The following is a 144179-nucleotide window of genomic DNA, read 5'->3' as shown; positions in this document are numbered from 1 at the left end:
ATCCAGGAGAAAGCACTAGAATGGATCATCTCCTTTCTCGCCAGAAGGACACAGAGAGTCCGCCTCCCCCCGTTCAGATCAGAAGCCACCGAAGTCATCTGCGGCGTTCCTCAAGGCTCCTCGCTCAGCCCCACCCTCTTCAATGTCTACATGAGCCCCCTTGCGGCCATCGCACGCCAACACAACCTCAACATCATCTCCTACGCCAACGACACCCAGCTGATCCTCTCCCTCACCAACGACCCCGCCACCGCCAGAACCAGCCTACACGAAGGGATGAAAGATGTAGCCGAGTGGATGTTGAACAGCCGCCTGAAACTGAACTCAGACAAGACGGAAGTCCTCATCCTGGGATCGTCACCCTCCGCCTGGGACGACTCCTGGTGGCCCCCCGCCCTGGGCAGCGCACCCAAACCAACAGACCACGCACGCAACCTGGGCTTCGTCCTGGACTCCTCCCTCTCCATGACCAGACAAGTCAACGCCGTCTCCTCGTGGTGCTTCAACATCCTACGCATGCTACGTAAGATCTTCCGGTGGATCCCCACCGAGACCAGGAAGACGTTCACCCAGGCCCTCGTCACCAGCCGACTGGACTACGGCAATGCCCTCTACGCCGGAACCACCGCCAAGCTCCAGAAGAGACTCCAGCGGATCCAGAACGCCTCAGCAAGACTCATCCTCGACATCCCCCGACACAGCCACATCTCCGGACACCTGAGAGACCTGCACTGGCTCCCGGTCAACAAGAGAATCACCTTCCGCCTCCTCACCCACGCACACAAAGCCTTACACAACCAAGGCCCAAGATACCTCAACAGCCGCCTCAACTTCTACACTCCCACACGTCAGCTTTGATTGACCAGCCACGCCCTCGCCGCCGTCCCCCGCATCCGAAGAGCCACCACAGGAGGAAGGTCCTTCTCCTACCTGGCCGCCAAGACTTGGAACTCCCTCCCGACCCACCTCCGCCTGACCCAAGACCACCTCGCCTTCAGGAAGCAGCTCAAGACCTGGCTGTTCGAGCAGTAGCGGACCCCCCCCCCCAAGCGCCTTGAGACCCTCCGGGTGAGTAGTGCGCTATATAAATGCAGTGATTGATTGATTGATCCTGATTTCACCATGGCAGTGCAAACTGCCGGGAGAGACTTATTGCCAATCAACCGTGCCTTGCAGCCATTAGAGGTCAAATACTCCCTACTATACCCAGCCAAGCTTCGGATATTCCATGCTGGAAAGACCATGTTCTTCACCGATCCCAAGAAGCACGCTTCGTAAAAGATCTGCAACTGGCCAGGAAGACCACCAGGCCTGGAAAAGACGTGGAGGAAGAAAACCGTGCCAGCGACAATGACTAAAACCAGCAAAGCTGAACTTGAAATACCAGACTGCGGATGAAGCCCTACAGGAGCGGGCATGACCTGCCCCTAGGGACTAAATATCTCCTCACCTGTATCCTTTACCTCTACTTGACATGTGGAAGCCTATGTTTTTACTTACTTAAACTACCTTTGTTTGACTAGTTAATTACGCTTGCAAACCTCGCCTTGCTGCCGGACTTCCGCAGATGGGCAAGCTGGGCTCTCAGTACTCCCACCCCCGGGTGTTCCTCTTATGATGCACAATGATGCACATATGTTGGGGTGTTGGGAGGGTAGCATTACATACTCTGCCTGATTGGGGGGCTGGAGTGGGTGGGGTGTTGGATGTGTTTTTGGATATTTACAGATAGCGACTGTTTTAAGTGCCATTCCTTCCCTTTATTTCTCTCCCTCTTCCCTGATCCTCCACCATGTCACGGCTGGCGGCGACACACGCACACTATGTACAATGTAGGAGGGCAACCTGACTAGAGTGAAGTGGGTTACCTGGAATGTCCGAGGCTTGTATGATTCCCAGAAGATGAGAATGATTGCCATGCAGCTGGACCACCATAGAGCAGACATAGGCTTCCTGCAGGAACTTCATCTCACTGAGACTACACATGGGCAGTTGCAACCGAGTTGGGTGGGCGAAAAATACATGGCTTGCTATTCAAATTATACGTGTGGGGTTGCTATACTTATTAAAAAGGGACTGCACTGGCGCACACGTACAGCGATATGCGACAAGATGGGCAGATACGTTATACTAGCATGCTGGTATACTGACTAGACTCATCACCTTAAACAGCCCCAATACAGACGATCCGGGCTTCTTCGCAGAGACTTGGAGAATGGTGCACTCTATTGGCCCTGTCACAATAATCTATGTAGTATTGGATGCCCAAAATGATATATCGGGAGACTCCCGCCGCCCCCACCCTCGAGCTGCAGCACACTTGCAAGCCATCATTTCCAAGGGCGATCTGATAGATATATGACACCATAGGCATCCGGAAAAGAGGTGCGGAACATGCGTGACATCCGCTGGGCACTCTTGGTCGAGGATAGACTACTGGCTGGTCTCCCGAGGCATGGTGACGTGGACTGTGGAGGAGCAACACCTGCCTAAAAGTCTCTCAGATCACTCCCCGGTGATGCTCATGCTGGAGCTTCCAGACTACCGGACCAGAGAGTTTACCTGGAGACGGTTGCCAGACACGCTACGAGATCAGGTATTCTGCAAAACCATAAGACAGGCCATATCTGAATATTTTCGTCTCCACACAAGGCACAGTTGATTCCCCCTCGACCCTCTAGGAGGCCTTTAAACTGGTCATGCGGGGTGAATGTATTGCCAAACAGGCGGGAATGCTACGGTTGCTGCCGGGGGTGGGGGGGACACAAAAGATTACAAGGCGAAATACAGGCCCAGGAGCAGGAGTTTTTTGGTAGCAGAGATAACAATCTGCTGTGTGCCACTAGAGATAAGAGTTTCAGGAGGCGGCCTTGAGGGAAACTCACTTCCTAGGCAAGGAAGCCGGAGCCAGGCACTATGGAGAGGGAGAGTGCGCAGAAAAGACGCTGGCAGGGCTTCTCCAGAAACCCTAGGCTAGTGATTAAATACCCAAAGATCATGATGTTTACAAACAACTCCGCCAATAATATGCAAATGAGGACAAATGTTAGATAAACTTGAATTATGTTTCATCAAACATCTTTATCATATTCTCAGATTCCTTACATAATATGTCTAAATGTTAACAGCCAGCTAACAAGTATGGTTGTGATAGTCTAATAGACCTTAGTTATGCTGTACAGTTTCTTTGTCAGGGGCCTGTGGAAAAACATAAAAACAAACAAACTCCAATTTACAGACGTGAATACATACTGACAGATTTTCAAACTATCAACCTAGATTATACATATTAGGGATTACAAAGAAACAATAAATAAACCTGTGTGGAATGCATTCACATAGGAAAACTCAGTGGTATCAAAGTTCCATTGTAATGTTACATGGGGGGCATGTTGTATACTCCCGGTTGTATATGCCCTGTAAACGATCTCGACTTTGGGTTCTCAGAAACAAAATGGACAATCGGAAAAAATGCACTTCGTTCCAATCAATTTGTTTATTTTATTAAATGTGTGCTTGAAGACAGTACACAGACTAATGGTCCAGAATGAAAACTTTTTAAACTTTCAAGCTTGCCTAACACAATGTTCGAAAACTAATTTCTTGAAAACTTCTAAATTATTTACACCACACCTAGCAGAGGCGCTTCCATGAGAAAAGTATTAGTTTCATTTCAAGTTTGGTGTATTTACTTCAGCCATGTCTTCTTTAGCCAAAGGAAAAGATTTATATGTGAATTAAAATGGGAAAAATAAACTTATTGACCCCTCCTTTATTCCTTAACAAAAACCCATGATCTGCATGAAAATTGTAAAGCCAAATCAAAATCAGACGAACTCTTTCTTGAAAAGTTTGTGCAGATTTATCATATTGTTCTAAAGAAAACAAAAAATAGCATTTCTGTGAAAGTTCTGCCAGGACCATAACTGTACAGTTGCAGGCGCTGATTGTGTAATTTATTAAGTTCAGAAATAAGTTTATTAAGGAGAATATTAGTCACAATACAAGAAATGACAATATATCAATATATAGACATATAAGTCAAATTTTAAAACTTAGAAGCAAAATAGTTGGATGTATAAAAGTTTTTTTACTTACCTAGAAGGAAAAGAGTTAGTCGAAATATACAACTCAATTGGTGTAAGTAAAGGGGGATCATAAGTTCTATAACAAATAATAATAGAGAGTTCAAAATTATCTTATATATATAAGTACAATAAAAGTAAAGACATGGAGGTTTAGACACTTCTTGTTGAATAGGAGGCGAGGCGAAGGAGCGTTTAGCACTAGCATCAATGAACAATGTGATAGGTAACCATAAGTTCAAACGTTTAATTACCATGGGAATAGGATACACAAGAGTAGCATCTAATCTATGGTTAGAACATACAGCATACCACCAAGCTTGATAAGATAATTTGGTGAAATCTTTCCAATTTTTAGTTATCTGCTGAAAGTCAACTGCCAGCAATAAGTTTACTATCTTGGTATTAGAACTGCAATCTATCCAAATCGAAGATAAACTTCCCAAAAACACATGCGAGATAGAGAAAGAGTATTTGGAATAAAAAATTAAATTAATTTGAGACCACACCTTTTCCCAAAATTTAGAGACAGGTGGGCATGTGAAAAGGAGATGGTGTAAATCTGCATGTGGGGAAGAGCATGTCTAACAAGCATCTGGCAGATCCACTTGTCTTTTATTTAAAGTGACCGGGGTTAGCAAAAGCCTATTGTATACAAAGAAGAGTATCTGTGTAGTGTTGGCTGCCCTCGAAGAATTTCTGGTCTTAGTCCATATTTTATTCCATATGCCCATGCACCAATTAACTCCCAAATTCTGTTCCCAAGAAAGTTCCACCTTAGTTTTTTCTCGCACAATACACGAGATCTGTAAGTAATTGTAAATAGCAGATGCCTTGTGATTGATTTGTAGAAGAGAATGTAATTTATCAACTGAGGAAGGTGCAGGATCCAAAAGAGCTAATTCATTTCTTTAAAAAAAAAAAAAATTGTTGTAAAGTTTGCAAACATTTTGCACAGTCAGTGCTGGTGTATCTCGTGCTAATTAGAATCAGTAAAAATGGTAAATGATTTGCAAGCACTACCGTTATTTTATTTGATCATCGACATTTACTATTAGGGGGAATTTCATTTGCAAGATTTAGCTAGGCTTTTCATGTAAAAAGAAATGTATGTATGCCTAGTCAAGGTAACTTAACGTGTTAACTCAATGGTGCACATTAAAATATGCATGTGCATATACAATTTACAAAATAAATGAAATATCAGTATATTCATTCAAATCCAGATTCATATTGTACTTAAGTAACTTTAAATCCACGAACACAAGTATAACTGAGAACTACATTATGAATACCAATGCAAAATCATTAGTGAAATCATTCTTGCTTTGAAGGTAAATACATCTTAATAGTGTAAGAATGATTTTATGAAGTGACTAAGGAGTATATATCATTTTAATACGGTTAAGCGCACAGTGTATGTGATTCTCTAGTTCTGTGGTGAATACTATTAGAGAATACATCAAAAGGCATTACTTTACATTAATAACATTAGGGCACACTGAATATGCAGTGCCAAGTGTATATATGTATTGCTTACTTGTGACGTGCAAGGATGGAGCCAAAACCATGCTCCTTCAGCACCGTATTACTCCATAATGGTTACACTTAGGTTTACAGAAATTCGGATAGAGGCAGTAAAATTATCATACAAATCCCTCACCTGAACATAAAATGAGGTAACAGAATTCATACAATACTGAAATGATTCATCTTCTTAACAGTGGTTCTGATAGGAGGCTGGCTGAATGTAACGCTAATACATTTGTAGTCTTGCTTACTGAGCACAGCTTAACCAAGCCATAAATCAGTCTTAAATAATAGTTGATTGAAAATAAGTATGCGCATAATCATGGAATAAAAAGAAATATAGACGGCCTCACAGAAATGGGACCTTAGAAGGTACTTCTTGATGGTTGTTTGTGCTACAGCCCAGAACATTTAGTGTATTGTATTTTATATTAGCATTTGCACAGGGCCATATGTCCCGAAAAAGACCCTTAACAATTTTCTGGTGACTGAGCAGGAGGATATTTAATTTGCTGTACATGGTTGGTATACAATGACCTTGAAGAATGGCCTATATGCAAAGTGTTTTAGTGTGAGGTCATTAGTATGTCATAAATTATTACATGCTACTAGTGAAGTGACACGTTATGAAAGGAAAGGAAAGTGCCTTATTTAAGATAATGCTATTAGGAAAATACAGTTCTCTTAGTTTCACACAGAAGTGGGGATGTTAAATACAGCATTACTAAGTATAGGCAGACCGGCCTTCCAGTTCATATCAAAAAGAAACATCAACGTACAATGTTTCATAATTTTATGTGCACTGACTAAATGTTCTACTACCTAGTTAAATGGTACTTTTATCAATCTTAGAAAGTTGAATGGCTGAGTCAGCCTTACTGATCACACAAAACACTTAACTCCCTAAAACCCCAGACAGGCAATGTCATATTGAGGAAGTTCACCAACTAAGGGTGAGCACAGTATAGCTAAGACCATCAGCTATCCCCTTAAGGATCCCCAATACAAGTTGAAAGATACATTTCAATAAGTACAGTTCTATTACCACACATATCAGAATTCCAAGGTGTGCATTAATTTCTGGGCTCATGCAATGCTCACCAGGTACATTTCAGCAGGTCAAACTTACACACATGTATTAAGAACCTCGTATATGGTATTTTCAAAATTATTTAAAAAACGAGGTCAGTATTTCTGTATTATGTGTTAAGAGAAAATACATTATTTAGTATTAGAACATCGGAATGTGGAGCACTCCATTGAAAACAATGGAGTGCTCTGAGCCTGTACGGGCCGGTAAAAGCCGGGCAAAGCAACAATCTAATGTTGTTTTACAAAGGCCTCCCGGAGCCCGAGTGGATAATAACCCCCTCAGGCTCCGAAAGGCCTATTTTTTTTTGTTAGAACATTCTGCCTTCTATTGGCAGAATGTCCTATTAGCCTTATAGCACTCTGTTGCTGGGCTATACCGGCCATTAAAGTCCAGCTCCCTTGTTAAAAGCCCTCGCCGTCGGCTCGGGGCTTTAACGCTGGAGCGGGCCTTTAATGGCCAGGAGAGCTTGCTACAGCAGGCTATAAGGCTATATAACACTGTGAAACATACTTACTAACTAAATGGATGAGGTTTATGGAGGAATAAGTAGGGGTTTAGGACAGAACATGCACCCACTTACAAAAAGTGTAAGGCAATTGCTATTCACAAACTGTTCTTATAAGTTGAATACAGCCAAAAAGGGACCCAAAACAGGAATACATTACTTCATTTCAGAACTGTTGTACATCCAGCACCACACATGGCCAGTATGTGGTACTGCAACACACTCCATAGAAAATAATGAAGGCAGGAACTTAAAATAAAACCCCATAGTAAATAATGTTATATAAAATTAAATTATTTTAAATAGTTATAAATAAAGGAAAATATAATTTAACGTATTAAAAATGTCTTAAAATATAACATATTCATTATCCAATTATAAAATATTTTTAACAGCCTTTTATGAATTTCTAATTTAATGTAAACTTATTTTTATCAAACTAATTACATTACTTTTAATAATTACTAAGGCATAAATGTTTTACTTCAGATGCGAATATACTTATTTAAAGTTTAGAAAAATATTTTTTAATGAATGTAATATATTTAAATTAATTACATATTTAATTCAAAATGAAAGTAAATATTGCTGTAGCATTTTTATTTATTTTGTACCACATTCAAAATAAATCTATATGTTATATTAATTTACACTAATATTTAAAATACGAGAATTCGTACTACTTTTTTGAGACTTCAATAAACTTTTAGATTTTTCCTTTTACATTACCATAGAGCGATTCAACAGTAAGGAATATGTCCTTATAGTAAAGTAAGGGGAAAATGTAAAACATTTATTACATTTTAGAATAAATTAATAAAAAGAGCTTTTTTAACCTTTATTATTCATTTTAATAAAATAACAGAAAATGGATATCATCAAGAGATATCAATGGTTCAGCTCATCAATCCCATGTCGCAATTCATTTGAAGCATGGCTCATAAAAAACAGTTCATCCTTAGTGCAGTATGGTTTTGCCATGTCCTTAGGGTTGCTACCTACTCATGTTTCAGTTTCTGTGGATTACAGCAGTTGGGCGGGAGGTGTGGGGTGGGGGGGCAGTGATCAGGATGTTCGATCTCCCATGCTACAGCCCATCCCTCGCAATATCTGTGCTCTGCTCCTCATTCCCACATATGATGTTTTACATCGGGGGTCTCTGAAGACCCCTGCTGGCTGGGATTCCAAGGGTTCTAGAGTCTCTTCCAGTTGGTCCAGCATCTCTGCCCACAATCTCAGGCCTCTTTCTGCATTCTCATTTATACATACAATATGCAGTCTTCGTTCCTCTGCTACTGCCCACTCCCGCAGGTCTGACCACCATCTCCCCAAGGGGGTAAGAGTCCATGGAATCCAGTGAATAGCAATTCATTGTTTAGCCAGGAGTAAGCCCAATAATTAAAACTGGTCCCCATTTTTCACATCTTGCTTCAGCAGTGCTATTAGGCCACCCTTGCAGTGATTAATTGCTAAAGTCAGTTTAATTCTGGTCTCTTGCATTAATTTGTCCACCACTCCCTTCCATAAATCTTGTAAATCCACACAATTCATATGAATGAATTTCAGTGGCGCACAGTCGCAACATAGCCTTTTGTCGGATTATGCAGGAGACATCCTGTGTGGAAGCTGTGGTGTAAGATAGACAGGATGTAAGTAATAAAACTGTGTAAGTTTAAATCTAGCATTACTGGCCAGCTCTTGTACTTGTAGCTGGGACTGGAGTCTCAGTGGACTAATGCGTCCACTGCAAGGACCTGTGTTTGACCTCATGGTCACATGTTCAAATCCTGGTAGGTCCACTCAGCCTTTCATCCATCTGAGGTCGATCAAATGAGTACCATTGAAATGCGAACAATAAACATCTGTCATTCAGTGCCAAGATGCCTACGGGTGAACGTGCGTTTTACAAATACACATGTCCTGCTACGCGTGCTCGTACATTCCCCATCCGTGAGGGGTTCAACAGGGACCCATCCCGTTTTTCTCAGGCTGTAAGCTAAATAGGGGGTTTGTCTTCTGTCAGAGGGCTGTATATACTTGAGATCAGTCTCCTGCTGAATACCTGATCAAGTATTAATTTAAGCATCTCGATTCTTCCGATTGCAGCGGGAGTATGTCCACATCTTCCGCACGGTACTGGATAGTTTTGCATATTGCAAAATTTGCCCTGGGCTGAAATTAAATACTTGTGAAGCTTCTGCAAACTTTATATATTCACCATCTGTGTAGAAGTCGCATATGGCTTGGCATCCTCCCCCCAAACCATAGTCTCATACCTGTGGTGTCCTAAATGTGTCTGAAGGGTAGTAGCCACAATCACACATTTAAGAGCCACTGCTACCTGTTTCACCAGAAAGGGCCAGTCCACAAGGACCTGCGAATCAATCAATCAATCAATCAATCAACGTACTTGTAAAGCACGCTACTTACACATGAGGGTCTCAAGGCGCTGAGGGAAGGAGGAGGGGTGCCGCTACTGCTCAAAGAGCCAGGTCTTGAGAAGTTTTCTGAAGGCGAGTAGGTCTTGGGTCTGCCATAGGTGGGTGAGGAGGGCCTTCCAGGTCTTGATGGTGAGGTAGAAGAAGGATCTGCCACCGGAGGTCGTTCGTTGGATGCGGGGGACGGCAGCGAGGGCGAGGCTGGCGGAGCGGAGCTGGCGGGTGGGGTTGTGGAAGCTGAGTCTGCTGTTCAGGTAGGCTGGTCCAGCGTTGTGGAGTGCTATGTGTGCACAGGTGAGGAGCTTGAAGGTGATCCTCTTGTCGATGGGGAGCCAGTGTAGGTCCCTCAGGAGGGGAGTGATGTGGCTGCGGCGGGAAACGTTGGCGATCAGTCGGGCGGAGGCGTTTTGGATGCGTGTTGTAGTCGCAGGTGTTTGGTTGGGATTCCTGCATAGAGTGCGCTGCCATAGTCCAGTCTGCTGCTGACGAGGGCCAGTGTCACCATTCTTATTGTTTCGGTCGGGATCCACTTGTAGATCCTAGGTAGCATGCGGAGGGTGTTGTAGCAGGAGGAGGAGAAGACGGCGTTGACCTGTTTAGACATGGAGAGGATGGAGTCGAGGATGAATCCTATGTTGTGTGCATGGTCGGTGGGTGTCGGTGCTGTTCCCAGTGTGGTAGGCCACCAGGAGTCGTCCCAGGCTGAGGGGGTGGGTCCAAGGATGAGGACCTCCGTTTTGTCCGAGTTCAGCTTCAGACGGCTGTTCCTCATCCAGTCGGCGACGGCCTTCATTCCCTCGTGGAGGTTGGTTTTGGCGGTGTGTGGGTCCTTGGTGAGGGAAAGGAAGAGCTGAGTGTCGTCGGCGTAGGAGATGATGTTGAGGTTGTGATGGCGGGCCACTTGTGCGAGGGGGGCCATGTAGAGGATGAACAGCGTCGGACTGAGGGATGAGCCCTAGGTGATGCCGCAGATGATGTCGGTGGCTTCGGATCAGAAGGGTGGGAGGCGGACGCTCTGGGTTCTGCCGGAAAGGAAGGACATGGTCCAGCCAAGGGCCTTTTCCTGGATTCCAGCTTCTAGGAGGCGTGTTTTTAGAGTGCGATGGCAGACCGTGTCGAAGGCGGCTGACAGGTCCAGGAGGATGAGGGCTGATGTTTCGCCGTTGTCTAGTTGGCGCCTGATGTCGTCTGTGGTGGCGATGAGGGCTGTCTCGGTGCTGTGGTTTCGTCTGAATCCGGACTGGGAAGGGTCCAAAATGTTGTTGTCTTCCAGGTGGCGGGCCAATTGTATGTTGAGGATTTTCTTGATGACCTTTGCCGGATACTGGAGCAGGGAGATGGGCCATAAATTCTTAAGGTCTTTGGGGTCCGCCTTGGGCTTCCTGAGGAGGGCGTTGATTTTGGCCTGCTCCCAGCTTTCCGGGAATGTTGCTGTTTTAAAGGAGATGTTGATGACCTTCCGTAGTTGGGGTGCGATGGCTGCGTCTACTTTGTTGAATACGTGGTGTGGGCACGGGTTTGACAGAGATGCTGAGTTGATGGAGTTAATGACCTTGTGTGTCTCGTTGTCGTTGGACCAGGAGGTCAGGTGGTTGGCGCTGGTGGTGTTCACAGGGGGGGGGTGGAGTCTGGCGTAGTTGGGGCGGTCATGGTGTTGAAGCTGTCATGGATGTCAGCAATCTTGCGGTGGAAGAAGGTGGCTAGTGAGTCGCACAGTTCTTGTGAGGGCGGAATGTCGTTGGCGTTGGGGCTGGGGTTGGAGAGTTCCTTTACGATGCTGAAGAGCTCTTTGCTTTTCTGTGCGTTGTTATCCAGGCGGTCTTTGAAGGAGGATCTCTTGGCTAATCTGATGAGGTGCTGATGTCTGCTGGTGGCTTCCTTGTGGGCTGCGTGGTTGCCCAGTGTGCGTTCGGGGAGCATATCTTCTCCAGTTTCCGGCATGCGCGTTTGGAGGTTTGGAGCTCGTCGGTGAACCAGGTGGCTCTCTTGCTGGCGTGACTGTTGGAGGGTTTCTTGAGCGGGGCGAGGATGTTGGCGCAGTTGTTGATCCACTGTCTGAGGCTGCGGGCTGCGGTGTCTGGGTTGGTGGGGTCGGTGGGTGGGTTCCCTGGCGAGGGTGGTGATCTGCTGGTCTTCGGTGACTTTGCTCCAGCAGCGGCGAGGCAGCTGTTGGGTGCGGTGGTTGTTCTCAAGGTGGAAGTTCAGGTCCCCGAGGAGGATGTAGTCCGTGGAGGCGAGCACATGGGTGCTGGCGAGGTCAGCGATGGAGTCGCTGAACTGAGCCCAGGGTCTGGGGGGTCTGTAGATGAGTATTCCTATGAGGGTGGTGTTGGGGTTGGTGTGGATCCGGAAGTGTAGGTGCTAAGTGGTGTTGAGAGTGTCATCCGTGTGGGTGGAGATCTTGAGGGTGGACTTGTGGACAATGGCTATTCCTCCTCCGATTCCGTTGGCGCGAACCCTGCGGGTGAACGTGTAGCCGTCCTGGACGGCTATGGCGATATCGAGTGCCGAGGAGTCGTTCCACCAGGTTTGGGTCAGGAAGGCTACGTCTGGTGCGGAGGTGTCCAGCAGGTCCCAGAGCTCGATGGCGTGTTTGCGTGCGGAGCGGGTGTTCAGGAGTATACATTGGAGGTGGTTGGGCTCGGTCCTAGGAGGTTTGTGCGCTCTGTCGCAGGTGAAGCTGCAGGTGCGGCAGGAGAAGGGTCTGTGGGTGCATTTCGGGGCAGCTTGAATGCGGGTGTGGTCTCGTCCAGAGTTGAGTGCGAGGAGAGTGTCGGCGTCGTACTGGAGTCTGGTGTTGTGGTGTTTGCGCGGTCCAGGGGTTCTGGCCGCCATTTAAGGCGGGGAGGGACGGAGAATAGGAGATGGGAGCGGGGCGGCGAGGGGCGGAGCAGGAGGAGAGCAGCGGTGGGAAACGGGCAGAGGGAACAAAAGGCAAAAAGGGGGGGACGATGCCAAACAAAGAGGGCAGCAGAAAGCAAAACAGGACAATAAAATACAGAATCACAGCTTACAGGTACAAAAACTGAGACACTATACCACTGGGGTGGCGGCAGGAACAAACTCACATAAAGGGAGGCAGCAGCGTGGAAGGCACTGGCGCACAGGTGGAGCTGTGTGGCAGCAGGGGTGCGACCTGGCCTGCAAGCAGGGCCAGCTGAACCCTCCGATAGTCACTTTGAGAGCTCGGATCCCCCAGAACTCTAGCCTTAAGTCTCTTTTCTGTGTTTGGACCCTCTACGTGGCACTGCACTGCATATTGTAATAGCCCCCTAAATAATCCAATTTGAGATCGGGAATCATCAAGCCCCCTTGTTCCTTTTCAAGCTTCAGCATTTCAAGTTGTGCCCTGCACCACTTTCCCATGCACACTAGTAAAATCAGAAGATTGTTCAGCTCTTGGAATCCCTTTCTCAATATGATGAAGAAGAATAGAGGCAGCGCATCAAAAACACAATTTTACTGATCGCTACCCTGTACCATAACTGAAAGTGGGAGTGTGTTCCAGGACTTGATTGACTATTGGAGTCCCTTTACATTGTTACTGATGTTAAGGCTGTATTGAGTGACGGGTGGGTGAGTTATCTGCATTCCAAGGTATCGTAACATCGATGTTTCCCATTTAAGCTCTGAACTGGGTAACTCTACCCTTCCTTCATTCGTCTGCTCACTAGGGGATTCAATACTGTCTTATTTTCGTAAATCCGAAGGCCTGAGAATGCACCAAAGATTTCCAGTGCCGGTAATAATATGGCGATTGAGCCCTATAGCTTTCTTAGGTATACAAGGGTATGCTCCACATACATCGATACAATGTTTGCTGTGTGCCCCACCCATACTCCCCAGTCTGCAAAAACATCTCTCAAGGGTATTGCTAGCAGTTCCATTGCCAAAGCAAATAGAATTAGGGAAAAAGGGCAGCTGAGCCTAGTTCCTGCAGCAATGTCTATACCAGCTGCGATGACTCCTCCTGTACGTATCCTTGTCGTAGGTCGAGTATAGAGCATTTTAGTTCATTTGGGAACTGTGGTCCAACCCCCATCCCATGAAGCATCCTCCAAAAATATTCCCAGTTGAGGGTGTCAAATGCCTTTCCAATACCTAAGGTCACCACCACTTCCTGCGTGCCATTCTAAGTTGTATGCCTAACACTGGACAGCCTCCAGAGGTTCATGTGTGTTCTCTGACTGGATAGGAGGCCTTATTGGTCCTTCTTGACCAAACGAGCTACCACCCTGGGGAAGCATGTCACTAATTCCTTAGAAAATATTTCAGTATTGACGTTGATCATTCAGAGTGGGCCATAGTATCCAGGTTCCCTGGGTTCTCTACATGGTTTAGAGATCATATTTATTGTGGATTCTCTCATGGAGGTCGGGAGCTCTGCCTAATGCCTGGCCTCTCATAGTGTTAGAAATGGGTTTTCTAATTTGCAGTCAGTATGCACCCTGTCCAAGTAGGAACCCTCACTCTACCCAGGGTAAGGGGATCACACAGCTATGGTTATCCCTGCTCACCCCCTTGGTAGCTTGGCATGAGCAGACAGGATTATCTCAGAGGCAATGTGTAAAGTATTTGTACGCAAACAGTAGTACAGTGGAAAACACTAGAAAAGGACAGCACACCCTTTTAGAAAAATAGACAACATTTATTGGATTAAAACAGACCAAAATGATAACAATCCAAAATACGCAAGTAAATATATGAATTTTGCAAAAAAACTCAAAAACACAGTTTATTGAAGTAGATAGCGCCAACCGGGGCTATTATGGTGTCGTAACCACACAAATCCAACAGTTAAGTCAGAAGATCACAAGATGTGGAGGAAGTCTTTGATGTCCCTGAGACATCAGCAATAGGAGACCAGCTCAACTCAAGCCCTTGGAGAACCTTGGAAGGCAGGATACAGAAAGCAAAGTCCAGAGATTTCACTGGTCAAGACAGGAGTAGCAGGCCAACACAGCTCTTCTTCCTGGCAGAATATCCTCAACCCAGAAGTGTTCTGAAATTATGGTATCACAGCTTCAGTACTTGTACTTGTACTTTCTGCCTTTGAAGTAGGCAAACTTCAAATGGAAGACTTTGAAGTGCACAAAATCCTGCCTTTCCCTGACCTGTCTCCAGACTCACTGCAGGGGGTTGTGACAGCTTTATGTAAGGCTACTACTACTCTAGCCTGAGGATGGCCCATCAGGATATGTAAGACACATCTCCGCTTGCTTGGTCTGACGGTCTAGAGTGAATGCACAAGAGCCTAACTGTCGCCAACCCAGACATGGATTCTACAGAGAGGCAGAGGAACAGAATGGTTAAGCAAAAAAATGCCCACTTTCTAAAAGTGAAAAAAAACTAGGACGATTTTGTGGTAGTGGATGGACTTTTAGTTCACTTCTTCCACAGAGTTTTGGTAAACTTTAGGTTATGCTATGCTCTTTGGAAAAAGTTTGAGTCACCCCCTTCAGTGCACTCACTACAATTTTAGCCTATGGGTTTTTTCATTTGTGCAGAGCAGTTATCATGCTTTGAATCATTTTGACTCATCGCTTTAACTCTAGACACTACAAACGTGCTTTTGGCAGTGAATGAACTTTGTGTTTAATTCCTGCACAGAGTTCCGGTCAGCTTCAGTTCACGCTATGCTTTTTGTAGAGCTTTCTGCCACCTTTTAGTGTGTTATTTTCATTTTTAGATTATGTGTTTTGTTTTGTGCAGTGTGGTTTTCATGCTTTGATTAATTTTGACTATTTCTACTCGTTTCCTCTGGGTGCTCATCATTGTCGGCTGGAGGTAACTGTGTGTGTTACATTGTTTACCTTTTGATTTGAGTTGCATGCCACTTTCTCTCAAGTAGCAAGTTATTTTACGGCACATCAGCACTTGGATATGTCTCATATCATACCTGCATGTATTCTCTGGTTACTTCATTCATTAGCATAGGAGTACCTGCACCTGTTTCTTTGCACTATGGGCTTTTGTTTTCACCATAGTGGGTTTGCACTGGTTGCAGCTTCTCCATTTCATGTTATGTCCTTTTTCTCTTTTTTGGGTTCACTTACTTATGGACATGTTTAGTTCTGGCTAGAGTTGTTCCTTTTCAAACCCAACTTTTCAAATGTTCTCCTCATGGCCGTATGTGCGATTTATGTGTTATGAAAAGTTTATAGAGAATGTTTTTTTATATTAATTGATTTGTTTGTAGATTCCCTGACGAAGGGCAACTGTATATGCTTGAAATACATTGGGCATTGCTTAATACTCGTGGGACTCATGGAACTATTACCCAACGCATGCGAATTGAGTTTTCCCTTCGGGATGTGTACAAGCCTGCTCAATGAACTTTGAATGAAATACTGTCAGCACATCAGAGATTACTTTCTGTTGGACTTTTTGTATGTATGAATTGTGACGCTTTGATTTTCATTTGCAACACTCATTTCTTATATCTGATTACTTTTGAATGTACATGGTCAAAACTCCTTTCAATGCATATTGGTAGTGCACCTGAAGTCTAGGACATTAGTCCTACTTTTCTTTTTCACTTTGAACACGGGGGCTGGCTGGGCCTCCTCTTAGGGTGCACACTTTAAAGGTTAATGTTGGTTCTATTGATGACTCTTGCAGTTTCATTCGTTTTCTTGAGTGCAAACTAGCTGTTACTTTGTATTGTCACTTTCTAATAGTGGCATTTTCAAACATGCAATTTAAAAACCAACTCGCCACAAAAGGATGTCTTTTAAAATTGAGAGTTAACAGACCCCAAACTCTATATCTCCATCTGCTCCTGAAGGGAAATTAGACTTAAATTATAATTTAGTATAGTGTATATAACATCTCTGCTACCTAGGGATATTAAATAAGCAAGGGCCAACTTGTGAGACCTAGACTCCAATACTAATAATAACGGATAAAGAAATAGCTTCCTTTGGGGGGGTATGGAGAGTACAGAATAAAATTAAGTGCTTGGTGTTTTGATATGTAGTGCCATCACATGGCCATGGAGGCAGTGAGGAGAACCACTTGACAAGAGTCGGGAAAGCTGCCAAAATGTGTATTGTTTTTAGTTGAAACCTGGTGAGCAGAAATGTTTGCCTCTAATTCAGGCTTAACTACAGATAATGTGCAGGGTGTGTTTGGGGCTGTCAATTTAACTCCACCATCCTGCAAGAAGTAATTGCCAGGCATGGTGTCTGAGAATTTTGGTTAAAAAGTGCTTTCATTGTAGTAGTTGAGACTTTACTGAGAGTGTCTGAATTGGTAAAATATTTCAGGATGCCAATCCAGGCAAAACTTGTTTTATTAAATCTGAACCAGGGTATATCCAGGCAGTTGTCTAAATTCTTGCAATTTTTCAGTACTGCTCTGTAGAAGTGTGCCTCTCGGCTATTCCAAATTCATACCTAGAGCAACAAGGGCTGTAATTTTACCTAATCATCAAACAGGCCCAATGAGACTTCCTCATGGCAAAAAGATACAGAAAGTAGTTTGAGGCAGTGCACAATCTCCTTAGAAACTTATTTTCTATTACTTGCAACGAGTTACAGTTAATATATCCCCAGATACCAGCCCCAAAGGAGACAACTGGCAGACATTTACTTTTTAAAACATAGAGCAATCGTTTGATTGGCTTGTGTCCGAATCTTTTGAGAAATCTAAAAACAGCATCAATCGACTTTTAAAATTGCATAGCTCTAACATTTAATAAAAACTTCCAGTCAATATCCACATCAAAAGGCACGCCCCTGTATGTAAAATGGGGAATTTTTCTGATTTCTTCACCTCCAAATAAATATTTCCTCTCAGTGGTACAGAAAGTCGAGCAGCCCGAAGCTCACTTGGGGAGGAGGTGTGGATGCAGATTAGTGAATACGGGCTCAAAATGCATGCAGCATAAGCAATAAATCATTGTCCAGCCAAACACGAACTTTTATGAAAAAAGAGAAGTATTTTATTTCTACCGCTAATCACACAAAGGAAGAATGCAACATTCATGGACAATTACACAGTTCTCCCCTGAGGCCAGGGCTCTAGTGTCTCTCCGGCGACTCCCGGCCCCACCCACTTTTGGCATCAGCGATCCTGGCTATTCTCCATTCACTACTGGTAATATCCAGAGGATGCCCCACTAGCAGTTTGAGTCTCAAGAGTCCACAAGGACTCGCATTTAAAGGGCCCGAAAAGTTAACCTCTCCTGGCATACGGGATTGCAGCACCGCTGCCGCACAAGGCTTTGGTCCTTACCAAAAGGTAGTCTTTCATGATGGCATTTCCTCCTGGCATATGGGGTAGTGGCACTCGTGCTGCGCAAGGCTTTGGCCCTTACCATACAGCAGTTTGTACCATGGCTATCTTCACTGTGCCTCTCTCCTGGCATAAAGGGTCTGTCGACTCAGTGCTAAGAATTGGTAATGAGCCGATCAGTGCAACAGCTGTTTCCTCACACCTTGCACCGAGAGTCCACTCAAAGGGGCTTCCCACTGGACCTTGTTCCGTATAAGGCTCACCTCTCCTCTTACTCACAGGGCACAATCGTGTTGGCAAGTAGGCAGGTGCTGGTGATCCAGACTCCAGGACAGGTGGTCTTGGATTCCCTGGCTGATGTCCCTGCACCAAGCAGGTAGAATAGCAGGCCTTGGCCGCCACTGCTGATCACAGGCAGAAATCTTGCATAGCTTTCCCTCCTCACACAGTCCGTCTGGCTGCTTGGCAGACAAAAATGTTTGGGATCTCAACCTGCCCTTCTTATAGAACATTTCCAGACACCATATATGATTTAGGGTCTGAGTCTTTACAATTTTATGTTGGAGTTCTGCTTCTTTTGAAGTACATGCTCCTCTGCTCCTTTTTCCTCTTGAAAAGCAGTCTGTCACAGCAGGGATATCTCCAAAGCTGATAGTCCCACACACAGGCTATGGGATTGACTAGAATTCACACTTGGATGCCATCCACAAAGGCATGGGCATCAAAGGGGTAGCCCAGGGCTCCCATCCCATGATTCTCTTATCACCCCAATCTCCTTCCTGAGAAGTGCCCAGGCCCTTTCCTTGTGACCTCCCCAACTTACTGTAGGAAAAACAATATAAATAAAGTGAAGCTAAATCCACACCTTTGCAAACAAAAAAACACAGTGTTGTTTGTTAGACCCTCACACACTATTGGCGCATGCTTGCTCATTAGGTTTCATCTTGGTCCCTAAAAACCAGGATGGGCTCAACCATGTTCCAGGGAGCACTTAGGATAATTCTCCTGCCATAGTCTAACAATAAAAATACCTAGAAACATTTAGGTATCCCTCTATTTGCAGTGTTTCTGGTATGAATAAAATGGTAATCAGGGGTGTCTCTGGAGGTAATGGTCCGACACCCTGTCTATAAAAGACAACATGTTCTAACCCTATGTCAAAATGGCCATAAGGTCCAGGTATTTCATAAGGACTTGGAAAAGGACTTCCCAGAATAGTATTTTTTATTGTCAGTGTAACCTAAATCATTTGGTCAGAAAACACAAAAATCCTGCACCAAATAGTACAGCATGCAAAAGGACAATAGTGCACTTGTTCTGTTCGGGTTCTCTTCTTGTGTCCTTCTAATTGTAGCCACTAAGCTACATGGGAGGAGTGCGGGACACACCCCAATAGTCACGCATTTGTCAAGGGTCACATGTCTCCATACACATCTGTATGGTCTGCGTTTCACCTCCCCTTCCTTGTGCCCTCTTCTGAATAAAAGAGCATCCTTTGATGTGTAGAGGAGAGACCTGGTCCTCCCATCATCAGTGTGTGTCCCAACTAGCTTACAGGAATGCAGCTATCCACAAATCTGTCTGGGGAATATTTCTACCTCCACTCTATGTTTGACCATGCAAGCCTGGGTCTCCCAAAATGGAACCCAGGGACCTCCATGTATTGTACAATCCACAGTGTCACATACACCCAGTGCATGTATATTGCATACACATACTGCATAGTACTGTATCCTCCATGTACCCCATCATTCAGAAGCTCACATACATCCAGCACTTGCATTTAACATACGTACACTGCCTAGAAAGGTATGTTTCTGCACTGTACTACACATACACCCACCATTTCCATTTATCCTGCATGCACTGCGCAGTACTACATCCTTCGGGTACTGTACTACCCATGTGCACATGTATTTCCGTCACATTTATACACCAAGCACGCCCTACTTCGTACTGGATTATCCCCGTATTGCACCCTTTCGAGGCATAAATACACCCAGCATAGATACACCGTATCTACGCTGTGCAGCAGTACACACCAGCCTGATGTAGGCAGCAGCAGCCCTTCTAAGATAGAAGAGCATCGCCCTACTGCTCTGCAGCAGTGAAATAAAGGAAAGATAAAATGATAATAACTTGAGGTTATTATCATTTTATGTTTTAATGCTGCAGCAGTTTTGTGAGCGGGCGGGCTGCTCCTATGACAGGGAAGCTGGGGGAGGAGGGGTTTGCCCACTCCAAGTGTACACCTGGGACCAGCCAGACAGTCATACACATTTTGCATGTTCTCCACCCGGGCTGCATTACAGCCTGGGTGGAGAACTAGCCCAGGATCCCAGCCCCTGCCAGTGTGCTGTACAACGGCACTCAGACCAATCACAACGCTACATTGCAGCGTTGTGATTTGCTCAGGGGAGCCTGCCTGCTTCCTGTTCCGGCCCCAGGGGAGAGACGGCGGAGAAGAGACGCGGCAATCAGATGTTTTTTTTTTAACCCCCTTACCCGCACCCCCGATCCATGCCGGCCCGCCACTTGATGTAGGCCAAGGGTGAGTTAAGTACACAGCAGCTGAACTTTTAAAATGGAGTAAGCCTGTAGGCCTCACTCCAGTAACACAGGGGCATATTACCAACAACTAGCGATAATTTTTGTCTCTAACTTGTTTAGAGACAAAAATTATTGCCGCACATCGGCGATTTTTATCGCAGATAAACCTTGCTATTAGCAAGGTTTATCGCAAATGCGATAAAAAACGGCCGCAATGCATGAATATCGCTGAAAAGTCAGCGATATTCATGCATTATCGAGCAAATGCTCTTAGCCATGTTATCCACCTCCCATTGGATAACATGGTGAAGAACTGCTCAGGGCAGGTGTTAGCTTTTGGAGATATTCGCGCTTAGCGCGAATATCTCCAAAAGTTGGTAATAGGAGATAGCGATGTTAGCGACTGTTTCCAGTCGCTAACATCTTGGCACGCCCACTTTGCATGTCATTAGTGATAAATATCACTGACATGCAAAGCGGGGCCCAAGATGGTCGCTATCTCCTATTAGCTGTCACTAACTGGTGTTAGCGACAGCTTGGTAATAGGGAGATAATTTTATCTCCGCTTTCTTGGCTTTTAAAGCCAACCCTTGATAATATGCCCCAGAGTTTAAAAAGTACCTGCTCACTCCTACAGACGAATGCACAGTATACTGCCACCATTGCACTCATGCTGCTTAACTCCTGGTGAAGGCAGTAGCCTTCCAACACTATGAGGGTAGTGCTGTGGGCGCCCCATCCAACAAGTACATATTCCGTGAGACAGGCCTATGTCACGCGACACAGGCATGATCCGTGTTTGCCTAAGACAACAAAAATCAGCATTAGGGATTCAGACATCAGTAGAGTTGGACACTCAGGCAGGGGTGCAGTTCCAACACCATGCATAGAACGTTTCCATCCCAACAGTTACTGAAAAGTATAAGAGTAAATTCAAAATTTGCAAACATTCGTGACAAGAATTTTCAATTCTATTAAGGACTAGGAGGCGAGGATTATGCTTTCTCATTTCTTTAATGAAATGCCCAGCAGCCAATAAAAAACAAAACTACAAATCCCATGAACACTTGGGAATGACCATAGAGGTTACACTATATAAGGTCCAAACACTAGTCCTTCTTCCTCTTTCTTTGGGGAAACAGTTCAACATCGAAAAACAATCCCAGGTAGAGTAACAATAAAAGTTCCAAGCACACTGCCGAAATCCAAAGGATCCTGTAGCAGAGGATGGAGGAATCCTGGGCCCGAGAACAAGGAGACATAGAAGACTCTCGAAGAAGATCAACCACATCATTTCTGGTCCGAACCTGAAAAGATACAGAGCCGTAATATCCAAATAATGGAGAAGGTCAAGCAAGTCAGGGGGGGAAAAAAACAAGGAAATAGAAACTGCAACAATATGCAAATATTATACAGTACATAACAATGCAATATATATAGTCTGAACAAGGGTGGGATAATCCTCGCCTCCTAGTCCTTAATAGAATTGAAAATTCTTGTCACGAATGTTTGCAAATTTTGAATTCTATGTCAGGACAGGAGGCTCTTAATATGCTTGTTCAAAGCTCGTCCACCACAACAGAGGCAACACTAACAATTGGTTTATAATAAAATTGTTTGAAGACAGAGTCTGAAGACCAGTCTGCAGCCTTCATAATGTCAAACAGAGTAACACCCATGGAATAAGCTTTCGAGGCCATTGCCCCTCTAGCAGAATGTGCCCCAAACACAGAAACATCAATGCCTGCCTCAGACATGAGCCAGCGTACCCAGCGAGCCAGGGTAGCCGGTGCAACAGGACGGAAAGGCTTCTGCAAGGCAATCAACAACTGACCTTGCATGTCCGTACGCAAAGAAGCGGTACTCACCTCATAATCCTTCAAACACTGGACAACACAGAGATTGGGATGATCAGGAAAAGAAGGATATGTTATGGAGGAAGTGTTGGATTTAGTTCTCCTAGAGAGAGTGAAAGTAACACCCTCAGGGGTGAAACTGCGACCCGCAAGGTCCAAGGCGCGGACATCCGAAATTCGCTTGCAAGACACCAGACACAGTAACATGGTCAGTTTGGCAGACAACTGTTTACGGGACAACAAAAGATTAGAAGGCCAAGCCTCCAAAAACCGCAGGACAACCGAAACATCCCACAAAGACACATATTTCGGAGTGGGGGGTTTCGCAAGACGAATCCCCTTAAGCAGTTTGGAAAGCAAATGATGTTCACCAACAGGCTTACCATCAATGTGGACATGGCCCGCAGAAATAGCAGAACGAAAACTATTAACGGTCCGGTAAGCCAGACCGGAAGTGGCCAAGGAAGTCAAAAAATTAATGATCAGACTGACATCCGCAGAAACGGGATCAACTTCCCGTTGAACACACCAATCACACCAGCGTTTCCAAGCTCCTCGATACCGTTTGTGGGTATTGGGAGACCAGGCGTTACTAATGAATGTGGCAGCGTCGCTAGAAATGCCTGGGATCGACCAACGGTCCCCGAGATTCGCCATGCCAGTAACCGGAGAGTGCCGGAAAGAATGAGTGGATGCGGATCTCCGAGAGGATCCTGCAACAGATTCCACTTCAGGGGAAGAAGAAGGGGAGGCTCGCAACACATCTCCAGGAGTACCGGGAACCAGGCTTGAGCCTTCCATAGGGGAGCAATCAGAATCAACTCCGCTCGAAACCGCTTGGTGTAAGCAAGCACTCTGGGAATCATCATGAACGGGGGAAACGCGTAACAAAGAGTCGACGGCCACTGCTGGAGAAAAGCGTCCGTGGCCAGAGCCAAGGGATCCGGTCTCCAGCTGTAGAACTGGGGAAGCTGCGCGTTGAGTCGAGAGGCAAACAGATCCAGGTGACACTGGCCCCACTGCCGAAGAATGGCACGGAAGACTCGAGGATGAAGTCTCCAGTCGCTGAAATCCCGAAGATGGCGGGAGTGCCAATCCGCAACCTGATTGTCGCGGCCCGGAAGATACTCTGCAATAACCGTGATCTTCCGGTGGAGGCAAAAATGCCAAAAATCCTTGGCTATCTCCGCCAAGATCTTGGACCGAGTCCCGCCCAGCTTGTTGACATAGCGGACTGCGGACACGTTGTCCATTCGGAGAAGAATGCAACAACTCGTTTGTAGGGGGGAAAAACACCGTATCGCAAAGGAACCCGCCAGGAGTTCCAGACAATTTATGTGGAGAGACAACTCCTGGGGCGACCAACGACCCCCTGTCGAAACAGACCCGCAACGGGCTCCCCAACCCCACTGACTGGCATCTGATTCGATCACCAGTTCCGGAGATGAACCGAACAGGGCTCGACCGTTCCAGGCGTCCATGTGGTCCAACCACCATTGCATCTCCCCCCGCACTTCCTCCGAAAGAGGAACCTGATCCGAATAGCGGAGGCCTTTCCGGAGATGCTGAATCTTCAGGCGTTGCATCGCCCTGTAATGAAGAGGACCTGGAAAGATCGCCTGAATGGAGGAAGCTAGAAGACCTACCACACGAGCCAACGACCTCAATGACACAGTCTGTTTGGAAATAACAGACGTCAACTCCCTCCTGATGTAGCGGAGTTTCTGATTGGGCAAAAGAAGTTGGCAAGCCACCGAGTCTATCTGAAAGCCCAGAAAATCGCTAGATTGAGTGGGAACCAAAACCGATTTCGGAACATTGACCAGAAAACCGAGAGACTGCAAGAGTGTGATGGACCACTCCAGGTGCTGCAGAAGTCGGAGAGGACAATCCGCCATAAAAAGAATGTCGTCCAGATATATGATCAGTCTGACCCCCCTGGAACGAAGATGTTCTACAACTGGTCTCAGCAATTTCGTGAAGCACCATGGTGCCGACGAAAGGCCGAACGGGAGAACCTGATACTCGTACCAGCGACCCAGCCATTGGAACTGGAGAAAACGACGATGGGGCCTGTAAATCGGGATTGACAGATATGCGTCCTTCAGGTCCAGACGGACCATCCAATCTCCCTCCCGAAGGAGATCCCGCAACAGATGGATGCCCTCCATCTTGAAGTGCCTGTAGACCACCCCGCTGTTGAAGTCTTTCAGGTTGAGAACCAGGCGAGACCCGCCTCCTTTTTTCTCGACCAGAAAGACTGAGCTGACAAAGCCCTTCGGATGGCGTACGGTAGGAACAACCGCTCCTTTTTTTAGGAGAACCTCGATTTCGTCTGATAGACAAGCCTGAGTGTGACGGGAAAAAAGCATAGGAGGTGGAAGACGGGTCTGATGTATTGGGTGATAGAACTCTATCTTGAAACCCTGAACGGTTTCCAGCACCCAAGCATCGCTGGAGATCATGCGCCAATTGTGCAGGAAAAATCGCACTCTGCCCCCCAACCTCACATCGCATGCTTGAATTAGGCTCACCTGTAGTTCCGGAATCTTGATAGTGGCCTTGTTGTCCACCAGATCGCCCTTTGCCGTATTGACCTTTTCCTTTACGGGAAGGATAGAAATTGGCGCGGGTGGAGTAACCAGAGTCATACTGCCCACCACGCTGCTGCGAGGCTCCTCTCTGGGACTGCTGCTGCGACCCACGGCCGAACGATCGTCCCCGTTGTCGTCCGGCCTTGGCAAAAACCGGACGCATGGCCCGGCGCAAGGACGCCTGTGCCCTATCAATGCCGCTGAATGCAGACACAAATTTAGTGAGTTCCTTCAAGAAGGGTTGGCCAAATAGAAGGCCCTGCGCCTCCGGACCGGCCTCCGAAGTTGCCAATTCTGCCAATTTGGGATCCAATTTAAGGAGAATGGACCTACGCCGTTCTGCAGAAATTGCACAATTAACATTTCCGAACATGCAGACAGCCCTCTGAGCCCACTCAATGAGCTCATCAGGATTGACAGTAGCCGAAGCTTCCTTCGCCTTGAAGCCGAGATCCAGGATCTTGGAGAGGGGGCCCAGCATGTCCATCAATTTATCCTGGCAAGACCTCCAGGAACGATCCAGGCCCTTTTTAGGATCTTTTGAGTACTTCTTAAGGTAGGTAACCATCATCGGGTCCACCTCCGGAGTCTCTGCTATGTGGTCCGCAAGGTCCGGTCTTGGGCATTCGGAGCGAAGTCTAGCCCGGACAGGCGCCTCAAAAGGTTGGCGAACATGCGCCTCAAGATAAGCGGCCACTGCCGGAGCGGGCAACCACGATGTCGAATGAGGATGGACAATGTCCTCCGGTTCGAAATTCAAAAGGGGGGGACGCTCAGAGGCGTCAACAAAACGCTCCTTGCGGAGACGCTTCTTAGGAGGGGGAGAATCCTGACCCGAAGAAGCCTGAGCATGGTCAGACTCCTCCATGTAATGGGAGCCAGAAGATTTGGGCTTATCAGAAGACAAAACCTTCGCAAGTTTCTGAAAGTCCGACGCATGTGGGTTATGAGGCGACTTGGCGGACTTCTGGGAGGGTGGCAACCAACCCTGTTGAACAGCATATTCATTCAAATGACGTTTCAGGGGATTAATAGCTCTAACTAGCGCTTTATTCACTGAAAGCTGTACACCTTTATCTAATTCCTCCACCAGGTTGTACTCAAGAGGGTCATCCTCTTCCTCATTATAATAATAGTCATCATCAGCTTCATAGAAATCAGCCATCGCACCAGAGTGCAGAAATTCAATGCCCACAAGATGACTGGAACAGTAATGGAGTATCAGGGATACAAGTAATGGGGGAGTGACAACCCCAAAGCAGGCTAAAAGGAGGCTGGAAGGACCAAACTCCAGGTAAACAATTCAAATGTGGAGGGAGATAAGCCTGCCAACAAATATTCACTCTAGGCAGAGCCTATGCACATAAAATATCAACCAAAGCACTTTCCTGTGCTCCGGCGTAGACGGGGTCGATAGTTCAGGGCTGTGGGCGTGAGCGCTGGTAAGAAGCGTTCATTCACTCGACCGGCGTGAGGAGAAAACAGCCACAAGCCGGAAACAAAGCAGCGCGCATGCGCGACGCTGCTGCCACTGAAACCCGGGCTCGAGAGCGCTCGCGCTCTCCCAAGAAGCCGGCGACCCCTGCTCCCACTCCACCAATGCAACCGGGCACCAAAGCGGCCAGGCGCAGGGAGGCGAACACACGCTCCCAGGAAGACACGCCGCAACAGACGCGCAAAATACCGGCACCGAAGCCGAGAGACAGTACACAAACACCGCGCACAAGAAAACAAGCAGCGGAATACAAGGCAAGTGTACAAAACCAAATTCACAATAGCAATATCAGTAAAAGTAATGTAATAAGGGTAAAGAGACTTAACTGGCTGCGGAGCAGCAAAGAAAGAGGAAGAAGGACTAGTGTTTGGACCTTATATAGTGTAACCTCTATGGTCATTCCCAAGTGTTCATGGGATTTGTAGTTTTGTTTTTTATTGGCTGCTGGGCATTTCATTAAAGAAATGAGAAAGCATAATCAGAGCCTCCTGTCCTGACATAGAATTACATGTGTATATTACTCACAAGTATAAATTACCTTTGTGAATAGCCCTGAGAGATTAGAAATTAACTCTGAAAAGGAGAACCTTTCCTTTCTTTTTTAATGATCAAGCAATGGGTAATGTGGCATAATTGACTGCATCACTCTTAACAAAGCCCCCTTCTCTTCACAATATTCCAACCTCACGTCTTCAGGCGTGCGCGGACCCTCGAGTGCAGGAGTTCAATTGATTAAATGTGTATATGGAGTGGGCTGTGACGCTGCTGTACAGAGGGCAAAGGGGCCTTTGCTTCTTCACGGTGATTAACAACAAAATAAAGAAGACCTCTGAGGCACAGTTTCAAGTGGAGGTGAATGGAGATTAGCTCACTTAACCTCATCTTTTAAGCAGCATTGCCCCGTGGGCAGCGGACTCCTGCTTCGCAATGAAGGATTAAACTGTCAGTGGCTGAGGATCAGTGTCTCCTCACCGGAAGATGTGCCCGCGAGACAGCCCACGTCAAATCTATTGGCACGAACATAAAAGAGAGGCCGCGCGCAGCGGCGCAGGAGCGCCATGACGGGGAGAAGAGGTTAGAACACTTAAGCTTAACATGATTACACATAAAATGAGACGTTCGGAAGTTGGCTACGGCAAACCTGATTCCTGTCAATTTACTGATGCTGAGGCAAGGAGCAAGCGGTCTCTAGAGTGTAAAGGGTTTTGTTTTGAAAGCTGGGTTCGTTTTTGAAAGGTATGATGTGGAGAGAAAGCTTGCTCCACTACAATTAATGATCAATCGCTCAAACCCTTAAATTGCCATGGAAAGTCTAGTGTAAATGTTAACGGTCATTCACGTGGCTAAAACACAGCGGATAATGCCTAGGGCTAGCTTTTCAAAAATGTCACGGAACGCAGTGAAAAAGACAAAAATGCAACGCTGCGTTGCGTAGCAGGGAGGGAACAAGAGAGCGCCAGACCTTCCTAGATAGGGCTCTCTCCTGTCCTCTCCTTAGTGCCCGCATTGATTTCAGCAGCTGATTGCCCCACACACACCTTTGCGACGTAGTGCAAGTAGGGTGACCAACTGGCATTGGTGCATATTCAGGAAGACAAGTGTAAAAATTCAGGACGTAGAGTCAAGATTCAGGAATACAATTCAGGACAGAAGGTCAAAAATCAGCACTAAAATTCAGGACAAAAGGTATGTTTTACAGACATATCAGAGGAGGTAGTGAAATAGTATATAAGTACAAATAGACAACCAACATAAGTACAAGTCGAAATAGGTTTATATTAGGTTGAGACAATCATGCACTTCACATTTTTTCAGTATGCGTGCAAATTTGAGCAACTGTGCAGGTCTTTTTGTGGTATTTCATATGACCATACTCTATTTATGTGGTTACTGCACTAGGATGTCCAGTCTCATATATTGTTTACAGTTCATTATCCTTAGCAGGCATGTTTGGTGAGACAAGTTGATGGGAAGATTGAATTGCATGGACTTTGTTACTAGCACTTCATAGCTGAGTGCCATTGTGAGATGTAAAGCAGCACTCATAGAATGCAGCTAATTTGGACTTGCAGAGCTGAACTAGAGTGCAGTCCTCCGAGTGCGCAGCTTTATGTCTCAGATCGCTTCAGATATTCCATGTCAGTTGAGCTGGTGATGACTGGTTTAGGGGCTGGTACAATACTGAGTGATGGAAAAGACCCATAGTGGACAGGTCTTGCGTGAGGGTAAGAGCATTAGGCAGGAAAATTAGTTATTAACCAGCTTGCATGAGCTATAATTGGCTTCAGACTGCTGAATATTGTTATTATTGTGGGCTAGAACAGTTAGATAGGAGTTGACATTACTATAGAATGCCCTGGCTACCCACGTATCAGCTGTCCTTATTTTAGCTCAATATGGGAAATAGTATACTGATTTGGCCGTTTCATTTCTGTGAGCTGTAAACTGCAGATTCCCATTGATGCCCAGAAGTGTGCTCCTGACTATAAACTGTATACGTTGTTGAGGCACTATTGTAGGTCAGGAGGAGCATCTGTCTTTTACATACAGATCATTTCCATTGAATTGGCAGCAAAATGCCAATATGCAATTTTACTGATACAAACAATAATGTGTGGAAATGTGGTCTCAGCAAATATGTATCATTTGAATTTCACCTAATAAAGTGTTTTGATTGTTTTGATCCTATTAAAACTCTGTGTCCCGCAGACTACTGAATTACAAACAAGCAGCCTCGGATTGGCAAGCAGGGCAATCGAGCATCACCCAATGGGCCTCTGGCAGAGGCTAGTTGGTGGGCCATTTTTTTCCATCTACTAAGTACTTCACCACACCTGCACAGCGTGAAAGGCTGTTGTTACAGTGTTCGCAAACATGAACCCATGCACGTAAAGTCAGGCCAGACAGCTGTCAGAGGCAGAATGACAATGTCTGCTCTGACTGTCACAGCATGGGGTGTGCCTCTTGTCTGGCTCAGTACAGGTTTGATAGAGTCAACAAGGACCTGCTGATGCCAAGCCATTAGCACTTACTTTTCAGGGGACTGCAGCAGGGGAGAGGACTGGAGCCTAGGATGGTGGGGGTTGCTGAGGGCCAGCGAGGAAACTCCTCAGTTTATTGTTGTCCTCCTCGACTCCATGCAACAGGCAGAAATAAATCACTCTCTGCTCTTCTCCTTTGTCTGCCAGATATCAATCTACAGTCAACAGGGACAGGTTGTGGCCTTAGTGGACTTTGAAACTAGGAAACAAGGTTCAAGTCCCAGCATCAGTTTGACATCCAGTTATATCTCAGCAAATCACTTTATCTACATGAACCTAAAACATATTATGGCCCTTTGTAATGTTATCTGGTGCTCATGTAAAGCACTTTAATTCCTCCTGGCCTATTTTGTGCTACATAAAACTGCAAACGTTTGCCATCATTTAGCTACTTTATCCTAACCAAGCAGTGTACTGCGAACGGTTGCGATCTGCCAATATGGACCAATTTCTTTTTTGCTTTCTGGGTCGAATTGCGGTCCCAATCCAACCCTGCAAACAAGTGGTCCATTTGTGGTTTCCTAACTGCTGATATGTTCTGAAACATTTTCACAGTTCATTTACAGGTATTTAAAAGTTGTTTTGTGTTACACAAAATCTGACAGCTTACAGCCTTTGTTTTCACACAAACTTTACCACCACCATAACTCTGTCAACTAGTCCATTTTACTATTCTGTCGTTGGCTGCAAAGTTAGAGAATTTTGTAAACACCAATCCACATGTTAAAGGACTAAGCAGAAATGTGTCAGACAATACAGCCTGATATTTGCCTTTTATTCTTGAACACATTGCACTCGTGACATGCTGTAAACAAAATGTAAAGGCATCTTTATTGCCTACTCACCTTCTCAAGTCAAACTCATGAAAAGGCTGTGATGTGTGTTTCATATTTTGCTAGAATTTGTGCAATTGGTCCTAGGCTGGTTGTGCAATAATCAGTACCCAATTCTTTAATGTAGAAAGGGTGAAGGGATAAAGGTGGCATTACCAGGATTGATTCACACGTCCTACATTGCGACTCAGTGAATGAAGTACATGGTGGCAGAGGAGAAGGGGGACTTACTGAATGAAAGCATCTGGCTTAATTTACATGCCTCTGTAAATAAATTACATTGTCTTGGCTTGTCTCGAGTGGGCCTACAGGTGAATCAGAACTTTGGCTTCCTGCATTAAGGGCATTTCCACCCACCGACTAGAAAGGGAGGGGTGAATTTCTGATGTGCCTCATGTGTCCACTTTAAACATTCAGACACCTTACTTGCAAATTGAATAAAGTTCCAGCAACTATATAATAATATGTGGAGGGGAAGGTAGAGTGGTTTAAACCTGGGGAGATTAGCACAGACACTGCAAGTTGTTTTGGTATGAAAAATGGTTAAGACACTGGGGCGTAATGAAATTTGAGGGGGTTCCCCGCAAGGTGTAGAGAGGAGCCCCTGCTCCGGATTTTATCAGGAGCTCGCGGACCAGAGTACTGTGCTGAGGGGGCCTGCTGCATCTCAGGGCCCCCCTGCAGCTCGGGGCCCCTCGCACCACGGGGGCTGCAGGGGTCTGCGTTCCATCACTGTTAAGGCATCTGTGTACTAGGCTATGTGTAAGGTAAGAGGGCTGTCATCAATGACAATCGATGCACAACACTGAAGGTTGGACGTCCTCAGATGGGGGAGACAGATAACTCCCTACACAACAGTAACTATTTGAACTTTTATGACATATCCATGTATATTCTCTCATTCTATTGTGTCCCATCTCAAGCAATCCAGTATGTATTGCTGTGCCCAGATCGTATTTTATTCTTGTCATGCCAGCAGGAGTCTACATATCCTATAAACTATTAAATTCCATGCTCCTTCATGAGACTCTCCTGTTGTGGGGATTCTGCACATATACAGAACTATGCACAGGAAAACAGGACCTCAGTGAATAGGTGGTATACCAACCTACCACATCCGTACCCAAAATCCCAAACCAACTAGCTATAGTGTCTCATTTGTTCTCCGTCTAGAGCAAAGCTACCAATGATTAGACAACTCAGAACACGTCGCTCTATCTTGGGAATCCCGACCCCTGACCTTGCTGAAGGCCAGGTCGCTCCCCTACTGCCGCACAGCTCCACCTGTGTGCCACTGCCTCCTTCGCTGCCGCTGCTGATCGGGAGTTCGATCCCGCTGTGCCCCCAAGCTGTTGACTATTGCAGATTTTACTTTTGCCTCCACTGTTTGTATTGTTTGTTCTCCCTAATCTGTGGGTAAGTTTCAGAGTTTTGTGATTTGTCTATTGCTCCCTGTGCGCCCCCCTCCACCCTTTTTTTCTGTACCAGCGGCCATCTAATTTTCCCACCGCTGCTCTCCTGCGGCCTCGCCCCCTCGCCGCCCCGCTCCCGCTTCCCAGATCCTCCTCCCTCCCTCACAGCCTTAAATGGCGGCATGCGAGGCCATGACGCTGGTGCGCCGAAGGAGCACCAGAGGCAAGCACGTCTGTGCCCGTCCGCGCCTGGACCGCGCCCAGCGCCAGAATCCCTGGACCCCGCAACCTCCATGACACCAGACTCCGCTACGATGCCAGCACCATCCACTCTCTCAACGCCGGCCAAAACCACCGCTGCTTCCAGGCCGCCCCGAAATGCACCCAAGGGCCCTTCTCCTGCCACACCTGCAACTTCACCTGCGATAGAACCACCAAAACCCAAGGTCCGGACCCAACCACCTTCACTGCATACTCCTCCACACTCGCTGCGCACGCAAACATGCCGTCGAGCTCTGGGTCCTGCTCGACACCTCCGCCCCAGACGTGGCCTTCCTGACCGAGACCTGGTGGAATGACTCCTCGGTGCCCGACATCACCATAGCTATCCCTGACGGCTACAAGATCACCCGCAGGGATCGCGCCAACGGAGCCGGAGGAGGAATAGTCATTGTCCACAAGTCCACCCTCAAGGTCGCCACCCACGCAGACGACACACTCAACACCGCCGAACACCTGCACTTCTGGATCCACACCGACCCCAACACCACCCTCAGAGGAACACTCATCTACAGACCCCAGGACCCCGGGCTCAGTTCAGCGACTCCATCGCCGACCTCGATAGCATCCACGCACTCGCCGCCATGGACTAAATCCTCCTTGGGGACCTGAACTTCCACCTCGAGAACAACAACGACATCAACTCCGCCACCGTGATCGACAACCTCGCCAACCTCGGCCTCAGACAACTCGTCACCGCACCCACCCACACCGCCGGCCACACACTGGACCCCGTCTTCTCCACAGGCTCCCACGTCACCTTCGACCACACCTCCGAACTCCACTGGACCAACCACCGCTGCATCCATTTCACCTTCAAGAAACCAACCACACACCTCCGCACCCAACAGCTACCTCGCCACTGCTGGAGCAAAGTCACCGACGACCAGCTGATCACCACCCTTGCCCAGAACCCACCCACCGACTCCACCAACCCAGACGCTGCAGCCCGCAACCTCAGACAGTGGATCAACGACTGCGCCAACACCCTCGCCCTGCTCAAGAAACCCTCCAACAGCCACGCCAGCAAGAGAGCCACCTGGTTCACCGACGAGCTCCAGACCTCCAAACGTACATGCCAGAAACTGAAAAAGAAATGGCTCCACGAACGCACACCGGACAACCACGCAGCCCACAAGGACGCCACCCACATATATCACCACCTCATCAGATTAGCCAAGAGATCCTCCTTCAAAAACCGCTTGGACAACAACGCACACGACAGCAAAGAGCTCTTCAGCATCGCAAAGGAACTCAACAACCTCAGCGCCAACACCAACGACATCCCGCCCTCACAAGAACTGTGTGACTCACTAGCCATCTTCTTCCACCGCAAGATCGCTGACATCCACGACAGCTTCAACACCATGACCACCCCTACCACGCCAGTCGCCACCTTCCCTGTGAACACCACCAGCGCCAACCGCCTGACCTCCTGAGCCAACCTCAAGGACGACGAGACACGCAAGGTCATGAACTCTATCCACTCAGGATCTCCGTCAGACCCATGCCCACACCACGTATTCAAGAAAGCAGACGCAGCCATCGCCCTCCAACTACGGAAGGTCATCAACATCTCCTTCGAAACAGCAAAATTCCCGAAAAGCTGGAAGCACGCCGAAATCAACACCCTCCTCAAGAATCCCAAAGCAGACCCCAAGGACCTCAAGAACTTCCGGCCCATCTCCCTGCTCCCGTTCCCGGCAAAGGTCATTCAGAAAATCGTCAACATACAATTGGCCTGACACCTGGAAGACAACAGCATCTTAGACCCATCCCAGTCTGGGTTCAGACGCAACCACAGCACCGAGACAGCCCTCATCGCCGCCACAGACGACATCAGGCGCCAACTAGACAACGGCAAAACAACAGCCCTCATCCTCCTGGACCTGTCAGCCGTCTTCGACACAGTATGCCATCGCACTCTAAAGACACGCCTCCTAGAACCCGGAATCCAAGAGAAGGCCCTTGACTGGACCACGTCTTTCCTCTCAGGCAGAATCCAGAGAGTCCTCCTCCCACCCTTCCAATCCAAAGCCACCAACATCATCTGCTGCGTCCCCCAGGGCTCTTCCCTCAGCCCGATGCTGTTCAACGTCTACATGGCCCCCATCGCACGAGTGGCCCGTCATCGCGACATCAACATCATCTCCTATGCTGATGACACCCAGCTCATCCTCTCCCTCACCAAGGACCCACACACCCCCAAAACCAACCTCCACGAGGGAATGAAGGCCGTCGCCGACTGGATGAGGAGCAGCCGCCTGAAGCTGAAATCGGACAAGATGGGGGTCTTCATCCTCGGACCAACCCCCTCAGTCTGGGATGACTCCTGGTGGCTGATTACAATGGGTACTGCACCTACACCCACCGACCATGGACGCAACCTAACATTCATCCTTGACTTCTCCCTCTCCATGTCTAAACAGGTCAACTCTGTCTCCTCCTCCTGCTCCAACACCCTCCGCATGCTGCACAGGATCTACAAGTGGATTCCGACCGAAACAAGAAGAACGGTGACACATGCCCTCTTCAGCAGCAGACTGGACTACGGCAACGCACTCTACAGAGGAATAACAGCCAAACACCTACGACGACTACAATGCATACAAAACGCCTCTGCCCGACTGATCGTCAACGTCCCCCGCCGCAGCCACATCACCCTCCACCTGAGAGACCTAGACTGGCTCCCCGTCGACAAGAGGATCACCTTCAAGCTCCTCACCAACGCACACAAGGCACTCCACAACACCGGACCAGCCTACCTGAACAACAGACTCAGCTTCCACACCCCCACCCACCAGCTCCGCTCCATCAGCCTTGCCCTCGCCGATGTGCCCCACATCCAACGAACGACCTCCGATGGCAGATCCATCTCCTACCTCGCCGCCAAGACCTGGAACACCCTCCCCACCCACATACGGCAGACCCAAGCCCTACTCATCTTCAGAAGACTCCTCAAGACCTGGCTCTTCGAACAGTAGCAGCACCCCCCCACCCCTCAGCACCTTGAGACCCTCACGGGTAAGTAGCGTGATTGATTGATTGATCGCGGGAGCCAGACACTCTTTCGCTTACTCACTCATACCAGTCCACAATGCGAGTAATCAGAAACGCAGTACAGTTTAAAATGTTTATTTCAACTAACGCGCTCTATGGTGCAGAACACGAGCCAAAACTAGCAGCAAAATGCATAAACACAATATAGTCAGCATTGTTACAATACCATAAAATACAAATGGGGATAGCATGTTATAAAACAGTGGAAAAGGACTGAACAACCTGACCACCCTCCCTGTGATAAGAGATAGTTTATTATAACAAGCATTTACAATGCAACGGTCTCGCCTTTGTAAAAGTTAGAGCTATTGGCATTGTAAATGACAACATTTTTATTTATGTGTTGGTTTTGAAAACAGATAAATAAATGGCATTGTCATTTACAATGCCAAAAGCTTAATCTCTCGCAAATGCGAGACCTATTGCATGTGCACCCACACATACACACACAGAGCCACACACAAACACAGAGCCACACACACAGAGCCACACACACACACAGAGCCACACACACACAGAGCCACACACACACAGAGCCACACACACACACACACACACAGCCACACACACACACACAGAGCCACACACACACACATATAGCCACACACACAGAGCCACCCAGAGCCCCACACACAAACACACACACACATAGCCCCCCACACACACAGAGCCCCCCACACACACAGAGCCACCCCCACATACACACAGAGCCACCCACACAGAGAAACACACACAGAGCCACACACACAGAGCCACACACACTCACAGAGCCACAAACACACATACATAGCCACACACACAGACATAGCCACACAAACAGAGCCACACACAGAGCCACACACACAGAGCCACACACATAGCCACACACACATGCACAGAGCCCCAGAGCATAATTCCAAGAGCCAATGTAGTTTAAAAATTACTTGTGAAGAAGCATCTGGGGCACCGTAAAGGCACTGACAGCTTATTGCTACTGTGCGCCCGGGGGTCCATCACTGGGTGCTGAGGTAAACACCCTACGTCACGAGGCCGCCAGAGACCACAATAGTTTGTTTTATACAAAAAACAGAAACATGATCTTTCAGAGGTGCTACTTTTATCACACGCACTTGTATTACTCAAAAAAAGCGCTACGAGGTAACTGCAAGATGAAAATCCTAGCTTCAGAAAGCACCTAAAAAAGGGAACTATAATAAAAAGTGCAGCTTTCAAAGCTTGGGTAGAAGCTGCAGTATTCGCGGGCGAGAGACCTGTAGCTACTGAAGGCCAAGGAGGCAGACCTGCGGGCACATTGCGCTTTTACCCGCCCCAGAACTGGTCCCAACTGTAGCCCCGGGACTCCACACCACTACATTGTGAAATCGTACGGTGCTTTCCGTGGAACGCTCTTCTCTACGGGGACTTCACCTCCATTTTCCGGGGACCACGCGTCCATTACCCTCATGCTGCTCCTGTGATTAAAGAGAAAGAGCACACAGCATTATGGGAAAAGAAGTCCACCTATTCAAATTCCCCAAAAAAACGCCAAACCACATCTCCCTCCCCCTACTGGAGCCAGTGGTAGATTGCAGCTCTCGGGACCGCCCGTAGGGGAGGGATAGCTGCTTTGAAGTAGGCAGACGGTGCGTAGTTAATTGGGCTTTTTGGGGAGCGTGTACGATGCAAACCAGCGAGAACTACATGCTTTCCCTACTTCCATAACGTACTCGGCTACTCACGCCGAGAAACCTAGCGCTTTTTCCTTACCGCGCACATAACTAACTATGGGCGTCAAATCCGTTCCGCTCCCGGAATTTGCGGATATTTGGCAATTTCGCGGTCCGCGAATCGCGCCCATCTGCCCAAAAATCCGCAATCCGCAAGCTGGTGGATTTTTTTGCTTGGTCGCGCTTGAAAAATAGAATACCGCATGCGCTGCGTTGACCTACCGTGATTCTGAGTTTCTGAGTTGTTTTTCTCCCGGTTTGCATGTGCTGCGCCCTTTTGGATCTTGCTGCGTGATCGTGCGAGAGTTTTTCGACTGCTATTACGTCATTGCGGTCCGCCATCATGCACAGCGAGAGTTTGACAACGCGAGTACGTCATAAGGGCCCGCGATCACGCATCGCGGGAGTAAACAATTGCGAACACGTAGATGCGGCGCGCAGCTGACTTCCGGCAGTAGATTTGAATACCTCGCTTTCCCGAACTTGCAAAAATTGCAATTCTGCACAAGAAATCCACCGCAGGCAGCAAAAACCTTCTGAAAATGATGATTTTGATCAGAATAACTCCTCTGATTGACATTTGGCTGCACTTTTTTGTGCAAGGAGTCCATTTTTGGGGGGGGAGTGGGAGGAAGGAAGTGCCCCAGAGTCTCCAACTTCCTGTCCCGATCCAGCAGGCTCCTCCAAGTTCTCTGTCCATGTCCTGGTCACTTTTCATTTGGATCTGGAGCTGGAAGGATTACTTTTTGTGGCTGCTGCTGGATATTTGTATTTGAGGACTTTTGGGACTTTGGAGTTTGGATCACTTTTGGATTTGAGATTTTTCAAGTAAGTTGCTCCCTGTGCGCCCCCCTCCACCCTTTTTTTCTGTACCAGCGGCCATCTAATTTTCCCACCGCTGCTCTCCTGCGGCCTCGCCCCCTCGCCGCCCCGCTCCCGCTTCCCAGATCCTCCTCCCTCCCTCACAGCCTTAAATGGCGGCATGCGAGGCCATGACACTGGTGCGCCGAAGGAGCACCAGAGGCAAGCACGTCTGTGCCCGTCCGCGCCTGGACCGCGCCCAGCGCCAGAATCCCTGGACCCCGCAACCTCCATGACACCAGACTCCGCTACGATGCCAGCACCATCCACTCTCTCAACGCCGGCCAAAACCACCGCTGCTTTCAGGCCGCCCCGAAATGCACCCAAGGGCCCTTCTCCTGCCACACCTGCAACTTCACCTGCGATAGAACCACCAAAACCCAAGGTCCGGACCCAACCACCTTCACTGCATACTCCTCCACACTCGCTGCGCACGCAAACATGCCGTCGAGCTCTGGGTCCTGCTCGACACCTCCGCCCCAGACGTGGCCTTCCTGACCGAGACCTGGTGGAATGACTCCTCGGTGCCCGACATCACCATAGCTATCCCTGACGGCTACAAGATCACCCGCAGGGATCGCGCCAACGGAGCCGGAGGAGGAATAGTCATTGTCCACAAGTCCACCCTCAAGGTCGCCACCCACGCAGACGACACACTCAACACCGCCGAACACCTGCACTTCTGGATCCACACCGACCCCAACACCACCCTCAGAGGAACACTCATCTACAGACCCCAGGACCCCGGGCTCAGTTCAGCGACTCCATCGCCGACCTCGATAGCATCCACGCACTCGCCGCCATGGACTAAATCCTCCTTGGGGACCTGAACTTCCACCTCGAGAACAACAACGACATCAACTCCGCCACCGTGATCGCCAACCTCGCCAACCTCGGCCTCAGACAACTCGTCACCGCACCCACCCACACCGCCGGCCACACACTGGACCCCGTCTTCTCCACAGGCTCCCACGTCACCTTCGACCACACCTCCGAACTCCACTGGACCAACCACCGCTGCATCCATTTCACCTTCAAGAAACCAACCACACACCTCCGCACCCAACAGCTACCTCGCCACTGCTGGAGCAAAGTCACCGACGACCAGCTGATCACCACCCTTGCCCAGAACCCACCCACCGACTCCACCAACCCAGACGCTGCAGCCCGCAACCTCAGACAGTGGATCAACGACTGCGCCAACACCCTCGCCCTGCTCAAGAAACCCTCCAACAGCCACGCCAGCAAGAGAGCCACCTGGTTCACCGACGAGCTCCAGACCTCCAAACGTGCATGCCAGAAACTGAAAAAGAAATGGCTCCACGAACGCACACCGGACAACCACGCAGCCCACAAGGACGCCACCCACATATATCACCACCTCATCAGATTAGCCAAGAGATCCTCCTTCAAAAACCGCTTGGACAACAACGCACACGACAGCAAAGAGCTCTTCAGCATCGCAAAGGAACTCAACAACCTCAGCGCCAACACCAACGACATCCCGCCCTCACAAGAACTGTGTGACTCACTAGCCATCTTCTTCCACCGCAAGATCGCTGACATCCACGACAGCTTCAACACCATGACCACCCCTACCACGCCAGTCGCCACCTTCCCTGTGAACACCACCAGCGCCAACCGCCTGACCTCCTGAGCCAACCTCAAGGACGACGAGACACGCAAGGTCATGAACTCTATCCACTCAGGATCTCCGTCAGACCCATGCCCACACCACGTATTCAAGAAAGCAGACGCAGCCATCGCCCTCCAACTACGGAAGGTCATCAACATCTCCTTCGAAACAGCAAAATTCCCGAAAAGCTGGAAGCACGCCGAAATCAACACCCTCCTCAAGAATCCCAAAGCAGACCCCAAGGACCTCAAGAACTTCCGGCCCATCTCCCTGCTCCCGTTCCCGGCAAAGGTCATTCAGAAAATCGTCAACATACAATTGGCCTGACACCTGGAAGACAACAGCATCTTAGACCCATCCCAGTCTGGGTTCAGACGCAACCACAGCACCGAGACAGCCCTCATCGCCGCCACAGACGACATCAGGCGCCAACTAGACAACGGCAAAACAACAGCCCTCATCCTCCTGGACCTGTCAGCCGTCTTCGACACAGTATGCCATCGCACTCTAAAGACACGCCTCCTAGAACCCGGAATCCAAGAGAAGGCCCTTGACTGGACCACGTCTTTCCTCTCAGGCAGAATCCAGAGAGTCCTCCTCCCACCCTTCCAATCCAAAGCCACCAACATCATCTGCTGCGTCCCCCAGGGCTCTTCCCTCAGCCCGATGCTGTTCAACGTCTACATGGCCCCCATCGCACGAGTGGCCCGTCATCGCGACATCAACATCATCTCCTATGCTGATGACACCCAGCTCATCCTCTCCCTCACCAAGGACCCACACACCCCCAAAACCAACCTCCACGAGGGAATGAAGGCCGTCGCCGACTGGATGAGGAGCAGCCGCCTGAAGCTGAAATCGGACAAGATGGGGGTCTTCATCCTCGGACCAACCCCCTCAGTCTGGGATGACTCCTGGTGGCTGATTACAATGGGTACTGCACCTACACCCACCGACCATGGACGCAACCTAACATTCATCCTTGACTTCTCCCTCTCCATGTCTAAACAGGTCAACTCTGTCTCCTCCTCCTGCTCCAACACCCTCCGCATGCTGCACAGGATCTACAAGTGGATTCCGACCGAAACAAGAAGAACGGTGACACATGCCCTCTTCAGCAGCAGACTGGACTACGGCAACGCACTCTACAGAGGAATAACAGCCAAACACCTACGACGACTACAATGCATACAAAACGCCTCTGCCCGACTGATCGTCAACGTCCCCCGCCGCAGCCACATCACCCTCCACCTGAGAGACCTAGACTGGCTCCCCGTCGACAAGAGGATCACCTTCAAGCTCCTCACCAACGCACACAAGGCACTCCACAACACCGGACCAGCCTACCTGAACAACAGACTCAGCTTCCACACCCCCACCCACCAGCTCCGCTCCATCAGCCTTGCCCTCGCCGATGTGCCCCACATCCAACGAACGACCTCCGATGGCAGATCCATCTCCTACCTCGCCGCCAAGACCTGGAACACCCTCCCCACCCACATACGGCAGACCCAAGCCCTACTCATCTTCAGAAGACTCCTCAAGACCTGGCTCTTCGAACAGTAGCAGCACCCCCCCACCCCTCAGCACCTTGAGACCCTCACGGGTAAGTAGCGTGATTGATTGATTGATCGCGGGAGCCAGACACTCTTTCGCTTACTCACTCATACCAGTCCACAATGCGAGTAATCAGAAACGCAGTACAGTTTAAAATGTTTATTTCAACTAACGCGCTCTATGGTGCAGAACACGAGCCAAAACTAGCAGCAAAATGCATAAACACAATATAGTCAGCATTGTTACAATACCATAAAATACAAATGGGGATAGCATGTTATAAAACAGTGGAAAAGGACTGAACAACCTGACCACCCTCCCTGTGATAAGAGATAGTTTATTATAACAAGCATTTACAATGCAACGGTCTCGCCTTTGTAAAAGTTAGAGCTATTGGCATTGTAAATGACAACATTTTTTATTTATGTGTTGGTTTTGAAAACAGATAAATAAATGGCATTGTCATTTACAATGCCAAAAGCTTAATCTCTCGCAAATGCGAGACCTATTGCATGTGCACCCACACATACACACACAGAGCCACACACAAACACAGAGCCACACACACAGAGCCACACACACACACAGAGCCACACACACACAGAGCCACACACACACAGAGCCACACACACACACACACACACAGCCACACACACACACACAGAGCCACACACACACACATATAGCCACACACACAGAGCCACCCAGAGCCCCACACACAAACACACACACACATAGCCCCCCACACACACAGAGCCCCCCACACACACAGAGCCACCCCCACATACACACAGAGCCACCCACACAGAGAAACACACACAGAGCCACACACACAGAGCCACACACACTCACAGAGCCACAAACACACATACATAGCCACACACACAGACATAGCCACACAAACAGAGCCACACACAGAGCCACACACACAGAGCCACACACATAGCCACACACACATGCACAGAGCCCCAGAGCATAATTCCAAGAGCCAATGTAGTTTAAAAATTACTTGTGAAGAAGCATCTGGGGCACCGTAAAGGCACTGACAGCTTATTGCTACTGTGCGCCCGGGGGTCCATCACTGGGTGCTGAGGTAAACACCCTACGTCACGAGGCCGCCAGAGACCACAATAGTTTGTTTTATACAAAAAACAGAAACATGATCTTTCAGAGGTGCTACTTTTATCACACGCACTTGTATTACTCAAAAAAAGCGCTACGAGGTAACTGCAAGATGAAAATCCTAGCTTCAGAAAGCACCTAAAAAAGGGAACTATAATAAAAAGTGCAGCTTTCAAAGCTTGGGTAGAAGCTGCAGTATTCGCGGGCGAGAGACCTGTAGCTACTGAAGGCCAAGGAGGCAGACCTGCGGGCACATTGCGCTTTTACCCGCCCCAGAACTGGTCCCAACTGTAGCCCCGGGACTCCACACCACTACATTGTGAAATCGTACGGTGCTTTCCGTGGAACGCTCTTCTCTACGGGGACTTCACCTCCATTTTCCGGGGACCACGCGTCCATTACCCTCATGCTGCTCCTGTGATTAAAGAGAAAGAGCACACAGCATTATGGGAAAAGAAGTCCACCTATTCAAATTCCCCAAAAAAACGCCAAACCACATCTCCCTCCCCCTACTGGAGCCAGTGGTAGATTGCAGCTCTCGGGACCGCCCGTAGGGGAGGGATAGCTGCTTTGAAGTAGGCAGACGGTGCGTAGTTAATTGGGCTTTTTGGGGAGCGTGTACGATGCAAACCAGCGAGAACTACATGCTTTCCCTACTTCCATAACGTACTCGGCTACTCACGCCGAGAAACCTAGCGCTTTTTCCTTACCGCGCACATAACTAACTATGGGCGTCAAATCCGTTCCGCTCCCGGAATTTGCGGATATTTGGCAATTTCGCGGTCCGCGAATCGCGCCCATCTGCCCAAAAATCCGCAATCCGCAAGCTGGTGGATTTTTTTGCTTGGTCGCGCTTGAAAAATAGAATACCGCATGCGCTGCGTTGACCTACCGTGATTCTGAGTTTCTGAGTTGTTTTTCTCCCGGTTTGCATGTGCTGCGCCCTTTTGGATCTTGCTGCGTGATCGTGCGAGAGTTTTTCGACTGCTATTACGTCATTGCGGTCCGCCATCATGCACAGCGAGAGTTTGACAACGCGAGTACGTCATAAGGGCCCGCGATCACGCATCGCGGGAGTAAACAATTGCGAACACGTAGATGCGGCGCGCAGCTGACTTCCGGCAGTAGATTTGAATAGCTCGCTTTCCCGAACTTGCAAAAATTGCAATTCTGCACAAGAAATCCACCGCAGGCAGCAAAAACCTTCTGAAAATGATGATTTTGATCAGAATAACTCCTCTGATTGACATTTGGCTGCACTTTTTTGTGCAAGGAGTCCATTTTTGGGGGGGGAGTGGGAGGAAGGAAGTGCCCCAGAGTCTCCAACTTCCTGTCCCGATCCAGCAGGCTCCTCCAAGTTCTCTGTCCATGTCCTGGTCACTTTTCATTTGGATCTGGAGCTGGAAGGATTACTTTTTGTGGCTGCTGCTGGATATTTGTATTTGAGGACTTTTGGGACTTTGGAGTTTGGATCACTTTTGGATTTGAGATTTTTCAAGTAAGTTGCTCCCTGTGCGCCCCCCTCCACCCTTTTTTTCTGTACCAGCGGCCATCTAATTTTCCCACCGCTGCTCTCCTGCGGCCTCGCCCCCTCGCCGCCCCGCTCCCGCTTCCCAGATCCTCCTCCCTCCCTCACAGCCTTAAATGGCGGCATGCGAGGCCATGACACTGGTGCGCCGAAGGAGCACCAGAGGCAAGCACGTCTGTGCCCGTCCGCGCCTGGACCGCGCCCAGCGCCAGAATCCCTGGACCCCGCAACCTCCATGACACCAGACTCCGCTACGATGCCAGCACCATCCACTCTCTCAACGCCGGCCAAAACCACCGCTGCTTTCAGGCCGCCCCGAAATGCACCCAAGGGCCCTTCTCCTGCCACACCTGCAACTTCACCTGCGATAGAACCACCAAAACCCAAGGTCCGGACCCAACCACCTTCACTGCATACTCCTCCACACTCGCTGCGCACGCAAACATGCCGTCGAGCTCTGGGTCCTGCTCGACACCTCCGCCCCAGACGTGGCCTTCCTGACCGAGACCTGGTGGAATGACTCCTCGGTGCCCGACATCACCATAGCTATCCCTGACGGCTACAAGATCACCCGCAGGGATCGCGCCAACGGAGCCGGAGGAGGAATAGTCATTGTCCACAAGTCCACCCTCAAGGTCGCCACCCACGCAGACGACACACTCAACACCGCCGAACACCTGCACTTCTGGATCCACACCGACCCCAACACCACCCTCAGAGGAACACTCATCTACAGACCCCAGGACCCCGGGCTCAGTTCAGCGACTCCATCGCCGACCTCGATAGCATCCACGCACTCGCCGCCATGGACTAAATCCTCCTTGGGGACCTGAACTTCCACCTCGAGAACAACAACGACATCAACTCCGCCACCGTGATCGCCAACCTCGCCAACCTCGGCCTCAGACAACTCGTCACCGCACCCACCCACACCGCCGGCCACACACTGGACCCCGTCTTCTCCACAGGCTCCCACGTCACCTTCGACCACACCTCCGAACTCCACTGGACCAACCACCGCTGCATCCATTTCACCTTCAAGAAACCAACCACACACCTCCGCACCCAACAGCTACCTCGCCACTGCTGGAGCAAAGTCACCGACGACCAGCTGATCACCACCCTTGCCCAGAACCCACCCACCGACTCCACCAACCCAGACGATGCAGCCCGCAACCTCAGACAGTGGATCAACGACTGCGCCAACACCCTCGCCCTGCTCAAGAAACCCTCCAACAGCCACGCCAGCAAGAGAGCCACCTGGTTCACCGACGAGCTCCAGACCTCCAAACGTGCATGCCAGAAACTGAAAAAGAAATGGCTCCACGAACGCACACCGGACAACCACGCAGCCCACAAGGACGCCACCCACATATATCACCACCTCATCAGATTAGCCAAGAGATCCTCCTTCAAAAACCGCTTGGACAACAACGCACACGACAGCAAAGAGCTCTTCAGCATCGCAAAGGAACTCAACAACCTCAGCGCCAACACCAACGACATCCCGCCCTCACAAGAACTGTGTGACTCACTAGCCATCTTCTTCCACCGCAAGATCGCTGACATCCACGACAGCTTCAACACCATGACCACCCCTACCACGCCAGTCGCCACCTTCCCTGTGAACACCACCAGCGCCAACCGCCTGACCTCCTGAGCCAACCTCAAGGACGACGAGACACGCAAGGTCATGAACTCTATCCACTCAGGATCTCCGTCAGACCCATGCCCACACCACGTATTCAAGAAAGCAGACGCAGCCATCGCCCTCCAACTACGGAAGGTCATCAACATCTCCTTCGAAACAGCAAAATTCCCGAAAAGCTGGAAGCACGCCGAAATCAACACCCTCCTCAAGAATCCCAAAGCAGACCCCAAGGACCTCAAGAACTTCCGGCCCATCTCCCTGCTCCCGTTCCCGGCAAAGGTCATTCAGAAAATCGTCAACATACAATTGGCCTGACACCTGGAAGACAACAGCATCTTAAACCCATCCCAGTCTGGGTTCAGACGCAACCACAGCACCGAGACAGCCCTCATCGCCGCCACAGACGACATCAGGCGCCAACTAGACAACGGCAAAACAACAGCCCTCATCCTCCTGGACCTGTCAGCCGTCTTCGACACAGTATGCCATCGCACTCTAAAGACACGCCTCCTAGAACCCGGAATCCAAGAGAAGGCCCTTGACTGGACCACGTCTTTCCTCTCAGGCAGAATCCAGAGAGTCCTCCTCCCACCCTTCCAATCCAAAGCCACCAACATCATCTGCTGCGTCCCCCAGGGCTCTTCCCTCAGCCCGATGCTGTTCAACGTCTACATGGCCCCCATCGCACGAGTGGCCCGTCATCGCGACATCAACATCATCTCCTATGCTGATGACACCCAGCTCATCCTCTCCCTCACCAAGGACCCACACACCCCCAAAACCAACCTCCACGAGGGAATGAAGGCCGTCGCCGACTGGATGAGGAGCAGCCGCCTGAAGCTGAAATCGGACAAGATGGGGGTCTTCATCCTCGGACCAACCCCCTCAGTCTGGGATGACTCCTGGTGGCTGATTACAATGGGTACTGCACCTACACCCACCGACCATGGACGCAACCTAACATTCATCCTTGACTTCTCCCTCTCCATGTCTAAACAGGTCAACTCTGTCTCCTCCTCCTGCTCCAACACCCTCCGCATGCTGCACAGGATCTACAAGTGGATTCCGACCGAAACAAGAAGAACGGTGACACATGCCCTCTTCAGCAGCAGACTGGACTACGGCAACGCACTCTACAGAGGAATAACAGCCAAACACCTACGACGACTACAATGCATACAAAACGCCTCTGCCCGACTGATCGTCAACGTCCCCCGCCGCAGCCACATCACCCTCCACCTGAGAGACCTAGACTGGCTCCCCATCGACAAGAGGATCACCTTCAAGCTCCTCACCAACGCACACAAGGCACTCCACAACACCGGACCAGCCTACCTGAACAACAGACTCAGCTTCCACACCCCCACCCACCAGCTCCGCTCCATCAGCCTTGCCCTCGCCGATGTGCCCCACATCCAACGAACGACCTCCGATGGCAGATCCATCTCCTACCTCGCCGCCAAGACCTGGAACACCCTCCCCACCCACATACGGCAGACCCAAGCCCTACTCATCTTCAGAAGACTCCTCAAGACCTGGCTCTTCGAACAGTAGCAGCACCCCCCCACCCCTCAGCACCTTGAGACCGTCACGGGTAAGTAGCGTGATTGATTGATTGATCGCGGGAGCCAGACACTCTTTCGCTTACTCACTCATACCAGTCCACAATGCGAGTAATCAGAAACGCAGTACAGTTTAAAATGTTTATTTCAACTAACGCGCTCTATGGTGCAGAACACGAGCCAAAACTAGCAGCAAAATGCATAAACACAATATAGTCAGCATTGTTACAATACCATAAAATACAAATGGGGATAGCATGTTATAAAACAGTGGAAAAGGACTGAACAACCTGACCACCCTCCCTGTGATAAGAGATAGTTTATTATAACAAGCATTTACAATGCAACGGTCTCGCCTTTGTAAAAGTTAGAGCTATTGGCATTGTAAATGACAACATTTTTATTTATGTGTTGGTTTTGAAAACAGATAAATAAATGGCATTGTCATTTACAATGCCAAAAGCTTAATCTCTCGCAAATGCGAGACCTATTGCATGTGCACCCACACATACACACACAGAGCCACACACAAACACAGAGCCACACACACAGAGCCACACACACACACAGAGCCACACACACACAGAGCCACACACACACAGAGCCACACACACACACACACACAGCCACACACACACACACAGAGCCACACACACACACATATAGCCACACACACAGAGCCACCCAGAGCCCCACACACAAACACACACACACATAGCCCCCCACACACACAGAGCCCCCCACACACACAGAGCCACCCCCACATACACACAGAGCCACCCACACAGAGAAACACACACAGAGCCACACACACAGAGCCACACACACTCACAGAGCCACAAACACACATACATAGCCACACACACAGACATAGCCACACAAACAGAGCCACACACAGAGCCACACACACAGAGCCACACACATAGCCACACACAGTTTAAAAATTACTTGTGAAGAAGCATCTGGGGCACCGTAAAGGCACTGACAGCTTATTGCTACTGTGCGCCCGGGGGTCCATCACTGGGTGCTGAGGTAAACACCCTACGTCACGAGGCCGCCAGAGACCACAATAGTTTGTTTTATACAAAAAACAGAAACATGATCTTTCAGAGGTGCTACTTTTATCACACGCACTTGTATTACTCAAAAAAAGCGCTACGAGGTAACTGCAAGATGAAAATCCTAGCTTCAGAAAGCACCTAAAAAAGGGAACTATAATAAAAAGTGCAGCTTTCAAAGCTTGGGTAGAAGCTGCAGTATTCGCGGGCGAGAGACCTGTAGCTACTGAAGGCCAAGGAGGCAGACCTGCGGGCACATTGCGCTTTTACCCGCCCCAGAACTGGTCCCAACTGTAGCCCCGGGACTCCACACCACTACATTGTGAAATCGTACGGTGCTTTCCGTGGAACGCTCTTCTCTACGGGGACTTCACCTCCATTTTCCGGGGACCACGCGTCCATTACCCTCATGCTGCTCCTGCGATTAAAGAGAAAGAGCACACAGCATTATGGGAAAAGAAGTCCACCTATTCAAATTCCCAAAAAAAACGCCAAACCACATCTCCCTCCCCCTACTGGAGCCAGTGGTAGATTGCAGCTCTCGGGACCACCCGTAGGGGAGGGATAGCTGCTTTGAAGTAGGCAGACGGTGCGTAGTTAATTGGGCTTTTTGGGTAGCGTGTACGATGCAAACCAGCGAGAACTACATGCTTTCCCTACTTCCATAACGTACTCGGCTACTCACGCCGAGAAACCTAGCGCTTTTTCCTTACCGCGCACATAACTAACTATGGGCGTCAAATCCGTTCCGCTCCCGGAATTTGCGGATATTTGGCAATTTCGCGGTCCGCGAATCGCGCCCATCTGCCCAAAAATCCGCAATCCGCAAGCTGGTGGATTTTTTTGCTTGGTCGCGCTTGAAAAATAGAATACCGCATGCGCTGCGTTGACCTACCGTGATTCTGAGTTTCTGAGTTGTTTTTCTCCCGGTTTGCATGTGCTGCGCCCTTTTGCATCTTGCTGCGTGATCGTGCGAGAGTTTTTCGACTGCTATTACGTCATTGCGGTCCGCCATCATGCACAGCGAGAGTTTGACAACGCGAGTACGTCATAAGGGCCCGCGATCACGCATCGCGGGAGTAAACAATTGCGAACACGTAGATGCGGCGCGCAGCTGACTTCCGGCAGGAGATTTGAATAGCTCGCTTTCCCGAACTTGCAAAAATTGCAATTCTGCACAAGAAATCCACCGCAGGCAGCAAAAACCTTCTGAAAATGATGATTTTGATCAGAATAACTCCCCAGATTGACATTTGGCTGCACTTTTTTGTGCAAGGAGTCCATTTTTGGGGGGGGAGTGGGAGGAAGGAAGTGCCCCAGAGTCTCCAACTTCCTGTCCCGATCCAGCAGGCTCCTCCCAGTTCTTTGTCCATGTCCTGGTCACTTTTCATTTGGATCTGGAGCTGGAAGGATTACTTTTTGTGGCTGCTGCTGGATATTTGTATTTGAGGACTTTTGGGACTTTGGAGTTTGGATCACTTTTGGATTTGAGATTTTTCAAGTAAGTTGGTGTTGTTTCTTTGGGGCATTGCAGTTGCTGCAACTACAATTTGAAACCTTTTTCACAACATAAAAAAAATATATATTGTGGGTAGCCACGGTATCCAGTAGGCCCACGGTTAGTCATGGGTGCATGATACTACTGTTTCTGTGAGTTTGTTTGAACTTAAATCTCATTTATGTCATGGAATTTTAGCTCACTGTTATATGTGGATTTTTTTTGGGGTGCCTGTAAAGCCACACTAGCCAGTAGGCCCAGGGGTACTGAGTGGTGCATGGACCAAGTCTTTCTGTGGGGTGTCTTGAATTTAAACATCATTGATGGCATGGATGGTATTGGATTGGGTGATTTTTGTGTGTTTTTCGACTTTTTGGTGGGCTGTAGGGGCCAGGCCATGTGTGTGGGGGCCATTTTGAGGCCTGGTACAGGCAGGGCCTGGCCATGTGGGGGGGTCAAGGGGCCATTTTGAAGCCAGGCAGTGTGCTCAGGCCTGCACCCAGTTTGCCTTGCTTTCATCCATTATGCCCAGGGGTACTCAGTGGTGCATGAGCCAAGTCTTTCTCTGGGGTGTCTCTTCTATTAATGTAAACATCCATTTTTTATTAGAATTGCAATTTTTATTTTGGGTCTTTCCGTTTTTGGGTGTGTATTAATTGAAGCACGACATATGCAACATTTATTTAACTGATGTTCCTCTGGCTTCCTTTGCTTTTAGGTGCACAAGAGAACCACAAATCAGTCATCGTTCTCGAGCTGTCCGGTGGCAGAGGACGGGCTCGCTGGCGGCTAGCGATATTTTTAAAATAGTTCCACTTACTCTTTCTGAGGCTGATTGCAAGCCTTTGGCCTTTGCTCCTCCGCTGAGCAATAGCGGCGAATATCTTGTTTGCTTAATTTTAATCACCCCGCCCTCCCCGCCCTGCTGACCCCGCCCAGTCCGGTCACGGGTTATTTAGCTTGCGCATTACCTCGCCTGCCTATCTCGAGCTGTCCGGTGGCAGAGGACGGGCTCGCTGGCGGCTAGCGATATTTTTAAAATAGTTCCACTTACTCTTTCTGAGGCTGATTGCAAGCCTTTGGCCTTTGCTCCTCCGCTGAGCAATAGCGGCGAATATCTTGTTTGCTTAATTTTAATCACCCCGCCCTCCCCGCCCTGCTGACCCCGCCCAGTCTGGTCACGGGTTATTTAGCTTGCGCATTACCTCGCCTGCCTATCTCGAGCTGTCCGGTGGCAGAGGACGGGCTCGCTGGCGGCTAGCGATATTTTTAAAATAGTTCCACTTACTCTTTCTGAGGCTGATTGCAAGCCTTTGGCCTTTGCTCCTCCGCTGAACAATAGCGGCGAATATTTTGTTTGGTTAATTTTAATCACCCCGCCCTCCCCGCCCTGTTGACCCCGCCCAGTCTGGTCACGGGTTATTTAGCTTCCGCATTACCTCGCCTGCCTATCTCGAGCTGTCCGGTGGCAGAGGACGGGCTCGCTGGCGGCTAGCGATATTTTTAAAATAGTTCCACTTACTCTTTCTGAGGCTGATTGCAAGCCTTTGGCATTTGCTCCTCCGCTGAACAATAGAGGCGAATATCTTGTTTGCTTAATTTTAATCACCCCGCCCTCCCCGCCCTGCTGACCCCGCCCAGTCTGGTCACGGGTTATTTAGCTTCCGCATTACCTCGCCTGCCTATCTCGAGCTGTCCGGTGGCAGAGGACGGGCTCGCTGGCGGCTAGCGATATTTTTAAAATAGTTCCACTTACTCTTTCTGAGGCTGATTGCAAGCCTTTGGCCTTTGCTCCTCCGCTGAACAATAGCGGCGAATATCTTGTTTGCTTAATTTTAATCACCCCGCCCTCCCCGCCCTGTTGACCCCGCCCAGTCTGGTCACGGGTTATTTAGACGTACTTCATGTGTCAGCGCAGCGGACGAGCGCAGCGGGCGCGACGGAGGCGCGCCGGAGTTGCGCCTGAGTTAAGCCCGTCTGCGCCCGTCCGCGGCCGGCCGGGGCTAGGGGCATGTCACTCTGCTCCCCTTACCACCTATTCCCCGGCTAGCTTGAAACTCCTACAAGGTGAGTGGCTACTTCCTCCTGTCATCACTAGTAATATTGCAACTCTTGGTCTCACCCCCGCTACTCCAATGCCCTGCCCTTCCCCGTCCTCCCCTCCTTCCTCCTTGTCTTTTATTTTGATAAATACTAGGTCAGCGGTGAAACATCACCAGGACCTATTTATTTTGCTTGACACCCAGAAGCCAGATATATTGTGCTTAACAGAGACGTGGTTTGGTGACTCGTCACTCCCCGCTCTGTTAGCGGCTCTCCCTCTTACTTATGTGGCTCTTCGAGCAGACCGCCCTGTTTGGAAAAAAGGAGGCGGTGTGGCGCTTATCGCCAAAACTGAGTACAACTTTCAGTTACTTCCATCTGCCTTTATTGACTCTGTTGAGTATCTGGTAGCTCGATCTAATACTTTCTCCCCTCCTCTGATTTGTTTACTTACCTATCGCCCCCCTCAGAATACCCCTCACTTCACTACAGCCTTTCAGGACCTAGTAGCTACGCTGACGGTTAATCATGCCTCCCTCCTTATATTGGGGGACTTCAACTACTGGCCTAATGATCCGTCTGAATGTCAGGCTTCGAAACAGTTCTCTGATCTCCTTCAGTCTCTAAATTTTATCTCCCGTGTTCAGGTGCCCACTCATATTGGTGGACACGTGCTCGACCAAGTTTGGTCCCTTAACTATTCCATCTCCTCAGTAGCAGTGTCTCCCTGTCCTTGGTCCGATCACGCCATCATTTTCTTTACCCTCCATCTTAGCTTACCACCCAGGATTCCGCGGGAAAAGAACTTTTGGGCCAGGAACTGGAACCGGGTCGATTTGACCTCGTTATCATCTTCCCTCCTAGCCACTGTGCCAGAATTAGATGGTTTACCTTCGTCAGCACAAGCCACTGGGATTGATACCTGGCTTACGGAAGGCTGCGACCCAGCGGCGCCCCTACGCCGGATCTCAATTAAAAGACCTAAGGAGGCGAATAGATGGTTTGACACTAACCTCAAAGATAAGAAATCGTCCCTTCGGCGCGCTGAAAGACTCTGGAGAAGGGAATATTGCCCCCTTCTGAAAAGTCGTTACTTAACACTACGGCAGGAATATAAGATGCTGTTTGTTGAAACTAAAACCACTTTCTTTTCATCAAAAATTTTAGCAGCTGAGAACCAACCACGAGAAATCCTCTCGATAGTTAAGGAGTTAGCCTTCTCAGATAGGAGTACATCTAAACCCCTTCCTACTCAGACCCTCTGCGACTCATTAAATTCTTACTTTATTGATAAAGTGCTTAACATTAAAAACAACATTCCCCCTCCATCTGCCTCTTATGTTGACCCCTGCCCACCAGCCCTGCCGCTTAGCCTAACATCAATTCCTCCTATCACGGAAACCGGGTTCCGGGAAACTTTGCTAAAAGTTAAGTCGGGCTCACCAGCTGACACCTGCCCGGCTCGTATTCTGCAGCAAATTTTCTCGGTCTGCACACAGCCCCCGATCATCTTCCTAAATAGTTCCCTCTCTCAGGGAATTGTGACCCCGGCCCTTAAAGTGGCTACTATTGTGCCCATTCTGAAAAAACCAGCTATTTCTTCTAACTACAGGCCCATCTCTTTGTTGCCATACTTGGGCAAGGTGCTTGAGCGGCATGTTGCCTCGGTGCTTAGCACCCATGTTGAGGCCACGGGAGGCTTGGCATCCTGCCAGGCTGGCTTCCGCCCCAAACACTCGACTGAGTCTGTGGTGGTGTCGGTCCTAAACACCCTCAGGGAGGGTCGGGACCAAAATAAACATCAAGCCCTGGTGCTCCTCGACCTCTCCGCCGCTTTCGATACGGTGGATCATTCCATCTTGCTTTCACGTATCGGAGCGGCGGGAATCGGGGGATCAGCACTAGTGTGGCTCTCGTCCTTCCTGCGGGATCGCACACAGGCGGTCCGGCTGGGAGAGTTCATGGCAGACCCTCTGAAGATCACTTGTGGTGTTCCCCAAGGTTCCTCTCTGTCTCCTCTATTGTTCAATCTTTACATCTATCCTCTGATCTTCGCACTTCAGCAGCTGGAGGTCGCTGTGTACAACTATGCGGATGACCTCCAGCTGGTCTTCGACCTTTCTTCTTCCCCTCACGCTATTTCCAATTTTCAGTCTATTATGATTTTTATCAGGGACTGGATGAGCCACAATCATCTGAAGCTCAATCCGGACAAAACCGAGTTGGTGCTCACTGGTGGCTCCTCCAGTCCCTGGAACTCTTCCTTTTGGCCCCTCACTCTTGGTACCCCCCCCCTTCCTTCCTCTACGGTAAAAACATTGGGTATAAAAATTAATCACCAGCTCACCCTTCACTCACAGGTTGCTGCTGTTGTCTCTTCTTGTTTTCTTATGCTTCGAACTATCCGTATTGTTTCCCGTTTCTTTTCCCCGTTGGCACTCAAACTCATTATGTCTGCCCTGGTCATCTCCCGGCTAGACTATGCCAATGCCCTTTACAACGGCATTCCGGCATACAGCCTCCGCAAACTCCAGCTTGTGCAGAACCAAGCAGCCCGGCTGGTGTATGGCCTTCCCCGGTTCCATCATTCTACACCTCTTTTGAAGGAACTACACTGGCTGCCTGTCCGGCAACGCTCACTTTTTAAGATGGGGTGCATGGTCTTTCAGGCACGACAGGGAACGGCCCCAGCCTTCATTTCATCCCTTCTAACCAACTACGTTCCCGTCAGACAACTTCGTTCGTCGGATCGGTCCCTACTACAAGTCCCTCGTTTCACCAGAAAAAAATGGGGAGGCTCTAATTTCTCCTTCCTAGCTCCGGTATTCTGGAACTCCCTGCCGGACCACCTCTGAAGTTCTAAACAATATTCTGTTTTTCGTAAGGGCCTGAAAACCTTTCTGTTTGCTCAGGCCTTTCCACTCTAAATGGTCCATTTTTGTGTTATTGCAAGCCGTTAAAGCGGCAAGAAACCGTAATGGTGTACGATGCGCTATATAAGCTTTTTAAATTCAAATTCAAATTCATCATCAGTGCCAGGAAGAAGTCCTGCTGCGGTCATGACGTCAACAGACAACTCTGCAACTCGTGCAACTGCGGCCTGCTGTTCTGACATCTGAAGAAGATGGGCCCAAAGAAAGGTGACCGTTGCTCCTCCACCAAGAAAGTTGCCAGTGCCACTGCCAGTAAGAAGGAGCAGAAGAAACAAGTGGCGCCACTTACCAAGGAGACTGGTGTGCCTACAGACACTTTTTGGGGGGAAAAAAAACTACGCCTGCAGCAGCGGGGTCCGCCGGGGACCAAGCTGGGAGTAGCACCTCTGCTTCATTGGCCTCAGTGCCACCACACCAAGTTAGGTCCAAGGCCATGAGTGCTGCAGAGGCAGCCACTTTAATTGTTCTATCACCATCGACCTGTGATGTTGGCTCATCGCAAGAAAGTAGCATCCAATCAACGCAGGGTGTAACTCATCTGACGAGTGTTCAACAACCACAGCCGCAACGACAACCACAAGTGCAACTAGTACAAGCGCAAGTACATGTGCAAGGAGAGGCGCAAGTGGAGGCGCAAGGAGAGATGCAAGGAGAGGCGCAAGGAGAGGTGCAAGGAGAGGCACAAGGAGAGGCGCAAGGAGAGGCACAAGGAGAGGCACAACTAGAGGCGCATGAAGTGGCACAACTGCCCACAATGCTTGTTCCTCCAGACGTAGGGGCACATCAGGAAATCGAGATTGAAGCGGAGGTATCATCCGAGGAAGCCACTCCTCCTGATGATGATCCATTGTCTTCCAGATCCCCAGCAAGAAAAAGGTCAAGGAGGGCTACTACAAGTTCTTCTTTAAGCCCCCTTCCTTCTGATGATTTTGATGTTGATTGGAACCCACCAATGCAGTCTGAGGGTGAGGCACGCCATGAGCCGACAAAGGTAGCTAAGCCTAAAAGGAAGGTTGCTGCAAGGCTTCAACTTATGGGTGATGACGACGAACAAGAAGTGGTGTATTCTGCTGCTGCTGATGCACAGTCTGAAGACGACCCAGTCATCACAGTCGTCACTCCAGGCCCAGCGGGCATGCAGCAGATAGACATTTTTACCCTATCCCAAATTGCTGCTGAGCGTGATCTGGGCGGCGTGGCACTGGTACCACCACTAAATACAGTTAACTACTACACCAACCAGACCTACAGCTTCCATATTTTCTCGTCAGAAGGGCCGGCAGGGACATCCATCCAGCTCGACCTCCATTACCTCAAGTAGTGGTGCTGTAAGTGCACAACAGAGTCAAATTCAGCCACGCCCATCCTCCACTTCATCTGGCATTGAAAGTAGCACCTCCACCACCAGCAGACATCTCCAGTCCCCAGTTTGGGACTTTTTTAGTGTTAGCAAAAAGGCGGAAAACCTAGTCATTTGTTCGATTTGTAAAGCTGTAGTTAGTTGGGGTAAGCTTAGTACCAACTATGGTACCGGAGGCCAGAGAGGTCATCTCCAAAAACACCACACTATCCCTTGGGAGGCGCACCTAAGTAAGATCCGGGAAGCCAAAAGTACAAGAAATTTAAATGTATCCATTGATATTGCATCTGATGATGACGAGAGGCTGATCGTGCAGGGGGGAGGTGCAGAAGCAACAGACATTTTTTCTGGTAAAGCAGCACTGCAGTGGTAGCGCCCACACCCTCTACCCCAGCAACATCTATGAGGCACACTAAGAGTCTGGGAGAGACACCAATGCGAAAAAGTACATCAATGAGCCTAACTGGGTTGAAGAAGTCTGGATCATCATCATCAAGTAAAACGGTCCAGACCACCACTAAAAAAATGTTTTGGTCGGAGGCGCCATTTGAACGCAGCCACCCAATGACACGTCTGTATAACACAAAGCTGGCTAAAATGCTAGCGCTGGACCTTCTCCCTTTTTCTTTCGTGGAAGGGGTGGGTTTTCTAGAATTTGTGGCAACAGTCTGCCCTAAATGGAAGGTTCTTAGCCGGTACTATTTTGCCAGAGTTGCGGTTCCAGCACTACATGAAGATGTGCTGGAAGTGATTGGGTCAGCTTTGCAGAAGAGTGCTGTTCACACTATCCACCTGACAACAGACATGTGGACCAATTGCCAAGCCGTGGATTACATGTGCATCACTGCACACTGGGTCTCTTTTGCAGGGGTTGGAGAAAAGATGTCTACAGGTGTTTTCCCTGCCACAATTTTTCAAGCGAGTCGGAAACATGCAACAGTAGCCATGTTTGCCATGGAGAAATCTCATACTGCATTAAACATTTTGGATGAGTTTAAGAGTAAGGTCTCTAAATGGCTGGTGCCAAGAAGTCGCATGATTGGTTATGTTTCCACGGATAATGGCAGTAATATAGTTAAGGCCATGCATGATGGTGGCTACTTCAGAGTGCCATGTTTGGCGCACTGCATTAACATTGTTGTGCAAGATTTCTTGAAAAGAGAAAACACAGTCAGCAAGTTACTGACCACCTGCCAAAGAATCTGCACACATTTCAGCCATTATTTTAAGGCCCGGAAGGAGATGAGCATCATTCAACGTAGCCGTGGAGTGCCAGTCAAAGGACTCATCCAGGAGGTGGGAACACGTTGGAACTCAACCTTCTACATGCTTGAACTTATGTTTGAGCAGTACAAGGTAATCAATGAGTATGTCAATAGCATTAACATCCGGTCTGCTCCTACGAAAGACATGAGACTAGAGCCGGAGGAATGGGACCTAGTTCAAAGCCTGGCAGACATGCTTCGTCCTTTTGAGGTCTTAACCCGTGAAGTCAGCAGGGAGGATTGTAGTTTGGGCAAAGCTAGCCCATTGTTGTTCATGCTAGAGCAACAACTGAAGGTGGTGTCTTCAACATTCTAAGCTGATATTCACAAACAAGACGCATATCGGTTGGCAGGGAGCTTTTTAAGCCCCCTACTTGTCAATGAAAGGCTTAAAAAAATACATTCAGAACAACAATACATTTGTGCCACTATTCTGGATAGGGCGAAATCGCCGATCTTCCTCAACCGCCATTCCCCACGCCCTGACTGGGACACGCCCACTCCGAGGCCACGCCCCCTCACACCGTCCCCTCACTATAACAATGTGCATGTACCGGAAGCGCAGCGGACGAGTGCAGCGGGCGCGACGATTGCGCGCCGAAGGCGCACTTAAGGCAAGCTCATCTGCGCTCGTCCGCGATCAGGACGCGACCGGGCCGGTCCCCCTGCCCGACCCACTAGCCATAACACCGCGACATACACTCGGTCTGAGTTGATGTCTTTGAGACCCCCCCTTTGTATGACCTGACCATGTCCCACCTATGACGCTCGGAGTCAGGACTACGCCTGCACAATCTGCCACTTCTCCCTTCCTTCTTCCGATCTAACAATCAGTCCGGCCCTTGCTCTGAATCCTGCCTCCACCTGCGGAGCTCACCCCTCCCTTACCCTCAAAGCTGCGCTGATTAACTGCAGATCACTGAGCAAACATGCCATTGACATCTGGCAGTCCCTTCGGGACAACAACTGGGATCTGCTCTTTCTAACTGAAACGTGGCTGAACGATACCACGAATCCCGCCATCACCCTTGCCCTACCAGAGGGTTACAGTATTATCTATGCCAACAGACCCAATGGTAAACCGGGTGGTGGTGTCGCCTTAATCCACAAATCCAAATGGACGGCTACCCTCCCCCCATTCGACCAAATTGAATGTATAGAAGGCCTGCCGTTCTGTGTTCAAATCTCCCCGTCCTCCTCCTGCACGGGAATACTTATCTACCGCCCCCCTCATTCCAATACTTCACATCTACCGGCTCTGGCGGATTATGTCATTCAGCTTAGCACACGATACGCTAATTTCACCGCTTTAGGAGACTTCAACCTCCACGTTAATAACGAATCCTGTTCGCACAGCAAATACTTCATCTCCACGCTAGCGGCCTGCAACCTAGTCCAAATAATAGCCCTACCCACGCATAAAGCGGGTCACACACTGGACCTGATCTGCTCCAACTTACCATCTATTCGGGCGGCTCCCCCCACCCCGGGTATTTGGTCGGATCATTTCCTCATCCCTTTTGAGTTTGGCATTCCCTGCCCCATCAGACCCTCTATCACCCCGAAAACATCAGGCAGAAACTGGAGCCGCATCACCCCTGAAAAGCTCCTGGAATACCTAAAAAATACCCAACCCAGCCGGTCGTCTGATCCCGACCGGGAGATCGACCACTTGGACGCATGGATCGGTCAGGCCTTAGATGCTCTGGCCCCTCTTAAACCCATCAAAACCCATAGGGCTGTTCCTTCAGCACCCTGGTACTCTGATGAGCTTCGGCAGAAAAAGGCCTCTTGTAAATCTCTCGAACGCCTCTGGAGACAGAATTATTCCCCGGATAGCAAAATCACCTATAAAACAGCCCTCAAAGAATACCGGAGAATGATTGAGGAGCATAAACGGGATTTTCTGGCCTCTAGAATCAAACTCACCAGCAATGGCGCCAGGGAGATTTTCAATATAGTTAGATCCTTCACAGACCCTAACGCGTTGACTCGAACTCAGCCCGCCTCACAGTCGCTATGAGATAAACTCTCACAATTCTTCGAGGAAAAAACAGAGACTCCTCCTTCCCTACCCCCAACAGAGAAGGACTGGAAGAGGAATCTACCACCCTCTCGCCACGGCCGTCCACCCTGTCCGAATTTGCAGCCATCTCGGAAGCCGACTCCATGGCAGAATTACTCAAATGCAAATCTGGCTCTCCAAATGACCCTTGGCCAGCCAAGCAATATAAAAAACTGGCACCCCTGCTTAATCCCTACCTTAACCACATTTTGAATAATTCCCTGAGAACGGGCAGTTTCCCTGCTAAATGGAAACATGCATCCCTGGTCCCCATCCTGAAGAAGCCCAATCTGGTCCCTGACCACCCCAGCAACTATAGGCCTATTTCACTCCTGCATGCCCCAGCTAAGATCCTGGAAAAGCTGGTACACTCTCAGTCGGCGAATTACATCGAATCCAATGGGCTCCTTCATGACTCTCAGCACGGCTTTAGGTCGGGCCACAGCACGGAGTCAGCCCTTATTGAAATGGCTGACTCGGTGAGCTGGACGCTTGACCGGGGGTCGAGGGCGGTGTTAGTGCTGCTGGATCTTTCAGCAGCATTCGACACCGTCTCTCATAAGATCTTGCTGAGAAGGCTGGAGGACTTGGGTCTGGGCGGCACTGTGTTGAAGTGGCTCTCATCTTACCTTTCCGATCGCACACAGCAGGTCTTTACCCCTCCCTATACTTCCTCCGCCAGACCACTCAAATGGGGAGTCCCACAGGGTTCTTCCCTAAGCCCGCTCCTGTTTAATGTTTATTTTACCCCCATGGCCAAGCTGATCGCTCAGACTGGGATTAAATCCACTTCCTATGCTGACGATATTCAGCTACTCTTCACCTTCGATACCCCCTCCGCTTCTGCCTTTGACCCACTGAAATCCTGCCTTAGAGACATCTCTAGTTGGATGGAGGCCAACTCCCTCCGACTCAATGCAGGAAAAACGGAGATCCTGTTCTTTAACTCACCTTCCCCTCCGGATTCCAGTCTGTGGTGGCCAGAAGATCTGAGCCAAGCCCCCACGCCCAAAGACTCGGTTAGAAACCTAGGAGTACGTTGGGATAACCACCTCAGTTTCAACACTCAGGTACAAACAGTAGCAGCCTCCTGCTTCGCAAAGATCAGGACTATTAAACGGCTTATTAATTACCTGCCGGTGGACTGCCTTAAGACTGTGATCCAGGCATTGATAACATCCCATCTTGACTATGCCAATGCTCTATACCTTGGGATCACAGCAGGCCTTTGTCATAAACTTCAGACGGTCCAAAACGCCGCCGCTCGGCTGGTGGAGAGAATCCCTGCTAGACATCATATCTCTCCACACCTCCGTAAACTGCACTGGCTACCCATTGCTAAAATATGCGTTTTCAAGGCCATGAAGCTGGCTTTCCGAGCATCCAAAGGCAATGGGTCGGCCCATTTGAGAAGCACCTTGCGACCGTATGTCAACTCTAGGACATTACGCTCCAATTCCCTATCTTTCCTGGAAACTCCACGATTTAAACGATCTCGTGCAGGTGGAAAAACCTTTGAGGTCTGCGCAACTCAGCGTTGGAACAAGCTCCCGGTAGCCTTACGCACCTGCCAAACAGAATCAGCATTCCGTAAGTCCCTGAAGACCCATCTTTTTTCCTCTTAATTGGCTTCCTGATCCTATGCCCCCTGTTTCCAGAGTTCTCAGCGCCGGGTCGCCCCGTTGGGGCAGCTGTGCGCTTTATAAAATACACAAATAAATAAATAAATAAATCCACAGTACAAAAAGGCACTGACCAGCAAGGTATTCATTCCTTTTGATGAAGAAGATGTTTCAAAGTACAAACATTGGCTAGCTGTGTCAGCCACTCGGTTCGAAAAAGAGCGGCAGGAAATTGAAGGAAACACCACAAGTACTACTGAAGCAGCAGGCCATCCGGCGTCAAGGTCCACTTCTGTGGCCGAAGGCAGTCACTTTCCCTCACAGTCGTTACCGACAGCAGCAATAGTATCCTTGTCATCATCACCTGCACCAGGCCCAGCCATAATATTGTCGGAAGTGGATTGGATAACTCGGCAAGGGTTTGCTCGCTCCAGTGTTGATGCAAAGGAAACACATGGTACGCAAAGTGGAGCACCACCCAGGGAGGTCCTTGAGTGGATGGTGCAGGCCTATCTGGATGACCCAACAGAGGTCTACATTGATCGTGACCCATTGGTGTATTGGTATGGAAAAAGGCCTCACTGGTCACTGCTCAGCAGGCTGGCTATAAATTATTTGTCTTGCCCACTCGCAGGCGTGTCTTTGGAACTAATTTTCAGTGCTGCTGGTGCCATTATCACTTCAAAAAGGTCCTGCCTCTCGCCCAAAAATGTGGAGAGGTAACAATGATCAAGATGAATCAGCACTTCATACCACCAGATTACAAAATACGTGAATCCACGCAGGAAGAAGAAGACACCGACTTAGGTGACGGAAGCTCTTCTCTGTTAGGTGACCTACTCCATGTTCAATTCACAGAGTTTGAGGACGAGCTCTACTTCCCTGACAACGAGGCTTGAAAAACTTACTTTTTGTTTTCTTCCGTCCTTTTTGACTTTTATTTCTGTGTGTCTTTCTTTGATTTGCAACTTTTAGCACAACAAAACTTAATCACAATAAATCCATCAGCAGCACTATCTTCGTCTTATTTTCGATATTGAAGGTGCTGCTGTCTGCATTCCTGAAGTTCACAACTCAGTTATACTCCTCTATCCTCCTCCTCCAGACTCCCCCTATCCATTTCCCTCAAGGCAGATGTCTGGATTACGCAGAATCTAGAAACTTTCCCTTCAGTCCGTACACGAGTCCCCTCAAAAGAAGTGGGACTGGAAAGACTCACGATGCTGTTTGCACCTTCTGAAATTAACACAAGAGGCTGCCCTGTGGCCCTTCACTTAAATAAGATGATGACAAGTGGAACAGGTAATGTATGATGAGATGGTATGTAGTGGTGGACAACACTGGCTGTCTGGCTCTGATGAAAGCAATTGGTGTTTGTTTGTTGTGATTGAAGTGAATCCTATCTATGTGTTCTGTTATTATTATTTAATCTTTTACACACTAAATGTAACTCAAGTGTACTCTGTTACCTTTTTAATACAAATTGTACTTCTACTGCAGGGGCCAGCCACTATGTTGCATTTTTCAGTATGGAAAATGTCCTTGGACTCAGTGTGTAGACAACATTGAGTTTGCCAATAACATACCATGATGATGATGAGTCTTGATGATTAAAGTTACATATTATCTTTATTCTTTATACAGTCACTCACTGGGATGGATGGATCATCATCATTGTCGGTTTACGGAAGAAATATATCCGTTTCGTGAGTGGCAAACAACAGGTAAACAAGTAAACAACAACCACAGCAGACCTACATGTCTGTATAGTCATGGTATGGAAGTGGTCGAGCCAGTGTAGTGTATGCCAGAGACCAGACAGCAGTTCATGTAAAATTGTGGCTATGTGGCTTGCTGCATAAAATTAGATATGCTTTGTCTGTCTGTGTCAAAGAGGTATGCTACATCATCAGGGTGGTTCACTCAGTGGTGCCTGCCTTGACCGTCTGCATGGCCTTGGCCTGCTGTGTGCAATTACTATCCTTGAAAAGGAGACTCAGAGTACGCACTTTAGAAATGATGCCTGTATGTAATACTGTCACCTCTGAAAGTGTTATTTTTGCACTACAAACCGTACCTTATATTTTTTCTCAGTGCTGTTTTAATATCCCTTCCTGTTTTTCCATCAACAATTGCAGGCCGGCTTTTACCTTGTGCCATGGGAACAACATCAATCCGCAATTCCGCATCCGCCAGGCAGGCAGTGAACAGTGTGTCTGGTCACCAAGATTGATCGACGGAGCGTCAGATGGAATGGAGGACTACCGCGAATAAGAGGAATGGCTGGATGCATGCAACTTCCCAAATTGAACAGAACAACAACAACATACAGTTACAGTATCCTTTCCTCTTCACTTCTCCTTATCTTTTAAATAACTTATTGTTGTGAACTTCAATGAGTGCGACTCTCTGCTTCAAATTCATCCATACAGCTATTTCATAACTTTCTTTGCTATTTTTAAAACTAATGTAATGTACTACTAAGTCATTCTATCTCTGAGTGAAATTGCATATTTACAGCAGCCCTGTACTGTCTAATAGTTTAGTACTACTTAGTAAGTTGTAGTTAGTACTACTTTTCAGTAACCGAACCATCCATTTAGCAAACAACCTCATGCATGCACTTCCTTTATGTCCCTTAAAAGATTTATAGATATCTTTGTATCCAAAGATTTGTTTTTCTTCATTTGTTGTTTGTCCATGCTGTGTATTTTTTTTCCTCACTCCACAAAACTTCCCCAAAAAACCCCATTCCCATCCAATTTTCAAACCCTAACCCTCTTCCCCCGGGCTGTGTGGTTTTCAATGGGTGTGTCTAAATGACAGCAATAATTCCACACACTTGCTGGGGAGGATAAGGTGCAAGCAACCTCCTCAAAACAATTTTAAGGCAGCTAGATGAATCCTAGGATATTGTAATTCTGCTTAAAAAACACCAATGAGTAACTATTTTAAAATCAATTCTGATTTTCATGCCCACCATCGATTGGATCCATCGTCAACAGCATCCTCCTACATGTCAAGACTTGTTGCGCTGCTGTGTCACTGTTCTTGATGTAGCCATAATCATGCATGCAAATGTTTTTTTTCCCATACTTGTCTTCAGCATTGCTTAGGCTACAAATATACTGTTCCTTCTAAAACTTCTCTCAGGCCACTCAATGTCTCATTTTTTCCTTTGTTTTTCATATGCTGCTACTGCTAGTGTGGTACCACTACTACTACCACTGGTACCACTCCTACTACCGCCACAACAATGGAATTTCTGTCCTGGATGGATTTCATGGGCAACCGTTATTGCCATTTCCCATGCAGCCAGCGCTATGCCTAGCTCTATTCTCAAACACGAATCACAGGTAAGATAAGCATTTTGGGGAGGTAGAATAATGGGCTAGGACTCGGAGGAGAGGAGAGACTGACAGTAGTACTAGTAAAGTACTAGTAGGCCAATTGAATTCACTAACTCTGTTAGTGGCACTTTTGTACATTTTTGGACGTTTTAGATAATTCATGCTAGTAAGTTTGAGGTAACCAAACATGCAGTAACCCCCGCCCACCACCCCACAAAATAATATGAACGCGAACACTATGTTGAAGTATGTAAAAAATATATATATATATTTACCCTAACAAAAATAAAGTTGTCCATAGACCCAAACCACCCCCCTACCTAACCCCAACAATTGTCCATTTCAAATGTCCCGCAAAAAAACCCTCAGAAATAGAATCCCCAACTCCCAATTCCCACCCCCCCAACAGTCTTTAAAAAAAGGGGCAAGGGACACAGTCACTTCCGGCGGTGTCCTGTGGACAGGCTGTCCCGCATCTCTATCCTGAGGTCCCGGAGCTGGTGCTGCTGCTTCTCCACCGTGCGCTTCAGGTAGTCCACTCGGCGGCGTAGCCGGCGCAGGCGTGCCATCCAGGCTCTGGGGGGGGGGCAGCTGCTGGTGTTCTTGCAGCTGAAGGGTGGCGGCGGGAGGCTGTCGGACCACGGCGCCGTGCTGGAGGCTGCTGGCTGGTGGACCCGAGGGCACTAGAGGAGGATGCAGCTGTTGCCACCTCCACCTCCTGTTCCCGAGCCCACAGCCAGCGATATTCGGCACAAATTCTATTGATGAAGGGCCTAAATGGACCGGCGTAAATGTGTGAGGAAGGGCGCCATTAAACCAAATTCGGTGTTGCCAAGCTGTAAGCTGAACCTCAAGGGTCTCGCAAGGAATGATACGCAACTGAACAGCCTTGGCGGTGTATTCATTAAACACATTGTTGTGTGCTTTCACTGCCGGAAATGTGACCCAAGAGTAAAAGACTTCAAACAGATACACACGATCCACTTCTACTACAAAAATCAAAGATACCCCTGCATCAGGGACACCATAACTTCTTAAGAAATCTCTGAGCGGGGCATGATTGTGTGCGGTAATGTTATGTCCCATTACGAAAGTAGGAAGTACAACTTAACATCAGGAAGCACAACAAGGGCAAATAATACAGTAACCTTTTTTTTATATAACTTCAAGCTTGAAAGAACCTATAAAAACGGCAATATAGGAGGTTGTCCCATCACAGCCACCTCCGGAGGCAGAAGTGAGGGTATTGTGGACAAGCACAAGCACTACTCAAGCGTCTCGCAGATAAGAACCAGACCAAACATTGGTGGCGCCATGTTGTGGTGATTCTGCACATATACAGAACTATGCACAGGAAAACAGGACCTCAGTGAATAGGTGGTATGCCAATCTACCACATCCGTACCCAAAATCCCAAACCGACTAGCTATAGTGTCTCATTGGTTCTCCATCTACAGCGAAGCTACCAATGATTAGACAACCCAGAACACGTCACTCTATCTTGGGAATCACAGGAGCCAGACACTCTTTCGCTTACCCACTCATAGCTGTCCACAATGCAGGTAATCAGAAATGCGGTATAGTTTAAAATGTTCTCTATGGTGCAGTACACAAGCCAATACTAGCTCTTCCTGCCGGAAAGGTGTCTCCAAGTGTGTCAAAAACAGGTTATGGTTGCAATATTAAGTACACGATTTCCAGGAGTGCAGCTGTGTGTAGCATGCTATGTCTAGATGTGAGGGAGTGATCAGAACAGAATAACAAGGGGCATTGTTGTTTAGCTTTTGACATTGTGTGCAGACTAAATCTCAGAGCACAGCAAAGAACTTGCAAGGTAGACGGTTCTCATGTGAAAAGAGCACAAACAGTCTTGTGAAATATATGCATGCAGTGTTGTGTGCAAAAGCAGCCTCATGGCAGTGAAGCTCGTGCTAACTTAACAAAGGTATACAATGGACCTATAAGCCTTCCTACACTCCCAAACACTGCTGTGCTTAAATTCCTCCCTTCAGTATCTATGTTTTGTATTAACCCAATAATTGTACTCCAAGCTGCCCAGAGGCTGTCCTAATACTATTCATGTTAGCCTCAACTGGCCATCTTCAAGCCAATCTAGGGCAATCTAAACACTGCTTCTGCAAGTGCACTACATTTTAGTGCAAATATGTACTAAATAGCCTCCTAAATATCCCCAAGCACTCTCGAATCTATATTAAAGTACAGTTTTAAAGATACTCTGTGCTGGGCTAGCTCAAAACATGTTGTGGCATAACTCAACCAAGTCTTTCCACGTACGGAACATCAAGTAGCAGTCTATGCATGAAAGTGGTCGGAGTGACAGCGGCATTGGCATGCCATAGCAGCCACATCACACAGCAATCATACAGTAGCCTGGTCACATTTCACCATCAGACAGCTCACTAAGACTAAGTAAACCTTCGGACAGAAGCCAAGTATCACCAGGCAAAATCATAAAGTAGCCTGGACAGTCAGATAATTATCATATAGCAGCCTTACCAACCCATGAATCATTATTCAGCAGCTTGAACACACAGTGTACAATTTCATAGCAGCCTCAACACAGTGAACCATGCAACAAAATACTAGACACAGTAAACCTCTGGGCATCACCCTTCTCACTCAACCAACCACATGAGGGTAGACTGACAAAGCTATGGACCATATTATCGCCAGGAATCAGCAGGCACAATAAAGCTGTTGACATGATAAAGCAACATGAACACACAGTGGACATAATGAGGGAGAGCCCATTATTGTGCAGCTCAGGAAAGTTAGATTCATAGCCTGCTTCACTTTAACCTTTTAAAACAAATGTACTTTTGCATTCATTGCGGAATACACCAACATTGCCTAAACTCTACTCTACATAAATTGTTGAGTTAGTGCTTGGGCATTTCTTAGAGCAAAATGGTTTGCAGAGTTTTTGGCAGCCTCACAAACAAAAGAACTCTGTTCCCTGGTTCCTCACCAAGGTAGCAGTCATATTTTTTAAAAACAAACTGAGACTGGAACAGCAAAATAAAGATCAAGTCACACATCTTTTAAGGCTGACAGTGCTAATTTAACTGGACCAAAGCACTGGAATTCAGTTTAATATTCTCTGCCGTTTTTTTGCTCAGGGGACATGTACGTACTTTTGCAGCACATGCAAAGATTAAACAAAACTGTGAGTAGATTGAAGCACAGTTTGAAGGGAAGGAGGAGGGCCCTTGGAGTGGGAACCAGCAGAGAAAGAGCGAGAAAGGATGGCCTGGAGTTCCGTGGGGAGGCTGCACATAAAATGGGGTAAAAAGAAAGGAACAGGCACACAAAAAACATGGGAAAGACGAAGGCGAATGAAATGAAAATGAGAAAAGAAATGATTAGGCACACACAACAACTGGAGGAAAAAGCAATAGAAAGCATTGAAAATTAGAGAAAAGCACTTTGATTCGACTTACCCTTCGAGAAGCTGATATCAGGGAGTCCTTCTGCACGACCTAAAGTAACTCAAGGACGAGTAGCCTAAAGCTGCTCTCTTTGGCCCTGAAGCACCCCTGCAATGCTCTGTTGGTTTAAAAAAAGATTGACAGAATGTGACCAGCATCGCATGGAGACACCTAGCAACTATGAAAGAGAGCGATACCCAATGTGCCCTGTTTTCATCCCTTTTGCTATACCTCCATCTTCCTCACCAATCGGTGTTTCTGGGGAGCACTTTATGGTAAGATTGTTTTCAATTATCAATATGAGTCTACACTAAAAGGAGACAGATAAGCCTGGTCTTGCTAGCTTAACGAAGCTCTTCTAGCACACATTAGCGCCAATCCTGATTGCCTTGGCATTGTAAAAAAAAAAAGTAACACAATACAGTGCATAGCACTGCCTTGCATTACCTTCTGTCAGGTAGACATTACATGGGTGGAGCATGGGCGTTCCCGTGGATCCACCCATGTATTTTGTGGTAACCCCTATTTACAAAGACTTGTATAGAAGGGTTTACGGCAAAATGGTGTGCCTATCCAAAAGTGGGGTAGCAAGGAGAAATATCTTTATTTCTCCTTGTTACTTCCTTGTTGCATGTGTGCTGCATTATGCAGCACACATGCAACGAGGAACTTGTCTAAATGGATATTTTTCTCTTCCTGCTCAATCAAATTACCTGATTACAAGGTTTTGAGACTAGGCAGCCACAAGTGCAACAGTACTAGGGGAGAGCAGAACTGAACAATATCTTTGAAAATATGGTGCTGTTCTGCTCTTTCCGTTTCACGCAGCGGCAACAACTTCATTCACTGCATTTTGTTACATGAAATGTTAGTACATATGCTACTCAATGAGTTGGCACAGGCATCCAGACATACATTTTGTCTTGGGGCTTGTAAAGCATTCTGCTGCTTTTTGACTAGGGTTACACTTTAGAAATAGAACATACATACAGACAGAAATTCACTATTTGTTCAGAAAAGGATATTTTTCAAATAATGAGGGAGAAATCCATCCAAGCCGGCATCAAAAGGCACTTGCCTGACAGGTTGCAGTGCGGTACTAGAAGATTTTGGGATTAGTGAACACCAGTCATGTTATGAGAACTACTGTGAGGAAAAGTTTTTAATTGTAAATATGAAAAAAACAAAGGTTTTATGTTTTGGGAAAAGAAATATGAATTTTAGCTGGTTTTTAGGGCAAAAGAAATTGGAGATCGTTAAGGAATATGGGGGCATATTATCAACAAATAGCGATAATTATCGCTAAATGAGCTTGTTTTTTATTGCCGCGCATCGCCGGATATTATCGCTGACATAACGTGCTATTAACAACGTTTATCTCTAAAGCGATAAAATATCCGGCGATAGCGGCTCCATGCGTGAATATCGCTGGAAATCCAGCGATATTCAGGCATTATCGCTAATGGATACTTAACCTGAATATCCACCTCCCATTGGATATACAGGTTAAGTCCTGGCCTGAGCAGGCGTTAGTTTCTAGCGATATTCGCGCTTAGCGCAAATTTTTTAATCGCTTCGCCTGCCTAGCTAATAGGTGATAGCTGTGTTAGCGACTGCTTTCAGTCGCTAACAGGTTGGGTACGCCCACTTTGCATGTCATTAGCGATAAATATCGCTGACATGCAAACGTGCGCCAAACCTGTAGCTATCGCCTACAAGCTGTCGCTAACTGCTGTTAGCAACAGCTTGCTAATAGTGCAATAACAATATTGCAGCTTTAGCGGGAAAAAGTCCTGCTAAAGCAGCTATATGGCCCTTGATAATATGCCCCATAGGTACTTGGGACTTTGGTTTGAAAGCGCTCTAAAGTGGTATACCCACTTAGAAGCCCAGAAAGCGAAAGCCCTCTCATCAATCTGTGGGCTGAAAAAAGGTAATAAAGAATTTGGAGATATGTCGCATAAACCCATGCCAAAGGCATATGAAGCAATGATCCCCCCGCAAGTATTGTATGGGGCAGAAGTTCTGTTCCTAAGTGGCAAATATGGGTGGGACAGAGAAGGAGAGAAGATTTTAAAAATGTTATTGTCATTACCGAGTTCCACAATGATTCAGGCTATTAGAATGGAGTTAGGTACAATAGCATGGAGCATTCAGATTCAAATGTCCTAGCTAAGATCCAGGTGATATGCAATAGGTCTCACAATGGTGCAGAGAGGAGATTCAATTTAGTAGCCTAAAATGGGCTACAGAAGTAAGAAGGAAACTCCTGATAATAGGTGCGTGCTTTAAGGTGAGATTATCACAGCAGTCCATGGAAGTAGATTTCACTAAGAGCATTCTCAGGTACCAAGGTCAGGAATATGCAAGAATGATGGACCTGGAATACCTGAGTGTGAAAAAATCAGTTCAATGTATAAGAAATTCATGGGTAAACGAAGCCTGGGACCCGTATTTGGATACCCTGCTCAATCAAGGGCTAAGGCATGAAGTCTTAAGAGTATGAGTTGGTATTAATCCTTGGCTGATGGAAGAAAAAATAAAAACAGAAATGATACAGACGGAATCTGCAAATGTGGGTTCGAAATTAGAAATTATATTTTGCACATATTGCTTGATTGTATCTCGGTCTTAACCTTACAGAAATTGTTCTTATGCCCCATATTTTTAAAAAATGAGATAAGACTACGCGCCCAAGCAGTACTCCTACTTACGGAAATGCCATATCTTGATATTGCTATTATTCTGAGAAAATATATGAAAGCCATAAAAAGCTTTGTAAGGGAGAAACGGAAGGAGGGGTAGCGATTTTAATTTGTTTCAGTCTTCCTTCCCTTTAATATAAAAGTTTTAGGTGCAATTATAAAAAATGTAAAAGTTTGTATTGCATTGTGAATGTATGTTGATGTTACTTTTGCCAAGTGTATTATTGGTAACTTATTTGCTAAAGAATTTATATTGTAACCATTATTCTGGGTTCCCATTGTGTTTAAAGACTATGGTCTAAATAAACAGAGTTTGTCCCTCTATCTCTCTTTCAGTCATATTATGTTTGACATTTCCAATTGTGCTCTTCGTTCTCCATTAAATAGAAATGTTGAAATAAAAACTGTACAGAAACAGAGATTACAATAAAATTAAATCACTCCGTTCATAGACTATGCCTTCCTATCAGTCCAACCCACAGTCAGCTCCTGAAGTGCTTTTGTCTTAGGGCCTGGGGCAAAGCATAGGCTACAGGAATGATAGCTTTGCCCTTAGCATGGCCGGCGTTACTGCTGGTTGCACTCCTTCTCCAATGATTTCCTCAGTACGACCTTTCAACATTGCCCCTCATCTGTCCATATACCCTCTCCCATGTGTATTTAATTTTTTTCATAGTGCTACTCATCCTAGTGTAGTGTGTCAAGAGAGCTTCACACCACACACATGTTATTCAGAGACAATGACTCATATAAGTGAATAAGTCAATGTAGAGGAAATGTTACTTAAGACAATGAGAGCTGCAAGCTGTAGGAATTGCATGCTATTCATACTGGTAGGCATTATATGCAGAGCCACTGGACTTGTGCGGCAGGGTTGACAAAATTATACATCAAGTAAAGGCAAATTATACGGTACCAGCTTAATAAGTAAATACATACATAAGCAAGGGAAAAATGACGAGTAAACCTTTGTGAAGGGCCTTCCACTACACGTGAACACATCTTGCCACTTTTGTTTAGTAACTTTGGATCCATTTGAGCTAGAAACAAATTTTCTTTTACTAAAATCTGCAGACTATGCAAGAGATAAGGGTTATATGGCAAATGCAGTACATCAATACTTATGAGAAAAAAGCTGCGGCCGCAGAAGTGCATAATTCCAGTTGCCCTGATTATATGTTAAGAGTGCGTGTTGTGAAGAAATACAAACTCAGGGTATAAAACATAACATAGTGGTTAGGGTTGGCCTTACTAATGCATATTCATTACTGTCCAAAGGAACCAACTGAACTATCTACATAAAAACAATTCTTTGCAATGCATATAACACATTGTGCTTTGCAAGAGGCACATTATCCCTCTGCTCTACCTTATGAGGAGTCAAAACTGGGATTAGTCAAAGACCAGATATCTCTCCAAGAGATACGTTAATCACCAGAGTTAAATTGACATTTTTATGATGGCTTTGGAATTGCGGGCAGGCGAAGAAATAAGAAGTCTTTGCAATTAGCCTGCTGGATATTTCAAAATGCTTAAAAAGGCATCGCACCCTGAACCCCAAAGCATGGCTCCTGTTTCAGTGGCACTAGCCCCTCAGCAAAAGCAGAATGCTCTGCCCTAATTCGCTGCAGGAGCAGTACCACATGTTGTAACTGCAGCATGGCCCATTGTCATTCTGAACGTGAGAATCGGCCACGGGCAGAATGACAATGGACAGTCTTTGCAAGGTCTGGAAGGAACTATTGAAGCCTCTTCAGTTCAAAAGTATGCGAGCTGGCCCCAAAAAGTGAGGGATCTAAAACACTTGAGGCTTCTCAGAGGGTTCATCACAGATTCCTGCAATCCACATAATTATGCAAAAAATGCATCCGTAAAAAGACCTGAGAACATTGCGACAAGTTACCCAATATGTGTAATTTTGTTATGTTCTCTATTTATATAACCTTATTGTTATTGGATGTGAAGCAAGATTATTTTGTATTATTCATAAATGTGAGTTGTTTGTAGAACACAGATCCTGTACTGAAAAATGCTCGTAAATTGGATGTTTAAATACATGATACATGAAGCAAAGTGATGGACTGAAGATCACACACTTTGGTCAAGTGGGGAACCTGGGATTTGAGACCAGGATTGCGTATTGTGAAGTTCAGAGTCTGTAGGGTTGCATTATTCTTTTCTTCAATTTAACACCAAAGATCAGTGCTTCGTGTTCAGTTATTCAGCTATTATTATTCAATTAGTGTTAGCGTATGAGAGTATAATAAATGCACTCATCATACCTTAAATCAAAATTACGTTTTACACATGTATACATGTGCACACTCCTAATATTCAAAGGTGTGCTTTTCTGTTTGAAATATTGCTGTAGACTCTGAAGATCAAATACAGTAACAGACATGTATATCTGAGGATATGATGCACTTTGCAAGCATCTCTTGGAAGAGCTGTAACCCTAGGAGCAAACTCGGTGGTGGCTTTCTGGTCTCCTCTTTTTTGCTAATTATTTAATTGCAATCGCCTAAAATAGTTATTTTTCACAAGTCAGCCAATCTGGCAGTAACAATTACATAAAATAAAATGTCCTGCCTTCCCTCACTCTGCTGGCCCCGCCTGACTTGCTCCTCAAGCTACAGTGCCTCAGGGAGACTTATGCGATTCAGTGGAGGCTGGAGAACTTTGAAAGTGGTGGGCCTTGAGAGAATTGCTTGTATGAGTGTAGTGAGCAAGCACAAAAGGTTCAAAAGTAATTTTGGGGTGTTTTCCGCAGATATTTTCGTTTTTTAAATATCGTAAAATGGTGCATTTTGCAGCATAGTTTTCCTAATTTTCCTCATACATTGACCAAAAAGTGCCAGAGCTATCAGTAGCATTTTGAAGTTTAGCTATTGCTATAGGGCTTATCCCGTAGAACTGTATGATGTCATATGTTTGTGAGTGTTATCTTTAATCATGCATTTCTGGTCTGCTAGTTAAAATAATGTCTTTTCTGCTTTAATCTATGCCAGGGTTCAGCTTTGTTGGGTGTTGTGCTTAGATTAAACACTGAAAACCAAGCCTGCCTGCACTGCCATATTGACTTAAGAATAGGGGTGACAAGTTTCTGCCACCTATGTTTGTTAGTTCATTGGCCTTCAACTGACCGTTTATGTAATTTATTATGAGAACATATATCCCAACTTTGAAAGTATAATAAAAACATATCCCCACTGCTGTTGAGTCAGACCTTGCTTGGAATATACAACTGTGTAGTAATGAGGCTGGACACGTTGAGGTATTACAGGTTGGTTTATTGAAGATAAGTAGTTGAGTCCAGAAGTAATAATGTACAAGCCCCACCAGGAGCAGCCAGCAGGTAGCTCAGCCCATCTAAACTGTGCCTTTCTTCAGAGACACCCAACATTCCACTGAGCATCATCACACTGTAACATTCTAGAGGCATTGCATGTGATGAAAGAGGAGAAGGACAAGTATGGATAGAGGTGTAAGATACTACAAACTGTCCAAGCAGATGCATTGTAAGGTTGTGCCCTGGATGCTCTAGGATCCTCTCAGAGGTTGGGAGAAATTATGATTTAAACTGATTTAGATTTAGAAAGACAACTCCAGCAGGCAAAAGAGGCACAGACAGCAAGAACGGGAGACACATATGGCCCGAGGTGCATAAAGGGACATAGGTTGGGACAGAGAGCTGGAGAGAGATTTATAAAGATAGATAAGAGATGAAGATACATTGAGGCAGAGATAGCTATGGGTATATAGGTACATGCATATTTGTACACAGGTGGATAAAGATAGAGATAAAGATAAATAGATATAGACAGAGACCAATATAGATAGAGTTGCGGAGATAGATAGAGATAGAGATAGAGACACATACTTGACTATCGAAAGGTTGATAGAAATAAAATAAAAATAAAGGTAGACTCCTGTCGTCTCTTTCTCTCTGTCTGTTTTGAGTTTCTTTTTCACCATATTTTTTTTGTCTTGCCCTGACTTTAATTTTCACTCCCTATCTTTTTATAGTCTCTGCTTTTAACCCTGTATCTGTCTATCCTTGTCTTTCACTTTCTGTCCCTCCATATTTCAGTCTCTTTCTCTTGGTGTTTCTTGCCCAGTGTTTATCTTACTCTGCCTCTTCCTGAACTTAAGTCTGTAGTTTTTTCACTTTCTATCTCTGTCTATGTTGGAGCTGCCTTTGAATGTAGTTATCTGACTTTGACTAATGTCTATCCTATTTTAATTTCTCTCCCCATCAGTCCTAATTTCCCTCTTCTTCCATGTCTCTCACCACTTTCTCTATTACTGTTTCTCTTGTTCTTTACCTTTCTCTCACAACTTCTCCCACTCTATATTTCCTCATCTTTCATTGACTTTATTTGTCTCACCCTGTTTTTCTCTGGATGTTTCTGTTTCTTCTTGTCTTTTTCCCTGTCACCCTGCCATTGGCCTTTCTTAGTGTCTTGGAAGAACTGCAAATGTGTCTATTGCTGGCTCATAGCTGCAAGGTTTCCCAGGTTGATGCATGATGTGCTACCCAAGTCCTGGTATTTTCTTTGAATTCTTAGACTTATAGTGGTGGTTTAGTTCTCACCTAGGATGCGCATGCATGCTGTCTCTTTGAGACATGGCATATCTACAATATAGGCTTCGAGCACTGCCCATCTTTTTCATTGGTTGCTCTTATTGTCCTTACTAAATGACAACATTAGGTTGGTGAATACGCCTAGTAGTCCCTCCTTTTGGACTTTCGTAACCTCCCATGAGGACTACCCCTGTTACACGTGCTCTTCCTCTTCTTGGTATTTAGGATACTTTGCATGCACTCCTTTTGGGTGACTTTTTGCAACTCGATTTTCGAGCCTAAAGAACAACGCACTTCCCCGAGCACAATGGACTTATCTTTTTTTTGTGGCTTTAAGCTGCTCGGTTTTGTCGGATGAGAATACCATGCTTATCTTGTTTTGTTTTTCCTATCATTGTATTTTATGAATGCGGCGTTTCTCTTCTTGGTGAATGAAACACAGAAACACACTCTTCTGGCAGCATTAGGAATGTAGGTGAGCAGGTGTGGTGAGGCAAAGTTTGCGTGAGCTCCGTATGTTATGCCAGCGTGTCATTTCTTTGGGGCAAAAACATTGTTTTTCTTGTGTTGCCCCATCCCCTCCCATCCCTCTCCATTGCTCACTCGTGCCCCCCTCCCACCATGTTTGTAATCACCCCGTCTCAATGCTTGTTTGTTCATCCTTTCTAGAAACATTCTCCACTGGCAGCATTAGGAACGTAGGTGAGAGGGGGTGAGAAGGTAAAGTTTGCTGGCGCTCCGCACGTAACTCCAAGGGGTCATTTCTTTGGGGTGAAAATATGTTTTTCCTTGTGTTGCCCCTTCCCCTCCCATCCATTTCCATTCCTTACTGGTTCCCTTCTTCCCACCATGCTTGTAGCTTTCCCCGTCTCAATGCTTGTTTGTTCAGCCTTTCTGGAAACATGCTCTGCTGGCAGGATTAGGAACGTAGCTGAGCGGCGGGGGTGGGGAGGCTAAGTTTGCTGGTGATCCTGCTCATAACCTCTCTTTTTTTCACAGGGATAATTAGGGGACTAGAAGTAACAATGTAAAGAAATAAAAAGACCACATGCTCAATTTTGAGAAAATGTTCAATGTATTCCTAAATTCGAATTTTCCAAGCTCCAAAGTCTACTTTTTATTTATGTTATGGTCTACCCTGTCCGTTAATATCTCCGAATATTTTTAACATGGAACAATTATGTATTACTTAAAAATATTAATAATGAATTTAAAAAGGAAGCATTTCTTGCAAGTTAAGCCCAAGCCATGTTTGTTAGATGGGACTTCCAGTTGCAGAGCCAGACCCCCATTAATAGTACATTAGTGCTCAATGCCATTGTGTTCACTGACATGTTTATAATGAACGGAAATGACTTACAGTGAAGATATGACATATCACACAGATCACCATCAAAAAAGGTGGTTTGTTTCCTGCAGCCACATTAAACCTTTTTTCATAGGACCATATTATATCTATGGCCCTCTGCAATCCTTTTGCCTGTTCCTCTCTCTGGTTCTGTCCTTCTTACTTATCCCAGTCCTATCACTCTGACTATCTATGCCCCTATTCTTCTCCTGTGAATTTATCTCCGTGGCACCCTGTAGTTCTGCCTGTCTGTCCTGCTTTGGCTCCAAGCGTATTTTTCTTTTTCACCCTGTGATTCTGTTGACCTCCTTCCTTCTACCTGTCTTTGGTCCTCTGCCTTCTGCTCTTTGTTCCTTTATCTAACTCTGTCACACTGTCTGCCTCTTGCCTCTGTTCTTCTATCTTGATTTTGCAGCCTCTCTCCGTATCACTGTCTCTGTCACACGGTTTGCTCTTGTCTGTCTCATCATCTTGGTTTCTGTACCACCTTCTTTGTCTTGCTTTATGCCCCTGTATGTCTATCCTTCGGTCTGTCTCTATTCTAATGACCTATCTGTGTACCTCTGTTTGCAAACCCTCTATGTACCTGCAGGAGTTCCCCCGTATCACTAGCCCAACCTGAAGCAGCTACAAATCCCAGATTCCTCGCCCCTTGAAGCAGCAAACCACCCTGGAGCAACTTCATCTTCTGGAGCAGAGCAGCCCCAGCAGCTTGTGAAACTGGAGCACCCACATTATCTGGTGCATTTATCACCCAGGAACTCCTATTACATTGTATGTAAAGCTATACTTTCAGTGAGCAAGAGTTCAGACTGTGTTTGTAGAATCGCAGATCAGAGCCACTTGTAGTCACTTCTAGAGCCAGGAGTCAGCCGTTAAGACACATTGATACCCATGTATTAACTGATTTGTATGAACTTAAACCGGAAAACCTGGATATATTGTGTCTACCTCGCTTAAATTGTGTTATCGAACAAATTACTTATTTTACCAAAAATCTTTATTGTTTCATTATCGCAAATGAAAGCACTTCCAGATATCTGAGTTCAGACTAACAGTAATACACGAATAACGTTTTAAGTACTTCTCAGTGCAGTGCTATAATGCACCTATTACTGTCAAAGCTTCCACATTAAAGAAAAGTAGTTGTAGCGCTCAGGTTAATATGCTGCATTGCTAAATAATTATAAGGTTCCAAAGGCAAGACCTATTGGCTTTGCAAATGCTTCTTTTATAATGGTATGAAAATGACTACAAGTATCCATCCAAATGCTGTGGGGGTAGGTGATAGTACTTAACTCTGTTATAACGAGCATAGCCTATATCAGTTAAATATAATGATTCCTTATGTACCTTTACCTAACAACAACAGCCCGCTTTTCAATACCTTTTCCCCCCATAATAACGATGTTGCTTCTAGCAGCAATTGTGGTGATCAGGGTCCCTATGGGTGTAGTTCAGAGAAAATCATGCCCAGAAATTTGGTTCATAATACTACTGACCAATGTAATCCAACCAGAAACAACATTGTTGATATTGATGACAACAATATGTCTTGAATAATATCAGGGAATAGTATTAGCTTCCTAAGCTGGAACGTGGCGGGGCTCCGCAGTAAATGTAGTAATCCGGAATGGCTGGAGTTTATGACAGCCTTTGAGATTTCGATGGTGCAAGAAACTTGGGCCAATGACTCTATACATCCTAATGGTTTCAAGACCTTTCACTCCAGAGCAACCCCATCCAGTCAAGGAAGATCAAAGGGCGGCCTCTGTGTTTACGTATCTAACAAATTGGCCTCCACTAGTGTAACTGCATATCCATCTAACTTGTACTGCCAAATTGTCCAGGTTGTTTGCATGACCTCTATTTCTTTGATATTAGTTAAGTTTTATAATAATGCCCATGACTTGTACATAATAGGTTCTCTCGGTCAACTTGATGAGGATTTAGAATCTATTCTGGACAAGGGTTCTAATGAAAAAATCCTGCTTTTGCGGGGTTATTTTAACATTCAACCTTGTCAATTGCTGGCAAATAAAGTCTCTTTGCAATAAAGTAGCATGGGTGTGGGACATCGAATTGGGTATACCATCCGCTGGGGAAGCAGAGACCCAACGGAATTAAGTACAGAGATATTAGTAAAGGCACAAGCTCCAATTTTAAAATGTTTAAGTGACTGCCCGACATATGAAGATGTTTTGACTGCTCGTCAAATCTGATCGTCAGAAATACCTTATTTAAAGTTCATAAAGGCCTGAATAATACAAAGAAAGGATGGTTTGATAAAAATTGTACTTAAAATTACTCAAACCTAAAGAATGCCTTACATAGAGAAGAGAGAGACCCGAATGAGATTAGGGCATGTAGAAAATCATACCAGGAAGCTAGGATAAGAAGGATATCTGAGATGAAAGATAAGGCCTGGAAGGACCTTGTTGAGGCTGCTGAGTCAAAAGATTGCTCAAAAGTTTGGGCAGCAGTGAATGCACCTTTCCTAGTAAACAAAATAGACAAACCAACTATTGAGCAGGCCATAGCAGAACAGACTTGGGTTGACTTCTTTTCAAAGGTATATGCTAGCCAGAAGCCAACGAGGATGCTCCCCAGAGACCCAAAATAGGAAGCGTAGTTCAGTCTTTTACGCCTATTACACTAGATATCTCGCTCCAGGATGTCAATGCCGCAGTCATAGCCAGTAAGAGTGGTAAGGCTGCGGGTCCTGACGGAATACCAATCGACCTCTATAAGTCAAACTTGGAGGTTTGGGGACCCATTTTAACTTGGGTTTTACAAGCATGCTGTGCAAGAGGTTTTATTAATACATGGTCCGAATCCATCATAGTCCCTATTTTTAAAAAGGGTGACCGAGAGAACCCTGCCTGCTACCGCCCAATATCCTTGTTGGACTCGCTGATAGTGGTGGCAGGCAGGATAGTTCTATATCTTTTACAGGGATGGGCCAAAAAAAAAGGAGTTTTAAGCGACGTTCAGTATGGTTTTAGAGCTGGCTTGGGAACCAACGAGCAGATTTTGAACTTAAGCATTTTAATTGGTAAATACTGTAAGGCCAAAGCAGGGAAGTGTTATGTGGCATTTGTAGACCTCTCTGCGGCTTTTGATTGTGTAGTCCATGAAAGGTTGTGGGGTGTCCTTAATGAACTGAAAGCCGACCCTGTTTTAATTCAGTTTTTAAGACAGTTATATACGGGACCACAGCAAAGGTTTGTTACGGCACCAAGGGCGAGTGTACCGTTTCATTCAAAATAGAACAAGGCGTAAGGCAGGGATGCGTATTGGTGCCACCCCTGTTCTCGCTATATACCAATGCTCTGGAACAGGAGCTGGTGACACATACAAGGGACCCGCCATCTGTAAATACTCGCCCGATCGCATCCCTCCTTTACGCCGACAACGCTGTACTCATGGCCCGAACCCAAGTTGGCTTACAAAGGTCTCTCTCCTTTTATACTGCTTTTATGGACCGGCTCGGCTTAAAATTGAACGCCAAGAAAAGTTTTGTGATGTCATGTGGGAAAAAGCATGATAACAATAGAAGCTATCAGGTGGGGGGAAGTAAGGTAGAAACCATCGCCTCGTTCAGCTACCTGGGCGTGCTTTTCGACAGATCTGGTTCTTGGGCCCCAGCGGTTAAAGCAAGGTCACTACTTTTTACGAAATCCATTGCAGCTCTTTTTAATTTCTCTAAAAAACTGGGGAAAAGGCCTCCAGAAATCTTATTAAAGATATACCAAGCTAAATGCATGAGCATTGCAACTTACGGGGCGGGGATCTGGGGAATCCAAGATTGCTCTTCAATTCAGCGCACAGAAAATGCCTTTTTTAGGTCCCTTTTAAGTGTCCCAACCAGTGCACCTGTTTTTAATTGCCATGCTGAGCTAGGAGTTCCATACATTTCTGACTTGATCAAGGCCCAGCCAGCATTGCTATGGCACAGAATCTTGACCACAGAGAGCGCTGGCCTAAATAGTGAAATATTGAAGGATGCAATGAAATTAGACAATGCCTGTAAAATTTTATGGCTTAAACTTGTGGAAAATTTTATGAAGGACATTGGTCATCCAGAATATTTTACCCTACCCGATACTATGAATCAAATTAGACCAAAAGAGTTAAAACAAAGTTGTTATGGTCCACCTAGAAGAAAACAGGCTAAAACTTGAGCTGAACAAACCCATAGTGATCTACCATCAACTGATCACTACCACGCTTAATATCCAGCCATATCTGCAACTTGTTCGGGCAGATACGACAGATATTTGTTGACCAGATTTAGGTTTGGGACCTTTCACCATCTAATCACGTACCCAACAATGGTCGAAGGAACTCTGCCGATGTCCTTGCGACAGTCTCACAACAAAGCACTATACATGTTGTCCTATTTTTGCAAGTTTTAAACTAGCGTTTACGATGGTTAAAACCATATTCAAAGCAGGGAGGATGGAGGTAATTCCGCCCTGCATTTGTATACCTACAGATGCTGGATAATTATTACTGTATTGGGTCTATGACGGGTTTTTTAAAGACTGTATTGAGGACTAGAAAAGCAATTAACAACTGAACCGTGGGAAATGTGTATTGGAATGTTCACCCAAAAGAATTGTATATGTCCACAACCTTATATGAATTTACAAGAATTTCTCAATTGCTAATTCTGTATAAATGAATTCTCTTTTAATGTAATATATGATAATGAATGTCTGTTTTTATGCTTGCTTTTATGATTTTAATGTTCAAAATCGAATAAAGCTCGTTTTGATTTGATTTGAAGTCTGTGGTATGACCTCTGCAAAGGGTGACAACGTCACCCACTTTTCTCATTCAGGGTACAGGGAGAAACTCAACGAGCTGCTTTTTTAATATGATCTAGGCTTTAGTAATAAACTTGGAGGCAGCCCGGTTGTTGTTACCCAGTACATTTGATAGCAGTCGAGGTAGGAATGTCATTGATTTTCTCTTATTTTCCAAACGCTACTCAGCACTAGTTTTTAACTTTATATTACATAATATCCCATTAAGCTTCTCACTGGATATTAGTCTTCAAGCTGAGCATGGCAAAGGGCAACCCACCCTTGCCGCGGAGAACATAGCACTCTTCCTGCTGGATTCATTGGTCAAGGTGGTGCGCCGTATTGTGCTGGACAGATTACAGGAGTGGGCTGACCGCAATAATATTTTTTCCCACTTCCAATATGGCTTCCGCCAGGGTGTTGGGACCATAGAGCAGGCCATTAACTTGAACATGCTAGTGAGCAAATATAAATATACACAAATAAAAGGGGGCAACCTGTTTTGTGCGTTTGTGGACTTGTCCTCCCATTCGATTGTGTGGTCCATGATAAACTTTGGTCTATTATGACCTCCATGGGTGTTGACTGTGACATTGTCAATTTTCTTAGATATTTGTATTCAATGAGTTCTGCCAAGATCCGATATGGTATGAATGGTGAATGCACTAGCCCAGTTGACATCAAGAAGGGGGTCCGCCGGGGGTGTGTGCTTGCGCCTTTTTTATTTAATTTGTATATCAATGGCCTGAGTGGTAGCCTTGTGGACTCCTGTATGGACCTACCTCAAATTGGCAACAGGCCAGTACCAGTATTATTGTATGCTGATGATGCGGTGCTCATGGCCTGCACCCCTAACGCTCTTCAGCACCTTTTTGGTTAAATTTGTTAATTTCATGGGGAATCTGGGTCTTTCAATCAACATAGGTAAAACATACGTAATGAAAGCTGGCCGAAAGTCAGCTAAGGGATGCAATATTTTAATATGAAACAAGGCTTTACATCAAACATCAACTTTTTCGTATTGAGGAATATCGTTTGATTGTAATGGTAACTGGAAAAGTGCCGTAAAATCGAGAAGAATGCAGTTTCTTAGATCAATTACAGGCCTGAGTAACTTCTCCAGGAAACTGGGACGTAAACTTCCCCGGGATATGTTGAGCATTTATAACGCCAAATGCGGGTGAATAGCAATGTAAGGTTCTGAGCTGTGGGGACATGTAGATGTTGATTCTTTACAGCTGGTAGAAAATGGGTTTCTTAAAAACCTTTTATGGCTTCCTAACAGCTTTCTAACTTTGTCTGTCATGCAGAATTGGGTATAACCTATCTGGAGGACCTGATAAGGGTGCAGCTAGTCCTCTGGCACAAGTTGTTGACATCCGATTATACAACTTTAACATAGCCTTTGTACCGGACTGCTGCGGTGCTGATCATGCAATGAAAATAACATGGTTGAAATACATGAAAAATGTCATGCATGATATCTGCCACTCTGAATATTACGCACAGCCTGAATCTTTATTGCATATAAAAAGAGAATCATTAAAAAGAGTACATTTGAACAACTTGGAGGAAAAAAGATTAACATTGCAACTTGTGAAGCCCACCGTACAACATAATCAAATGTTACTGACCTGTTACACGATGCAACCATACGTAATTGGTGTTTTAAATGCTCAACACAGATTTGTCTTGACACATTTTAGATTAGACATTTTCCATCACTTGACTAGTTTCCCTAACACAAATTATTGGTCTCATCGACTAATATGTTGTCCTTGTGACCAAATCTCCAAACAATCAACTATTCATGTACTGTTTTTTTAAGCCTTTAATAAAATTTTAAAATTTTAGACAATGTAGACCGCCCTATTTATTTTTACAGTTGCTCCCCGATTTGTTTACATGTATGGTAGTGGCAAGGTTCTTGAGGTCCGTTATCACCAGAAGAAAGTTTTTAACCGATGCACCCTAAATCTGTATTTGGTTTTATTGAATTTGTTTTTAATGACTTGTATAACTTCCTCTCTTTAAAATTGTACTGAATTGCAAACTTTTATGATTCTTTGTATGAATCGAATAAAGTTGAATTGGATTGGATTGGACTACAAGTCAAATAATTCAAAGAAAAAAAACCTGGACTGGAACAGCAAATCACAGATAAGCCTGGGAAAATTAGCTGTGGTGACTGCAATATTTTTTCACAAAGGTTTTAGTCTTGGTACACGGAATATTTGAGTTTTCAATGATTCATGTTTTTGTACATGCAAACTAAAACATTTGTTTTGAAAGACCTTGGGGGTTCCTAATGATCCTTTGCTGGGCCAGATGTGTGTGGGCACAGCCATTTTATCTGTGGCTGTCTTTTTCACATCTGCAGGGACTATGCACTAAGGACTTTGGGCTATATGTATCAAGGCAAAATGGGTTCGCAAAGGCCGAAATTCGCAGAATTCCGGCGTTTGCGAACCCATTTTCGCTAAATGGTATGTATGAAACATTTTTGGTGCAAAATAAGGAATCGGTAAATTTGCCATTCCTTATTTTGCGATTGCATTTAAGGAATTGAAAATTTTGCGATTCCTTAAATGCAATGTATCAAGGAAAAAAACATTCCAAAATGCCATTAAGGTATCGCAAATTACCACCAACTTCTAGTTGGTGGTAAGTTGCGAATTCTTTTAAGAAAGCATTTTTTTAAAAATCAAAAGGTGCCATGTGACGCTAATACATGCCCTTAGGGCATGTATGTGCGCCATATGCGCACACATGTCATTTTCAGGGGTGCAGCAGGGTGTTCTTGAGACACCCCTGCACCCTTGAAAATATTCACAATTTGTGATTAGCAAATTGCGAATCGTAAATTTCCCCTTCATTCCTTTGGGCCTCCTGGCCCATAGAAATGAATGGGAAATTATTCATTAATTGCGATTAGCAATTTGCTAATCGCAATTAAGGAATTTTAATGAATCGCTAAAAAGAAGCGATTTCCTACATACATACCAATTTGCGATTTCTAAATAGCGATTCCTTAAAAATCGCTATTTAGGAATCGCAAAACGGAATGTTGATACATATGGCCCTCAATAACATGTTTGTGAAAAAGGTGATTTAATGGGATACAAGGTTGTGTCCCACTCTCACCTTTGTTTCAGTTCATTTGGCATTTTCTCTTTTCAGGACTGAATCATGGTGGGGTCACTCAGTACTGACCAGGGAAACTAGTCGAGACATGGATAGCAGAGTGTGCGCTGATAAATCTCAGATGAGTGAGCTTTGTAAATACCTCATCTCCAGTCACCAGCCTCAGCAGCTGTTTCTCTCCTTCAGCATAGGCCAGTCCGCTGCTCTTTGAGCTTAATAAGGCGATTCCAGCCGCTCATGTTAAAAGATAGCATCAATGCAATAGTCTCTTTAGGCATAATTCCAGCACTGCTCTACTCATGCGAAGCCCACCCCTTCCTGAACTCTTCACAGGGTGAAGGAAGGGTAGGAGAAACTTGCTGACCCCGCTCTGTGAAGAGTAAAAAAAAGGGCCCTTGGGTCAATAACGTGCTTAAGCTTAAAGTGCCCAAGCTGCATTGAGTCGTCATGTGGGGGTGTGGCCCAACAGTGACTAAAGCCTTGCAGGGTCAGGGCTGAAATTAAAAAAGCCAGGTCATCTTGAGGCAATAATAAACGGAGAGCATTCCCAGAGATTTTTCCCCCACACCGTACTTAACCATGAACATCCCAGCTGCCCCAGGCTATAATTGTACAATGTATCAACTAACATGCTTAAATAAACTGTGAGAGGGACTAAATCCATTGTGGTACTACTATGAGAGAATCTTCATATGTATTCTGTATTGTTGCTCATTGGTGCAAACTCTTGGAACTATGCACTTGTGTAGAAATTTATGAAAGCCATTGTCTAAAGTTCTATAGAAGCTTGTGCTTTTCACAGTACCATAAAACTCCTATTTTCCACCTTTAGAAGGCGAATGTATGCCGGATTTCATATACAACTGATGAGTTTGGAAGTATGATGGACCACCAAACCTGCGGTGGCAGTGCGGCTACTGCCAAACCAACGGTCCGACTGCTGTATTTCCGAGTTAGCAGGTTGGACCAACATAGAACCGCTGCTACTTCCAGGGATCCGCGATCCCTGGGGGTCTTGCAACTGTCTGAGGCCCACAATATGCTAGCAATGCCGCAGTGGTACTGCCAAGCATATTTACGAGTTTCCTTTCAACCACAGTTTTCATAGCAGTTACCCTGCCATTAAAAGGGTGGTGGTGAGGAAACTGCACCCTGCTGCCTCAGGGCCAAAGGATGCATGCAGCGGTACACATATTGTGCCACCTGTATGCATGCACCTCCAGTTCCTGAATGGCATGGACTTAACAGTCCATGCCGTGCAGGAACGTGCTGTGGTGCTCCCATTGCGGTGCCTTTCTAGGGCTCAGATATGAGCCTTTGAAAGGCACCGCCATAGAACCGCACTACCTGTATTCCAATTAGAATCGGGCAGGTCGGCAGACTACAGGTTATGGCAGTTTTAGAGCAGGGCGCTGGCGTGGTGGCTCGCCACAAGACTGCCAAACTCGTAATCAGACCCAAAGTCTTTTGTATTAATGATTTTTATCCCTTGCTTCTAAACTTATGAATGGTATATTTCCTCTATTTTGCCTATTAATTTCTTATCTAAATATTTAGACTTCAATTTGTGTCTGTCATTCTTATTGAGAATGTTCCAGTCCTCAATCTCGTCTAAATGTATTACAGACGGGTCCAATCAGGGAGCACCAAAGTCCTTCTCTGGACTACACCACTCCCGGTCCTAGCTGTTGGCATCCTATTGACAGGATCATTTAAGACCGGGTTGTACATCGACTGATCTAGCAGCAGAGATTGGCCATAGAACCAATTACTGTACCTTCATTACCCAGATGGTTTTAGCCCCCAAGATTCAAAATAACCTAGCCCCAGCCTGATCCTGGTCCTGGGAGACAAAGTGGCTGAAGAAGGATGCAATGAGTATTAATAGGGATTTGCACGCACGTAACAAATAAATGGGTTGTGAAGCAGTGCATGGTGAGAACTGTAATGGGTGCATTGTGGTGGAATCCAGTGGGTGAATTTTGAGAATAACTATTATGCAGTCTTAGCTTTTGGATTTTTGGGAGTAATAGTAATTGCATTCTTGATGTCATTCTTTGACATTTAGAATTGACAGATGTATGACTTGTTATACATTAGGTATAGAGCTGAAGAGAGGTACAGTAAGTTAGAGTATTGAACTGCTGAACTTGTCTGCTAAGGTGAGGTGTACTGTGAGGTGCTATCAGTTATACCGAGATAGGGATGTCATTTTTTCTAGCACATGGTTGTATTAATTGAACTCAATAGCTGTTCATTACGTAGTGTACAGTAGTGAGCACAATGAGTACGGAGACCTCCGCCAGTCGAAGGTCTACTGTTGTGTGAAAAATTTAGTATTTCTGTCCTAGATATTTCTGTTTTGTCAAAGCAGTCAAAGGGAAAGATTTAGTGAGAAGTGATTTAGTAAGGTGCCATGCAGGGATAGGCTTGCTAACGAAATAGCAGCGCTGTGATAGGGTGATCTTTGACAGAGACACCTTGGTATTGGTGGACTGATTGTGAAACAGTAGAGCGGAGAATGGAAGATTGGAATGGAGAGTGATCGGAAATTTACAAAAATGAGCAAAAGAAAGAAAGATGTAACTAAAGATCCTTTCAGAAATCATACCAGCTAGGGAAATAGAAACCAAGAAAGGATTAAACACATGCATGTGTCTTAGCCAATAGCACAAATACACATCCAAAGATGAAGAATTACGAGTCCATTAACCAGGACCTTACATATCCCTAAAATAGAGATTTTGAGTAGAAGAATTTATGACTTAAAACCTCAGCCTATACCTACAAAATTTTAATCCTTAAGTCTTTTGTAGCAAAATGCAAGTGAGAAGAAAAGGAAAACATTTGAATTAAAAATCCTCAGTAGGGATCATTCATAAAGAAGGGCGCAGGATGAGGAAAGTAAGAGAAAGTGGAGGAAGGAAGTCATTGAGACTGTTGTAGCCTATCCCTTGACAGAAAATGAATAGATAGAGAAGGAAACCCCTAAAAAAGAAAAGAAACAGAGAGTGAGTAAGAGGACACCTACATAGACGAGCTCCCTAGCATAAGACCACCCCCATATAATGCAGCAGCCGATAAGACGGAGTTCCATAGCCCCAGTAGTAGCTGAGACTAGGACAGTCACAGAATCTCCTATAGAAGCTTTCGCACCTCCAAGCTGTACAAAGATTACTGTCTCATCTCCCTTACTCAGATCCCTGCACCTACAGCAGCAATCACACGGCCCTTGCCAGGTACCGTAATCGCTTCCCCAGTTGAGGCACTTGTTGGTACTCTACTGAGTCCATGTATCCCAAGTGTACCCCAGGACAACGCAGCAAGTGACTGAAGTAATGGCACTTGGACCCCTGTAAGGACAGAATTGGGGTAGTACCGTGACTGCCCTCCCCTAAGCCCTAAACACTACCCTGACTACCCCTTCCCCTCCCCCTGCCCGAGGCCTAAAACCCTGTACCTTAACAAACACTATCCTGACCCCCTTCCATACCCCACGCTGTCCCTAAAATAACCCCAACCCCTTCCACTGTCCTTACACATAACACATTAACCCCTAATTAAAAAATCTACCTTGACCCTCCCCAGCCCAAAAACCTACTACAACCGTCCCCCAGTCCTAAAAACTTCCCCCTATCCCTCCAGCCCTGAAAACTACCTCCGACCCCCCAACCCTGGAAACAACCTGTGATCCCCCAACCCTGAAAACTAGCCCGATCCCGCTGCCCAGAAAACGACCCCGAACCCTGAGCCCAGATAACTACCCTTGAAACTCCAGCCCAGAAAACTCCCCTGAACCGCACCACCCGGTAAACTACCCCTGAACCCTCCAGCCTAGAAAACAACCCTCAGCCCAGAAAACTACCCAAATCCCCGGCCCAGAAAACTACACCGGCACCGACCCCCAAGCCCAGAAATCAACCCCAAACCCCAGCCCAGATATCTATCCCGACCTTCCAGCCCAGAAAACGACCCCGATCTCCTGGCCCAGAAAACTACCCACAACCCTCAGCCCAGAAAACTACCCCGACCCCCAGCTCAGAAAACTACCCTTGACCCCCCAGCCCAGAAAACTACCCTCACTCCCATCCCCAAAAACTACCACGACCCCATCAGCCCAGAAAACTATCCTACCACCATCCCAGAAAACTATCCCAACCCCCCTCAGCCCCGAAAACGACCTCGACCCCCCAGCTCAGAAAACTACCCCCAGCCCAGAAAACTATCCCTCACCCTCCAGTCAAGAAAACTACCCTGACTCCAACCCAAAAAACTACCCCCACACCCTCCCAGCACAGAAAACTACCCCCAGCCCAGAAAACTACCCAGCCCCACTTACCACACTGTGGCTCTCTTCCTGACGAGGTTTTCCTGCTTCCATCCCTGCTGCCTGCAGCAGCCAGCAGCTAGACCGCGCACTGCCTTAACAACGCATATCCATGGTGAAGGCATATGCATGGTTAAGGCAAACGAGGTCAAGCTTGCGTAGTCGGAACACGAGTGGTTAAGACCGTGGTGTTCCGACTGTTTCACCTTATAGAAGCCCTTAATGGAAAGATGCTACTATAGGGACATAAAAGCTTGCACTTATTGGTCCACACCTTTAATATAATGCACCCTGCCTCCTGGTCTCAGGAGGCCTACCTTAGGGGTGACTAGAATGTATCAAAAATAATTATTTGACTTTGCCATTCATGGTGAGGGCAAAGCCAAATTTGAGCAATTTGCACTGCTCATACAAGCTACAATGGTAGGACTCCCGTCATCTGTTTACTATGGTCACTCAGGGTGGCACAATCAGCGCGTCAGGCACTGGTGACACCTTTAAATCCCATGCCCTTGGAAACTACTGGTACCACTTAAAGGGACTTGTAAGGAGGTCCTTGCCAATTGTTACCTATTTACACAGGTTATATTTAGGGAGAGAGCGCTGGCACTGGGGCCTGGCCAGCAGGTTCGAGTGCACTTTCAGAGTCATAATTATCAGCATTGGGGCAAGAACGTGTTGGGGTGACCATAAAAAGGGCACTTTCTCTCAGAAGTCTTAAGATCTGATTTCACATCTTATGATGTCACTGTTTAGGTGTTATGTCTTTTCTTGTGACGCCACAGGTGATGTAACACGCAATGATGCCACTTGCATACTACCTAGAGCTTGGTTAGTTCGCCCATTTCTCTTTTTTAGGACTTGTGCTCTGCTGCTCACATAGCTTGCACTGATGTGGGTGCAACTTTATTTGCAATTCTCGGCAAAGTGAGAATTAATAGGTCGCAAAAAGGGAGCAATTAAAAAATAATACTTTGCACCACTGAATCAGTGCAGATTTCAATGCAAAAACTGCACCGGTGGCAGTGCAATGTATTTAATTTGGAAATGTAGGTGATCTTTCTAATTTGGACCTGGGGATGACAGCAACATGCAGTCAATATTTTTTCAAACATGAAGCAAGCCTATTGCATACATTCCCTTTATTATACAGAAAAAACTACATTGACAACTACCTAATGGCATCAGGCACAACATATAAAATACACTTTAGTTTGAGTCTGTGATTGTTCGTGCGTCTATCCTCTGTTTGCAGAGTGCACTCGCATAGTTCTCCAATGTCGCATTTCTCCTATCCGGTCATTTAAGAAGAAATTGGGCAGATTAGGACGGATGGGTTGGTGGGTGTATGGATCTGGGTGGATGGTTTGATGGGTTGTGGAATGACGGATATTTGAATGAATGCTTGGATGAGTGAGTGGATGTATACGTGGATGAATACATGAATTGATGGTGGATGGATGGGTGGTGTGTCCCGATATGAACGTATCAGGTATGGCTGGAGAAAAAGAAAGATAGACACATAGGCAAAAACATTCCTAAAACGAAATGTTAGTACTTATTAGACGATTGCTTAGAAGTGAACAATATTTCCATTATAAATGATGAGTCTAAACTTCATATTCATGTATGGAATTTATGTATTTGGTTTTACATACTAAATGAATAATGTTGTTGTATGTGTGTTTAGCGTTTTTTGCAACCAACAAAGACAGTAATATATAAAGATCGAGGGGCGATAGTCAGGCATGATAGTGGGTGGTATTCACACAGACACATAAAGACACAGGCAGTCTGAGCCAGTGACAGTAGAGCTGGAGCATTAACGCAATGCTTACATTTTAGATAGCTCAGGAGAGCGCTAGCAGGTCACAGCCATGCAGCCCTTCATGAAAAGCAAGATATCCAAAATGTATTTTCTTGACCTGTTTTAAATAGGAGATTGCCAGAGCCAGCGGGATTTTGCAATTGCTGTTGAAACGAATGCGTGTGGGGCTCCTGGCCAGTACACCAGCAATACTGTTTTTTACAGAGCTTTATGTTTTGGAGGCAAGGTGAGAGTGAGGTCCGAGCAATGGAGGCGGCGATTTCACTGAGTGAGCAAAGAGATCAGATAGAAGTGGCTCAGGAGCAGGGAGGGGCTCAGGAGCAGAGAGGCAGCTCCTTTTAATGAGATCTGAGTTTGGTGTCAATGTCAATTTTAATTTGTAGGGTGCAACAGCTACACCGAAGGGTTTCCCGGCGCCAGCCAGAAAGAGCCAAAAGGAGCCAAAGGCAAGAGTCAGAGAAGGGAAAGTTATTGGTTAAAAAACAGGGCCTAGATGTATCAAGCCTTTTGCGATTCGTTAAGGCCGAAATTCTGCGAATTTCGGCCTTAAGGAATCGCAAACGGACATTTTGCATCTTTTGGGATGTATTAGAAATTAGCAAAATAAGGAATCGCAAAAAATTGCGATTCCTTATTTTGCTTAAGCATTTAAGGAATCGCAATTTTGCGATTCCTTAAATGCCATGTATGAATTTTTTTTACATTGCGAATTCAGGTTAAGGAATCGCAAATTAACACCAATTTGAGGTTTGTGTTAATTTGCGATATCCTTTCAAAAACAAAAATATGACAATTTTGAAGGTGGCATGTGACACACATACATGCCCATAGGGCAATGTATGTGTGCCATATGCACACACATGTAAGTTTCAGGGGTGCAGCAGGGTGTCCATGAGACACCCCTGCACCCTTGAAATAATTCTCAAATTGCGATTAGCAAATTGCGAATTCGCAATTTGAGAATTACTTCACAATCATTCCTAAGGGCCTCCTGGCCCATAGGAATGCATGGGAAATTATTCCTTATTTGCGAATTCGCAAAATGCGAATTCGCAAATAAAGATTAATAAGGAATCGCTAAAAAAAAGCGATTTTTTACATACATTCCGTTTTGCGAATCTTAAATAGCGATTCGCTAAAAATCGCTATTTAAGATTCGCAAAATGGAATCTTGATACATCTAGGCCCAGGTTTTTAAGGATTTACGGAATTTTACGTAATCGTTTTCGCTACGGGGCGATATGGGGAGAGAATTACACAGTGAAGGTTCCAAGCAAGCAAACGATCTACAGCCCATCCGCGACAATCTGATTCTGTGAACGGAGAATTTCTCCTGGGTGGACGAGCGGAGGGGACGTGAAGATACGTAGGAATGCACCAAGGTCTGTAGGTACTGGGGGGGACTTTCCCGCTCTGATTTTGAACATATAGCTCAGGGCTTTGAACTTAATTCGGTTTTCCACCCTGAGCCAATGAAGATCACGCAAATGGCTGGACACAGAGGCAGCTTTCGGGACCTGGCATATCAGTCTAGCTGCGGAATTCTGTTCTACCTGTAGCTTTCGTGTTACATCCTTGTTAGACCCCAGATAGAGAATGTTACCATAGTCCAGTCTAGAGGTGACAGGAGTCTGGACTTCGGTTCTCTGAGTGTAAACAGGCAGCATCCAAATGATCTTTTTCAGCCACTTCAGGATGGTAAAGCAAATTGCAGCCACCTTAACGGCTTGGTGTCGCATTGTTAATGCATCGTCTAAGATGAAGCCTAAATTGCGGACTTGGCGGGAGGGTGAAGGAGAGGCAACCATTTCATTAGGCCAATGTTGTGGACCCCAGAAATCTTTATTCTTCCCTAAAATTAAGACCTCGGTCTTCTCTCTGTGGAGCTTAAGGGAATTAGCTTGCATCCACGAATAGATCTTTCCCAAGCCCAACTGGAGGGGAGATATCTCAGACATCCTCTCAGCAGTGAGAGAGAAGATGATCTGAGTGTCATCTGCATAGGAGAACAGAGGCAGCCCTGCTTCCTCGGCAATGTCAGCCAGGGGTCTGACGTGTACATTAAATAGTAAGGGGCTAAGAATAGAGCCCTGGGGTACCCTGTAAGGTGAAATGTGAATATCAGAACTGGCAGTGGGAGAGTGGACCTGGAAGGGGCGATTAGTAAGGAAAGAGATAAGCCAGTTAAGAGCCGCCCGGTCACACCCAGAGCTCGTAAGGTGTTTAGTAACACAGTGTGAGACACCGTGTCAAAGGCTGCGCTTAAGTCGAGCAGTATAAGAGCCACTGTGTATCCAGAGTCCAAGTGGCGGCGCAGTCTTTCCGTAACACCAAGGAGTGTCGTCTCAGTCGAATTGCCTGCTCTGAGTCCAGACTCTGATGACTGTAAAAAAAGTGGAATTGCAAAAAACAACAAGTGATGGACTGAATGTGGATCAATGTCACACACTCCCCCAGTCAAAAGATCTGGGCCCAAATCCATCGTTTTTTTGCACTCCACACCACCCTGGGTCAGATAATGGCTTTATGCAAATCAGCTCTGACCCTGTTGCCCCATGGGAACAGTCCAGTCCGAACTACAACAGCCATATCTTTCCCAGACCGGAATCAAGCATCCGAGGACCGGACCGGTTTCGAGGTAACACCTCTCTTCAGCCCGGCTAGCTTGACTCCAAGTGGTGTGGAGTGCCTGGGACCCACGTCTGGGCATCCCCAGCGCACTTAGGGCGGCAATTGCAAAAAACAACAAGTGATGGACTGAATGTGGATCAATGTCACACACTCCCCCAGTCAAAAGATCTGGGCCCAAATCCATGGTGCCTCTATAAATTGGGCTAGCTGCAAATTAACATGTTTCTCTAAAATCTTAGAGAAAGCTGGGAGCAATGAAATAGGGCGGTAGTTGGAAGGCTGATCAGGATCCAGAAGAGGAAGCACAATAGCATGCTTCCACTCAGGGGGAACTTTTGCTTCCTGAAGAGAGGCATTTAAGAGTTCCATGATTACCCTAAGTGATGATGGCTCAAGCTTCTGAAGCACGGAGATCGGGAGTGGATCTCGGGGGGGGGGGAGGGGAACCCGATTTGATGCTGTCTAACAGCTGCTTAAAAGAATCCATGTGAATCCATGTGAAATAAAGACCATGTTTCTAGCTTGGGCATGGATAAGGAAGTCTCCCTATCTTGGTAAAAGAAATATTGTCTACAGGAGTGCCAATAGATGACAACTGACAGAGATTATCAGATCTTATATCTTTTATTTCAGAATATATTGTCTCCACTTTATGGAGGAGAAATGTAGCTAGTTCCTCACATTGCCGGCTATTCAAGGTAGGGGGCCTAGATTGGGTTTCAGATCCAGAAAGCACTTTGACCATTTTAAAAAGAGTCTTGGGGCAGTTCAGAGCACTGGAGATGATCAAGGAGACATATTCAGCACAAGCTGATTTACAAAGAGTGTGATATTCTCTTTTGGCTTTTTTATAAGCAGATTTGGCATCAGATGTATAGTTCCTTCTCCAGCGTCTTTCCAACCCCGTACATTTAGTTTTCCCGCTTTTAGTTTCTCATTAAACCAGGGAGCCAGGGGACGATGATTGTTGATCTTTTTTAAGGAAGGGGGAAGGCAGGTGTCAATGGCATTTAGAAGCCATTTTTGTACGACATTTGAGGAAGTGACTGACATTTGTATGTTTGTGGTGGTACTGGAAGACAGGATTTTATTAAGAGCTGCAATGTCGAGTTTTCCCCAGTTTCTAGTAGGTTTCCTACTATTCGGTCCAGCTGCAAATGAGTTTACTGAAGTCTCGAGATGGAAGCCAACGGCAAAATTGTCAGACCAACATAAAGGAAGAGCCGGTTAGCACTGAATATTAGGTACAGGAGGTGCGCTCCTAATCAAATCATTGTGGAACTGGCAACGAGTGTTGAGGAGATACCTACACACAGTACATCTACACAAACCACACATACAAATGCATAACACACACATTTATATATATACATTGTGGCATGAAATATAAATATACACCAATGCTTCCACCTGTTCGTCTATATCTTGTATCTGTGTCATTTCTACCAGTTCATATGGCCTCAGGCTTTCTATGTATTGGTTTTATCTATTTGTCTGTTTATGTATAAAAGTATATTATGTCTGTATATGCATGCAATACATTTATACATGTATTCGTATGTCTGTTTATTTATCTTTCGGCCTCTCTGTAAATATGCCCATCTCTCTAAATGTATGTACCTGTTTCTCTGTGTATGAATGTATATGTCTATGTAAGTATGTATGTATGCGGCGTTGCCTGGAATCTTGGCTGTATCAAACAGAAGGGCGCGGCTAGGAGCTAGTTATGGTTCAGTACCCGTGCTCCATATAGTAATCTCAAACCAAACGGTGTGTAACTGTTCCAGTGTGGGCACAATAGTTGTCCACAGAGAAAGGGAAATAGAAAAAGGAACCTAAAGGACTAGGTCCAGGACTAGGTCTAAACCCCACAAGATAGAGGCAGGCCCAAGTCTTGTCTCTTGTTGCCTTCACAGATCCCAAGGGATGTCATGCTTCATCATCAGGCATTGCTCCTCGTCGGGTCAGCGCTGCAATGCCCTACGGGTCCCCTGAAGGGTCGCTTTAGCGGAGATCTTTTGATAACGCCTTATGGTGAGTGAGGGTGTGAGATTGAGGGTTCGTAAGAAAGGGTGAGTGAGTGAATGATTAAAATTGGCAGGAGATACCAAAAAAAATTGTTTAATGTGTGGGTTCCCCTGACAGGTTAAAAAACCTGTAGGTTGTGTGTTTACTGACTAGGCAATAATGTTCCTCAGTAACTCTTTGGTCGGCATGTTTCGCGCCCTAACGATCCCTGGAGCTTCCTCAGGACCAATGAAGTGAATAAAACCGTGAATGGGTAAAGAACCCTACTAAAGAGAACTAGGCGGTTCCACTTGTGACAAGCTACAAGTTGGCCTAAGCCCAATTAGTGACTGCTTTTGTTGTGACCTAGATGAGGAAAGAAGAATAGAAAACGAAACACAAAGGGTGAAATTATTATAAGTCTCTCAGCGGTGAGATGATTGATTGCACCTCATCCCAGTAGTGTATTCACATGACGAGCATAGGAAAATACAAACAAGACATACAACATAATGTAGAATCATGCTCAGCGTTTGAGACAATTGATTACACTTCACCACATTGATACACTTGATTATCAGGCAAACGAAAAAGAGCCAGTACTGCCTTAGTAGAAGTTGAGCAGATGGCTCTACTGATACACCATTAGGGCTCATGGCCCGAAATCATGGTATCACAATACATTAATCACAGTTTAGCGAGACATTATATTGTGCCATAAAGAATACTACTGTAGAGTGGGCGCCTAGGTTAAATGTGGAAATATAGCAAAAAAGTGCAAACTCCCATTCCATAAAACTTTCGGCACATAGCACAAAAGCATGGCATAGGTTGCAGTGAAGTAGAACATGGCATGTCATGCAGTCTTACCTATTAGTAAGTTGTGGGCCGCTCCATAGGCTAGCGTGTGTTCGCCCGGACAGTAACGGGCTGAGAATCAAAAAATGGGGAGAAAGGAGAACATACGATGTAATGGCAGCTCAGCATGAAACATGTGTCGTGAAAACCTGGTCGCGGTCACTGATGACCAACACAATAGTACACACAGTCTACAGGTTTTTTAACCTGTCAGGAGAACCCACACATTAAACTAATTTCATTTTGGTATCCCCTAGCCAGTTTTAATCATTCACTTACTCACTCACCCTTTCTTATGAAAACGGTAAGCGCCAATGCAACCCGACTTATGAGCAGGTGCTCCACTGGGGGCACTCCCGTCATCCTAGTTTATATACTTTAACGCGCCTTGGATCCCTAAATGGCTGTCCACAGTCTCTTGACTTATGAGGTTAATAATCTGTTCTCCAGGACTAGATCACCCCTGTTATATCTTACAGCACCATGGCCATTTGAACTTGACTCATCACGGAAACACTTGGGTTCCATTTTTATTCACAGGACCAAACATTATTACGTTATTGGTTACTTTTATAGGGTTTGGTCTCACGCCGACTTTGACCTCACTGGAATGCATATGAACCTCACTAACCATTACAAATGATGCTCATTGCGCCTGTTCAATTTTATGTATTTCATATTTCACTATTTGGATACCAACCTGACGTATGTATGCTAATGAAAACATTTTGTATTTGAATTACGATGCTTTTTCTAATGTACTGTCTCTCTCCTTATAAAATAGGATGATTATGGTTTATTTCTCTCTACTCTCCCTACTTCCTCTCTATTCTTCCCTCTCTTTCTTTCCTTTCATTCCTCTCCCACTACTCTTCTCTCCCTGTCCTTACTCTTAATATATTGTACTCTGCTCTCACAACGCCCACATGCACCTCAAATATCTCGTAACTCCTTCTCTCTCCCTACTTTGCTTCATACTATTATTGTTTTCTCTCTGACCACACTCATGTCTCCTTTCTCCCTCCTCCTTCCCCCCAATAACCTTTCATAGCTTTGCTCTCACTCTCCACTCGCACTACACTCTCACAGGTGATGAGTGATCTTTTATCATTACTGTACTCATGCAAATACACTGCACTCTGTCCGAAATTGTATTTTTGTAATTTTGTTTCTTTTTGTAATTTCATTTTGCTGTGCACGGTTGCATACTTTATGATTGTTCAGCCCTGAGGAAGCCCCTTGGCCTGTTGGCCGTACGAGGGGGTGAAACTCATGTTGGCTGTTCTATGTCTCACCTGTCCTATGATCTATGCTTGCTGTAATTGACTCTGCTTATATACAAGAGTCAAGTACCAAATAAATCCTCTAACGAAGCAATAAATTGGAATTGTTCCAGATAAAAGAGTGACGACTCCTTCCTGTTCTGGCACTTTATCAATGTGTAAATAACAAGGACCCCCTGTAGAAAATGGATACAATTCCTAGGACAGGGAAAACATAGTGTGTATATCAAACCTAGGCATTTAAAACAACATTGAGGGAACCAAGATTGCAAAGAAGGGAACAATTAAGGCAAAATCTAATAAAAAGCTGTATTAACATAATTCATATTTGACAAAATACAATTAAAACAATTAATTACAAAAAATCATATACAACTTATCAGAATAGTCTATTAAAATCAAAAAGTGGCGATCATTAGTGTCGACGCGCGTTTCAGCGTTGGAAAAAACGCCTTCTTCAGCCACAGATATTTCTGAAAAAACACAAATGAATATAACTATTTTTCCTTTCTACAAAAAACTATTTTTTATAAGTTAAAAACATTCATAAAACTCTTTTTCAAATACATGTTCTCATCCCATAACTAGGCAACCTTCATCCCTCTATATACAACAAACATGATATACATAAGTTTAATTTTGAAAGTTTATAGAAAATTTGAGCAGTTGCATTTTGTGGAACCTAGGGGACCCTAATTTTGTAGTTCCAACAATTGTCAATGTAACCTATTCAGGTGTACTAGCAATAGTTAATCACAACGAAAAAATTTTTGAATAGAGGTAAATGTAACATTACTCCTCATGAACCTCCAGATCAGGAGAGCATATGGGTTAATAATGCCAAACAAATCAAGGAGCCCCATTGTCCGCGACACCATTTTATATAAAAGTAACAATATTATGCCGCAATGTCTAGGAATGTTAAAGAATATTTATATCGACATTCAAGGACTTACTTAAAAAAGAAAAGATGTCGATTTCAATTATCGGTATTCAATATCGTGATAACGATGGCCTGATTTTATTTTTGAGTCAGAAACAGCCGTGTTGAAGATATCACAGTCTGCACCTAATTGTGATCGATGGAAAAATAGAGGCAATTGTTATATTTCTTTATTTATGGAAAAAATTGTTTTTTTTTCGTTCTAAACACACTGTACAGCGACTCGATATTAACAAGAATGAGGTTATTACACTTCACTCACCGATTAAAATTAGCATTAAATTGGTTGCCTCGTTTTTTGATACTCTGGTAGAGGTTAACATTGAAATCCCCTGAAATGATGAAGAGCGATTGCTGGTATAGTTTCTGTAGTGTCTTTATTAACGCAACCAAAGCTGCCACCCTTTTTTCCTCCTTCACTTTACATGGGTGTATACAGACATTTATGATGAGAAGCGCCTTCAATAGAAGACTGCTGCCTTTCCTTTCAAGCTTGGTTACCTGTATCCAGTTTATGCCAGAGTTGATCTTTTCCAGGGCCCAGTTATACTTTGTAGAGGAATATGTGGAGAGCCCCCATCCCGGAGTGCCCATATTTAGATATTTTTTTCCGAAGGGATGTGGTGTTCCACGTAACCTACTAATGACGTTGGCTGTAGGGTCCATGGTTACTGATTTAGGATGATGACAAATGTTTGAATGAATGGCATTGTGTCTCAATCTTGCAGAAATTTCTCAAAGCCATGTGTGTTCCATGGGCAAATGTTGATTTTATCCTGCTCTAACACAGAGATGTTGCTGTCAGAACCAGTTGGTATCCTGATCATTGGGAATCCAAGACCATCCCTGGTGTATTTCCACTATGGGATTCTGATGGCGCTTCTGAACCTGTCCAGTTCTACCAGACTCTGAGAATTTTACTATTGTCAATTTTTGGAAATTTGTCAAGAATTGTTCTGCTCACAGCACTGAAGTAGTTGGCCATGACTTCCTTAATTTGTTGTTTGTGTTGCTTGTTGCATTGGGGAGTAATGGGCCCAGGTACGTGGTGGGGTGATCTTTTGTACCTTAATCCACCACTGTTGAAAGGTATCCTGTGGTACACGGACTTGCTGGACCTTTTTGCTTCCAGCACATTTTGTTACTGTTGCCTCTCTTTTTCTTATGTGGGGATGAGGTTTAAATTCTATTGGTAGTAAAGGTGAAGAATTGATGTGCGACAGCTTTTGTATTTCTTCGTTAGCTTTATGATTGCCGCTTTGTTTAGAGTGTCAAATGAGCCATATGATATATAGGAGATGTTAGACCTGGCATCTTTGGCGTATTTTCCCCAAGGTCTTGTGCTTTACAAAGACTTTCCTTTGAAGTTTGCCTACTTCAAAGGCAGAAACTGGTATACGTACTGGAGTTGTGGCACCATAACTTCAGAGCACTTCAGGACTAAGGTGACATTCTGCCAAAAAGTAGAGCTGGAGAAGCTGTCAGGAGGGACTACCACTTTGCTGTGTGCTTTCCTGTGTTGGCCTGCTGCATGCTATTTCTGTCTTGGGCAGTGAAATGACTGGACTTTGCTTTCTACATCCTGCTTGCAAAGGTTCTCCAAGGGGTTGTGTGTGCTTGCCTCCTGTTAAGAAGTCTCAGGGCCATCAAAGACTTGATCTGCAGCCCCATAACTCCTCTGCTGGGAGTTCTGACCCGCCAAGTGGTGCCAACTACAGTTCTGGGCCATAGGAGGTGGTTTTGCTGCAAAGGACTGAGAAAATCCACGCATGGACCATCAGCGCCTGTTTTTTCTTGACAGCTGTGTAGCTGAAAAACCAATACATTGCCATGGTGTGGCCAAAGACCGACGCAGCGGCTGCCATGCAATTGGAAGATCACCGCAGACCGAGTTCTGAGCACCGTGTCTCCAACATCAACTCCGACTTGGACACAGGCACTGTTGTCCGGCTGAAGAAATTGACAAATTACCTGATTTCCGGCAGGAAAATTGACACATTGTTGTTAAACTGCCGAATGGACCCAGCACATCCTGATATTTGATGCATCAAACCTGTGTGCCAAGTTCTTCATCAACGTTGCCCAGCAGTACGGAACTGAGGCTGCGTGTCTGGAGATCAAAGCATCACCTCCCATGCGCTGCAGTAACAAATCGATGCATCACCTCCCCTTGCAGTAAGGAACTATCACATCACCTCCCCTGGGAGTAAGGAATCGACACATTGCTTTACTTTTCTGGCATTTCATCTCCCCTGTGCCTGTTTTTGTCTTTGATTTTGACGCATCCCTGGTACTTTGGATAAAAGTGACGATTCCATAGTTTCTTATGGACTGAACTATTTTGAACCTTTTAACTGTGATATCTTTACTTGTATGTTGGATTATTGTAGTTGTGGTCTTGTTTTATTTTTATGATAAATATTGGTTATTTTTCTAAACTGGCTTGATGTCTGTTAGAAATGGGATTTCTAGTTGGCTAAGGCTTGCGCCAAAGCCAGGCAGAAACCACCACTCTAGTCAGGGCAAGGAAGTTACACGCTAAAGATAACCCCTGCTCAGCCCCTTGGTAGCTTGGCACGAGCAGTGAGGCTTATCCCAGAGGCAATGTGTAAAGCATTTGCGCAACACACACACACACACAGCAGTAACACACTAGGCACACCACAAAAGGATCTCCACACAAGGTTATAATAAAAAAAATAGCCTTTGTACTATCATAAACACATTAGAAACATAATCACACATTTACACTGTGCCAACTGGCACTAGGCAATATTCACAGGGGATTATATACAGGACCAGGCCAATCGGGCCAGGGTCAGAACCATCAGAACAGGTAAGTCGATGCAAAACACAACCAGTAACCACTGGTACCATAATGACCTAAGCATTTTCACATTAGCATTAGACACCATTCTAAAATATCATAGCTTGACATTAGGCAATAAAACACATTAGGCCCCAAACTCAATATCATAAACACATTATGGATAAACATCCTAAACATAAACACATTATGTCATAGGCATCACCAGAGATACATTATGCAACATCACATTAGGCCTTAACACATTATGCCTAAACACTGGACATACGTCACATCACATTCCAGTAAAACAACCCGTCAGGACTGGTAACATTGCTTCTTGCCTGAACCTGTTGGGAAAACATAGTAGGCCTAAAAACTGGGCATAAACACATTATGCATTGGTATCACATTAGGGCCTTGCTCCCTAACAACACCCTAAACTGACCCCAAGCCAACTGGCCTTCTCAGAGGGCTCAAATGCCCTATGTCCCAAATGTCAGGGCGTGCTGCCACTGCGGCAGAATCCAAGTGCGCAATTGCGCTGCCGCTGATTGCCGTGCAACTGTGAAGGAAATTAGGCACTGGCACTGACTGTGCCCTGAGAGCCCGACTGGGACTCTATAAAACAAATGTGGCCAAATGAGCACGGGCACCTCAGGGCCCTCGGGAGCATCCAAGGGCTCCAGGCACTGAAAATGTGCATCGGGGGAGCCCCACTCTGAAACTCTCAACATATTTTGCCCGAACGGGAAATGGCGCTGGCACCACCTGGCCGTGAGTCCCCCACGGGGAATCTAAAAAAATAAAATGGGCCAACTGTTGCAGTTGCCCACTACCAGGCGGGGCAGCTGAGGGAAATACCTTGGCACTAGGGTGCCCTGGGAACCCTCAATCGGTCCCAACCATTCAAAAGTGAAGCCCCACTCACCGGGGTTTGACAGGCTCTCCTCCCACTGGGCTCTTTCTCCGGACTCCGCTGGGGACGACTCTGGCACTGTGCTAGGATCGGTCCTGCTCTCAAGGCCTCTTCTCCCTGTCTCCTCTCCTTGGCTCTCGGGCGGCATGCTAAGGAGAGCCCCTACTCCTAGGGGGCTCTCCCTCCTTCCTGGCGGTGCTTGCGGGGCTTCCCTCAGCTTCACGGGGGCCCCCCTGTCCGCAGGTTCCTACTCGGACGCTCTGCCAGCCAGCCGCACTGCCATTGGCAGCCGCGGCAGCCTCTTTCTGATTTGGGCCCGCCCAGAGTCAGGCGGACTTTGCCTGGCTTCCAGGATGGGCCGACTGATTATTTCTTTGCGGCGAAGTGGGGTGGGCACCCGTAACAATCTTCACTTGCTCACCAAATAAATCCTCAAGGCGGGGTGGGCACCCGCGAAGGCAAGGAGGAATGCGGGGTGGGCACCTGCGATAATTATCACCAAAAGCGGGGTGGGCACCCGCTCTAAAGGAGGCACAAATACGGGATGGGCACCCACGGCTAAAATAAATATAAAGCGGGTGGGCACCCACTCCCAAGGCATAACGGGGGAATCCATACCATGGGCAGTCCCTCTAAAAAGACGGCAGCTTAGCGCTGCGCAAGCCACGCTCTCCTTTTTCTTGGGGCAAGTAAATCACAGCGCTCATGAGGCGCTAGAGGTCTTTAAGGTCCTGGAAATTTAAAGAAAAAACGCTCACAGGGTGCAAAAGTCTTCCAGGGTCCATGGGGCATAGCTGGGCCCAGGGAGGCCAGCACACATGGCCCTCCAGCAGGGAGGCAAGCCCCCATGGTGGTTCCTCCTGGGCCCCAGCAGCAGCAAGCCCCAGAAAGTCAGGAACAGCACATTTTCATGAGGTCACAGCCCCAGTATTTATACACAGATTCTCTTTATCTGCAGCACAGGGCTTGGGGGAACCAGATGCAACTGGTTCAGGGGGTATTTGGAGCACTCTGTTGACAGGGTTCCTCTTCCCCTTTGTCAGGTGGGGACTCAGTGCTCAAACACACCACAGGGGGCGGAGACAGCATTCACTAGGGCAGGCACAATCCTATTCAGGCACCAGGGACTTCTCCTCCCACTACTCCAAATGCAGATGTCCCATTCAGCCTAGCGCTGACTCACCCTGCCCCTCCTGGTGCCACACACACCTCACCAGCCCCAGCACACAAAAGCCAGACATGCAATCCACATCAGGCAGGCAGACACATAGCACACAGAAATGCCAACTCCTAAAAGTAGCATGTCTAAAATAGTCACAATAAATATGCGCACACCATTGCGTAGCATTTGTTATTACTATTTCAAACATACCAAACTTGACCACGCTGCTCCTCTCATATTAGGAATTACCACTAAAACACTTATCAGGGAATCCCCAATGCATTCCTATGGGAGGGCAGCCCCTCAGTAGTGAAAAACCAAAAATGGCTGTTTGTCACTACCAGGACATTTCACACACTTAAAGTACATGTCCTATCTTTTACCTACAATGCACCCTGCCCATAGGGTTAGCTAAGGGCCTACCTTAGGGGTGACTGACATGTAGTAAAAGGGGGGTCACGGACATGGCATACACTTTAGGTGTCATGTCACAGCAGGAGTAACACTGCGTGCACGGGCCCTGCAATGGCCGAGGCCTGGGATAGGTTTGAAAGGCTACTTTGGTGGGTGGCGCAATCAGCGCTGCAAGCCCACCAGTAGCATTTAGCTCACCAGCCCTGGGTATAGGAGATATCACTTTACAAGGGACTGACAGGCAAATTAAATCGACCGAACAGGTGTAGACCATTCTTACCATATTTATCACAGAGAGCACACACACTTTACACTTGACAGCAGTGCTAAAGTGCCTAGAGTCCTAAAACCACCAACAGCATGTCAGAAAAAAGGCTAGGAGAAAAGCAAAAAGTTTAGGGATGACCCTTCAAAAAGGGCCCAGTCCAACAGTGTCCTATTGTAGTGTTTCCACTGTGGGACTGTGTGTGTACGTAAAAATGCTTGAAGCATTGCCTCTGCGATAAGCATGACTGCTTGTGCCAAGCCACCAATGGGTGAGAAGGGGTTCTCTTGGGTGTGTAACTTCCTTGCCCTGACTAGAATAGGGGTCCCTACTTGGACAAGTTGTAAGTCACTGCCAACTAGAGACCCTCCTTTCTAACAGGAGAGTATTCGCTTGAGTTTGGTGGGTCCTAGTTCCCAGGTCGGTGCTTGAATCTTGGCCCCCTGTGGTTCAAAGGGAGTCTGATTTTGTTGCTCATAAAGAACATTGAGCTGTTTATATTGCTTATGTGCTTTGGAATACTGAGGAACCACCACATTACGTGCATCCTGGTGATGCAGGACATTCTTTCCCCTGACACCGCCCTTACTGTTCTCATTGCGAGTGCGCAGATTTTGCTTGTTGTTGTTGTTGGTTCTGATGGATGCATTCTCCTGTACCTTGTACACAGTGGAATTTTTGGTGTCTTCCTTGTCGTTGTATGCTGTTGTTACTGACTGTGTGACCACCCCTATGTGCTGTATCGTAATTCGTGGAAGGACTTCTTTACGTTTCTATCACTCGATGCTGGGTGGAGACAGGGCTTAATACAAGTACTGAATTTTTGGTTTCTTCCTTTTTGTTGCATGCTGTTGTTACTGACCATGTGCCCGTCAGCCTTTGTGCTGTATTGTAATTCGTGGAAGGACTTGATTGCGTTTTTATAACTCTATGCTGGGTACGAACAGGGCTTAATGCAAGCAGTGATCCCTGGTTATGGACAGGTGTATAACAATTGCTTCATGCTTTGAAAATTAGCCAGTCATAATATCCTAATAATTGGGAACGAAGCTTCGTTATGACTGGCTAATTTTAATCGGTGAGTGAAGTGTAATAACCTCATTCTTGTTAATATCAAGTCGCTGTACAGTTTGTTTAGAACAAAAAAAAACAACCTTTTTTCCATTAATAAAGAAATATAACAATTGTCTCTATTTTTCCATCGATCACAATTAGGCGCAGACTGTGATATCTTCAACACGGCTGTTTCTGACTCAAAAATAAAATCAGGCCATCGTTATCACGTTATTGAATACCGATAATTGAAATTAACATCTTTTCTTTTTTAAGTAAGTCCTTGAATGTCGATATAAATATTCTTTAACATTCCTAGACATTGCGGCAAAATATTGTTACTTTTATATAAAATGGTGTCGGGGACAATGGGGTTCCTTGATTTGTTTGGCATTATTAACCCATATGCTCTCCTGATCTGGAGGTTCATGAGGAGTAATGTTACATTTACCTCTCTTCTAAATTTTAATCATTGTGATTAGGTATTGCTAGTACACCTGAATAGGTTATATTGACAATTGTTGGCACTATAAAATTAGGGTCCGCTAGGTTCCACAAAATGCAACTGCTCAAATTTTCTATAAACTTCCAAAATTAAACTTATGTATATCATGTTTGTTGTATATAGAGGGATGAAGGTTGCCTAGTTATGGGATGAGTACATGTATTTGAAAAAGAGTTTTATGAATGTTTTTAACTTATAAAAAATTGGTTTTTGTAGAAAGGAAAAATAGTTATATTCATTTGTGTTTTTTTCAGAAATATCTGTGGCTCCTGAAGAAGGCATTTTTTCCAACGCCGAAACGCGAGTCGACATTAATGATTGCCACTTTTTGATTTTAATAGACTATTCTGATAAGTTGTATATGATTTTTTGTAATTAATTGTTTATTATTGTATTTTGTCAAATATGAATTATGTTGTTTATTATATGTATGTCTGATTAAAGATAATACAGCTTTTTAATAGATTTTGCCTTAATTGTTCCCTTCTTTGCAATCTTGGTTCCCTCAATGTTGTTTTAAATGCCTAGGTTTGATATACACACCCTGGCACTTAATCAAACCATATGTCTCACATGCCTAATTCATTCATTGCCAGCCCTAAGTATTCTCCCCAAGAGCGTATTTATTTGTTCTTCAACTGTTCCTTGGTTTCCATCCAGCATAGTTGGTTTAGGGAATCCCTCTCAGAGGCACGCAATCTCCAGCATAATTTTACAAAAGCATTCATCATTTGTAGTTTTTGATTTTTTTAAGCCAAATTTGAGGTGAACCTTGGCTGGAGAGGGTGATTTTGGTATGGAGAATACTGCTTTATAGGTTTTTCTTTAGAGCTTTTTGAGCTCTAAATAAAAGTATGCATGATTTCCATACCGTATAACAGTGTTTGATAAATCAGGCTGCCATTATGGTTATTAGTTGACCCAAAAAGGGTCAGCTAAGTTTCTTTTTCAGCAACTTGAAAGCGAAAGTTAACGAGTATGCTTTTGCGGTACAACTGCTAAGTGGTGTTTGAAGGACATCTGGAGCTCCATGTTGATGCCTAGATACTTGTATGTGGCTGCTATCTCCACATTTGTGTCCCTGATAGTCCAGGTAAATGAGTTATACTTGGTGTCGACCAAGCGAACCACTTTGGTTTTATTTAGGTTCAGCTCTATGCCTTGCTGTTCCATATAGATTCTTAGTGGATCCATGGAACGTTGCAGTCCAAGTGGCATTTGGCTCAAGAGGACAATGTCATTGGCGTACTGTAAGCATTGTATTTTCTTTGTTGCCAAACTGGGGGGATGGCTTTCCTCTTATGCGAGATGATTTTCCAAGTCAGCGAGGTATAGACTAAACAAACTTTGGGCTAAAACGCATCTATGTTTCAGGCCATTCTTTGTGCAGATTTTTTGGGGGACTCTGCTGCCATCTCCTATTTAAACATGAGACCATGTTTCATTATACAGGGCTATGATTGCCTTTAGCAGGTTTTCTGGGATGCCCCAATCTACCAATTTTATCCAAAGACCGATTTAAGGTAGCCGAAAAATTAAAACAGCTGTTTTTTACCCTGTTTTGCTTTATTTGGCTAAGATGGTTAAGTGCTGTTAAATTTGTAAGCATTGCCATGCCTGGTCTGAATCCAGTTGTGTTTTTGAAGTCAGGTTTTTTGCGTTGTTCCATGGTTGCAGGGCATGGAGAAAAAATGACGTGTATAGCTTTGCTTCTATGTCAATTAGCTCAATTAGCCTATAGTTGCTCGGCAATTATTTTAGTTTAGCTGCGGTGAGAAATGTTTCCTTTCCGTGAACCCGGTATAAGCATGGAACATTCATTTAAAAAGGGGTACTAGGTAGCTGGCCAAGAAGGCAGTGTTCTGCTTAAACAGTGTGTTGGGGAGGCCATTTAAGCCCGAAGCCACTTCTACCTTGAGTTTCTTTAGGATGTTCTCTAGTAGCTTCATGTCGGTCAATGGTGCCGCATTTTGAGAGTGGTTGCTCATTATATTCCTGATTTCTGCAAGGTTGATTTGGTTGCTGTAGGTTGCGGGTTCTTGGTTTGCCTCTTTGGTCTCCCTGTTATCTTCTTATCATGACAGCGTCAGTATTTGTCTATTTAGACTGCAATCACCCATCCAGCAGCTGGCTGGCAGTGCATTCATATCGTGAATATGGGATTCTCAGACCTCACTCATTAGCCCCGCATTTTGATGTCGAGGCTGGCCCATTGATCATGTGTCACAATTCTTTATGGTTTGGTAATATGCTGGTCCATAAGAGCTTATTCCAAATTCCTTCTTGATATCTTCTTTTTGCTATCCATCATTCCTTATGATATTATATTATCATGTTTCGTAGTGGGGGGTTTTCAGACCTCTTTCCTTTCTTTACGTCTGCCGTTAGTCTTCTTACTTTTTTGCAATTTGTGATTTTAACTTGCGCACCCTGCTGGTGTACCAGCTTTCCCTCCCTACCCCCCCTGTTGTGTTACTCCTTCTGTGTTTACATTGATGGTTTTATAACTGGACATTTTTACAGTAGGGTCCTGATTAAAGTTGCCCAGGCCTGTTTAAGTTGTCCTGCACCCATGTTTGCTTCTTCTTGATTTCTTGCACAGTGATAAACCACTACCATTATCTTCTCTATCCTTGGCCATACCATTTTCATCTTTTTAGGTTGAAGCTAACTGGTGCAGAAACTAAACCATTTGCTATACTTAACTTATGGAAATTGCTTTCAATTCTGAGGGTTTGTTGGAAGTGGTCGGTCTCTGCACGTAGAGTGATTTAAAATTGGATCCCCAATGAGAATGCTTCTTCACTTATTAGCGTATAGCATATTGTTATTCTTATCCTGCTGCTTAGGAATGTTTATTGATGCTCGAGTGTCTTCCTTTGTGTTGTTATTCGTCATCTTTAGACCTCGTTCTTCCAGCTGCTTTCATGAGTTAACAGCATTAAATTGGTTGCCTCGTTTTTTGATACTCTGGTAGAGGTTAATATTGAAATCCCTGAAATGATGAAGAGCGATTGCTGGTATAGTTTCTGTAGTGTCTTTATTAACGCAACCAAAGCTGCCACCCTTTCTTCCTCCTTCACTTTACATGGGTGTATACAGACATTTATGATGAGAAGCGCCTTCGATAGAAGACTGCTGCCTTTCCTTTCAAGCTTGGTTACCTGTATCCAGTTTATGCCTGAGTTGATCTTTTCCAGGGCCCAGTTATACTTTGTAGAGGAATATGTGGAGAGCCCCCGTCCCGGGGTGCACATATTTAGATATTTTTTTCCAAAGGGATGTGGTGTTCCACGTAACCTACTAATGACGTTGGCTGTAGGGTCCTTGGTTACTGTGTTAGGATGATGACAAATGTTTGAATGAATGGCATTGTGTCTCAATCTTGCAGAAATTTCTCAAAGCCATGTGTGTTCCATGAGCAAATGTTGATTTTATCCTGCTCTAACACAGAGATGTTGCTGTCAGGACCAGTTGGTATCCTGATCATTGGGAATCCAAGACCATCCCTGGTGTATTTCCACTATGGGATTCTGATGGTGCTTCTGAACCTGTCTAGTTCTACCAGACTCTGAGAATTTTACTATTGTCAATTTTTGGAAATTTGTCAAGAATTTTTCTGCTCACAGCACTGAAGTAGTTGGCCATGACTTCCTTAATTTGTTGTTTGTGTTGCTTGTTGCATTGGGGAGTAATGGGCCCAGGTAGGTGGTGGAGTGATCTTTTGTACCTTAATCCACCACTGTGGAAAGGTATCCTGTGGTACAAGGACTTGCTGGACCTTTATGCTTCCAGCACATCTTGTTACTGTTGCCTCTCTTTTTCTTATGTGGGGATGAGGTTTAAATTCTATTGCTAGTAAAGGTGAAGAATTGATGTGCGACAGCTTTTGTATTTCTTTGTTAGCTTTATGATTGCCGCTTTGTTTAGAGTGTCAAATGAGCCATATGATATATAGGAGATGTTAGACCTGGCATCTTTGGCATATTTTCCCCAAGGTCTTGTGCTTTATAAAGACTTTCCTTTGAAGTTTGCCTACTTCAAAGGCAGAAACTGGTATAAGTACTGGAGTTGTGGCACCATAACTTCAGAGCACTTCAGGACTAAGGTGACATTCTGCCAAAACCAAAAAGTAGAGCTGGAGAAGCTGTCAGGAGGGACTAACACTTTGCTGTGTGCTTTCCTGTGTTGGCCTGCTGCATGCTATTTCTGTATTGGGCAGTGAAATGACTGGACTTTGCTTTCTACATCCTGCTTGCAAAGGTTCTCCAAGGGGTTGTGTGTGCTTGCCTCCTGTTAAGGAGTCTCAGGGCCATCAAAGACTTGATCTGCAGCCCCTTAACTCCTCTGCTGGGAGTTCTGACCCGCGAAGTGGTGCCAACTACAGTTCTGGGCCATAGGAGGTGGTTTTGCTGCAAAGGACTGAGAAAATCCACGCATGGACCATCAGCGCCTGTTTTTTCTTGACAGCTGTGTAGCTGAAAAACCAATGCATTGCCATGGTGTGGCCAAAGACCGACGCATCGGCTGCCATGCAATTGGAAGATCACCGCAGACCGAGTTCTGAGCAGCGTGTCTCCAACATCAACTCCGACTCGGACACAGGCACTGTTGTCCGGCTGAAGAAATTGACAAATTACCTGATTTCCGGCAGGAAAATTGACAAAGCGCCTGTTGTTACACTGCCGAATGGACCCAGCAAATCCTGATATTTGATGCCTCAAACCTGTGTGCCAAGTTCTTCATCAACGTTGCCCAGCAGTACGGAACTGAGGCTGCGTGTTTGGAGATCAAAGCATCACCTCCCATGCGCTGCAGTAACGAATCGATGCATCACCTCCCCTTGCAGTAAGGAATTGTCACATCACCTCCCCTGGGAGTAAGGAATCGACACATTGCTTTACTTTTCTGGCATTTCATCTCCCCTGTGCCTGTTTTTGTCTTTGATTTTGACGCATCCCTGGTACTATGGATAAAAGTGACGCATCCATAGTTTCTTATGGACTGAACTATTTTGAACCTTTTAACTGTGATATCTTTACTTGTATGTTGGATTATTGTAGTTGTGGTCTTGTTTTATTTTTATGATAAATATTGGTTATTTTTCTAAACTGGCTTGGTGTCTGTTAGAAATGGGATTTCTAGTTGGCTAAGGCTCGCGCCAAAGCCAGGTAGAAACCACCACTCTAGTCAGGGCAAAGAAGTTACATGCTAAAGATAACCCCTGCTCAGCCCCTTGGTAGCTTGGCACAAGCAGTGAGGCTTATCCCAGAGGCAATGTGTAAAGCATTTGCCCAACACACACACACACACAGCAGTAACACACTAGGCACACCATAAAAGGATCTCCACACAAGGTTATAATAAAAAAATAGCCTTTGTATTATCATAAACACATTAGAAACATAATCACACATTTACACTGTGCCAACTGGCACTAGGCAATATTCACAGGGGATTATATACAGGACCAGGCCAATCGGGCCAGGGTCAGAATCATCAGAACAGGTAAGTAGATGCAAAACACAACCAGTAACCACTGGTACCATAATGACCTAAGCATTATCACATTAGCATTAGACACCATTCTAAAATATCCTAGCTTGACATTAGGCAATAAATCACATTAGGCCCCAAACTCAATATCATGAACACATTTTGGATAAACATCCTAAACATAAACACATTATGTCATAGGGGTCACCAGAGATACATTATGCAACATCACATTAGGCCTTAACACATTATGCCTAAACACTGGACATACGTCACATCACATTCAAGTAAAACAACCCGTCAGGACTGGTAACATTGCATCTTGCCCGAACCTGTTGGGAAAACATAGTAGGCCTAAAAACTGGGCATACACACATTATTCATTGGTATCACATTAGGGCCTTGCTCCCTAACAACACCCTAAACTGACCCCAAGCCAACTGGCCTTCTTAGAGGGCTCAAATGCCCTATGTCCCAAATGTCAGGGCGTGCTGCCACTGCGGCAGAATCCAAGTGCGCAATTGCGCTGCCGCTGATTGCCGTGCAACTGTGAAGGAAATTAGGCACTGGCACTGACTGTGCCCTGAGAGCCGGACTGGGACTCTATAAAACAAATGTGGCCAAATGAGCACGGGCACCTCAGGGCCCTCGGGAGCATCCAAGGGCTCCAGGCTCTGAAAATGTGCATCGGGGAGCCCCACTCTGAAACTCTCAACATAATTTGCCCCCACGGGAAATGGCGCTGGCACCACCTGGCTGTGAGTCCCCCACTGGGAATCTAAAAAAATAAAATGGGCCAACTATTGCAGTTGCCCACTGTCAGGCGGGGCAGCTGAGGGAAATGCCTTGGCACTAGGGTGCCCTGGGAACCCTCAATCGGTCCCAACCATTCAAAAGAGAAGCCCCATTCACCGGGGTTTGACAGGCTCTCCTCCCACTGGGCTCTTTCTCCGGACTCCGCTGGGGACGACTCTGGCACTGTGCTGGGATCGGTCCTGCTCTCAAGGCCTCTTCTCCCTGTCTCCTCTCCTTGGCTCTCGGGCAGCATGCTAAGGAGAGCCCCTACTCCTAGGGCGGTACAAAAGGGGGTGGTGATGAACGGAGCATCTGAATCAATCAAACACTCACACCCAGTCAAAAGATCTGGGTTAAATCCATCTCCGTTCTTTAGCCCACTCTGCCACCCCAGTTCAGACATGGCTATCTGCAAATCAGTCTGACCCTGTGCCTCATGGGAACAGTCCAGCCCGAACTGCCAAGCCATGTCTTCCCTGGACCGGAAACAAGCTTCCGAGGACCGGTTTCTGGCATTACAGCCGTCTTCAGCCCGGCTTGCTTGAATCCAGTGGCCATCCTTCGTAGCGGTGCTTGCGGGGCTTCCCTCAGCTTCAAAGGGGCCCCCCTGTCCGCAGGTTCCCACTCGGACGCTCTGCCAGCCAGCCGCACTGCCATTGGCAGCCGCGGCAGCCTCTTCCTGATTTGGGCCCGCCCAGAGTCAGGCGGACTTTGCCTGGCTTCCGGGATGGGCCCACTGATTCTTTCTTTGCGGCGAAGTGGGGTGGGCACCCGTAACAATCTTCACTCGCTCACCAAATAAATCCTCAAGGCGGGGTGGGCACCCGCGAAGGCAAGGAGGAATGCGGGGTGGGCACCTGCGATAATTATCACCAAAAGCGGGGTGGGCACCCGCTCTAAAGGAGGCACAAATGCGGGATGGGCACCCACGGCTAAAATAAATATAAAGCGGGTGGGCACCCACTCCCAAGGCATAACGGGGGAATCCATACCATGGGCATTCCCTCTTGACCAGAATCCTTAGGGGCGACACCGCCGGTGTGTGAGTAGTGTGCGACCCCACCCCCATTTGTAACTTTAAAGCTCCCTTGAGCAGCGGGCTGACGAGCCTGGGATCCCGCACCTACGCGCCTGAGTGGTACTATACCTGGCAGATATTGGCAGCCATCGGCAACCCCAGTACACGGCCTATCCCTGCTGATGAGGGGTAATACCCCGAAACACGTGTCCAGGGATGGCGAAGACAGCGAAGATAGCAGAAGATCGAAAGATGATGCATCGCGAACACTTTACTACATTGACCAGAATCCTTAGGGGCGACACCGCCGGTGTGTGAGTAGTGTGCGACCCCACCCCCATTTGTAACTTTAAAGCTCCCTTGAGCAGCGGGCTGACGAGCCTGGGATCCCGCACCTACGCGCCTGAGTGGTACTATACCTGGCAGATATTGGCAGCCATCGGCAACCCCAGTACACGGCCTATCCCTGCTGATGAGGGGTAATACCCCGAAACACGTGTCCAGGGATGGCGAAGACAGCGAAGATAGCAGAAGATCGAAAGATGATGCATCGCGAACACTTTACTACATTGACCAGAATCCTTAGGGGCGACACCGCCGGTGTGTGAGTAGTGTGCGACCCCACCCCCATTTGTAACTTTAAAGCTCCCTTGAGCAGCGGGCTGACGAGCTTGGGATCCCGCACCTACGCGCCTGAGTGGTACTATACCTGGCAGATATTGGCAGCCATCGGCAACCCCAGTCCACGGCCTATCCCTGCTGATGAGGGGTAATACCCCGAAACACGTGTCCAGGGATGGCGAAGACAGCGAAGATAGCAGAAGATCGAAAGATGATGCATCGCGAACACTCTACTACATTGACCAGAATCCTTAGGGGCGACACCGCCGGTGTGTGAGTAGTGTGCGACCCCACCCCCATTTGTAACTTTAAAGCTCCCTTGAGCAGCGGGCTGACGAGCCTGGGATCCCGCACCTACGCGCCTGAGTGGTACTATACCTGGCAGATATTGGCAGCCATCGGCAACCCCAGTACACGGCCTATCCCTGCTGATGAGGGGTAATACCCCGAAACACGTGTTCAGGGATGGCGAAGACAGCGAAGATAGCAGAAGATCGAAAGATGATGCATCGCGAACACTTTACTACATTGACCAGAATCCTTAGGGGCGACACCGCCGGTGTGTGAGTAGTGTGCGACCCCACCCCCATTTGTAACTTTAAAGCTCCCTTGAGCAGCGGGCTGACGAGCCTGGGATCCCGCACCTACGCGCCTGAGTGGTACTATACCTGGCAGATATTGGCAGCCATCGGCAACCCCAGTACACGGCCTATCCCTGCTGATGAGGGGTAATACCCCGAAACACGTGTCCAGGGATGGCGAAGACAGCGAAGATAGCAGAAGATCGAAAGATGATGCATCGCGAACACTCTACTACATTGACCAGAATCCTTAGGGGCGACACCGCCGGTGTGTGAGTAGTGTGCGACCCCACCCCCATTTGTAACTTTAAAGCTCCCTTGAGCAGCGGGCTGACGAGCCTGGGATCCCGCACCTACGCGCCTGAGTGGTACTATACCTGGCAGATATTGGCAGCCATCGGCAACACCAGTACACGGCCTATCCCTGCTGATGAGGGGTAATACCCCGAAACACGTGTCCAGGGATGGCGAAGACAGCGAAGATAGCAGAAGATCGAAAGATGATGCATCGCGAACACTTTACTACATTGACCAGAATCCTTAGGGGCGACACCGCCGGTGTGTGAGTAGTGTGCGACCCCACCCCCATTTGTAACTTTAAAGCTCCCTTGAGCAGCGGGCTGACGAGCCTGGGATCCCGCACCTACGCGCCTGAGTGGTACTATACCTGGCAGATATTGGCAGCCATCGGCAACCCCAGTACACGGCCTATCCCTGCTGATGAGGGGTAATACCCCGAAACACGTGTCCAGGGATGGCGAAGACAGCGAAGATAGCAGAAGATCGAAAGATGATGCATCGCGAACACTCTACTACATTGACCAGAATCCTTAGGGGCGACGCCGGCGGTGTGTGAGTAGTGTGCGACCACACCCCCATTTGTAACTTTAAAGCTCCCTTGAGCAGCGGGCTGACGAGCCTGGGATCCCGCACCTACGCGCCTGAGTGGTACTATACCTGGCAGATATTGGCAGCCATCGGCAACCCCAGTACACGGCCTATCCCTGCTGATGAGGGGTAATACCCCGAAACACGTGTCCAGGGATGGCGAAGACAGCGAAGATAGCAGAAGATCGAAAGATGATGCATCGCGAACACTTTACTACATTGACCAGAATCCTTAGGGGCGACACCGCCGGTGTGTGAGTAGTGTGCGACCCCTCCCCCATTTGTAACTTTAAAGCTCCCTTGAGCAGCGGGCTGACGAGCCTGGGATCCCGCACCTACGCTCCTGAGTGGTACTATACCTGGCAGATATTGGCAGCCATCGGCAACCCCAGTACACGGCCTATCCCTGCTGATGAGGGGTAATACCCCGAAACACGTGTCCAGGGATGGCGAAGACAGCGAAGATAGCAGAAGATCGAAAGATGATGCATCGCGAACACTTTACTACATTGACCAGAATCCTTAGGGGCGACACCGCCGGTGTGTGAGTAGTGTGCGACCCCACCCCCATTTGTAACTTTAAAGCTCCCTTGAGCAGCGGGCTGACGAGCCTGGGATCCCGCACCTACGCTCCTGAGTGGTACTATACCTGGCAGATATTGGCAGCCATCGGCAACCCCAGTACACGGCCTATCCCTGCTGATGAGGGGTAATACCCCGAAACACGTGTCCAGGGATGGCGAAGACAGCGAAGATAGCAGAAGATCGAAAGATGATGCATCGCGAACACTTTACTACATTGACCAGAATCCTTAGGGGCGACACCGCCGGTGTGTGAGTAGTGTGCGACCCCACCCCCATTTGTAACTTTAAAGCTTCCTTGAGCAGCGGGCTGACAAGCCTGGGATCCCGCACCTACGCGCCTGAGTGGTACTATACCTGGCAGATATTGGCAGCCATCGGCAACCCCAGTACACGGCCTATCCCTGCTGATGAGGGGTAATACCCCGAAACACGTGTCCAGGGATGGCGAAGACAGCGAAGATAGCAGAAGATCGAAAGATGATGCATCGCGAACACTTTACTACATTGACCAGAATCCTTAGGGGCGACACCGCCGGTGTGTGAGTAGTGTGCGACCCCACCCCCATTTGTAACTTTAAAGCTCCCTTGAGCAGCGGGCTGGCGAGCCTGGGATCCCGCACCTACGCGCCTGAGTGGTACTATACCTGGCAGATATTGGCAGCCATCGGCAACCCCAGTACACGGCCTATCCCTGCTGATGAGGGGTAATACCCCGAAACACGTGTCCAGGGATGGCGAAGACAGCGAAGATAGCAGAAGATCGAAAGATGATGCATCGCGAACACTTTACTACATTGACCAGAATCCTTAGGGGCGACACCGCCGGTGTGTGAGTAGTGTGCGACCCCACCCCCATTTGTAACCCGCTCTAAAGGAGGCACAAATGTGGGATGGGCACCCACGGCTAAAATAAATATAAAGCGGGTGGGCACCCACTCCCAAGGCTTAACGGGGGAATCCCTACGATGGGCATTCCCTCTAAAAAGACGGCAGCTTAGCGCTGCGCAAGCCACGCTCTCCTCCTTCTTGGGGCAAGTAAATCACAGCGCTCATGAGGCGCTAGAGGTCTTTAAGGTCCTGGAAATTTAAAGAAAAAACGCTCACAGGGTGCAAAAGTCTTCCAGGGTCCATGGGGCATAGCTGGGCCCAGGGAGGCCAGCACACATGGCCCTCCAGCAGGGAGGCAAGCCCCCATGGCGGTTCCTCCTGGGCCCCAGCAGCAGCAAGCCCCAGAAAGTCAGGAACAGCACATTTTCATGAGGTCACAGCCCCAGTATTTATTCACAGATTCTCTTTATCTGCAGCACAGGGCTTGGGGGAACCAGATGCAACTCGTTCAGGGGGTATTTGGAGCACTCTGTTGACAGGGCTCCTCTTCCCCTTTGTCAAGTGGGGGCTCAGTGCTCAGACACACCACAGGGGGCGGGGACAGCATTCACTAGGGCAGGCACAATCCTATTCAGGCACCAGGGACTTCTCCTCCCACTACTCCAAATGCAGATGTCCCATTCAGCCTAGCTCTGACTCACCCTGCCCCTCCTGGAGCCACACACACCTCACCAGCCCCAGCACACAAAAGCCAGACATACAATCACATCAGGCAGGCAGAAACATAGCACACAGAAATGACAACTCCTAAAAGTAGCATTTCTAAAATAGTCACAATAAATATGCGCACACCATTGCGTAGCATTTGTTATTACTATTTCAAACATACCAAACTTGACCACGCTGCTCCTCTCATATTAGGAATTACCACTAAAACACTTATCAGGGAATCCCCAATGCATTCCTATGGGAGGGCAGCCCCTCAGTAGTGAGAAACCAAAAATGGCTGTTTGTCACTACCAGGACATGTCACACACTTAAAGTACATGTCCTATCTTTTACCTACAATACACCCTGCCCATAGGGTTAGCTAAGGGCCTACCTTAGGGGTGACTGACATGTAGTAAAAGGGGGGTCACGGACATGGCATACACTTTAGGTATCATGTCACAGCAGGAGTAACACTGCGTGCACAGGCCCTGCAATGGCCGAGGCCTGGGATAGGTTTGAAAGGCTACTTTGGTGGGTGGCGCAATCAGCGCTGCAAGCCCACCAGTAGCATTTAGTTCACCAGCCCTGGGTATAGGAGATACCACTTTACAAGGAACTGACAGGCAAATTAAATCGACCAAACAGGTGTAGACCACTCTTACCATATTTATCACAGAGAGCACACACACTTTACACTTGACAGCAGTGCTAAAGTGCCTAGAGTCCTAAAACCACCAACACCATGTCAGAAAAAAGGCTAGGAGAAAAGCAAAAAGTTTAGGGATGACCCTTCAAAAAGGGCCAAGTCCAACAGTGTCCTATTGTAGTGTTTCCGCTGTGGTACTGTGTGTGTATGTAAAAATGCTTGAGACATTGCCTCTGCGATAAGCATGACTGCTTGTGCCAAGCCACCAATGGGTGAGAAGGGGTTCTCTTGGGTGTGTAACTTCCTTACCCTGACTAGAATAGGGGTCCCTACTTGGACAAGTTGTAAGTCACTGCCAACTAGAGACCCCCCCCCTTTCTAACAGGAGAGTATTCGCATGAGTTTGGTGTGTCATAGTTCCCAGGTCGGTGCATGAATATTGGCCCCCTGTGGTTCAAAGGGAGTCTGGTTTTGTTGCTGATAAAGAACATTGAGTGGTTTATATTGCCTATGTGCTTTGGAATACTGAGGAACCTCCACATTACGTGCATCCTGGTGATGCAGGTAATTCTTTCCCCTGACACCGCCCTTACTGTTCTCATTGCGAGTGCGCAGATTTTGCTTGTTGTTGTTGTTGTTGGTTCTGATGGATGTATTCTCCTGTACCTTGTACACAGTGGAAATTTTGGTGTCTTCCTTTTCGTTGTATGCTGTTGTTACTGACTGTGTGACCACCAGCCTATGTGCTGTATCGTAATTCGTGGAAGGACTCATTTACGTTTCTATCACTCGATGCCGGGTGGAGATAGGGCTTAATACAAGTACTGAATTTTTGGTTTCTTCCTTTTTGTAGCATGCTGTTGTTACTGGCCATGTGCCCGTCAGCCTTTGTGCTGTATTGTAATTCGTGGAAGGACTTGATTGCGTTTTTATAACTCTATGCTGGGTACGAACAGGGCTTAATGCAAGCAGTGATCCCTGGTTATGGACAGGTGCTTTATTAGGTATAACAATTGCTTCATGCTTTGATTCCACCAGGTTGACCTCGGCTTCCACTTTGTTTTGCTAAAGTATCTGCAATACGCTTTTCTACTGGACTCCTTTGCATTTCTTACAGATTTTCCTTTCCCTTTTCCTTTCCCTTTTGGTAAGGTTGGTCCTTCACTTTCGGTTTCCTCAAGTGAGTTTACTGAAACTGCTTCCTCCAGTTTCTCTATACTGGACTATCCATGCAGGCTCCTGTCATTCCCTCTGCCTCTGGTTGCCTTTACTGCTGTTATTGATTATGGAACTTGTGTGGTATTTTTAGAGTGAAGTTGGAGGCTGAATGTCTAAGGTTGCTTGTGAATAAACGGTTCGTTGTTATTCTCTTGAATCATAGTCTAGAACCCGAAGCATCACCTGTGGTCTGATTGATTGTGGTCTTACTTCCTGCAGGATATCGTCAGGATGGAGAGGAGATCCCAGAGATTGTCCCCTAGCCTTACACATGGACACGGAGCATGTTGTATGTAGTTGTGATTTTGGGCTCTCTGGCTCAGCTCATTGACTGCTTGCAGTTTTTTGTCAATGCCAACTATGTGTACTTCCAGGATATTAAGGAGGTCAACCTGCATTTCCTGTCTGTCCAATGGATATCTGATTGCCAATGACATTGCCTCCATTGCCGTCAGAACTGACCCCATGTACCTGCCGGTACTACGTTATTTACGTCTTCGGCTACTACTTCCAGGCCTTGGGCCTTGCCTCATTTCCTTGATCCTTAAGGGGACTTATCCGGACCACCTCGTGCAGGGGCAGTTTAGTTGGGTTTAGGTAAGCTTTAGTCTCATAGAGGAACTTGTCCTTAACTGGTGAGCTACTATTAAGGACAAGGAAAGGGCTCCAACTGATTAGGGTTGTGTCCATCTCTTGGCCTTTCCCTTGTAATACTAGTAAGGGGGTTGGTTAGATTTGCTTCTTTGCCTTACATGTTTGGTATTGTTTCCATGAATTGGATCAGTGTATGATCCTGCATTTCCAGATACTTAAGGTGACCATTGTTGTTAGTTGAGTCGGATGTTGAGCTGAAAAAATACCAATTACTAAGGATGGAGAGGTTCAAAGTTGACAATAACGATGATGCACTGGCTTTATGCACTTCCACTTGTGCTATAAATGTGCTTGTGGTTGGCATGCTTGTGTCTAGATTAGGGACATCATGTGTGTTTACCTTGTTTAAGGCTTTTCTGTCTGCCCCGATATAGTTCTGAGTTGTGAAGGAGCTGGGCACATTTACTCTGCTGTAGTACTGACTTTGACTGTGTGTTTCTGAATTTGTAAGTTCGTTATTTTGTAACCATCTCCTTTTGGCGCAGTTATATTCCTGCTTTTTTTAGGTTCCTGCTTTATTGTTGCTATCCCTAATTCTATTAACTATTTTCCTCCGAGCATTTTATAGGGTTTGGTTCAGACGTTCTTGATCTCCTTAGTGCCATCTTCTTGCCCTGACCTGGGTCCCCCATTATCCTACTGGACCACATTTTATTTTTGTTGGTTTGTTTAAACGCCCTGCTGCATTTCTACCTTCTTTTACTATCAAAATGAGCTCACCAAATGGTACCCACTCTCGAGATGAGTCAACAGGAACTCAGAAACTGTATAAGAATGAGGCAAAATGGAAGCTCGGGTGCTGTTAACGCCTCCTCAGGAATGGACGCAGAGAGCGGCAATGGCTCCAAGTAACCAGCGCCGCCGCTGAGTGTCGTCACTATCCTCTCTCTTGAGTCTGGTCTGCTGCAACGTCTGTGACAGTGACAGCAAATGCAGCTGTAATGGACACCCGGACCCCCACTCTAGGGTCTATTGCTTAGGTACTCACAAACATCTGCCCAGGGGTTACAAAGTACTGTCTGTCACCGAGAGCCGCACTGATGCCACCATTGTGGCTGTAGGGGGTCTGGGTGGGTCAGAGATTGTGTAAGGAGATCTAAAAGAATATTAAATAAACGGGTACGCATTCATTTGCAGCTTAATAAATGCTTGTCCATTTATTTAATATTTCTTTCTGAATATTAGTGCTCAGCAACAGGACAGCAGCTTGTGTTGTTGTTCACCAGGGGAGCCACATGTAAAGGTCAAGAGGGCTATATGCGGCCCCTGGGCTGTACTTTGAATATCACTGGTCTAGAGCGACCACGAGTAAGCCTTGGTTGATTCCCGGGTAACTAGCCAGAGAGTGGTGCACGACAGAACAACACAGCTGCTATGCCGCCGAGCACCGCGCTTCTACCACGCCCCTAACTCGCATTTGGTCCAGTATCCACTCCTCTATGTAGTTGTTCTAGCAGAATTCTTCACTTGTTTCACTCATAGACAGATGAACATACATGCTTAGTGTATTATTGTATCTCTAATGGAGTGCTTGCATTGCAATGTATGAGGGAGTATTTGACATCTCAAAAATACACTGAGTTATCACATATTATTTATCTTGTAGATACTCTGTATACGGAAAGCAATCTTTTATTTCATTGCTGCGGGCTTTTAACAAATATTTTAACGGGTAATCAAAATACAAGCCAGACCTGCAGTGGCGGCTGGTGACATTTGAAAGTGGTGAGGCGTAAAATGATAATCATATTGCACCGTAGCGAGCGAGCGTAGCGAGCGAGCCCGAACCCCCTAAGGAGGTTTCAGGTGGATTTCCCCCCCAAGAAAAATTTGGAAAAAAAAGTGGACAAATGGTGCATTTCCAAGCAAATTTGAGAAAGCAGGAAGGTTAATAAAGCAATTGTGAAAGTGCAGTTATTACATTAATAAAGTGGTGTCATATAACATAGGTAGCTGCTTAATATTGCTGACAGACGTCCAGTCCAAACCATGGTTGAATAACAACAGACATGCAAAACCTTAATGTGAACTCACTGGAAAGGACGTACACCTAACAGGGTCAGCCTATTTTAGGTGTGCCCAGACTAGACAGCTTTAGCGGTTTTCACAGCTTATGTTAGTTACTTTTGTAGACAGTGTTTATTGAAACTCACAGGCCTCTTCCTACCGCTATGGGACTGAGTTCCACAGCAATGCTATTCAGCTGCAGCCCTCTGCCCAGTGTGCCCGGGGCCTCATGCACATGGCAGACATTACCCTGGCTGCAACCCACCTGTGCATGCATAGATGCGCGTGTCATCTCCAGGCCGTGTGAACATACATTGGCTGAAGCTGCTATTAGTAATTAATGAAATAAACTCAACAATAATTCGAGTAATATGCAAAACGTGTACATGTTTCCTCACACAGCGGCCTTCGTTTCTGTCCTTTTAAATTTACATGTGAGAAAAGCATGTCTCTGCCCAAGCGAGTGGGGCAAAAAATCTTAACTCCCTGCTAGCTTCAACTAAAGCGAGTGGGCCAAAAAAGTCTCCCTTACCCCCTGCTCGCTTCATCTGCTCGCTCTATGTATGTCTCTTTCAGTCCGTCCATTCTCTTTCCGCTTCCTTCCTCCCTCTCTTTTCCCCCTCTCTCCGCTCCTTGTCTACCATTCCTCTGCCCTCTCCCTTCTTCAGGCCTCGCGTGCCCGCTGCAATTTAAGTGTGGACCCGAAGCCCCGGCTGCGGCCCAGGACTTTCCAAGCCGACCTCTGGCTCCAGCCGGTGGAATGAAAGGCCAGCCAGCCCAGCCCCGCCGGCTCCACCTCAACTGCAGGGTGAAATAACTCTGGCTGGCGCATGGCGCTATATGCACACACCCACCCGACCAAAAAACATTGTCAAAATGTCAGACCGCGCGGACTGCAGTGCTCGCATACTCACAGTTATGTTAATGTAACAGGTCGGAATTTCACACCACACGTCCCGACCAACTCACACCGCTCCAAAATTCTAGTGCAGGTGACTCCGACTAGGTGAGACTACGTGACACTAGGTGAGGCTAGGTGAAGGTGAGGCTAGGTGAGGCCTCAGGCCAGTCTGTTCCTCATGCACACGAGTCACGACTCACAAGTCCCGACAAAAAGCATGGAGGAGGAAGGGTGACTGGCCGTGGGCCGGCCCGATTTGCCCAGCAACTAAGAATGTCCAATCACTGAATGGCTTAACACTAACCTAGTACAGTGATTGGGCATTGCCATTGCCCCACGTTGGATGCTCCCAGCCCCGCGGTGCGAGACTAGACTGGGAACAACACACAGTATTACTGTCTAGTACAGTACTACACTACTACATGCTGGTCTACAGTAGCCAATCCTGACGCTGCTCTCTTCAGAGGAGAGCTGCTCTCTAAAAAGAGCAGCATCAGGATTGGACTGAGCATTAAAAAAACGCCGCTCATTTTGCAACCACTGGGGTCTGTGGCATTAGGCAAAGCCCATACTAAGCGGGTGCTTGCTTTTCAAAAGCCACTGGGATCCTAGCTGCAGAAAGGCAACCGGGCAAACACCACATGCGCAGTGCGCACTGTGCCGGCACTCCAGCGCCACCCACAGTCTGACTCAGTGATTAATTTATTTGATGAAGTTCAAGTCAGACATGATTCTTGACGCCGGCCGCAGGGCAATAATTATCGGGCAATTTATTCGAGCGGCACGTTAATTAATAAAAGTTTTATTAACGTGCCGCTCCAATAAAGTGCCCGATAATTATTAGTGGGGCAACAGCCCACCGCCCAAATGGTAAAACCGCCACTGCAGACCTGGCAAAGAATATTATTGTGCACGAGCATCTCCTGAAGAACACTGCAGTACACTCAGCATTCCTGCTTATACTTTATGGATCATTACATGGATCGATGGTCATGAACTGCAAATAGCTCGCATATTCTTTGCAGGATATAAGTATATTAAGGTCAGATAAAAAAATCATGACATCATTGACGACATAGATAGTTGGAATGCGCATCACTTTAACACGAACCTGAAACTTCAAACAGTAAAATGTAGATTAGACTTAGAAGGGAAGAACAAATGTGGTTACAATTACAATGTCAAACATCTCTGTATATTTATTTCCCAGTGCATTGAAGCACCACAATATATGAATAGCTGTGCACTGAGCTGCTCTGGGTTGTGTAACTTGAGGAAACCTATGGGAACGCTCACAAACCTGCTACTAACCCTTAACTTGTGAAGTCAGCATTTGCACACTACGGGATGAATTTCCCCATTAATATATTCACCTTACAGGTGTAAAATCGATCATTTCTGATTCTGGGAATCAGGAGTGGAAACATCACTTCGCAAGGATTGTGTTTTGCACATCCAAGTTCAGTTTAAATGAGCCCAAAATGGAATGATCCCACTTTCTTGGTAAACAACAAATACTGTTCCTGCCCTGCCTTCGAAACCCTGGGATCCGAGCCTTAATTGCAGGCATCCTACAGGGAATGCACGCGAACCGAGATATGAGCGTGCCTCTCTGTCAAGGTCGATATATTTATACATTTAATTAAGAGCACTCTGGATAGCGAATAACTGCACCTTATGGTCACATATATGCCAGCTTGCAATATGAACAGCACCTCAGTCGGCAACATTTCATTCTCAGCGCTGCTGTCCTGGCTTGCAGAGTTTGTGCTATTTGTAGGCGCGCGGCACGATCACAAGGGCTTGTTCACGCTGAAAAATGCTCGGAGCTCAAATGTATGACACTTACATGGAAATAAACAAAAGTACAGGCTGGTGTCTGAAAGCCACGGGCAGCCACCACTCCTGTCCCATTAGTCCCCACAGGATATCAAAGCTTCGTGATGGTAGGCAATCTGAAGGCGTGTGTTTCCTGCCGCGAGCTTGGCTCTCGCTGAAAGACAGCGGCCGAGGGCACGTAGAACGTTTGAACAGGGAGAAAGGCTTTGAAATGCAGCTTCCGGCGAGAGGCCCGTTTCATCATAATTCCAATGTTTGTGTTCATACTAGATTAAAATAATAACCTGCTTTCATACAGCTCTCCATACTGCACTTCTAGGCTCTGTTTATGCAGGTGTAGCTATTAGTCACTAGTCATCTATGCCCCAAGACGCTTGGGCCTCGCCCCACCACAATACCAGCTAAGAACTTGGGCTCCTGACTAGATAGCAAGCTCTGGATGATCACCCAGATCACCAAGGTAGCAGCTTCCTGCTTTGGAATACTTAGATGGCTGTGAAAGATAAGGCCAGTGATACAAGCATTGATGCTTTCCTGACTGGTTTGTGGCAACATTTTGTATCTGGGTGTTACTAAGGGTGCTCTGCTCTCAGACGACTAAAGGTAGCTCAAAAGGCTGCCGCAAGGATGCTGCTAAAGCCACCAGAATTAACCTCCACTGCTATGCTTTTGCATGAGCTCCACTGGCTGCCAGTGAAAACAAGCACTGGCATAGCCAATAGGTCTCGCTTTGGGACCATCTAAGTGTTTAGCCACAGCAATTGGCTCTGGCAATGTCTTTAAGCTATGTTGTAGAGCAGCTTGTACAACTGAACGACCCTATTAAAAAATCATGCAAGCATAGCACCATGGTCAGCGCTTCTACCTGCCAGAAGCCTCTTACAAGCCTACAAGTGTCATCTTGATCTACCTCAGATTTTTGTTGGAAAATGTATGTGAACCCACATATGTATCTGGAAAGCATACACTCACACTTTGGGGCATCTTGAAGCTAAAATAACAGATATTTATTGTTACCCAACACAAAGCATCGACTTTGGAAGGATGAAAGGTTGAGTGAGACATGTTGGGATTTGAACCTGTGACCATGAGGTCAAACACGCATCCCTAGAGGGGCTGCATTAATCCACCAAGCCACCAAACCTGTCAACCAAACCCCTCGTTCAGAAGTTGATGTGATGGCACACAGCAGCAGTGGAAGTAATGCTGGCAAGTCTTTATGGACCTTTCCTACATCTCAGACCTTGACGCATTTGCTTCAAAGCTGTTTCTGCTGAAGAGGGGAGGAAACTTATAGAAAACTACATCACCATGGAATCTCCTACTTTCACCCCTTCCACCAGTATATTTTCAGTTTTTTGATCTAGCTTCTCTTGGCTCTGTTAGTTGCATAGAAAAAAATCTTTTGCAATGCAATCGGTCTCGCATTTGTGAAAGTTAGAGTTATTGGTGTTGTAAATGATATTGTTTTTCACCTATGTTTTTTGTTTGCAGTAGAGTGGATTAGAGTAATTGGTAGTCTTTGTATGAACTGCAGCAAATATGTATCCAATCATCTGAAATGTTAATGTTTTATTCATAATTTCATTAGTAAAATTCAATGTTAATGCCAAGAACGATAAAAATAGTGCTAGTTTGCAGTGTTATTGATAAGGTACCTTAAAGCATTTGGAAAAACAAATCCGTTTTCACATAACAGTTTGCAATTCGAGGTTTTTTAACTGTTCCCCTGCTCCAAAAATATTTAACAGTAAGATAACCGGTTTTTTTTTTCACTTATAATAAAAATGCATTCCTGTAAATCAATATGGGCATGGAAAAGTGAGTGGTTTTGAGAATGTATTACAAATGTTCAAAAAAGGAATACTCAAAATGTATTTATATACACTTGCAAACATCTAATGTGCTACCACTTTCACTTCTGCGAAGGTTTATTGCAAGTCAAGGGTCAAAGTATTAATGAGAGTATTTGGGATGTCTGCTGCCACCAAACAAAATGGAAGCTAGTTTGATAGCTAGAAGGCAGAAGAGCAGCGGAGAAAGCAAAGGTTATGGAGCCATTTCCCTTCTCTGCATGTAATGACCACACGCTGTGAAGCAGCACAACGTAGATACTATGGATCAATACAGCAGACGCCCTGCACATTGTCACCGGTAATATAAACGCAAACAGATCTAAAGTTGCAGTTGTTTTTGTCTTCAGTTGACACGACTAATGTATGGTACAGAGATGAGTTAATGGATACGTTTTGAGGGACACACAAACCACATGTGCTATTATTCTTGCAGCCATTTTCCTCTTTCCAAACTTCTAATGGCCCATTTTCGCCATTATATACTTTTAATTGTAACACAGATTTTTTTACACCTGAAATATGTCTCTTTGCTCTCCTTAAGAATGAAATTACATAAATGTAGCCACCTGCTCGTTTTAGTTTACGTGTAAAAAGTATTGCTACGTGTCAACACGGGCTGGGCAGACTGTCTTTGAGATGTGACCAGTTATCTATCTTTTTTTTTTCAGTTTGGTGGGCATAAAATCCAGAAGTTCTGTGGTGGACTTGGTCATGCTTCTGTGCTCTCAGGTGAGTTGTCATTCTCAATGCACTTAGCAAACACAAGGTTGCCTCCCAGTACATCAGTGCGACTGCTTTTTATGATCAGGCGCCATCACTTAGGACCGTTTGAAGAACGGCGTGTACTGGATGTGTAGGCAAAGGTCTGTGCTATGGAAGCATGTGTTACTTATGCCCTATGCAATTAAATGTTTTCCCCTAAGAAGTGATACTGAGATTTGAAATGTTGCTGTTGTTTTAAGATTTAATGGTATAATTGTTCTCTCACATGAGTCACAGTACAGGTGTAAAATTAGCTAACTTGTGGCGCAGCAGCTAGTGACGGCGACTGGTGCCGAAGCACTAAAATGATCAGGCAGCGACGCGCTGGAAGTGGTGGTGGGGGAGGGGATGGCATGGGGATCTTAAGTGACTGCAGCGGGTACTGAAGCACTGAACAATAATAGGCAGCGATGGGTGCGGAGAGAGGGGACCACGGAATGGGATATTAAGTGACGAAGCATTGAAAATAACAGGCAGTGACGGGCGGGAGGGGGTGGGGTGGCAGAGGGGCGAAATTCCTCAAAAGAAAGATTTACAGACTTGTTTTCAAGCCGGGCCAGCTTTGTTTTTCATTGCAAGAAGAATCGCAGCGTCCATGAAGCGGGCTGATACACGAGCCGAGGAAAAGAATAAAAACATACTGAAGGCGTCAGTGGCCTTCCGGGACTAAAAAGCATGTGCCCATCTGTGTGCCATAAAGATAAGAAATGTGTCAATATCCTTCTGTGGCTGCGGAGCACAAGGTTAAATAAACAAACAGCTCAATAGGAGTAGTTGGGGAGATAAGGAGGCACTGCAGCTGCTGCTCTGCGCGCCGCTGCTCGCTCCCGCAAGCAAAACGCTGTGGGAGTGAACATTTGCTAAAAAGGTGGGACATGCACCCGCCTTTAGCCCTTTGCAGGCTAGAAAAAGAAAATGACAGGCAACAGCCAGCTAAATACGTGGGGGAGTCAGACCCACACAGAAAAGTTTAAAAAGTTTAGAGCGATTACAAGAAGCCTCGCAGAGCAGTGCATGTGCGCTGGCTCAGGCTCGACTTAAAAATGATTAATTTCAAAACATTATGCTACATGCACAAAATAGGAGCAATTAAAGGCCCTAAATATTCCAGATACCTGGCATCCCCCTACATTCTACGTTAATCAAAAAAGGGAGAGAGAGGTACTTAGTGGACCTTGCCACCTGTATGAGATAAATCAATCAAAAGAAATCCACTAGAAAGTTTGGCCTGATATCCTTCCAGATGTGTAGATATTCCGTAAGGGAAAAGATGAATTTTTCTTAAAATAACCCTCACCCGGCAACAGGCCCCTTGGTGGCATGCTTTATCTTCTGTACTCTAGCCATTGATTTGCGGAATGCCAGATTTAGCCTTTTAATACTCATTATGCTCGGACTGATGAAGCTTTGATACCTGGGCGCGTCGTAAGAGAGTATTATTACTCAAACTGACAAGGACGACAGAGATCACTGATTTGCCCTGATGAAGTCTAGTTGTAAATAAATGGACAAAACACCTGTTGGCAAGGAGCTGTATTGATGGCAAGGAGTGACATGTATGACGGATTATAATTACTGAAAGAAAGCCTGGATATCTGAATAAAAGACATTGGACACGTCTGCATATAATTGTACTAATGTTTTTACTTTGAGTGCCTGGAGTTATCTTGAACTATTGGGGAGAAGTTTCTTTTCCAGTTGAGGAAGATTTGGTGTCTCTCCCTCCTCCTGAGCACCGATTGGAATACATGTACATTTACATTTTGTACATCTAACTGTACCAGTATTGTGTGTGCGCCGCTTCCCCAGCCATCATTTTCAAAGTGTATATTTCTAGTGGATCTCCCTACATTCCACATTGCTCCCTTCGATTCAGCAATGCCAACCTTTTCTCAGATCCGCGAGTAAAAAAGAATATGCTAAGGAGGACAGGCATTCTCCTACCAAGGGCCCAAACTATGGAACACAATTCCTTAGTCACTGAGATCCTGTCACTCTCTTGCCCTATTTTGAAAACAGTTAAAAACGTAGCTGTTTCAATAAATTATTCCAATACTCTCTGCTAACGTACCATGTGAAGGACTAGCGCCGGGAAACCCATTGCGGGTAGCTGCGCGTTTACAAAGCTATAATGATAATAATAATGGTACCCAATATATTGACATTGAAAGAAAGAAGGCTCCTATATTCGAACTTGTGGCCTGCCTGTTGCAGCAAATGGCAGCATCCAGCATCAAGTCATTCAGCTATCTTAAGGCCACAAGTAATTGTACATCTGTTATTCCCTTGAACGTAACTTGAATACCTAGTTTAGGATTCTCTTTAATGGGCTATTGGTCTTATCCATTTGTAAAGTATTTCATAGTATAATCTTAAATATATATCTTGACTATATAGTAATGGGTGATTCTCTATCTTCATCAATATTTTGGCTGGTCCATATTCTGATGGTACACCTCTTTGAGTTTTCTTAACCTGTTGTCGCTTGTGGGTCAGTGTATTTTGATATTCATTTGGGGATTTTGCATCCCTGTGTATTCAGGTTCCTTTATGCTCATGTCTGTGTATCATTGGACTGCACTGCATCCTTTAGGCACATTATGATCTGTGTATCCTTGGACTGCACTGCATTCTTTATATAGTGGCTGTGTATCCTTGGACTGCCCTTCAGCCTTTATTCACATTAGTGTCTGTATATCCCTGGACTGCCTTTCATCTTCTATTTAGGGTCTGTGGCCCTGGGCGTAGTGGGCGTAGTGGGGCTTCGCGAAGCTACGCGAAGTGGGCAAAAAACTACGCCCACCCACGCACTTCGCGTGGCCCCACTACGCGCCACCCGCCTCCCTCCCGCCCTCCCTAAATGCGTTAAATGACTATATAAATGAATTATAAAACCACTTACCTTGTCCGCCGCGTCCCCGGGGCTCCCGCTCGTCATCGCGCCACCGGCACGCGCGTCTTGGATACTAATGCGCATGCGCGGCCGTCTGCGCATGCGCATTTCTCGTGAGAAATGCGCATGCGTGGGCGGCCGCGCATGCGCATTAGCATCTAAGACGGCGGCGACGGCGGCGCGATGACGAGCAGGAGCCCCGGGGACGCGGCAGACAAGGTAAGTGGTTTTATAATTCATTTATATATTCATTTAAAGCATTTAGGGAGGGCGGAAGGGAGGCGGGTGGCGGGCAACTTCGCTACGCCCATGAAGTGGGCGTAGTGTTGCCTGCTTCGCCTACTTTGCTAAGGGCGAAGTAGGCAACACTACGCCCACTTCGTGGGCGTAGCGAAGTGGTGTATGCTACATTTCCAGCTGTTCTCCTACCCACCAGAGGGCAATGTTTGACTGTGTATAGCACTCTGATACCCAACGCATTTCTTTTAATGTAAAAAGTTTCAAAATAAATGTGTCACTGGGAGCCTTTTGCCATGTTATCTATCCCCATGGATTACTTCCACTATTTTCTCTCTCAGGGCTGGTATAATCAGTGATGTTTACATATAGAATTATAGATGGGTAACAGTGATTAACGGGATGTGTTTCACCGAGGCGTCCTGAGTGACATCAAATAGACAACCAGAGAGAAGTTCAAGTGAAAAACATCCTCATAATTCACTTTTTACCCATCTATAATTTTATGCTATGCACGGCCCCGAAATTCATCTGCCCCTGCTTTCAACTGCTACGTAGGAGCAGGGGAGCAGTGAGAGAGCCATATATAACATGGCCTCTGCTGTGTATCCCTGTTCAAAAAGTAAAAAAGAAAAACATAGCTGCTATCCTTGATCAACCCCAACACCTTCCCTGCCATCCTTCCCTCTGCTGCAGCTGTGCTTTCTGCTTTTGTCCAAAGCAGACAAGCACAGCTGCGCTGACAGGCTCGAAGAGAGCCATATTAGCATAGAAACAGTGGGTATCAGGTTTTGTTATCAACTGCTGCTACATCATAACAGTGAGTGATGACATTTGGAAACTGCAATAAACAATAGCGGCTCTTTATTAGAGCCACACATAACAATGAAGTACTACTCCTACAATGTTGTACAGCATTACTCGCATCCCAAAGCATATTACAGACACGCTTTGTAAGCACTAGAAGGGCTACAGTAGTCCATGCCTTGATTAGCCTAATTAGGTAGCCTGCAGAAGCAAGGCTAGTGTTGGTTATTTTAAAACTGTCCCTTAAAGGACATTCATGCATAATTGTCACACAGTTAAAGGTCACATTTGCACTGATTAAACCAAGGCTGCTTCCTTTGTTACCATAACTCATGAGGACATAGAATGGTAACTGGAATTTATTCTCTCCATTCAGTAAATGAGGCCTTCACCCACCTTATATGAAAAGAGAATTTTAGAATCACTGCACAACTATCTCCTTCAAAGCCTAAAGTGGTGGGATTGGGAAGCTGAAGGTGAGAGGAGGAGGATGAATGGTTAACTGACTAGTACAGCAAGAGCACGACAAATTTCAATCTTGACTATCTCTCCTGCTAGCTCCAAACCTGATGGAGGTGCCCAGTGTAGATCCGGGGCTGGATCCAAGCCAGATTTTCAGGATAAGCACTGTCTGAGTAAATTAGCTCAATTTGGATTCATTGAATCTAAACAAATCTGGACACCCTGAAATACGGCATGGTTTTGGCACTCTTAGACAGGGTCGGATTGGAAATGCGGGCACTCGAGAAATGGCTGAAAGGCCAGTAGCCGAGTTCTAGCTGTGGGCTGCTTCTTTGGGCAGCTTGGGGGCTGTCTGTGCTGTTAGGATGCCACAAGCGGCCCAGTGGGTGCCTGAGTGGCCTTTCTAGCGGCAGATGGGCGGAGGTATCTCTCACTTACTCTCTTCGGGCCAGCCCATTAATGTATGCTGATTGAGCGGGGGCAGGTGACCTGAGCAGAAGTGGTCTCACTTGCATTCATATGTGGCTCAGCAGTGTGAACTAATCTGTGCATTTTTTTTTATCTAAGTGAAGTTAATAAAACATGCCCCCCACTCCCTTTCTAATCATAACACTTCGATGTAGCAGAGTTTTGCGGAAAGGCACTACGCAAATGTGGGCTACTTTTTTGGGTGTGCCCGGGCCGTTTTTTAGGTTTCGCCTATTATCATTCGCTTGCAAATGTAATAGGCGAAAATTCAAGGGCTCAATCGACTAGTGAAACCACTGCAGTTTCTTCACAGTGCATGTGAGGGTCACGTGAGCATGTGAGGGTCACGTGACCACACAAGCACGTGCATCTCCCTAATCCGCCTGCCACACTTCTCCTCCCCTCGCTCGCATTCCCGCCCCCCCACCAGGCTCTCCCGCCCCCATCCGGCTTCCCTCCCGCCATTTGCCAGCATACACTCGCCAGCATACACTCTCGCGCTTTCGCACACAGGCATTAACTCCCACGAGCAGAAGGCAGCTATAGAGCGACGTCTGGCATCCATCAATGAGGCCTGGCTACATTCTTGCTGGTGTTATCTTATCTCGAGTCCATCAATGAGGCCTGGCTACATTCTTGCTGGTGTTATCTTATCTCGAGTGCATAGCTCAGAGTCCCCCGGGGCAACCTCTGCAAATTGTAAAACAACACGAACAGGTTTCAACAGCTATCGGTTAGAAAACGGGTCTATTTTGTAAAGCACCGATCGCAATGAATTGTCGAGTGTGAACAATAGGACAACCCCTTTCACTGTAACGAGGCGGAGAGAAGGGCTTCATGGCGCCTGGGTGTGCGCCTCGAAGGTCCATGGAGCTCGCACACGCACTCTGCTGCAAGCAACGTTCTCACGCGGTATCAAAACGCATCCTTTCTCTTGACCGCATCTAAAAGTGATTTCGAGCTCCTTCATTTTCAGAGGCATCAGATCTCCAAACATTCTTAGTCAATCTCTAGTTTCTTTCTCTCATGCTCTCTCTCTCGCTCTCTATCCCTCCTTCTGTCTTTCTCTTACTTCACCTCCCCCTCAGCCTCCCCACTCCCTTTACATCTACATACATGCCAACATTTTAGAACGAGAAAGTGGGAGATTTTGAGGTAAAAATAAGGTAAATATATTTTTCCAATTGACTTCTATAGAAGCAGAGACTTCAGGAGGGAGACAGTTATAATAAAGCACACGTTTTGCTTTACAAATCGGGAGTCTCCCGCGTGAAACGGGTCTATTGTCTTGTATCCATCTGGGTCTCTATGCCTTTTCTCTCTCTATCTGTCTTCATTTCCCTCGCTTAACCCTCTCTGTCTCCCTCTCCTCTTCTGTCACCCCTCTTACTCTTGCTTTGTCTGAACAGGCTCTGCCATAAGCTCACCGATCTAGGGGAGGAGATGTGGACACATGGCCAGAGCTGTATACCTTGGAAGTGGGAGAAACGCTGCATACCTTGGCAGTGAGGGGAGGCGGGTCGGGGGCCAGGTTCCAGTTCCAGCATAAATCAACACACTGTAGTACTGAGCAATCATTTCATCTCCCAGTGTCTTCAAAAACATGAACCTGACCTTCTGTTACATTATACGGTGCTCATGAAAAGCGCTCAAATGCCCTCGGTCCCAGTAAGCAAAACAAATAAATTAAAAAATATATATATATCTATAGTTCCGCTATATATAGAGTGACCCTAAACTATTGGAGCGCTATTAGGCTCGGTGAGAATAAAGTTGTTTGCCCTCTTTCACAGGATGCTGAGCCAGCGCAGAGACTCGAACTTGGTTCCCCAACTCCAAAGGCGACAGCTCTTGCAGTAATGCCACACTCCACAACAAGCACTTGGTTCCCCAACTCCAAAGGCGACAGCTCTTGCAGTAATGCCACACTCCACAACAAGCACTTGGTTCCCCAACTCCAAAGGCGACAGCTCTTGCAGTAATGCCACACTCCACAACAAGCACTGGCGTTGCCAATTGGTCTTGCAGTAGGAAAGTTGGAGCTATTGGTTTTGTAAATGACATTTTATATTTATATATCGTTATTGGAATTGTCAATAACAATATATAAATATAAAATGTCATTTACAAAACCAATAGCTCCAACTTTCCAAATGCGAAACCTATTGGCAACGCCAGTACTTGTTTTTTAGCCCATTCCAGCCCTGCTCCTAGACACGCTAGGCACTCTTGAAATAAATAGGGGTTTTTAAATTTCCGACACACTTTGGAAGTAGATCTCGAGACAATCAAGAGAGACTAGTCCTTTAGGGGCATATTACCAACGTTAAGCGATATTTATCGCTAACGATGCTTAGCAACAAATTTTTTAACGCTAAGCATCGTCAGAAATTATCGCAGATAAACCTTGCTATTATCAAGGTTTATCGCAAATGCGATAAAAAACGGCCGTAATGCATGAATATCGCTGAAAAGTCAGCGATATTCATGCTTTACCGAGCTAATGCTCTTAGCCATGTTATCCACCTCCCATTGGATAACATGGCTAAGAACTGCTCAGGACAGGTGTTAGTTTTTGGAGATATTCACGCTTAGCGCGAATATCTCCAAAAGTTGGTAATAGGAGATAGCGATGTTAGCGACTGTTTCCAGTCGCTAACATCTTGGCACGCCCACTTTGCATGTCATTAGTGATAAATATCACTGACATGCAAAGTGGGGCCCAAGATGGTCGCTATCTCCTACTAGCTGTCGCTAACTGGTGTTAGCGACAGCTAGGTAATAGGGAGATAATTTTATCTCCGCTTTCTTGGCTTTTCAAGCCAAAAAAGCGGAGATAAACCCCCTTGATAATATGCCCCTTAGTTCCTTTCAAAACTAACGAATGAAATTCGATTTTCCTATTCTTAAAAAAAGTTCATAATGAAATGTATACAATCATTGCAAATCCTATTAGTTTTGTAGAAATCCACAAGAATTTCACATTGTTTTATAAACACTAAGATGTTTACGTTCTGAATTTACTGCTCGCCGTAGTGCTGCTCACGTTTAAACATGTACCAAAAAATACATATTAATACATTTAAAAAGCCCAGCACACTATTGATGGCACTTTATACTTCAAATCTTTAACAAGTATTATTTCCCTTCTTTGCATCCAAATGTTCAATTAGAAAGAAGCTGAAAATTAGCTCTCTTAACAGCATCCCTGTTCCTCATTTCCTACGTGACATCCTTAGTATCAGAATGCTATTGTACAAAATGATACCAATATCTGATAGAATCATGTGCTTCGCAAATATCTGATTCACAGATATATTTTAATCGCAACGCATTTGAAATAGTTAGCAGACATTGCCCTCAGGTGGACACAATTATAGTTGAGACTCTCTTATGCTTATCAGCCAACTTTTATAATACAAGTAACATTTTCTAAAATATTCGCAACAGTTGAGAGAAAAACAAACAATGAACAATTAAATCCAAATTAGATCATTTTGACTGTCCAGTGGTGCAGCGAGGATGTCAAGGGCCCTAATACATGCAAGCAAATAGGCCCCATCCTTCGTTAGGTGCTGAAATACTGGGATTCAGAGGGCTGGCGCCCCTCCGACCTCACAATCCCAGTACCACCAGTACAACAGCTGCACTACTGATAAGTAGGCTTGTGCCCGTCGCTGTGCGAAGAACAACGGTGTTGCACATCGCCATGGGTAGTACTGTGGTCGCACTGATTTTAGGCAGGACGGTGAAATCAAATATACTGTCCCCAATATATGGTGCATCCGTAAACAGATAACATAAACAGCATTCTCTAAATTATTTAACAACGTCTATGATACGGAGGAAATAAACTGCCGCAACAATGCGGCAAATGTATCCGAAAGCAAAAATCAATAAGCATTGAAAATATGAGATGTGAAAGATGCATTTTTGTTTTTCTGTCTGTTTAGGTTTACGTCTAGAAAAGCACGCTTTAGAAATAGTAAACAAGGACTGGCTCCGTTTAATGCACATGCATACAAAAAGGACGGACCAAGAAATGTAGGTACATCATCCATGTACGCAGACTTCAGAGAATGGCTCTGAGGAGGATATTAAATCGTATCAGTCATGCAGGCAAACCAGAGAAACAAATGACAAAAAACTCCGTGGGATAGGCGAGAAAGTGCCTGCAGCGGCACGATATTAATCCAATTCGGACATAGAATCAAATTAATTATGCAATACAACGAGCTCCCGCTCACTGATGGTTGAAATCCTTGAGGAGCGGCAACTCGTCCACCGAAGGGGTTTTGGCGCCACCTCATGGTTTGTAGTGATAAAAATGTAATTGCAAATCAATTCCTACGGAAGCACTGTTTCGAAGCTTTAAACGACATTATGCCAACCTGACAAGCAGGTTGTGGTAAACGATTAGATTCTGCAAGTAAAGTCAGCCGCAAATAATTTAAAATACCTATTTCATAGAATCAATATTGATGTACTGGACTTAAATCAAACTGTCTCACCTATAAGTGAGGACCTGTAATAGTTGTAACCCACAAGCCACGAACATAGTTAAACTCAAGACGGGGGACGTTCTGATTTACTTTGAAAGTCGGGCAGGTTTTAAAAAAGTGATGATATCTGTGAGAAATTGGGTTCGTGGGTTGAGTGGCTGAGCCCCTACACAAGCAAAAGCCACAGCCCTTCTCAGTGTGAACCACAAAAATTGTCAGTAAATTAACCTCTGCTTAACCCTCTGGCAGCCTGGCACAAAGGCAGTAAAGCGCAACTTAGAGGCAAGGTGTAAAGTATTTATGCAATACTTACACAGCAATAAAGTAAAAATACAAAACAAGACATATCCTGCACCAATTTAGAAAACTAGAGTACATTCTATTACATTATTTGATACTAAAACAACAAAAATCCAATTAGTAGAATCTGAGTTATGAATTTTTAAAGACAAAAGTGAAAAATAGCTCTTAAAAAATTAAGGCGCAACCGTGGGCATCTAATCGCTGAGACCGTGGCAAAGTTGAAAGTTATGATGAACGATGGAGCATGGATACATTGAGTGCACAGGACATGGTCTCCATTTACCTTAAGAATTTGAAGAATTATTGGGAAAAAAATGTCTGAGAAGGTAAAAGGGCAAGGCAGCAGGTAGTGCCAGAGAAGGAGGCGTCATCATCAAGGAGCCGCTGGGCAAAGTCAGTGAAGATTTCTACATTAAGACTTAGCCTCTTTTTTGGAAGTCAAAAATCTTCAGCAGGTCGAAGCTGGAGGTTGTAGCCAATCAGGGCTCAGCGAGGCCGGATACTCTTCTGGACGGGAGCTGCTGAACAGGATTTGCTGCTGCAGAGAAGAACTCAGAGGGAGTCAGGGATGTCAGGCCAACTGGGGATGCACCTTGGGCGCATCGGCAAGCAGGTAGGTCCCGTTCTCCTCTTCATTGTCAGAGTACTTGTTGGCAAACAAATTTCTAAGTTCCAAGTTTTTCAATTTGGGATACTAGGACACTTTAAGCACCACTTTCAAGCTACAGGACTGGAGGGGTACCACTTGGAGGGTCAAACTCTCTCACACTGGGTCCAGGTGAAGGTTTAAGATAGTTTGAGCCTTTTATGCCACTACAGCTCCGATTTGGAAGCAGGTCAACTAGTACTTGAGTCACACAGGAAGTCCAGGTTCTAGCAGAAAAGTTGGTCTCATGCAGCAGGGCAGTCCTTTGAAGGCACAAGGCAGGCTTCAGGCAGCCTGGCTGTCCTCTGAAGTACACAGCATGCCACAGGCAGAAGTGCAGTCCTCCGGGAGCCCTCCTTAATACTCCCTACCCCATAAACGTTCTGAAATTCCTACCTCCCTGTCCTGATTCCAGGATATCTTGTTGTATGGCGTTTTAGGATCCGAGTGAATTTTCCCCGATTCATGCCTTTATATAGGTACAATTCACATTGCCATAACGTAGACATAGAAATCATTCCCCTATTTAGACACAGTCCATGCAGACTAAATACAGGCATGGCTACTTTCACCCGTACCAAAACGTCACTACGATTTCTTGGAAAATCGGCTTAAGCTCCAGTTTGGTGATGCCCAGAGTGTTGAGCTGGTGAAGTCATTCTGAGTGCAGTCCTCTCTTTGTGCAGAACATGGGCTAAGCAGGGCAGTCCCCCTTCTCTTGATATTTCCAGGCAGGGATGTGAAGTGCTGTGCAGCTCTCCCATATTTATTGCCATTTCTGGGCTGGCAAGAAGGAGGGCACCCTCCGTCATTACCACTTCCTTAGAAGTGTGCCATATTTTTGTCCCAGTATGCACTATTTACAGAAAATGTTCATGGAGAAAATCTCTCCTGGAGGTGCAGGTCTGGCTAACCCAAACCACAGGTGTGGCTAACCTTTCTCTACACTCCCCTGCCAGACCCTCTTTTAATTCAATTACAGGGTCTCCCATCTGACTGGGTGTGAAGAAAGTGAGGGTGGGCCTGGTTCCTGTACTATCCATCTTTCTCTCAATTAAGACATTTGGTAACCAGCCCCCTTACTGGCCTGGCATCTGCAAATCTCCTGCCACCAGGTGGCTTCTTTGTTTCAGCCCAGGCCACTTCACCCCTAATCAGGAGTTTTGCTCAGCCTGTCAAATGCTGGCCAACCAGAAGAGGCGGTTACAGGGTTGTTTCTGGTAACTTCAGGAAAGCAAGTTCTGTAACCTATTTCCTGCAATAGTTATATTAACTGTGTCCCGGGCAAGCTGTTGGATTTATTGTAACTATTATTTTGATACTTTGAATTATTGTTCTAGCTCACTCCTGTCAAAGGTTAAGCTTTATTAAAGTTTAATTAAGCTCTCCAATGTTAGCCTTCGGAGCCAGCACACTACAATATGGACAAATTAAGTTGGCAGTTTTCCCCTCACCAGGGTATATAAAACATATGTTATAATGTCCCTGCTTATTACAACAATGCACCCTACCCTTGGAGCACCAAGGGCAGACCTTAGGGGTTACTTTTATGTAATACTAAGGTCGTTTTTGACTTTGGAAGTACTTTCAAAGTCGAATTCGGGCATATGGTTATTTTTTGTAAAGCAGCCTGCAAACCAGGGCTGCCTTTAAAATGACAACAGACACTACAGCAGTGCACACTTAAGTGCATTTCATCCACTGGGGTCTCCAAACCTACATGCCCCACCAAATACTAGAGACTTAAAGGTAGGATGTCAGAATCAATTGTAATTATACCTAATTACCATATACCTTTTAAACAGATCACTGGCCTTGAGCCAAGTTAGCAGAGCTCAGGGCATAATCAGAGTCAGAAAACAAGCATCTAGTAGTCCAAATGGGGTCAACAAGGGGAGGACAGCTCCAAAAAGCCCTTTCTTCTTTCAACCACCAAAACTAGTTATTGGTATGCTTCATCAGAGGGCTCCCACCCGAGACACTTACCTCGTCTGGGTGTGTTGTGACCCCTGAATTTTAGCGAAGCCATGTTTTTTCAGTTTGGAGCACAACTGGTTGGGGGATGAAATCCCCCTTGGCTGCGGAGGGTCCTTGGGGGTAACAACCCCTCCTTACCTCCAGTAACTCTCACACAAGGGGATTGCTCAGAGGTCGTCGGAGGCCCTGCCCCACTCTCCATCACTATATAAATGCACCTCCTGGTGCACAACTGGTTGAGGGTGAAGTCCCCTTGGCTGCTGAGTGTCCTTGGGGGCCAAGAAACCATCCTGTTACCTTTTGTAAGTCCCATACAGTGGAATTGCTGAGAACTCGCGGAAGGCCCCAAACCCATTTCTCAACCATTCTGCAAACGCACCTCCTATTGCACTACTGCTCGGGGGATGAAGGCGTTCTGAGGGTCATTGGGGACCAGGAACCCATCCTGTTACCCCAAGGAAGTCCCACACAGAGTGATTGCTAAGAGGTTGTTGGAGGACCACACCCTTTCTCCACCACTCTGGATGCGTGACTACTATTTAAAAAGCCATTGAAATTCATTAAAAAAAAACCAAGGGTTACAGAGACATTATAGTAAGGAAACAATTTTAAAACATTAGAAATTCACTTAAAAAACCAAAGGTTACAGGGACATTAGAGTTAGAAAATCGTTAAAAAAAATAGATATTCACTGAAAAAAACACAGGTTGCGGGGACGTTGTAGTTAGAAGATAGAATTATAAAAAAACATAGAAATTCACTGAAAAAAACAAAGGTTACAGGGACATTATAGTTAGGCTCAGATTACACTTGTACAAAACAATTGAAATTCAGAAGTTATAGTTACCTGAGCTAACTGTAATTTACGTCCCGCAGTGCACTGCTTATGACCTCAGACATTAAATCACTCATGACATGATCAGTGACATCACTGATGTTTTTTATTTTTCTAGTGAATATATATATATTATATAGGTAAAAGTGACATTATAGTTAGGAATAGGTCCCTGAGTACTGTAATGGCTGACTGCAAAGTTTTTCTCATGTCGCTAGCAGCCAACAGAGGACTCGCTCCCACGGGAGTCTGACTCCCACAGGAGTGAGTTAACTCAAGGGAAAAAAAGATCCCTGAGCCAATCAGAACACTCCAGATATACAGTTATCTTTTAACCTTAATTTCTCAAAAATTACTGAAAAAATTTACACCAAATAACAAGCACAATTTGCGAGCCAAGGTCTGGCTTTCTGCCAAATTTGGTGTTATTCCATTTTGACGTTTTTACATTAGCATTGCCTAAAGAAGTCTATGGAAAATGCATGGGGAAATTTACTTTTGGGATCCCCTTTTTTTCAGCCGCCACTTGACTGATCACTCCAACACTTTGCAGGAAACAGCTGAAGTGAATTTGTGCTTTTTTTAAAACGTTTCGTGAAGATTCGTCAAACTATGCCTAAGTTATTGGCAAAACATCACAAAAGATGCTCCGGGTCCGTGTTGGTAGGGAGGTCTAACATGTGACTCGATGTGCCCAAGTGCATAACAGGGGATTTCCTTTTTTAAGCACAGTTCCCCTCACACACCAGAGGTGTCATGCTTCATCATGGGGGAATCTCCTTGCGAGACAGACCTAGCAATCACGTGGGCTACTAAAACCCTGTGAGAGCTTGGTGTGTTGAAGAAAGGTGCAGTGCTGTGTTATGGGTGATTAAAACTGGCTACAGGTCAATTATGATGCTACTTTTATTCAGCTGCCCGGTGTCAGGATCAAAACCAGAGTGTCGCTCGTAATGCAGGTGCCAGGATTCAAGGCTTCTGTACTCTTACAAGACCAACATGTTTCAGCCTAATTGACCTTGATTAGTGTCACAGCTTTCTTCAGGGCCCGGTAATGTAGGTAATGCAATAAATAAGTGAATAGTGTGTGCAAAAACACAAGTAAAACGTGATAAATAAATGAGACAATACTGAACCAGGACATATTTCACTGTTCAGTATGTTCAACATATACCATTCTAGGTTTACGAAGTTCATCACATCTGTCACGGCTATTTATCCATATGTTACGGGCGACACAACCACCGTCAGTGCGGTTCCATGCAGGTATGTAGCGCTCGTCCGGGGACGAGTGCTTCATACCTGCGTGGCATTAGCTGTGACAGATGTGGTGAACTCCGTAAAACCTAGAATGGTATACGTTGAACATATCAAAACATCCCTGAGCTCCTCCCTCGCAGCGTGGGGGTTGTAGCTCGTGTGAGTACTAGGTCTCTCACGCGAGTAGGTACCCCCATGATAAAGCATGACACCTCTGATGTGTGAGGGGAACTGTCCTTTAAAGTCACATGTTAGACCTCCCTACCAACACGGACCTGGAGCTTCTTTTGTTATGCATATCTATGAAAGGGGAGGTGGCTGCTACAGGTCCTTAAACCTCCTCTAGCCCCCTTGTGTGATTACTGTAAAGTTATTAGCAACCCAAAAAACGCCTTGTCTATGGAAAAGCACTCCTACATATAACTACAAAGTGTCAACCCCCTGGTCATATTAGTTTTCCTGCCCACACAAGTGCGGGCAGGGAAACATATGGTTTCTGCCTCCTGGCAGGAGCATTTGGAAAACAGCAAACTTGCTTTCCCTGCCAGCACAGCTGTGCGGTCAGGAAAGGCATGTCCACTTGGGGGGAAGTTTAAACATGGTTATGCCGGGTGAGTGCAGAACTTCTGTCTCCCTGCTTATACTCCTGCAGGCAGAGAAAAAGAACAGCTATTGCTCCTGCCTGGAGGAAGCATGCAAAAACAGCTGCTCTTTCTGGGTATGAGCAATGTTAGCTCCCGCAGCATACAGGGATCCAGGCAACGGCTGCAGGGGCCCTTGGGCAAGGTCCACTATCCTGCTTGGTGAGTGCCCTGGTTAGGCACCCATCTATAACTAAGAATCTGGGGGATGGCATCCCTGGGGCTACAGTAGGCTCAGGGAGGGGGGCAGGGGCCCCCTCCCCATTTTAATGCCATGTGGTCCCAGGGGTTTTAATCCCCAGTCCCTAAAAAGACTTGGGTAGAGGGGCTGTGGTCCCAGGGATTAGAATCCCCAGTGCCTAAAAAGACTTGGCTAGAGGGGCTATGGGGCCCTCTCTCCTTTAATATGGTAATCGGTCCCGGGGGATGGGGTCCCCGAAGCCTAATAAGGCGTGGGGTGCATCCCTAGCCCATTTAGTGTCATTACTGCTTGACCCACTGCTTCATCATCTTGTGGCATCCAGGTAGTAATGCCTAAATAATGTACGTCTGTTATTCCATGTAGCAGCCCTCTATATCTCAGGTAAGGATAACCAGCAAACAATGTAGTAAAAGTGAATACATTACTTGTGGAGATGCTGCAACCCAACGGGCTATATTACTTCTTAACAGAGCACGTCCCTTTCTTGAAGGTGCAAATGCGATAACGAGTTGATCAGACTTTCTAAATGTTTTATTTCTTAGGTATCTCCTGATGTCCAAGGTATGAACTGTTCTTTCTGCCATGTTGGTTGGATTTCTAAAGCAAGCCTCCAAAATTATCGGTTTACCGAGATGAAAGTCAGATGGAGATTTAGGGATAAAATTAGGGAATTGGTCCTCAAAATGACTTTGCTATCTTTAAATTGCATGTAAGGCTCCTTAATAGTAACATATTGAAATTCACTGATTCTTCTGGCAGAAGTGAGGGCTAGCAATAAAACCATCTTCTAAGAGAGATGTTTTAGGTGTGATTTGCTAATAGGTTCATATAGGCTTCTTCTTTGTGCTAGGACTGCATTAACTTGCTAAGTAATAGGAGGTATCTTAATCATAGGGAGACCCCGCTAATGAATTAATTCGCCAACCTATTAGACAATAGTGATGTCTGATATGATGATGTATGAAATTGTGAAATTATAGCGAGGTGGACATTTACTGAATTATAGGAAAGACATGATTGTGTTTGGTGCTGTAAGTACGGCAGAATCTGCTCAAGAGTAAACCAGAGAGGATTAATCTCAGTATTAGAGCACCGTAAGCCGAAACAAGTCAGTTTTGACAGATATCTTACTTGTTGTTTCGGCTCTTTCCTGAGCCAAAATATCTCTACATTCCTGAGAAATATTTAAGAGATGGAATTCACTGTAATCAGAAGCCAGGTCAATAAATTGAGAAACTCTGGTGTTGGATGAACAACTTGTCCCTTGTTCATTGTCAAAATTCCTGCCTCTGGTCTGAGCGAGATGTGACATGATCAGTAGCTCTGTATACAAGTATTGCCTTGGCAACATTGGAGCCACAAGAATAATACAGCATGGAACTCTCTTCATCTTGTTTAGGAGTCTAAGTATCAATGGAAGGGGAGGAAATTCAGAAGCACATATCCATGTTCATTCTATCTGAAAGTCATTCTACCATGATCCTTTGTGTGGATATCTGCTGGGGTAGAATTAACATTTATTAGTTGAGAGCTGTTGCACCTAAGTCCTGGTTTGGACTGCCCCATTTCTGAAAGAACTTAAACAGGTTATTTTGATCCAGTTCCCAATATTGATGTTCTGCTGGGAATGTCCTCACACAAGCTGCCTAAATTGAGAACGTGGTTCACCTTCAAGATAATTTGGTTTTGTAATATATATTTCCAGAACCTTTGAGCTTCCTTTGGACTGCACTTGCAACTTTGTTCCTCCCTGCTTGTTCAAGTAGTACATAGTGGTTGTATTGTCATACGGACCACTACTACTGTGTTCTTTATTCTTGAGAGAAAGGATTGAAGACCTTAAATGACTGCCATCAGCCCCAAAAGATTGATCTGCAACTTTGTTTGCTGACATAACCATGTTCCAATGACACTGCGGTCTTGCAAATGTGCTCCCCGTCCTTCATGGGATGTGTCCGTGTTCAACAAAAACTGAGTAGACAAATGACAGGCCTGATGATACGTTATTTTCTAGCATCCACCAAACCATAGCTAATTTCATTTCTGGAGTGATCCTGATGATGTCAAAGAATCCTAGAGTCTAAATCCACTGTGTGTCTACCTCCTCGTGCAATGGTCTTACAGAGAGGAGACAGTTTGGTATGGGAACATAATTCCCAGCAATGATTTGTACATCCAAACTGACGTGCAGCTTCTTTTTTGATCAGGAAGATGCCAAATGTTTCAACCATTGAATCCTTTCTTTTGTGGGAAATGTCATATGTTAGCATAGTTGTACACAGCGTTCTTCCTTGTTTAATTTTAGGCCCAGATCCATGAAAATCTGAAGACAGGTACTTGTGTACTGCTTCGCTGAGTGGAACGAAGGACCATTCATGAGCCATAAATGGGAATATCTGGTGACTATGTTTTCTCAAGTAAGTTACTATTGTGGCTATGTATTTGGTGGATATCCGAGGATTGCACTTTAGACCAAAAGGAAGGACCATGAACTGATAATGGCATCTAGACACCTCAAACCTTAGATATTTTCAATGTTTTGCAAGAATAGGGATATGGTAATACCCCTCCTGGCAGTCCAGGGTAGTCAAGAAATATCCTGTGTTTAGTAATTGAAGTATTTCCTGTAGTGTAACCATCCTGAACAAATACTTCTTTAGAAATGTGTTCA

Source organism: Lissotriton helveticus, chromosome 4_1 (genome assembly GCF_964261635.1).
Source record: "Lissotriton helveticus chromosome 4_1, aLisHel1.1, whole genome shotgun sequence".
Classification (NCBI taxonomy): Eukaryota; Metazoa; Chordata; class Amphibia; order Caudata; family Salamandridae; genus Lissotriton; species Lissotriton helveticus.
This window is presented reverse-complemented; position numbering follows the sequence as displayed.